Here is a 144,179-nt window from a genome sequence, read left to right as displayed (position 1 = left end):
AAGAAGAAATCGAGGGTTCAGAAGGAGGGGGCCGTTTTTTGGAGATAAAAACACACAGGAGACCGACACGAACACGAGACGAAGATCCAATGAACGAAAAACGATCTCAAATACGAAGAACGACGGATCTGGGGACGGAGACAATTACTTCGGATTTGTCATCTATTCTTTCGTTTTTATATTTTCGTGTATTTCGATGTCTAAATCTTTGAACATGCGTTGTTTTTATTTACATTTGTCATGAACTAATTTTCTAGTCTAGATAGTGACGTAGCTATGTTGATACGATAATTTGACTCGGTTCTTTTTATGATTGAATTCCTCCTCGTTTAATTGTGTCTCTTAGTATTGTTTTGACTGCAATTTACTGGCCATAAATTGTGTGTTATTTGATTAATTCTACAACTCGGGAGAGGGACTATGATTATAGATCATTAGAGACGCATCGTTGAATGTTTATATCATTCGGAAGGCATATAACTTTAGCGAGACTTAGGCAAGAACTTTGTGTGCATTTATCATATAAATCTAGATTCTTATTAGGAATGTTTGAATCGAGGTTTGAATGATATAGTTTATTTGTCACTTGGGAAAGGAGGAATAAAATAATTAAGTGTTCTTGGTCATTAAATAATTGGAACTCATGAATATAAATTCAACAGGGAATGATTATCGTAAAAACTTAGTGAAATCATTTATCTAGATACTTTCTCTCAGTGATATTCTTCCATTCGGTGTTAGTTTATTATTCATTTGCAATTAAATAGTTGTTAAACAAATCAACCTTCTTTTTATATACATTGATATACACACTCCTCGTGGGATTCCACATTCGTACTCAAAAATATATTTTACTATAACTTGACGTCGTGCACTTGCGAGCAATCAAGAAAACACGCAACAATAATATAGAATGTTTGATGCCATATATGAGAGCAGAAATTGGTGAGTGGCCAGCTATTCCATGGAACAAAGCCAAAATAATTTTGATACCCTTTCATCTTCCCGGGCATTGGGTTTTTTTTAAGGTTTTGCCTAGCAGTAAGAATATCACAATCATGGATTCATACCACGACGTAGATAGGTCGGGCAAGACATTGCTTAAAATTATTAACCCTTTGTCCCTTATGCTTCCACATATGTTGGGTGTTGATGCTTCAGAAAAATGGAGTATAGTTAGTCCAGAAAATTTTCTTACTCAAAAAACCATGTTAAATTTTTTTATTTTAAAAATTTTATTTAATTTCATTATTGTTTAACATATATCAATGTATATTTTATGTTTGTTTTTCAATTATAGCGGTAAATGTGGAGTATACTGTTTAGCGGCAGCAGCTTACACCATGTTTAGGGAAAATGTCTATCAACTGAATGATGAGAAGATTGAAGAATTTAGGGATTATTGTTGTTGTTGTTGTTGTTGTATTTGTGATAAATTATGGTCGTTGGATTAAAACATTTATTTGATACTTTATATTGATTTTTAGTTAATTTATGTGATCCATTTTTTAGTATACTCAATCTATTTTAAATAATGAAAATTGGTTCGATTCATTGGGTCGAGAATGGGTTCGTGTAGCTATCTATTTTAAACAATGAAACAATGAAACCAATTCACGATGGATCTAGGGTCCAGTGGGTCGAGCCACACAATATCGTGGTTCGACCCACTCGACCCAATTTTTGGTCGAGTGGTTATGGCTCGACCCACTCGACCCAAAATTGGATCGAGTGCTCAGTAAGGCTCGACCCATGTTCGTGCACGGGTAATATGCTCGACCCATTGATATACAATAAACATTAATTTTATATGCTTCGATATACATTCAAGTGAACATGTAATGAAATTTGTTGTGAATTTTTTAGGTTTTATTGTTATGAAAAAGAATTTTAGTGGAATTATAAAATTTGTTAAATATTTTAGTCGAGTATAAATTCAACCCACATTGTTATAATAAGAGATACATTCTTCTACTATTGTTATGAATTTTTTACTAACATACTTAAATTATAATATATAACTCATATTAAAATGTATATATTTACATTCTAATCATATTTAAAGTGAGTTATATATTATAAAATGATCAAAACTCAAAATCCCTCTACCCACTCGACCCAAATCGACCCAAACTCGACCCAAACCCCAAACAAGACCTTAAACCAAACCCCAAATACCACAACTCGACCCAAAATCGAACCATTTACCACCCACTCGACCCAAACGTAAAAATCTACCGCACACATTACAATCTTGTCCACTCGACCCACTCACCACCCTCTCGACTCAAAGTTAAAAATTCACCACAAACACATTACATATTAATAAAATCAAACCGATTGTCTTTAATTAGAAACAATTTTTGAACTGTCGCGAAATGTAGCGACGGTTTTTAATTAAACACCGTCGCTAAATTATCGACGAATTTTAAACCGTCGCTAAATTAGCGACGACGGCGACGGTTTTTTACCGTCGCTAATGACAAAACCGTCGCTAATTTTAGATGTTTTATGAATATTAACAGCGTACATTGCACGCTGCAGATAATTGTATTAACGGCGTACATGTGCACGCTGCGGATAATAGTATTAACAGCGTGCACTTGTACGCCGCAGATAATCTGAACTTTCAATAGCCTGCAGTTTTGCAGCGTGCAATGTGCGTCGCAGAAAGAGAATTTGCTCGCTGCGAAAAGCTATTTTAGTTGTAGTGTGTGTTCACGCAATCTGGCATTTATTGATTCAACACCATTCATTGTCATAATGTTATACCGAGATCTTGGGCTATATGCTCGAGTTCATCGATCCAATGAATCACTTTCATCCAAAAACTTTGCAGCATCGGGATATATTTTCTTAAACTTTTCGTACTCCAAGTCAAAGTCGATTTGCTTGTAAATTTTTGCTAACCGCGTAAACATTTCGGTACAACCCTTCTTTTTGCAACGAGTTTTCATATTTTGTGACAAGTTCCATATACAATGACCATGGTGTGCATTTTTGTAAACGTCCGCAAATGCAACAATGATGTCTAGATGTCTGTCTGAGATAATCACAAACTCTTCCTCATCAACCACTACTTCCAAGAGCATTGTCAAAAATCAACTCCATGAAGCAATGGATTCTACATCAACAACAGCCCAAGCCAAAGGTTATTGATGAAAATCTTCATCTTGTGCTGAGGCCACAAGTAAAGTACCGTCGTACTTTCCTTTCAACCATGTACCATCAATAGATACGACTTTTCTCATGCATCTATATCCTCTTGCACATGCGCCATATGCTAAAAACAAATACTTGAATCTATTATTCTCATCTACTACTAAATCTATTATACTATCAGGGTTCATTCTCTCGACCATTTTCAAATATGAAGCTAGAATACCAAAACTTCTTTTAGGATCACCTCTGAAGATATCATGAGCAAGTTGTTTGCTTTTCAAAGCTTTGTAATAGTTAATGTCAACCCCCTTATTCTGCATCATTGTCATAATAGATTTTGGTTGAGGTGTTTTATGTTGTCCTCGAAAGTTCTCTACCAACATATCACAAACGACAGATGAGCTGCCTTATCGATGTCTTTTACGCATTCCAGTTAAGTCAGAATTGTGTGTGTTGCAGTATGTACGAATCACAAAATCTGTTGAGTTCTCTTATTTTGAAGTCCAAATTCTCAAGCTGCAACCTTTTTTCACACAACGAATCGAATAGATATTTCGAGAAGATTTGACACTTTCAAACTCAAAAGACGAGTTCAAAGCAATTTTGGATAGCACTTTCTTCACTTTGGTCTTGCTTGAAAATCTTTGACCAATAAATAAGCGTGAACCATCGGTAAATGAATATGTATCAGTTGGAACATGAGTCTTAGTATCATGAGCTATACTGATGTGGTGGATGTTGACATCATTATCATCAACATGTACTGCATCTATATCATTCACATCATTTTATGTGCTTCTCACATCATTCTCTTCCATATTTTCAGTTGAAGTATTTATATCTTCTAATACATCATTATTGGTACAATGGTCATTTAAGACAAAAGTTCTATCAAAATAGTGATCATACTTATTTGTTTCATCATCGACATACTCAACATCCAAATGAATCACATTTATATCCGGTGACATGATATTTTCACTTTCAACAATATCAAGATGAACAATACTGAGTTCAAATTCGACATGAAGTACATGTCTTTCTTTTGCACATCCCAAATATAAGTATGCTTTCAAATCATTATCATCCTCAATATAAATTGGACAAATATTGCAATGCTTCACATCAGGAAGATAACTTAATTTCAATTTTTCTGTGCCACCTAGATTCATAATTCTGTATATTTCACTTTCTATATATTCCATAGAACAAATATCAGAATCCAAAGGAATAGCTGCCCATTTACCACTCGGCCATGAACACCATTTAAATATATTATCTTCTTTAATTTTTCATTCACCATTGTACTCAAAGAGAATAACGGTTGGCATAACCTACAAAACATAGATAAGAATATTATATTATAGACAATATTATTTATTTTAAAAAATATACTAAGCGAAAGTGACGAGTGATTAGGCGCTACAAACTAGCACCGCAGCGCCTGAAGTTGCGAAGCTCAAGAGCCTAGGCGCTACATATGTAGCGCCGCAGCACTAACATCACAACACTCTACCCATGAATTGCAACATATACACATCACTCGACCCATGAATTTCAAGCTCATCCAACACATTTACAACCTCGACCAACACATTACTCATGACCCTGACACGATGCTCTACCCACACATAACTCAACCAACACATCACTCGACCCACACACACGAGGCTCGACCCACTCTTCACACCTGGGTAGAGTCGAATGTGACCTGCACCTCGACCCACACACGAGGTGTGAAGAGCTCGACCCACTATTCACACCTGTGGGTCGAGGTTGTGCACCTCGACCCACCTATGGGTCGAGACACACACACACGTGTTCACCAACACACTACCTAGCAAATACGATAATGCTCGACTCACACCAGTACACTCCATTCACCTGCTCGACCCACAATCAACTCATGCTATGTTGCACTATAAATACTCACACAAACTCCACTCACAAAAATTCTAACAAAAAACAACCAGAATTAAACTGAAAAAATCTAGTAATACAGCATTCGAGTACTTTCTTCTCTGCAAATCTTCAAATTTTCAAGTGATTTTTGATTATTTTGTCGTGAAGAACACAAAAATAACGAGACAAATGAAACCTCAAATCGGGGAGGGAACGATATCAATTAAAAAATATTTTTTGAAAAAGTGAAATCTAACTAATTAATTAATGACCTAATAAATAAACTCACATAACTAACAGCAGTCAACTCACTTTTCTCGATTTTAAAAAGTCAAAATCTTATTTATTTAATTAAATTTAAAATAGATCATATATTTTTTATTGACCCCTGTATCGTACGAGTATTCATGTGATGTACGTATAGCTGCATATCTATTGAGGTGTAGAGCGAGAACAAGGATAATACACTTATCTGTATCAAATCGAATCGATTTGACATAAGTAAAATTTTAAAGTTCTTATTCAATTCAAATTTAGATTCGATTTCGAAATTCATAAATTTTAATTTTTTCTTAGTTTATTTTAGACTCGAAATATTTTCATCTATTTGTAAATTATTTTTCGGATATCGAAGTTCGAAAGTTTGAAAAGTTAGAAATGTATATATTTAATATAAAATAAAATTATATTATATTAATAAAATATTAAAGTCCGTCAGCGACTCGCAAACTATCGAACAAAATATTTTGACTCGAGTTCGGTTCGGAAAAAAGTTTGAACATGTTTGAGTTTGGCTTGAGTTCGATAAATTCAAATACGAATCAAACTTTATCGAGCCGACTCGAAAAACTCGCGAACCATCTCAATTTGTTTACAAGACCTAAATTAAACTATTAAGAAATTTTATGGTCATCATCGTAGGGAAAGAAAAAAAAAACTTAATCTTCTGAAATAATCTTTGCTTTCTTTTTTTCATTATTTTCCTAAGATTTAGTTTCAAACTGACACTTAAATCTTAAATTTAAGACATTGACTACGAATGTTCTATTCTTTGTCTTTCCGCCTAAGCTGCAAAAGAACATTACACTTTTCATACGAATCAGAACTTACTCGACAAAAAATTTCACTACTTCAAAAATATTATAGTAATGACCTTCATTTACACGGGCTTCGGTTGCCGACTCCTCTGATAAGAAGATGAAACATAACATTGCATAATTCGAAAGGAGAGTGCCAATCGAATACTCATAAAATGGACATAATACAGTGCATATTAATCAAAAAATGTTTTTTTCTCAAACCAAACTTGAAGATCCCGATAATTAGCTTAACCAAATCAATCCCACAAAAATCATCAACATAGGATATTTCAACAGGTTAAGCGAAATTTGGAATTATTAAAATATGTTGCACCAAAACTACAATCTTTATTACTTTATTAATAATATAGATTATAGATAAACCGTGAAGTAACATTTTAACATTTTTTTTGTCTAAAGAGTTGACAGAAAAAAATAGTAAATAGAATTCCACCAGAATTGTCATTCTTGAAGACAAATACTGGGTAAATTTGGGAAAATTTAGAAAAAAAGACCTCCTCACAATCCCATTTAAGAAAATAGCCCTTGTTTGTCAAATTATCAATTTACCATTTTCTTAACTAATTTAAAACCATTATTTAAGTAATAAAAAATACTTAAACGCTTAAACAGAAGATCTATTCCCCTTCCTTCAACAACTCACGTTCCCTCCAACAGAAGTGCCATTTTTCTCAATTTTTTCTTAGACTCTCCTTTCTTCTCAAAAGCACAGAAGACGATGGATTGGAAAGATTGATTTCTCGATTGCGTGTGAATTCCTCAGTCATAAATCATATATTTGAATGGTAAACACTAGGTCAAACTCTCATTTTTGTTGCATAGTTGTGATATTTTTGTGTTAGAAATCTGTTCAAAATTTATTATTCTAATATCTTCCTCATTTATCCAAAAAAAATATCATCACTTGAAAAAGAGAAAAATAGTTGAGCTACTGCTTGTCATTTTTGAAATGAATGTTTGCGTAAAATAATTTTAAACATCAATTGGGCTAGTGAGTTAAAGTTGGAATTATTTGAGAATTGAAAATTCAAGTTTTATAGATTTGTTTTCCTACTTCTTTAGATAGTTGAGAATTTACAATGCTAAATTTACAGATATGTTTTCCTACCTCACCATCATAATGCTTCAGAAAATGTTAGGAGCTAAATGCATCTATTAATGGTGAAAGATAGAAGCTTGAACTTCGAAACACTTGATAGGTAATAGATGGTTATTCCGTTTTTTATTTTATTTGTTTATGGATGAATTGGAATCTTGCAGGAGATGAATTTCCTAACCTTTCAAGTTCTTTTATATCAAATATTTCATTTCCTCCATCAATTTTGAAGTTGATTTTAGTTTTTTTTTTTATCAAGATCTCTTCTTTTTGAAACTTCTTGTTGATAGAAAAAGAATATCAGAGATGGTTGCACAAAATATTTGGGGGAAAATTTAGGAAAATAGACTCCATCAAAAAGTCATTTACGAAAATAGTCCTCTCACTGCAAATGTCATTCTTGCTCCTCTTTAAATTATTATTTTAAATAATAAAAAACCTAATATATCACTTAATCGATAATCTCTATCACTTAATCGGTAATCTCCTCCCCAGCTCCTCTTCTCTTTCCATTCGTTCTTGACCATTTCATCTTCCTTCATCTTTCTGCTGCCATTTCTAGGAAGTAAAGAAACCCTTCTTCAAGCCCGCCAAAGATGACACCAAACCACTGCGGCTGCCTCCTTTGCCAGATTGTTTCAGGTCTAAATCCCAGGTCCCATGATTTATAATCTTGCATGTTCTCTATCTTTCTGTGTTGCTTTGCCTCAGTTAATTTTCTTTATTCTGCTGCAATCATAACCACAGGCAGCCGCACAAAAAGCTACTTGTACGCATTGTATTGCATAAATATCTCGTTTGTTCTGTTGTGATATTTTTTATCTCACAAATATTTGATTTGTTAGGATATTCTATAAGATTGAAGAAAAAGATATATTTAAATAAATTAGGCATATGCTTTAGTTGTATATTATTTTATAATTATGAGACAAGCAATATTTATTTTTCGGTGTTGATTGAAAATTTTTAGGAAGTGAGGCAGCAAAGAAAGCATGTTGCATTATAATTGAATGATGTTCTTTCTGTTTTTCGATGATTCGATTATTTAGGTGGAGATTTTTTTTAATAGTGAGTGGTTTTGAGTTAGTAAGAAAAAAATATTTCATAACACGTTTGATAGGTTGCTGAGGTGATTGGGTTAATAAATTTCCCAATTTGAACTTGACAGCTCCAGAAAAGAAGAAATAAGAGAGAATGGATACTATAAGAGAGAATGAACTTGATACAATATCAATAGCAATTCATATTAGTTAAATAATGATTTAAAACAAAAGTTTACATATTGTTATTAAGTATAGCATAATTCTTTTGTTATTGGAACAACTTTCATAAATTTAACGAAATTTTGTTATTTCAGTTTTTGGATGGATTAAGTATACTATCCATGTCTATATCCAACTAAAGGCATCAACAAACTGAAATTCCTAAAGGAGAAAAAAATCGGAGATGGTTGCACACAAGATTTAGGTATGTTCATTATTGCTCTAGAAATTTCATGCATTTTAACATATTCAGTTTGTTAATGAATTAACCAATAAGCATGTCTGTAGATTAAAATGATTGAGTTGTTGATATTATTGATTGAATTTGTCTCAATCTTTTAATATCAAAGATTTCATGTAATCTATGAATTTTGAAGTTGATTATTTTTTTCGATCAAGATCTCTTCTCTTTGAAACTTCTTATTGGTAGAACGAAGAATGTCGGAGATTGTTGCACAAAAGATTTGGGTATGTTCATTTTTGTTTTGAAAAATATTTATTTTTTGTATTGCTCTTTAAATTTCATATAAATTTCATGAATTTCACATAATTGAGTATTTAATTTATTGATACTACTAGTTTACTTGATTAATTTTTTTCAGGTTAATCTTCAATCTCAACTTTCAGAGGAGAAGTATTTTAGTTGCAAGTTAAGTGTACATTCCAAATATAAAAAAGTCAGTGAATTTATATTAGATTGCTTGAATGAGCAGGACATGGACTTCATGGTTGAAAACACACAATTTGGCAATCTGATTAAGTATGCTGCGGATTATAATTTATCTAGTCAAATTTTATGGTTTATGGCGATGAGACAAGTGTATGCAACAGACGATGATGAAATATGGTTTGTTGTAAATGATAGACCAGTCAGGTTTTCTAGAATGGAGTATGCATTGATAACAGGGTTGGATTGTTCTGATAATTTTCCTGATGAAGTAGTAGAAGTTTCAGACTTTTGTGATAGATATTTTCAAGGTAGTGATAAAGTATCTGTGAATGAAGTTGAAATGAAGTTGAAGGATTTGAAAAGTGTGGATGAGTTGTTGAGTATAGAGAGAGTGAAGATGGCTTGTTTGTACTTCGTCTGTGGTGTACTATGACCTATAGCTCCAGTTAAGAATCCTCAAGTTGATAAAGAGATTTTTAGCCTGATTGATAATTTTGATGTTTTTAATAAGTACCCTTGGGGTACAATAGCTTTCAAAGGAGCTGTTTGTGATTTGAAGCTTGATTTGAAGAAAAAAGTTGTGTTGAGCAAAAAAGTAGAAAACGGTGAGTCTTCGAATAGTGGAACCCATGATATGGTTGGATTCATCAATCCTCTACAGGTAATTAAATTTTTTTTTGCATTTTTCCATATGATTAGAATATAGTTTATTATATGTGTTTTTATAATTTTTGAATTTAGATTCTTGCATACGAATGCGTTCGTGGTATTGGGGAGCGTTTTGCCAAACAAAGAGAAGGAGACAATACATCTCTTCCACGCATATGCCAATGGATTTCCAACAACTAGTCAAAAAAAGGATCTCCTAGATATATTGACATTTTAGATGCATCAAAGTGTGGTAAAAAGGTTAGTGTATTTAGCATATAATTTAGTTTTATTAATATATTTTCTATTTGTGTATTAATAATTTAAAATATGTTAAATTTACAGATTGTTAGGAGTATTTTTTCACCTACAGATCAAGAATCTATTGCTCCTTATATTAGAAATATTTTTATTGAATATTCTTGTACAAATTCTCATTTGTCCTATATTAATTCATTGTTGTTGGAGGGAAAATCTGTGTACTGCATTAAGAATCCCACTCTTTGTGAATCTAAAGAGACCATTCAATCCAAAGAAGAAGTCCATGAAAGGAAACTTTGTCCCAAAAATAAGTCAAAGAGGTCTTCTAAACTTTGTCCAGCCAAGAAAGCACTAGAAAAACAATCCCATCAAGTCGAACGAGATGATGTCCTCGGCCAATCAGATACTAGTGGACAAGTTAAAGCTTTACAAGAGCACGTGGACATAAATTTTGTGGAGTTGAAAAATATGATTTCAAATTTGGATAACAAACTTGAACGTATAATGGAAGTTTTGAACATTTCAAGTTCATCCAAAAGACGTTTGGATGAACCAACCACTGTCTTTGCACAATCTAAGAAAAAGAAGAACTATGAAAAATGTAAGCTCTGTGAGTTTTAAAATGTTAGAGATAATTATTTATCTGATTATAATAATATGTTTTTTTAATTGTAGTTGAGCCAGGGACAACTGTTTCCAATCAAGGAGTGACTCTTGGGCAAGAAGCGATTGTTGAACCATTCATATCTCCTCTTACACATCTTGGTATATTTTCTTTTAAAGCCAAATTGTAGTATGCTTTTTTATTTCACTAATGATATTTAATTTGTTAAATCATAGATAACCCGGTCAAAGAGGTAACTTCTATCAATCGAGACTTGAATGAAGGAATGAGCCGATAGGAAAAAGTGTTTGATCCACTTAACAACGCCATCCATCATCGTACGCTTGATTTTCAAATTTTAATTTAAACATTTACATATTTTTATTTAACTTGATTTATTTATTGAATCGTAGATGAGCCACCTTCCACCAAACGACAACGATTTGGAGAACGGATTATTTTCTACGCACGATCCAAGAAAAAGAATAGTAATATGTGTTAAGTGTTTGTAAATTATATATTTGAAATAATCATTTATTTTATTATGATACAATACTTTATTTTAGTTGTAGGTGAGCCACAAAAGACCTCTATCGTTGAATGTGGTGATAAAGAAGCTGCATATGCTAGCCTAGTTGGTGCTGGTGATGTAGCAACTATGTTTGTTAACGATAAGCCATTACTACAGGAAATCACACCATCTCTCGTAGTTCACCAGGGTATGTGTTGTACTTTATTCTTATTTTTTTTGGAATTATGATTTGACGATATGTACTAGTATCTAAAACACATGCATTACATATGTAGATGCTCGAAAGAATACGAAATCTCAATTTTGTCGCTCTCCATATGTATAGTTACCCGAGACACCTGCTTTGGCAGCACTTGGTTATACCAGTCCTTACAATGGTTCATTTGAACCGGTGCAATGTGTTTCCATTAAGAAAGTATTGCCAACTGTTACTAAAGAAATAAGTAGATTGAATGATCTATTTAAAGCAGGTGTGTTTGGATCATATTACAAGTCGTGGTTTACGGACTTTCTCAATCCGAGGCACTGGCTTGATCAAAGCGTGAGTAGGATTTTGTGTTCTATTTATGTTCTAATCATAATATTATATATATAACATGCTTTCAACATGTGCAGCACATACAAGAGAGCATGTACGGTCTATCTGTGTTGCAGAAGACATACCCACATTTGGTAAAACAAGATGTTGCTATAATGGATCCATATTTTTCTCAAGATATAGTCTTCGCATATCGTAATGCTCCTGATGATTTTGAAAATAGCAAGTGGAAGAATTTATTTTGCTATGTTGATGGATATTGTCGTCGTTGGAGTTCAGTACCATGGGCAAATGCATCTTTCATAATGATTCCATTAAATTTGCATATACATTGGATAGCAGTTGTAGTGAACATGAAAGATGGAATCATTACTATGTATGAGTTCACTGATTGCAATCATAGTTGCTACACAGATGCTGAAATGAATGTTTATATTGAGCCGGTAGATGATGTAGTTCAACATCTTCTACATTATTGCAAGGTCAAGATTCCAGACATTTGGACAGTAGCACGGCCCAAAGATTTTCCGCAAAATGCCAGCAGGTATGTTTTTGAATTTTTGGATTTTTTTTTAAAAAATACACGATCTACAATATAATTTGAACTCGATATATTTTTATGAGTTTAAAATAATTTATTTTACAGTTCTGATTGCGGTGCATGGATGATCAAGACATTTGAGGTGGAGTTGTCTCAGCAGTCTCCATATTCATTGAATGATCATATTGTGAATTCATATAGAAAATATTTAGCAACATCTGTATGGTATGGTGAATGGATTTTATAAAGTTACAATGATTTTGTATGATGTGAGTCTCTCAGATTTATGTTGATGTGATGGTCTCTCAAATGTAATAGATTTGAAATGGGTTTGTCGAAGTGATGTATGGTTCAATGATGTTTTTTATGAATGATTTTGTGGCTGTGTTGGATTTTGTGGGTGTGTTGGACTGACTGAAATGCATGTTGCACCAACTGAAATAATTTATTAACCGACGAAACATATTCATTAACCGACTGATAAAACCCATTGAACCAACTGAAATATTTTATTAATCGACTGAAACATATGAATTAACCGACTGATAAAACCCACAGAACCAACTGAAATATTTTATTAATCGACTGAAACATATGAATTAACAGACTGATAAAACCCACAGAACCAATTGAAATATTTTTTAACCGACTATAACATATGCAATAACCGACCGATTAAACCCATTGAACTTACTGAAATATCATCCTTTTTTTGGGAAAATTGCACATACACGGACCCTGGGTAAGGGTCCGTGTAAGGGTCTGTGCCATTACGGCTGCCAAAAATTAAATACACGGACCCCAGGTAAGGAAAGTTGTAGTATTATATCTTAGCTATCTAATGGAAGAAACCTCATATCATTTGAATCAATATCCAAATATTTATGCTAAAATCCGTAACTACCGCCACAATTCGAACCAACCAAACAAACAAATACTTCAACAAACTTTCATTCCATGTTCTCATAATTATAATCATGCTTTTAAACATCATTAACATTAACATACCACACATACAAGCCATTAGAAATATTCGGGGTGTTACAATCTCCCCTCCTTATAAAAAATTCGTCCTCGAAATTTCAACTGAAATATATTCATTAACTGACTGATTAAACACATTGAACCAACTGAAATCTTTTAACAACCGATTGAAACATATGCTTTGACCGACTGGTTAAACACATTTAGTAAGTATACTCTATATATGATTGATTTGTTATGATCAATCGATGAGAATGTCATTTCAACTTTATAAATCATCTGACTCTCTGATAGACCATTAGAGTTATATGATATTTAATAACTATACTCTATATATAATTGATTTAGTAACTATAATCTATCGTACAGCTTTGATGGTGATTGAAGACGGAGTATTAAGTATGTTCAAGCGATTAGATGAGTTCAAGAATCCAAATGACCAAATATATTTTTTAACCGACTAAAATATATTCATTAACTGACTAATTAAACACATTGAACCAACTGAAATCTTTTAATAACCGACTGAAACATATGCTTTGACCGACTGATTAATCACAATAAACCAACTAAAGTTTCATTAACCGACTAAAATATGACATTTAGTAACTATACTCTATATATGATTGATTTGTTATGATCAATCGATGAGAATGTCATTTCAACTTTATAAATCATCTGACTCTCTGATAGACCATTAGAGTTATCTGATATTTAATAACTATACTTTATATGTGATTGATTTAGTAACTATACTCGATCGTACAACTTTGATGGTGATTGAAGACGGAGTATTAAGTATGTTCAAGCGATTAGATGAGTTCAAGAATCCAAATGTCCAAATATATTTTTTAACCGACTAAAATATATTCATCAACTGACTAATTAAACACATTGAACCAACTGAAATCTTTTAATAACCGACTGAAACATATGCTTTGACCGACTGATTAAACACACTAAACCAACTAAAGTTTCATTAACTGACTAAAATATGACATTTAGTAACTATACTCTATATATGATTGATTTCTAATGAGCAATCGATGAGAATGTCATTTCAACCTTATAAATCATCTGACTCTCTCATAGACCATTAGAGTTACATGACATTTAGTAACTATACTCTATATGTGATTGATTTGTTATACCCAATTAGGGTTGTATGGCATTTAGTAACTATACTCTAATATAACATACACTTTCAGTCGATTATACTGACTATCAGATAGACTATTAGAGTTATATGACATTTAGTAATTATACCGATTTATTTAGTAACTATATTCATTAATCGACTGATATTCTTGCATTAACCGACCGATATATTTTCATTAGCCGACCGATTTTACATTTGACCAACTGATATATTTACATTAACCAAATGATTAAACACGCTGAAGTGACTGAAATACATGGTATAACCGACCACAATGTATGGTATAACCGATCGAAATAAAGAGTGTATCCCACTGAAACGCTATACGTTAATTGAAATGAATGCTTTTAAACCAACTGATTTTAAACACTTTGAACCGACTGATATATTTGCATTAACTGACTGATTGAACAAATTGAACTGACTGAAATATATGCATTAACTGAATGATTAAACACTGAAATATATTTGCATTGAACCGATTGAAATATATTCAGCAACAGACTGATTAAAAACATTGAATCAACAGATATATATATATGTTTAACCGACTGATTAAACACATTGAACAGACCGAATATATATGCATTAAACCACTAAATGACAATTCAAATTATATCTGCATGCACAACCTGTTCATACAACAAACTCGACAAAAACTAATACACATCAGTCTGAAACACATTGAACTGACTGAACTACATACAATAACCGATTGATTAAACACATTGAACTGACTGAATATATATGCATTAAACCAGTAAATGACAATTCAAATTATATCTGCATGCACAACCTGTTCAAATAACAAACTTGACAAAAACTAATCAACATGCAAATACAACATCGTAAACAAAAAATGGAACAACTCGTCTACACATCAGTATGTCTCTTAGGGCATTTTTTTTGGCAATGGCCAGATTCATGACATACACCACATTTTTTAGTTCGCTTCCGACCAAACTCCTCAATAGAAGGAATTCTTTCCTTTTGTGTTCTACCACGTTTCCTCTTGACATCCGGGGGAAGTACATTGTATTTAAAATGATCTGGAATGTTCCATTCATTTGCAATGGGCACCGGATATATGTTATCAGCATAAGCCAGGGCCCACATTTGTGATAAGTAGTAGGGTGAGCAAAAGTCATACAAATCTAATTTTGCCCCATAAATTGCTGCAATTGCATGAGCGCATGGAATTTTATCAATTTGAAACACTCGACAACTACAAGATCTATCAGTTAAATTAACAACTTCATCCTTCCCATCACCGTATACTTGATACTCAAATGCATTGACTTGAGATGCTTTTAACCATTGTGACAGTGTAAAATTAGCTCTCAAGATAGCCTCTGTCGATGGAGTAAGTGTCGTCGTAGCTGAACCTGCTGCATTTCGATGCTTGTTGAACCACTTTGAAGTTAATTTATGAATTGCTCCAACAATGCTACAATAGGCATCTCTCTTTAGTCTTAAGTTTTGCATTTATTGATTCTACCCCATTTGTCGTCATTATATTGTATCTAGCACCAGGGGAATAAGCTCTAGACCATTTTTCAGGAGATGAATGCATTTCAATATACGATGCAATGTTGGAATACCTCTCTTTCAAACATCCGTACAATTCATCAAATTCAGACACTTTGTATGCATATGCTGTTTTCATAAACAAATCAATCCCACCTTTTCCGCCAGACACTCTTTTAAGTTTCTATGAAAGATGCCACGAGCAATGTACATGTGATGCATGCTCATATACAGTACGAACAACATTAATAATAGATATATGTCTGTCAGAAATGATTACCAAGTTAGGATCATCATTAATAAACTCTTTCAACTTCTGCAAAAACCAAGTCCATGAATCATCATTCTCAGAGTCAACGATGGCCCATGCTATAGGAAATTGATGAAAGTCACCATCTTGGGGTGTAGCAACAAGTAACAACCTCTATATTTGCATTTTAAAAATGTTCCATCGACGGATATAACTTTTCTCATTCTACAAAATCCATCGATGCATGTCCCGTATGCTAGAAACATATATTTAAATCTACCTGTTGAATCTGTCACCAAATCAGTTTTCGAGCCTCTGTTCACTTGTTCAATCATGTACAAATATGAAGGCATAATTCGATAACTCTATTCAGGACTACCAAGTAACTTATCCAAAGCAAGTTGTCTTCCCCTCCATGCTTTGAAGTAACTAATGTCAACACCTTTATTTTGCATCATTGTAATTATGGTTTTTGGTTCAGGAAAACTGAGTTGTCCTTTAAAATTTTCAACCAAAATCTTTGCTACAAAGTCTGATGTTGCTTGTCGATGCATTTTCCTCCGATATGAAAGGTCACAAGTATGTGTGTTATGATAAACACGTATAGAGAATCGTGATGAATTCTCTATTTGTGATGCACGTATTTTCCAACTGCAACTCATTGTAACACATCTAACATCATAAATTTTTTTGTTGGATTTTTGAACATCTATTTCAAAGGACGCATTTAAAAAAATCTTAAACAATTCTGTTTGAAATTCATCTTTACTCTCAAACTCTTGACCGACAAAAAAATTAGACAAATAAAGAATAAGTCACATTCCATTCAGCATCTCCTACTGTGGCTAATAATGTAGAATCTTGCACATCTTGTTCAGGATAAGAAAATTCAACTTGTGTATTATGTGTTGTACATAATGTAAGCTCTTCAACATGATTCTCTTCAACATGATTCTCTTCATTTACAAAAAATTCATTCTCAACAATTTCTGTTACCACATTATCAATACTTGTTATTTCATCCACCCCATTCTCATGCTCATTCATTTCATTGTCTAAGTCATTCTCAAAAAATACTCCATCAAAATATTCATCATATGTTCTCACATTACCTCCATATACTTCAGTTTCACAATTGTCAACCATCTCATCATTATGATCTCTACAAACTTCAAGATCTTTAGCATTGTTAGTTTTTTCATAACTTGTTTCAAAGCCACTTGTTTTGATAATTTCAACATGAAGCAAACGTCTAACATTTGAAACGCCAAAAGACAGATATGTTGTCAATGCTCTTGAGCTTTTTATATATATTGGCCTTGGATTACATGCCTCAAATTTCGGCAAGTTACTTAGCTTCAATACCATATCATGTCTATCCAAATGAAGTGTCTCAAAAATTGCATCTTCAACATCTTCAATACTTACATTACTATCATCAATAGATATAGCATGTCATCCCGAATTACTTCCATCACACCATGAATATTTATGTTCACCGTCAACCTTCCATTCACCATCAAAATTAATTAAGATTTGAATCATATCGCTGTCCACACAATCTGAAATCTGAAAAAAAGTATAAATAATGGATGTAAGGGAGTTGGAAATATATAACTATAACTGACTGATTGAATGATATTGACCGACTGCAATGCATAACTTAACCTACGAAAATAAATGTTTCAACCTACTGAATATGAACCGACTGACTGAATGATATTAAGCGACTGTGATATATGATTTAACCGATCGACCGACTGTAATATATGATTTAACCGACCGACTGAATGCTATTGATCGACTGAAATAAATGTTTTAACAAACTGAATGAGAAATCAAATTACTTGAGTAGCTGATAATCCACACACATGAAAACATAAATGGCCAAATAAAATACCTTATATTGATATTCCAATGATCCTATGAAAACACGTATGGCATGAGAATGAAAATGTCATTAATCTTTGATTATAATTTATATTTTTTTGGAGAAGAGAAAATGAAGAGGTTAAAAATGGGAGAAAAATGGGCAAGATGCGATGGAAGGAAGAAATGAAGAGAAGAGAGGAAGAGAGAGATGAGAACCTTACGTTGATTTGGGTGTTGTTTCTCAATTGGCCCACAAACCCTATTAATTAATATTTAGATTAACTATTAATTAATATTTTTATTAACTTTTAATTAAAGGAAGGCCTATTGACAAAAAAATCTATACGAGACTTTTGATCTTAAAATTTGTTGTGGGGAGGCCATATTTGCAAATGGCCCGTAAATTTGTATGTTATTATTTTGAAATATAACATGAAGTAATTACTAATTATTGTCCTTTTTACCGTTGGAACACAACCGTTGGACCAAACTCAGTAATGCAATTCGTGGTCCGAGGCTTTGCAGCTTTTACAGCTCAAAGGCGCTACTCTAACCCTCTTCCGCCGCTATATATTTCGGCGGAGTTTTCTCCGTCTCTCTGACTATGAATCCTCCGTCTCTCTCTTTGGCTCTTCTAAAATTGAAAATTGATAAATTTTCTTGCAGCTGTACAATCTCCATATTTTAGCATCAGAAAAAATGGCTGGTTGTTTTTCAAGAACCAGGATTTCTGCAGCATTGTTCTTGAGCTTCTCGGAAGCTACAGTGTACATAGTAGGCGGGAAAGATAATGCTTGGAGAACTCCTGCCCCGGAAGCTGATTCTCTCAATCGCTGGTCGGAGAAATCGCGTTTCGTCATCGGGGATTCTTTGGGTAAGTACAGAGTTTTCAGCTCATTGGATCAAATTATTTGTTGTTAACAGTGTCGGGGTTTTTTTTTGGAAATTCTGATTTCTCTTCTCTAGAGTTCTGCAGTGTTTGAGTACGATGTCTCGAAAGACTCGGTGTTGCTGGTGACGAAAGGAGACTACCTGGCATGCAATACGTCGAGTCCTATCAAAAGCTACAGAGGCGGAAATACGACAGTGAAGCTGGAGAGATCGGGGCCGTTCTACTTCATCTGTGGGGAGCAGGAATACTGCGTGAACGGGCAGAAGATTATTGTGGTGGTGATATCTGAGAGAGACAGCCGATTTATGGGTGGTTCTCCGGCTTCTTCGTCGGAGAATTCTGAGGGTATTGCTCCAACTAGTGGTGGTGGGATGTTGAAGGGTGGTCTTGTGATGGGTTTCTTCGCGGCGCTGGTGAGGTCTTTTGTGATGTGAGCGAGGCGAGGAGTCCTGGGGGATGGTAGAATCTAGGTGGGCTGTTTCTTTGGTTAAGGGATTATTTTTAGAATTCTATGTAATTGAGATTCCACATGAATTAATAGCAATTTATTCATTGGATTCAAGAAAAGAAGCCAGTCAAATAAAATAAATCAATTGGGAAATTGTACTGAAAAGCCACGTTTCCCAATATGGAATGTATGTCTCTCCTTCCTTTTATTTTCTTACAAAAAAGACATGCCAGGAGGATCGAAAATTTTGAAAATTGAAATTGGTGAGACCAGTTGGAAAAGCCCGTCGCTTCTTCTTCTTCTTCTTTCTTTTAAATCATTGCACTATGTATATCAAAATGCACCATCCCAGCTTTTCCAACTGGCCAACAAATCAAATTTCTTGAAAAAGAACCAAATCCAAACTGAAACAAGTTACAAAGCTTGAAGGAACACGATATGATTGAAATTTCATTACGAATTTGTGTCAATAGTTCGTTCAACCAGTACAATACAAGGGTACCCTGCCAACCAATTCGTGAAGATCGTGAACAATCTTAAATACCGCATCTGGTCTAGCAAGCCTTAGTGCATTTTGAGACATGGTTACGAGTTCATCTCTTTTCGGACCAAACCATCGAGAAACGATGTTGGCTATCTCCCTAGGACACTTTGAGAATTTCCCACATGCATTTTCAACAACGTAAGGGACATTCCCAGCCTCCTGCAACAGAATATGGATCAAACTAAAATCAAATATAATTGAAAGCAGATTTTTTTTGGGGGGTGGGGGGTGGTGTACTCGATGAAAGTGAACACAATTGAAACAGGTAACTTGGAATTATCATAAATTGGTGATTATTCCAGAAAAACAAATTTATTACCTGTCCAGCAATGTAACCATTTAGGATTATAGGAAGTCCTCGAATCATAGACTCCGCAATTGTTCCAGGGCCAGCCTGCAGAATATCCAATTTGTCAAATAGGCAACATCGATTGTTTTCAACCTCGAATGTTTCCAATAAATATGCTCTTTTTCTATCCATGGAGATTGGAAATAATCGGGGAGGGGAAGTTTATAAGTCTTGATTATTAGGCATACCTTAGTTATAATGCAATCGCAAGCACCCATGTACTCCTCCATCTTGGTGACAAAACCCTTCACCTAAAATGCAAACACATTTAGTAGGTAAGTGACTGGCAAAAAGGGCCGCACCCATCACAGACAGGGCCCTAGCTGAGTTCAAACTTTATACATAATCTCTTGAAAGCATGAGTTCTACAACCCCGTTACAACTAATGTCACACCTACCCTAGCTCTATATAGCAAGAACCTATATTGAGAAACGGAAGCAGACAATCGCAAAATCCAAAGCAAGTATTTTCCATTAAATATTTACCTGGACATTGATCTTCCACTCAATGGATTGCAACTTGTTGGCAAGTTTTTTATTTCGGCCACAAATCACAAGAACCTGGCCTATTGCTTCTCCATTAACTTCATCGTATAACGCATCCCCAAGAGCACGAGCAGTTGACTCAATGGGACCCATTCCTTCACCACCACCCATTAGCAAGACAGTAGGAAGGTCCACATCCAATCCAATCTCCTTTCTCAATTCATCCTAAAGTATAGAAACATTATTGCATTGGTGAAAGATTATCTATATGATTGTCGATCATATAACAAAAACACCAAATCTATATATATACACCATACAAAGACGGAGATCAGAACCACAAATGCCTGAACAATTGTAATCCACTTGGGGAACAACGAAAAACCAATTTTAACGGAAAAAAGATTTAATCGAAATATCATCCATCATGGATTTAATTTCTTATGAGAAGTAGCATAGAGTCCGTTTGAAAACAAAATCTCGTTGGAGAAGACCACTTCTGCTAAAAAAACAGAGGTAAGGTTTGGTAACAACTATGTTCCATGAATCCTTACCAAACTGCGTATATGACAGAATACAGATACTTAAAGATGAAAATTTCGGAAATTAGGATATAATAGACGACATGATTGGTTTATGCATTCACACACAACATGCATACATAGTTATATAAATACATTAAATATTGCAGAGATTTATAATTTATAATACGTATACAACAATATTAATGGGTTCAAAATGCAATATTGAAAAATATATCAGTAGGCAATTCTAATAGATCATTTTGGATACATCAAAACAAAACCCTTAACTGTGTTGAATAGATATGCACGTCATCTGTCGACAGATACTTTTATTTAAGCCTATAGAAGTATGCATTGTATGTCCATCAAATATCCAATAAAAGCAACTGTATCCAGAAATTAGTATCTGATATGAAATGGGTCCGTGGCCATTTTAGGAGTATTTGGATATCATAGTTGGCAATGTTTTTGTGGGTTGGAAAATATGTTTCAGAAAATGTTAACAGTATGGAAGAATGTATTGAAAAATGCGATTTATATGTTTGGTTATATTTTCTAAAGGAGACATGTTTTTCCAGTAGGTGTCATCATCAAATTTTGTTCATTATATATGTCACATCCAATATATCTTGTTATTTCAATGGTATAAGAAGTTTTTAACGGTATAAGAAGTATTAAATTTTTTAAAATATAATATAATGATAGAGTATTTCTGAGGAATAATGAAAAGTTGAATTTAATGTAATGATTGTGCTGGCGGATATAAAAATATTTTGGAAGATTGTTTTAGAGCATGTGAATTGATAAATGTTTGCTTTATGCTTTGTAGTATATAAATGGTTTTAAAATATATATAAAGGCCAAAGGTTAGAAAATTTGGCTATTGGGCTTCTGCATCAACTTTATTTTAAAAGCTAAAAGAGCTTTCTCCAACAATTCTCTCAGAACACAAAAATACTTCTGCTTTTGGTAGAAGTCGCTGAAATAAACCAAGCTTTATGAACTCCTTTTTTAAGCCAAGTATCTGTGTATCCAAACTAGCCCTAATCTTACTTTCAGCTGTCCAATTATCTTCTAACTTGCCAATAACTTATTAAGTAATTAACATATTTCCAAATATTAGTTTTGACCTTAAGATCATGCTCAAATTAACCTTTTAATTTTTCCTCGACAATTTCACTGGGAAAGGGAAAAATTTACTAACCAGAAAAAAGGCAAAAGCAAAATGTACCTACCTTCGGACGAACATGCTTTACAAATGAGGGCCGCACAGGAAGGCCATAAACCTTAATTTGAGAAGGCTGAAGACCAGTTCTTTGTGCTCGTTTTGATACCTCTTCCGACGGGCAATAGCATCTTGTCACAAGCTTGTGAAACCTACAATGTGGCAACAGAACAAATCAAATCTATACTGAATCCCGCATGATATAACATAAAAATGGCTGCTACACATACCATGTCGGATGACAAGTGCTCAAATCCGTTATCACGGTGGCAAAAACGATCTTCTTTAAGAGGCCCTTCGTCCTCAAAATACGAAGGGGTACATGTTGCATTAAAGGATGAACGCTGATAATAATATCTGGCTTGTATTTCATCAGTCCTTTGGCAACCTCTCTAGCAACAGTTTTTAAAAGAAGATTAAAATAATCGAGGAACGAGAAAGAATATTATGATGTAGTAGCCTAAGGATGAACAAGAAGTAGCAAAAAAACCGGCCTGGATACCACAAAGATTTACTAAAACTGCAAATTAAGATCATAGATGGGAAAGGAAATAAAATAATTTCACATGGCATATAAACAAGAAACTGATCACCAAGGTTCAACAACACATGTTGTGATACAAAGGCACCGAAAGCTGATGCCAATATTTTCGTAATATCACATAAATAAGTTTCAACATCAAAAGTTCTATGACTCCGCGACAGCGGAAATAGTTAGGAAATTCAAATTATTCCAGTACTCAAAAGGAAAAAACACATATACTTATCCTATTTACCTCAGGAAAAACAAATAGATCATCAATTCACAAAGGGAAAAAATGCACAACTCAAATTACATTAAATCAACAACGATTGGCGTTATTACACGCTACACAACCATTATGATGAAATTTCAATCAGCCAGGGATAACCTATAAGCCCAACGCAACTATAAGATGAAAAGTTGTACGCTTTGTTTGTGGTGAAATAAAACAACCATACTATTTATATCATAGTCAATAAAACAGAAAAGTAGACTCACCGGGCTATAAAAGTTCCAGTTGCAAAAAAATTGGACTGATGAATAAGACGAGGAGCAGTAAAATAATATGTCAATCTCCACAATGAACCATGTTTCACGAGAAAGTTGTAAGTCTTTGGCAACTGATTAAAAGGCCATGGTGTGTGATCTGTCCACAAATCAGTAATAAATACCTACACGAGAAACAATAATAAATAACAAGCAAACAAGATTCACAACACACAGCAATGACATTGAGCCAAAGCAAGAAAAAATCCATCAATACTAAAGCAACAAGGTGGTCGAGCTTGGAAAGGTCCTTAACATTAACTACCCCATCCTCTAGGTCTGACCACGTGTTTTTCACATTAAATCAACACAAATTAATCAACTATGCAGGGACTAAATCAAGATTTTTGAATCGGGGAAGCCACTAATGTTTTTCATGTTTAATACCTGAATAAACCTAGATAAAAAGACACGGGGCATAACATATGCTTAATGCTTCTCAGAGATTTAAACATAAATTATTGATATTTTCTGGTAGGGGTTACTACAAGCACTTTTGCTTTTACTCTATAAATAATATAATGTCATCTCCTTCATCGTATGAGAAATGATATAGAAAAATTGCGGTAAAATCTCCCCAATGTCTCAATTTCTATTGCCTGTTCTTTTATGGCGTCGTCCCAAACTCGAATTGGGAATTCATAGATTTTCAGATGTGCCTGCACCGGCGGACCGGCCATTATTGTTTCATTCCTGCAATCAAACAGAATTAACTGTTCAATCAAGTCAAACACTAACCTGATACTCATCTCCAAATTCTTCGCTAAAAGCAGCCCTTATAGCCTCCGCGGAAGCTCGATGACCCCCACCAGTATCACTCATCAAAATCAAAACCTTTTTCGGAGAATTTGACACAACATTACTGAACCACCCTTCTTCAGACTCCTCCAAAACCCCATTCCCATCATCCTTGAACCCATTGCTTTCCCCGGAATCAAGCCCAACAGAAGCAAAACCAAGTGGGATTCGCTCACAGTGGAATCTAATGACTTTATTGAAGTCATTCAACGCTCTCCTGATTCCGAAACTAACACCTCTGGAACTTAAACTTAATGAAGCCACAGCCTTAGGCTTCTGCTTGGAATCAAAGAACAAGTAGCTCGACAAAAATAAGGGGTTCTCATTACGATTCAACCTGGAATGGTTGAATACAAACGAACTCAATTGAGATACAAAACCAAACGGATTTGTGGGTTCTTGTGTAACAGTAGAAGACTGCATCCTCAAAGTTTTCTCAGTTATTTTCTTCTTCTTCTTCTTCTTCTTCTTCTTCCTCCTTCCTATTTTATCTGAAATATTGAAGAGATTGACAAATGGGTTCGCTTGGAAACACAAGAAAAATTGGCTCTTGAAGTGAAATTTGTCTGTGTTCAATTCTTTGTTTCTGGCTGGAGAGAGACCATGTAAGGGACAAGTGTGGGGAGGGGAACATAAAGGGGATTTGGAGGGGAAATGGTAACCACGAGAAAAGGATTTAGTGAGGGGTCAAACTGCAATAAATAAATTAAAATGATTAAATTAATATCCCATTCTTGAATATCTATTTGAAATATATACAGATTGTGGAATTAAAAGTGAGAACTATTTAATATGTAATGGATTGATAATTTTAATATTCTTCTAACCATCTTTTTATAATGAGAAGTTTATGAGTTGTACTATAAGAAGAATTAGAAATTATGAGTTGTAATAATGTAAATTATCATTTTCTCACGCCCAAGATATAACTAAAATTTGAAATTTTTGTTTTAACGTTCAAAACGTTCTTTGGGCGTAGAATGATTTAAACTATTTATAGTGTGTTTAGATTTGATTTATCTTTGCATTTAAGAACGTTGACACCAAAAATCCCGTTGTCTAGGTAGTAATAGCTATTTTTGTAAATCCCTATGAACTTTTTTCAGTCTCTTAATCAGGTCCACAATCATAAATTTTGTTCATTGTATAGATCATATTAGAGATTTAAACGAAATTTACGTTGAGATTAGACAACCAAAATTTCAGAAATCCAGCGGTGGTATGGCGGCATTGGGGTGGCAGAACGACGGGTGTTGTGGAGGAGGGTGGTTCAACCAATGGTGAGGGAGAGAGAGAGAAATTTTGTAGACGACATTTGTGTGTAAAAGTTATGTATGTAATTCAACTATTGAATAATATTAAAAGTCTCTTCCTGATCTAATCAGGATTTTCAATTTTTCAGGATACTGTTTTTCACAATTCAAATACTCTCGGGTATATATTTTATACTCTTGAAAATATCAAACATAATTAAATTATTATCAACTTTTGATAATGCAACATATATAAATATACATGCATATATATGTATATATATTTTTTAAATTAATAATTTTTATTTAGTTACTCAATCAATTAATTAATTAATTCTAGACTCTACAAAAATTGTTGTATATTCCAAAAGCATGCTAGTCTTTAATTTAAAAGTTGACTCCCACCATTTCACCTCCCTAGCATGTTATTTGGGTTTGTAATTTTTACAAATACTATGGACTATTATTTTAATGTTTCAAACACATTTGAGATCAATTAAATTTCACTTGAATTTATTCAAGTCCACTAGTTGAATAATTATTTTCATTTGGGCTCTACAAGACCCAATGTTATTTAATTAATTCAACACTTAAATTAACTTAATTATTTGGACTCTACTAGATCTACTAGTGTTTAATTAATTCAACACTTGAATTAAATTTAATTAAGTCCATAACAATGGTTATGAAAATCACAATTTTCAAATACATTATTTATTTGGCAAACTTTTACTTCAGAAACACTTCCACAAATTAAAAGTTGCATTCCCCTTATAGAAGTCATACTTCTAATTTTTCTTATACTTATAAACTCCTTTATAAGTTGTTCAACACATTGAACTAATTTTCTTCTCAACGGGATCTAGAAAGCTAGTACTTGTGTGACCCTCAATGGTTCATTGATACAATTAGCAGTGAGTTGACATCTCAATGTGATTCAGGACTAAACATGTTCTTATATGAGCATATCACAGTTGCACCATTCTTACTTATCAACTCCTTGATAATAAGAACGTCAGAACTCAAGTCTGATAGTACCCAACCAATCATCTTAAACGCCTAGCAGCATCGCTTACATGATTCCATATGTATCAAATGATAGTGCCTGCAAGAACCATTTCATTATGATTAGCGTACAGTATGGTCCCTTCATCTCATATATCCCGACCGATTCGACAACTATTCGTATATTGAGAGCTGTCAAAGAATCGCTACTATGTGTCATGTCGTAGTTGCATCGATGGTGTAATCTAAGGAACCCCTTTCTTAATTACCACCAACACTCTGATCAGAGATTTCAAACTACATACACATGAGATCACATAGGATATCCATACCCGAAGGTAAGCATTGAATCCCCGACTACAATGTATAGACTCATATATGTTTCGACAAAGCACCCAACCTTGCCACCTGATGACCCCATATAAGTCGATAACAAGTCAAAATGCAATGCTAGGATATAGAGTCACAATGTTGTACCAAGTCATAAGGACTAATGGTGTACAACCATAAACTAAGACGTTTCCACTCGATAAGTGAGAACGACTTGGAATGTCTTTTATGGAGGGTTGTTCAGTGCAATCTACAAGGAGCACCTATCTGCATGCTCGGACATCACAATGTCCCCTACCAATGAAACATGGTACTCACATCGCAGATATTAGTCTCAAACTCGAGCGACCTTTATCCTTCTTAGCGGCGGCTGAATTGACTAGGAACTGTTTAGAATATACATTATTCCAAATATGAGTTTATGATAATCATCACATGAGCATCTCATATTCTTTCTACTATTTGTATATTCAAGGACTTTATCTATGCAACAAGCATGTTTATAAAGATAAAAATATGCCAAAACAACAATTTTAAATATTATTAAAATAAAGATTGTTTATACATAGAGTTTCAATGTGAACCATTGGCCAACACTTGGCTCGACGTGTACCTACTCTAACAGTTTTTATTGCCAACTTACTAATCATAGCAAGATGGCTGCTCATACCCCACTTCTAACAACTTCTTTGATACGCCAACCCCTGTGCTGACGACAATGATTGCTAAAAATAAGGTATCTCATACTGATGCACTCAAGTGAAGTGTTGTTCTCGAGGTAGCCCGGGTAAAAAGCTTTCTCGGGAACTTATACGAGGATCCGGGCTTCTGGTAACCCGGGGAGAAGATGCCCCGGGCATTCATCTGCCCGGTTTTTGAGGAACTCCTCATGCAAAATTACCCTGATCCGAGCTATCCATACAATATCTCTGGATCATCCATGACCCAGACTCTTATGGAGGTATCACTTGGTTTTTTAGATAATCCTGCTCCTGTGAAATGCAACTAGATCTATTTATAGGACGTTTTTCAGGCAACATGGAGGGTTGATACTCGGTTTACTGAATCTGTGCGCTTATGTGGATGAAGATCCCAAAGTTCATGAAGAGTTGAAGCTCCTCCGAAAAGGAACTTATTTTTTTGTTTTTGAATAGAGTTGTTTTCTTATGGGTTTAAAGGTCTACCTTGACCATAAAAGAGATTATAGTCATGCGCCTTAATATGGTTCTATAAAATATGATCAGAGATCCGATCATCACCCGGTAAGCCCCAAGCAGAGGATAAAATATTTTTGTGCCTATATGAAGCATTTTTCCCATATTTCCAAGTCAACAATTGATTTCTTTCACCCGGGAAGATCGGAGAAAAATGGTACATGTGGATGGGATGAATCGGGCAATCCTTGTGGGAGGTAGGGTTCCATCCCAAAAATTGGTGCTCGGGCCGGGTATTGATATAAAATTGACCAGGAACAAATTTTTTTATATGCACAAAATTGATCAGGATGGCTACATTAATAGGAATTTGAAAATCCATCAACAAGACTCCTTGGTTGGAGTAGGAATTGGTGGCTAGCTGACTTCGATATATGCTATAAACTTTACAAAGTTTTTGAATGAGTCTGGGGACATGATATCTTAGGCACATATCTACTTGGCCTGTATAAAAGGACTGAAATCCCTCTAGGGGATCGTGAGCTTTATCTCGTCTATTTCAGGAATAAACGATTAGAAATTTGAGGGCATTCCCGACCATTCTCAGATCTCATACTTTTTGCCCGAGTCCAAGCGAGAACCAAATACTTCGTACCAAGGTAACAAGGACTACCTGCAACCGGGATTCACCGGCCTTGATTTGATGATGCTCATAAGCCCGAGTGGAATCCGGCTCCAGGAAGGTCGGCAGAAGAGGAGGCGTCCGCATACACGGCCACATCTCCAAAAATAGAAGGGTCGGGACTAGACATCTTTAAGAAAGAAAAATAATTTACTAAGGAAGTAAAGAGGGAAAATAATAAAGTGGAGCATGAAAATCTGGTTGAGAATCACTCCAAAATGGGCAGAGTAACGACACGGGAAAATATGAAGTGAACATTACAAGGGGAACTATCATTTTATAGGAAAGATGGATGAAGACAACTGTTGTATCGTGATCGATCCTATGGCTCGGATCGGGACAAGAATCTGAGCGTATGCCTTGGAAATTGAGCCAACACAAAACCTTGATTATTCATTCTTTTATCGACGGTGAGGAATAGGGGAAACGCAGTTTAAAATCTCAACCGTTTGTTTTCTACGGTTCATATGTTTTCTGAATGAACATAGATCTTGAAACTTAAAAAAATTTCTTTGCTCCGCCCTATATCAAACCAGATATTTGGTCTAAATTACATAATTTTTTTAGACAAAAAATGAGAGGTACTATTGATACCCCCAATAGGCCAATCTGACCCAAACTACTATCAGATCCGAGCCCATTCACGAAGATTGGGCATATCCCATATTTGTTACAGTAAGTAGGGCAAGGACCCAAAGAATCCGAGCAGCCAAAACAAGTGTTCGACTAGCTTAGCACCTAGTAAGAAAATCCGAGCCGAGCCTAGACAAATATTACAATGAAGATCCGCACTAAAGCTCTTCCCATTATGATATGGTAAATGCGAAGGTGATCTTCACCGTGGTCTCAAACAATAGTCGACACTTACAACGTTATGTTGGGTCGAGTCACGTTGGGTCGTAACTCTAATGAAAAAAATTTTCAATATTTGTAACATCTCAGTACTTTTATTTTGTTGATCGACGGATTCTTTGTGTTTGAGTAACATGGCTCACGATCGAGGAGCAAATTGTACTCAGCTTCATACAAAATACATATTTATTTTATTTACCATTCTTAACCATGTTATAACATTGTAGCAACATGAGTTTAATTGGTAATTAACTTAACCTTGAAATGTTAAAAACAAATATCTTTCTCGGAAGAAATTACTCATATTTATGGCATAATAAATTTTTATTTAAATTATGTTAATATTTCGTGGAAATTTTAAATGTTATTAACCTAACATATATAATAATCAGTGGAGCTATCCGATAACGACTCATAGGAAAGGAAGAAAACTTAAAACTATATTTGGGATTAGTCAATTGGATATACACACACACATCATTCACATTTAGTAAAATATAACTTTTTGGTTGGAACACGATTTGCACTTTAAAATTGAAGATTTTTGGACGGTGGATAAGAAGGACATACTAACATAAGAGTAGGTCTCTTGTGAGACGGTGTCACGGATCTTTATCTGTGAGATGAGTCAACCCTACCAATATTTACAATAAAAGTAATTCTCTTAGCATAAAAAATAATACTTTTTCATGGATGACCAAAATAAGAAATCCTCTCACAAAATACGACCCGTGAGACCGTCTCACACAAGTTTTGCCCCAAGATAATGCCGTAATTTAAAATTTTCAATATTCAATTAGGAAAAAGAAAAGGGAAATTCGATTAATCATACGTGTTTTGAATTTTTTATATTCAAAACATGTATTAAAATGCCACACATGCTTAACACACAGAGGAAATAGCGATAATATGTTGATGAAAAAATAATTTGAAGAAACGGATAGATCGAATTCTCAAAAAGACTTGACAAATTACAGGGTGAATAGATTTTGTTCGAAAAACAATTTAAGATTTGACGTGTGTTTAATTTCACCACAAGAAAAACGACGATTAGCCACGGTCGTTACACCCCATCCGATACACACAAGAAAAACGACGATTAGGCACGGTCGTTACCAATGGCTAATTTGAGACCAATAAACCCCCCCAAAGGTTAAAATTAACAGACTCAAAACAAATTCACGAAGTAGAAAGGTATGAGATATGGTTTCGATAAATGAAATCTCTCTCAATGCCAATTGCCCAGCAACTACTACTAATTTTGAAGAACTGGGTTCAAGAAAATGAGATTAGTGGGCCATAATTCATCATCCAAAGAAGTTCTAGCAATTGGGCCTGAAATAGAAGCCCAAATATCCGTTTGTAAGCCCACTTTATTTATTGGGCTGTGCGCTTGTGGGAAACACACTCTTGATTTGTTTCTAGGAAGGTAGGTATAATTCTGCAGACAATTGAATTCGTGTGTGTGTGTGTGTATATATATATATATATTTATATATGGATATTGGACACCTACCGTATACATTTACGTGAGTATTGCTAAAGTGTTACTCATATATGAGATATGATGAAACATATCAAAATTATATATCCAACATGTGAATATCATATCTGCATTGCTTACATAAATGTGTATGATGAATTTTATATATATATATATATATATATATATATATTATATGTATATATATATATGTATGTATTAAAATAAATACTAAATTTTTAGAAGATAAAATCAAAATCCCCTTGCTCTAATGTATGAGAACAATCTAAAAAAACATATGTGAAACAACTGATTTTAAATTACTCTGGATACAATCTTATTGAAGTTCTCTAAAGATGATAAATCATTTATAAGAAAAACTATATCTTTGGCCATGCATGTTTTTCATTTTATGATCCTCTTGTCCGATAAATAATGATTTTAGGCATAGTTTGGTACACATGATATGATAAACATGTGATATATAATATAAGGATAAGTTAATGATAAATAAGATGTAGGATATTATATTTAATGTTTGGTATGATTTTAGTAAGAATGATTAATTTTATATATTAGATTGTAATGACAAAATTAACCTTATCATAATAAATTTTATGAGTCAAGTCAAATATCAATTTTTAAGGTTAATCGGGTGATACTAATAATTTTATTGAGATTTATAAAAAATTATTTATATAATTATCTCGAATTCATTTATATAATTATCATATTATATAATATATAAAAATAAATAAAAATATTTATTTGATTTTAATTTCTACCTACTAGCATAGATTTATAAAAATCATTTATAAATTGAGGGTAATTAAGTCATTTGTAGTGTATTTTATCATTAAATTAAAATTATTACACCTAATAGAAGGGACATTTTGTCTTTCTAAAAAATTATTTATCAAGGCCCCATGATATTATCATGAGCTTTTTAAAAAAGTACCAAACATGGGATAAGGAAGATTATTTATCAATCCCTCCCTTATCACACGTACCAAACTATGCCTTAGTCTACGAACTTGCATTTTTTTATTTCAATTTAATTTTTTTCGAAAAATGTTGATGTATCATCGGAAAATAATAACATGACACTGAAAAATGATAATATTACATATACAAATTATTGATGGGGCGTCTGACATTACTGTCCGATGAGAACAGACTAAAATTAGTAAAAAAATAATTTAAAAATGGACTAAAATCTTGAATTATCAATAAAAAAAACGTACAAAATAAAAAATATAATTCGCTCTCTTCGCTTGGAAGTAAATATTTAAGCATGCTGATAAAGAACAAAAAATATATTTGTCTTAAATGAGTTTGTCCATCTACACTATATACATACATATTCAGGATGTATCCAAATCTGATTGGCGTAGCAATTATTTAATATGTTTTGAATTTTTTTTTCTTTTATAACTTATATCTTTTATATTTATGTATTAAATTAATTCTATATTATATTTTTTTATGTATAAAATTTTATTGTATTGTAATAAATAATTCATCTTTTATGTTTATTATTCAAATAAATTAAGAATATGTAGTATTTAATGTTAATAAAAATATATTTAATACTTAATAATTAAATAGTTTATGGAATAATATAATTGTTGTAGATAATATTATGAAATATTTTAAAAACATTTCTCAGTTGATGGATCGGAGAACAACTCTTATATTTGCTGAAAAAATTGTGTTACTTTAAAGTTAAAACTGCACTAATTATAGTAATGTGTTGGAAGATTACATAAGGTTCTCAATTTGGATGAGTTTTTGGTCGTATTCAACTAGCAAAAAAAATTTTCAACTCAAACTCGATTAATTTTTCGATTCAAATTTCGAGTCCAACCCGATTTGATCAGAACCCAAAAACCCGAAACCCTAACCTGATTTTTTTCAGTCGACTCAGGTCGAATTCTTTTTTTACCCACCCAAAATTACGTGAATAGGCGGTTACCAAATCTCTAAAAAGAGCACACACATGTGTGTGTGTGTATATATATATATATATATAAATTGTTGACTGGCGAGTGGGCAACGCAACGCACCATAATTAGAAGAATATATTAATATTAAATATGATAAGTGGTGATATTTCATTTTATCTAAAAAGAGAGTTAAAAACAATTAAAACAGTCAAATCTTTGAATTTGACAATGTGGGTCCTCTCTCCAGTCTTGACCATAGTGTCTGTGTCCAAACTAGGCGAAGAAAAACCGACAGCATGGACCATTAGTCAAAGTCGAATTAAATAATTGTCCTAACTACAATCATTAATTAATTAATTCCTATTTCTTTTACAAAATTATTTATCAATACATTTAATTTAGCATGTTTTTGTAGCATATTTCCCGGGATATATAATAATAGTTAAAATATCCATATAGTTTATCTTTAGTGTTAAATATCCATATAGTTTATCTTTAGTCTTAATTATGTCTTCTTTTTTTTTTTCCTTTACACTGAGCTAAATGTATTCCTTTAATTTCGAATTATGAGCCAATGTTATCCTTGAGATCAAAATATTTTCAATTATTCTCAAAAAAATCATGTTCTACTAAATAAAAATATGAGTCATGGAAATCGTATCAGAGCATAGATTTTTTTTTTTTTTATTTCAGACATATTTTATGATTGAAAGATGGTCTATTCTCACGACAACAAAAATCTAATAATTAATTAAGCCCTGCTTAGTTCTACATCCTTTCTTCCCACATCAGCCATTTCCAAGGAAGATATGATTGTTGCTGTGAATAAATTTTTCGGCTTCAGGAGAGGATCCATCTCCATCTTGCTTCAAGAAAATGCCAAGAAATGGAATTTCAAGTCTTGGCTGATATTGTTGCCAAATCTATCTTGATAAAGGTTGGACCCTATGAAAGATAGACAAAGGAAAAGGTCCAGGTGATATATGTCATTACTACTGGAACTCAAGTCAATTGGACCTTTGTTTTGTTTAAATCTCTTTTTGAAATGGTCTAGAAGAAAAGTTCGACTGGTTTTTTTGTACATATCAATAACCTTCACAAGGATGCTGGTTTTAGATTCACATATGAAAAGGATGGCACATCCACTGCTATGCTCGATACTGATAATGGTTGCTATTCGACCCAAACCTTTGTGTGCCTGAATTTCTTGCTGCAAAGAAGGAAATAAGAGATCAACAAGACGCTGCTCAAAAGCAGAAGAGGATCAAGAGAAAAATTATCACCGTGGTCAGTGATTCTGAGAAAACTGAATCTGAATAATCCTCTGCTCCCACTCAACCTCCTTCGAAACAAAACCCAGTCAAGAAGAGATCCAAACCTATAATCCACGTTAATAATATTAGAGTAGATGCCCCGCAAGCCAACGGTTGGCTAGGGAATTTATTGACTCAAGTGAAATAAACAATATTTATTTTAATATAATTTAACTTTTTATGGTCTCGTTATACTTTATCTGTATACTCATGCAATCAGCATAGATAAAGTCCTTGATCATGCTTTAATACAAATGAATCGTAATTCGATGTTGAAACTCATTTGTAAACACTGCATATTCTAAATTCGTTCCTAGTCGATTCAGCCGCCTAAAACATGGATAAAGGTCGCATGAGCTCGAGACTAGCATATGTGATGTTGTGTACTGCGTTTCTTGGTAAGGGCATAGAGATGTCCAAACATACAGATGTGTAGTCATATGATGATTATACCGAACAACCCTCCCTCGAACTTTTCAAGTGGTTATCATTCATCGAGAGGATAAGTCCGTGGTTATGATTGTACACCATTAGTCCTTACGACCCGGGACAACACTGAGGCTCTATATGTTAGGGCTGTGCTTTGACTCGTTTACCGGCTCTAGGAGAGTCATCAGGTGGCGAGGTTGGGTATAGTTGCGACACATATAGGAGCCAGTGCATTGTAGTCGGGGATTCACCGCTCACATGCGGGTGTGAATATCCTATGTGATTTGATGTAATAATAGTGCATGGAATCTCTGGCCAGAGTATAAGATGTACGTTGGAGAAGGAGTTCTCCAATAGTACACGCGATGCCACTATTATAGTTATCACATTATGATCGAATTAATATGCAACCCTCGATGAACCAATGATTGCAGATTCGATTGGGATATATGAGATGAAGGGACCGTACTGTACGTTAATCATAATCGACTGGTTCTTGCAGGCACTATCAGTGATACCTAGGGGATCATGTGGCGATGCTACTAGACGCTCTTACCATGATCCGGTGGGTACAATCAGAAATGAGTTCTGACATTCTTGATCAAGGTGTTGATGAAAAGAATGGGGCTAACTAGGGTAAGCCCGAATAAAGGATTATGTCCTGAATCACAAAGAGTTGTGAACCCACGGCTAGCTGTATCCCTGAACCATTGAGGGTCACACAAGCACTGGTTTACTTGTTCCCGTTGAGATAATAAATTCAATGAGTTGAATTTATAAGAAATAAGTTTGATATGATCAATCGATAAGCTTATAAATAAAGTTTATAAAAGCTTATAGAAATTTTGAGAGCATGACTGCTAAAATAGTCAAAGGGAGTGCACCTGCCTTATATGGACATTGGTGATCTCGAAATTAAAGTGTGCATCATAATAACAATAAGTTGAAATTGTCACATCGATGATATTGGATCGTCGATCGGGATTGTGATGAGATTAATGTAATGGGAGCATGGATCATGGGCTTATAAGGGTATACGCCCATCATGCAAATTTATTAAAGTTCAAATGAGCTTTGATAATTAATTATATTTTAATTGAGTTAAAATATAGTCCATTAAGTTTTTATAAAATATGGTATTGTTTTATGTAATATGGAAATTTTCATGATACCATAATTTTAGTAACTTGCACACAAAGCATAATAAATTAATGCATTAAAATCGAGATTGGCTTTTGATATGGCATGCAATTAGAATCTATAGTTGACTTAATTAATTAGATTAATTAAGTAAATGATGGATTAAAGAAATAATAAGAATTCTTTATTCTTATTGCACAGGATGAATTTTCGAGAACTATATTTGGCATGCAATAAGAATATTTTATTAACTTAATTAATCCAATTAATTAAATATGAATTATTAGTATTAAAATAAGGATTTCTCATCCTTATTAAAAGCATGCATTCGGTGGAAATTTTGGTGAGCTACACACAACAAGAATTGAAGCTCTCGAAATCCCTTTTCATCGCACAAGAATTTTTTTTCGAAACTTTCTTGAAATTTTGCAAGGCTCTCGAAACCAGTTTCTTTTGAAAAGAAAAATTTGGCTTATATTATTGAGTCGAATTTTTCTTCTTATTTTATCTCTACGAAAAGATCTTCTATACTTTCTAGTGCAAGTTAGCAGAGGAACAAGTAATCCAATCGTGGACCTGATTCGAAGATCGAAGAATGTTCGTAGGGATTTACAACAAGAGCTACGTCCGCTAATACCGGAGTAGTTGGTGCCAAGTGAAATTATTCACCAAAGGTATATAATTCTTTAACTTCCTATGAATGTTTGATTATAAAATCATACGAGCGCCCAAAGCAAAACATATTTTGATTGTCAAAATAATAAAAATTTTAAACTTTCGCTGCGTTTGAGCATTTTTGGTTGTAGACGGTTTGGAGAAACAATGCTCCAATTAAAAACATGATAACACATCCAACCATAAGAAATAAGATTCCTCGAAATATCTATACACCATAAGAATATAAAGTTTGAATAAAAAGTATCCTTATAAGATGTCAAGATAATAATCAAATAAAACTACAGTGAAGATCTCTTGATATGGTAAGAAAAGAACTAACTCCAAACCAACTTTAAATTAAATAAGGGAAGGAATATGGGTTTGTCAAATGCAAGCCTATCCCAAATTGATTAGAAATATATGCAGATTGTTATCCAAGAATATTTGAACCTTGGTTTAATCAATTAAGAAATATCACTATACAACAGTCCATGTTTTCTGGTAATAAATCATGATGAAATCAAAATGAACAAACCCAAGTTAGTAATCAATTGTCAAGATTTAATAAAATTATGAAATTTGATGTGTATTTTATACATAGTAGAGATTATTTAATTAGTTTATAGGCAATGCAAAAATGTTCTCTAAATATAAATCCGGATTTTATCAGATACGAATAAAGAAATAAAACAAGAAATTTATAGTTTTCTCCACACCACAAATTCATTATATTTGGGAAGTATTACCAAAGAGATAGACTAATTCACCCCAAATATTTCAAAGAAATATGAATAATCTATTATTTTAAATTTATTTTTGTTTATATTGATGATATTTTAATAATATCTATTAATATGGATGAATATATTAAATATTTTGATATTTTATCTAAAGTATATAAAATAGAAGGACTTGTCTTATCTGAAAAATAAGACAGTCATCGCAACAAAGAAGATTGAATTATTTGGAATACAAATCGAAGAGTCAGAAATAATTCTGTAAGAATATATTGTGGAAAATGTGCATGATTTTTCATATAAATTCAAAGATAAGAAACAACTATAAGGTCTTTTAAGAGCTGTAAATTATGCTGGAATGATAAAAAATCTAGCAAAACGTAGGAAAATGTGTAGTCCATTATTAAAGAAATATGTGAGATTCATATGAACATAAGAACACACTAATTAACACAACCAACTAAAGAAGATTTCAAAAATCTTCCAAAAGTGGTTATTACTCAAAATGAAGATGATACGATATTATATACAAAGGTCAATGATCATTGGTGGGCATCTGTTTTTACAAAGCTCTTGCGAGAAGGAGAACAACTACACATATATTGTAGCGAATTATTATATGATGCAGAAGCCACAAGATGACATACTAACAAAAATGAATTATATGCAAACTTTCAAAGAAATTCACTTTGAAACTCGATAAACACATGTAAAATCCTTCTTGAAAACAAAATTAAGTCTAAATCCGAGGAACCAAGATTATTAAGATGACAATCTTTATGTCAAAATTATATTTTTGATATTCTTATTATAAAAAAACTCATGAAAATATTCTTGGAGATTTTTTAACAAGAGACAGACAATGCTGATGTTGATGTCATCATGAAAATGTCGAGGCATTTGTGAGGCAATTAAGGGAATTGAAATGTCTCAAAACGAGTTTAAAAAACTTGTCCTAAATGCAAAATTATGGGTATGCTACAATAAGTTGATAAGAGCACTGTCTCTGATCGAGTTACAGTTTGTTCATAGGCCTATACTCAATTGTGGTATGTACCGCAAAAGTCTATTCTCCAGGCTATTGAGAAACCATTGACTTCTCAAAAATAGAGTTTTCGAGTATAATGCTATATACTTAGAGTAGGGGATTCAAATATCCATTGAACAAGTGCTAAGTTAGGATCATCTTTAGACGAGTCAGCTAAAGCAAAAATCGAAGCTCCGGATCCTTATCTCGAGCCTTCAAGTCAACCTTCATCTCGGAGATTGAAGAGAGAGATCAAACTTAGACCTCAAATAGACAAGGAATAATCTAAAATTTATACTAATTAGTTTGTAGTTTTTTTTTTTTAATTTCAGGCATATCAGCAAAAATAGAAGAAATTTAAAATCGGTATATGAATCAACCCAGCCATAATTCGGGTTGATATAACATAAAAAAATCTAAGGGTATGTATGAAACCAAATTCATATCCTAAGGAGGTCAAACTATGATATGAATTTTTGGGGCTCTTGCTTTGGTCTATACCACATCGTTCATTTTCCCACAAATCTCTACATTACTTAAGTAGATCCAGGAAGCAGTTCACTGAACATGGGCACACAACGATTATTAGTCCAAATGATACATTAGAAAGCTCTAATTTTTCAGTAAAACACTAGAACCGGCCGACAAAGTCTCACACAAAACTTTTCACTTCATCAAGCTAAGAAGACCCGACATGAATATTCAGAAGTTCATCACGGATCCTCCAAATAATGAAACACCTCTTATTTCATCATTCACTGAAGACGACATCTCCACCAGAAAAACATGTAGATTATGGGTCTATCTCATAGAGATGAACATAGTCAAGTTTTCATTTAAGTTTTATCAAAATTATGCAAGTGGATTTTTTTTTGTTGAACACAATGATATGAAAGACTAGAAGTTTTGTAGAATATATATTTGAAAAGAAAAAAAATCTTACGTGGAATAATAAGCTGTCAGAGAGTAAAGAAACTAACCGGAATCTGCTCAGAACACCTGTACCAAAAAGAACCATAATCTGGGAAGGGTTTTTGGCGCATATCTGACCGAAAACATAATATGGAGACAAGTACAAGTAGTGAGGGACCACATAACTCACGTTTTCCTTGGAGACTGCCCAAAAACAAAAAAAAAAAAAAAAAAAAACAAAAAAACAAAAGGCTCCTCAACAAATTTAAAAGAGACATGTGAGCTAACTACTCCACTAAATGGTGGATGGATCACTCAATCAACACGACATGACATATCACTAACTAAGTGGTACACCCACTACAAGATGTTATCGGCCACAGATAAGCAACAATAATTCAAAAAAATATTCAAAACTTTGAAGTCCGACTTTCAAATTCGAGGGGACTTCTATAATTACAAGGCATAAGGAAGTTAAAGTCATCGACCGTTTCTTCAATTTTTTTTAAATAAATTTGTAATATTTATCTTAATAGTTAATGTGTTTTGTATTCCAAGCTACGATAAGTAGCTTAACAAGCTTATCCTCCTCCACATGAGGTTACTATTGTAATAATATTAATATGTCTGAATAAAATCACTAGGTGTTCTGCCCCTTTTAAGTATTATTTTCAAAATTAAATCCATTATCATACACCTTGAGGTAGGAAATAAAACAATGCTAATTGCTACTGAAGAATCTGTGTCAGGAACCATCGGTTGTGACTATGTAGTTAGGATGTGAGAGAAGTCTGTAAAATCCGGTAGACACGACCCAGTGAGATTTTGGTAAAAAAGATATAAGATTTATTTTATTTTACAGAAGCATAATGAACCATTAAAACATATCTATAATATATAGCCTGGAAACCTTACGCAGTCTTATGACTTTAGGCGATATCCCTCTAGACACGCTCGATATATTAACATTGCCACGTACTCGGAGCTAAAAAAATAAGAAAAAGTAAATAAATAGATAAAATGAGTAAAATTTATAATTGAGCCAAAATAAAAAAAACATGAAAAATATAATTAGTACATTGAAAACTTGAACGACGAAAATGAGAATGAATACAAACAATAGGGACATAACAATGAATTATTCTCATATTTCCCCATTCTAATTTGGAAATAAGTCTTAAGGCTACACGTGTGTGATTGTGATTAATTAACCCGTATCGCTGTTATCAAAATATGGCGGCCTCATTTTGTTGAATAAAGGATGGATTGATTACACACGGATTGGTATACATCAGACCACGAGTAGCATAAAAAATTTAGCCAGAAAAATGTTTTAATTGCTGTTTTAATTGCCATTTTGACGCACATTTTCTTTGTACATAGATTTATTAATTGTTATTTGATCGTCGGATAAATTGCTAAAAACTCCTTATGTTCAAATATAAATTGTTCATGTAACAGAAAACTCATGATTTCTAAGAGCATCCGCATTGGTGGGTGTTATAACACCCACCACCTCATCAAAAATCGTGGGGTCCACATGCCACATACACATTACATTAACACATCTATTCTCCCACATTCATTTTAACATTCACACTCATTATTTGTGGGTCCCGCTGTTCACTCATTCATCTTAATCTTATTTTACATTAAATAAATTCAATTTCAAATTTTTTAAGAAATTTAAATTATTATTATTTTATATTAATAATAATTTGTTTTTATATATTCAATACGTAAAATAATTTAATTTTATGAGTGTCATTTACTTAAAATTAAAAATTTATTATAAACCTAAAATAAAACGGTACAACATATAATAATAAATAACACTTGCATAAATATAAAAGAAAATAAATTAAATTTAACAGAAGATGCAAAATATTAATTCAAGGATTGTTGTTGTATTGTGACCAAATATGTTCAACTAAGTCGGCACGAAGTTGGTGATGCACATGAGTGTCACGTATTTCGGAATTTGTTCGGAGATATTCATGAAATCCTCGGTTTGAGCCCTGGACGGGTTGTGCGGGTTCGTCAGCTTCATCGTTGTACCAATTTGTCACGTGAACCCCCTCATATTCGACAATCATGTTATGTAAAATAATGCATGCTAACATAATATATTTTAACTTTTTTCTGTACCAATAACGAGCTGGACCTCTGACAATTGCCCATCGAGCTTGGAGCACCTCAAATGCTCGTTCAACATCTTTTCTTGCAGACTCTTGTCTTTCCTTAAAAAGCCTCCTCTTTGGATCCTCTGGGGAAGGAAAAGCCTTAACGAAAGTGGCCTATTCCGGATATATTCCATCTGTTAAATAATACCCCTTCGTATATTGAGTCTCATTTACCATGAAATTAATCTCTGGTGCATTTCCTTGCAAGATGTTATTGAATATGGGAGATTCGTACAACACGTTAAGATCATTACGTGAACCGGCGACACCAAAGAATGCATGCCATATCCAGAGGTCTTGAGACGCGACCGCTTCAAGCACGATTGTCGGTGACCCATGGCCTCTTGTAAACTGGCCTTTCCAAGCAACTGGGCAATTTTTCCATTCTCAGTGCATGCAATCAAGACTGCCCAACATTACTGGGAACCCGTGCCTTTCATCATGCATTTGAAGAAGACGTTGAACATCATCAGCATTTGGCCTTCTCAAATATCGATCACTAAATAGTTCAACCACATATCCGCAGAACTTGAAAAGACACTTGATGGCAGTTGATTCACCCATGCGTAGGTACTCGTCAAGATGGTCGGCCGGGACTCCATACGCCAATTGACGAATTGCAGCCGTGCATTTTTGTAGTGGTGACAAGCCTTTTCTTCTCGCAGCATCGTCCCTTTGCTGAAAATACGGTGAACGATCGTCAAGTGCATTCACTATTCGAAAGAATAACTCTCTTCGCATGCGAAATCGTCTTCGAAATATTTGATCTGGATACACCGGATTTGTGGAGAAATAATCGTTGAAGAGCCTCGCATGCCCGGCTTCACGATTCTTTGGATGAACCTTCTTCTTCGCCGCATCACGTTATTACTTTGACATGATTCAACTATTTGTCGACTTTGTTGAAGTATCAATGACATTAGCTCTTTCCCCGGATCATAATCTTCGTCATCAACTTCAACTTGGACTTCGTTTTCACTTGTCGAGCTAGAGGTTGAACTACTGGAATATTGAGACATTTTGGAGTAAACAAATTCAAGTGTATCTGTTTGCCAAATTGTATGTTTGTAGAATAAAGAATTGTATAGTACAAGGTGTTTATTTATATTGAAATTTGCAACGGCTATATTCCAACGGCTATTTTGCAACGGTTATATTCACCAACGGATACTTTAAACCAATACATAAAATAAGTAACAACGTTTAGCGACGGTTTTTGAAAATCCGTCGCAATTAGCGACGGTTTTGAAAAAACCGTCGCTAAATGTCCAATTTCTTTGGGCGTTAAAATAATTCAAAACACGTGGGGCCCGCGTGTCAGCAAATCGGCGACGGTTTCTATAAAGCAGTCGCTATGCAATTTTTTTTAAAGGGGTGTTATAACACCCCTTTAACACCCAATGTGGGTGCCCTAACGTTACACGCGCAAAAAATTTAAGTTCCTTACTCGTTCTTTTGAAAGCCGTCATCCTGTATTTTCTTTTCATATGCCGAGGAAAGTACTTCACCTTTATATATATACATTAGTAGGTATCTTGTGAGACGATCTCACGAATCTTTATATGTGAGACGGGCCAATCCTACCGATATTCACAATAAAAAAAATAATTTTAGCATAAAAAGTAATTTTTTTTATGAATGACTCAAATAAGATATCTGTCTCACAAAATACGACCAGTGAGACCGTCTCACACAAGTTTTTGCCTATATACATTCATTTTGATTCGATCTTGGGTCTCTATAAAACAGAATGAAAAGCCCGGGTGGAAGCACAAAAGGAGAGAAAAAGTAGTGTCTATAAAAACTAGCAAATTATGCATATAAATTCTCAAAAATTAAATAGTTTACTATTTTTTAATATATAAATTTATAATTTCTGAATCTTAATCTAAACCATCATGTTTAAAGATCAATGACCAATCTACTACTCGTGAGACTTAGCTATCCCCAGTCAAGTTTTCATATCGATGCATAACTTCTCCTTAATTATTCAATTCTTACTATTTCACGTTTGAAAAATTCGTCCCCGTCTATCAGCAGATGTCTAAGCGCCACAAATATTACGGCGGAGTAAGTTCAACGTTTGAAACATTCGATGTATAGATATAGAGAAGTCATATCTATATTTAAATCATTATTTTTTAACATTGTTTAACTCGTGACATGAGATAATAAGTGATGTGTGACTTAGAATTCCAGTCGTTCATTGGATTAAACGAACGTGTATAATCAACTAATGTATATATATATATACCGTCCACGATAATGGTTTTTATTTTACTTTCTGAATATGTTTTTTATTTATTTAACTTGAACAAGCGATCAATTTATATATGGCGCTCTCAAGATTAATTACGTCAACTTTGTACTGTGGACCGACGGCTAGCAGTCTCTGATTTTCCAAGTTTTTATCAGTCGACCTTTGGAAAATTGGTGTTTTTGAACGACAAACAAACGAAGAGTTAGCGCACAATATTTGAATTTGAGCTATAAACTCCACAATTAAATAGTATTTTCCTTTTGCGAAATATATAATTAATTTGGATATCTTGTATGGAAAATTTATTCGCACAAGTGAATAGTAAATATTTTAAGCAATCGTGTGTGAATGAATGTATAACAATAAAGGTGAACAACGTGAGACGGTGAACAACAGCTATGCAGCTCCCCTATTTATTGTAACTTCCTTTTCTTTTATATATTTATATATACATATACTGCACACTCTCTATAGTATATTTAAAGTAGGTCTTTTGGGAGGCGATAATACGAATCTTTATCTGTGAGATGGGTCAACCCTGCCGATATTCACAATAAAAAGTAATACTCTTAACATAAAAAGTAATATTTTTTCATGGATGACCCAAATAAGAGATTTTTCTCACAAAATACGACCCGTGAGACCGTCTCACACAAATTTTGTCATATATTTATATGAACATCAATGAGGTGACACACACCTATTGAATGTATAATTTTTTATGTTTCATCACATCTAATATATGAGTGTCAGTTCATCGATGTTCATATAATTATGGATGATAAGTGTACAATATATCAAAACATTATATATATAAAATAGACTCGAGACCTACGTCATTTTCGGGACAAATGATGTCACTAGGCTAAGATGCGTGTGACTTAACTTCTTCAATTTTGTTTCTATTGAAAATATTACTCACGACTCTAGGTTTGCATCTGGATCAATTGAAAAAAGTGAGAAGATTCGAATTAATAAATTTCAAATATCTTAATCCAAATACAATCTACAAGTCATGTGGCTTAACTTCTTCTATTCTATTTTGTTTTTCTTGAAAATATTTCTCACGACTTTAGGTTTGCATCTTGAACAATGGATAAAAGTGAAAATATTCGATTTAATAAATTTTAAATATCTTAATCCAAACACAATCTACAAGTGTATACATATATGTATATACATTGACGGAGCCAGAAATATGGCTTTACTTGAGCTAGAATTTTAAATTCTATAATCTTTAAATATTTTAAATTAATCTACTCGGACTAATATCATATTATTCCAAAATTATACAAAGTATACATATAATTTTTTTTTAAAAAAACTGGGCCACCCGAACTAAAGGCTTGGTATACATGCATCTGGCTCCGCCAATGTGTATATATATATGTGTGTACACTATTTATTAGTGCAGGTTTTAATAAATTTCAATTTGCACTCACCCGTCTAATATAATGTTTTTTCCCCTACTTTTTCAAAGTGCGCATATTTTGAAGAATTGTTCAAAATCCACCGAGCAACAAGGAACATGGTGGTTTGGCGCATAAACATTGATGAGTAGGTCTTTTGTAAGACGGTCTCACGAATCTTTATTTGTGAGATGGGTCAACCTTACCGATATTCACTATAAAAAGTAATATTTTTAGCATAAAAAAGTAATATTTTTTCATGGATGACCCAAATAAGAGATCCGTCTCACAAAATACGATCCGTGAGACCGTCTCACACAAGTTTTTGCAAATATTGATGGGTTCAAATAACCAGTTCTAAGCTTGTTGAATTTATTTGTCGAATTCGAGTGACTCTATTTTCAAAATATTATTCACATTTAATTCGACTTTTCATTTAACCACAAACAGATTTTTTTTTAAGGTTTGTTACAAATGAGTCTCGAATCCGATATCTGGTTAGAAATTATTTGCATAATAAATGATACTACGAAACCTATAAGAGCACCTGCATTGGTGAGTGCTATAACACCCACCACCTCATCAAAAATCGTAGGGTCCACATGCTAGATACACATTACATTAACACATCTATTTTCGCACATTCATTTTAACATTCACACTCATTATTTGTAGGTCCCGCTGTCCACTCATTCATCTTATTCTTACTTTAAATTAAATAAATTCAATTTCAAATTTTTTAAGAAATTTAAATTATTATTATTTTATACTAATAATAATATGTTTTTATATATTTAGTACGTAAAATAATTTAATTTTATGAGTGTCACTTATTTAAAATTAAAAATTTATTATAAACCTAAAATAAAACGGTACAACATATAATAATAAATAACAATTGCATAAAAATAAAAGAAAATAAATTAAACTTAAGAGAAAATGCAAAATACTAATTCAATGATTGTTGTTGTATTGTGACCAAATATGTTCAACTAAGTCGGCACGAAGTTGGTGATGCACATGAATGTCACGTATTTCGGAATTTGTTCGGAGATATTCATGAAATCCTCGGTTTGAGCCCTGGACAGGTTGTGCGGGTTCGTCACCTTCATCGTTGTACCAATTTGTCACGTGAACCGTCGCTAAATGTCCAATTTTATTAAAAAAATAACCGGACAGAGGGGCGTTCATAAAAACCATAAAATATAATTAAAATAATTCAAAACACGTGGGACCCGCATACGTGAATGTCAACGCATTGATAAGTATCAAAGTGAGAACGACCCATAAAAAATATATCAAAATTATATATATAGTAAATACTGGCCAAATCAATCAAGTTTGATACGACATAATTGACCTGAATTTCGCGTGCGAGAGATCCAGAAAGAGGTTGGCCTAGCCTGCACTGATTCTATGTTTAATGGAAAATATTTGCAGCATATTTGACCATCTAAAAAAATTTGACACACACTAAATAACTTTGTCACCAGATGTGTTCTGTAATCCAAACAGTCTCCAAATTGTACGATTTTTTTAACTGAATTTCTATAATATGTGATTCCTAAAATTGTCAAAAATTTGACTGATAGAGAACTAATTTGATTATTAAAAAGTTGATATTTATATTCTATTTTATATTATATCTACAATTTACTTTGACAAAACTTGTGTGAGACGATGTCACAGATCGTATTCTGTGCGACAGATATCTTATTTGGTTATCCATGAAAAATTATTACTTTTTATGCTAAAGAGTATTACTTTTTATTGTGAATATTGGTAGAGTTGACCTGTCTCACAGATAAAGATTCGTGAGACCGTCTCACAAGAAACATACTCCTTCACATTATATGTAAATATAGGTAGCTTCGATGCTACATGTGGGGCACTACCCCCACATGATTTGGATGGACAAGATTCACACACATATCTGATTTTAAAAAAATTAGTGGACCTCATGTATGTTTGGCTAAATTTGGGACCCTTTATTTTATCATGGGAGTAGTGCCCTACTGTAGGATGAAATCAACCGTAATATATATCAAATTTATTCACAGACAAAATATAAATAACAGTCAATAGAATATAAATATCAATTCTTTTATTATTATTTTCGATTATAGTATCAGGAAAAGATTGTGTTTTTATGCAAATAACAAGAAGTATAGGGTCTAGATGCAAATTAGCTGTTAAAAATGTGTATATATGTTGGAAAGAAACCTAAAACGTTATCCTTTCCATCCGAAAACCGATCCCCTCCCGCGTTAACTGCAATGGAGAAGCTCTTCATCTCCACTTCTCTGCTTCTGATTCTGCTCGCTCTTTTCACTCGGATCTTCATTTCGCTGGTGATCAGGCCTCGAAGAATCCGCGGAATACTCAAGCGGCAAGGGATCGATGGCCCCCCCGCCAGAATCCTGCTGGGAAACATCCCTGAAATCAGAAAATCTCGAGACGAAGCCGAGAATACTCCATCAAATCACCCCAACCCTCCTGTGATACACAACGCCGCCGCCGTCTTCCCTTTCTTCGACCAATGGAAAAAGCAGTACGGTACGTGCGCACGCTTTCTGGTCTCGAATCGGAAACGGTCAAATTTTTGAACTCGTGATTATTGTTTCTGATCATGCAAAGTTTGAAACGAATCTGTTTATTTTTTTGTCGGTGAAAAGTATTGGATCATGATATTTTGAGTGATTCAAGCACCTAACACTGGAAAACCACCTTTCCATATTACAACTTTATAAAAATTTACAGGCAAGAATATTTCAGATAACTTATGACTAAAAACATAATGGATAATTTCTATTTTATAGCATTACTCAAATACTAAAATTTTTACAAATTTATTCACATAACTATAAAATGAAAAATTTAATTATAACTAGCTATTTATTAATAATAGAACTGAAGGAGAAATCAAACAGTCTGCATTAATTTTAGAATATTTTATTACTTGAACATACAATTAATATTTTTTAAAATCTATACACAAATTTTACGAATGTTCTTTGTTCTATTCTTGTACCCCTACTTTTTCCGAAGCTAAAACCTGCGTGATTTTATTAATCGTTGTTGGAATTTGATTTGTTTTTTTATTTTATTTTCCATGATTTTTTTGTTTGTTTAATTTTATATAATAATTATCATATTTTTACGCTTATATATTTATTTAGAAATAATTAAATTTGTATGAAAATTATCTTGGTAAGAAAAATCAAAGATGGCTTACTATTATAATATATATATTTAATATTTAATGTTTTTGTTACAGGTCGATTGTTCAGGTTTGCTCTTGGCAATATGCAAGTCATTTACGCGACTGATCCGGATCTAGTGAAGGAAATTACAACATGTACGTCACTGGACTTGGGCCGGCCTGCTTACCAGCAGAGAGAACTTGGGCCTTTACTTGGACAAGGTATCTTGTCGTCCAATGGGCCTATATGGGCCCGCCAGAGGAAAATCATGGCTCCTGAGTTATACATGGACAAAGTCAAGGTACATATGATTGTTTATATGTGCTGTTGCTTCGTATCTTGCCACAGTGCATGTAGTGTGTGTGTGTGTACGTATACCATTAATCTATTTAACTGGAATGATTTTTTCACTCATTGTTTTTTATATGGATGGATGGATGGATGGATGGATGTAGGGAATGATCGACATTATTACCGAATCATCCTTGGGGCTGGTGAATTCGTGGAACCAGAAGTTTCAGTGCCAAGGAGAAATTGTTGAGTTTAAAGTTGATGAAGATATGAAAAGATTTTCAGGAGACATAATATCCAAAGCCTGTTTCGGCAGTAGTTACTCAAAGGGTCAGGAGATTTTCGTGAAGCTCGGAGATCTACAAGAAATTATGTCCAAAAAGACACTGTCTATGGGCGTTCCTGGTCTCAGGTAATTTTCTTAAATCAATTTTCTAGCAGTTTAGATTAGTTATTTTAGTATAATCCTATGAAAACAGAGTCCTTTCTGCTGTATGAACATGAAGGCAGCCAACCCACATCCACAATATCTACTTTATTTCATGTTTCTTGCATACACATTAATGAAAATGTGTACGAGTGATTCGTGAATTTAATCCAAGTATGCATATTCTTGTGCTTCTTGTGGAACAGATATTTGCCCACTAAAACCAATAGGAAAATGTGGGCACTAGAGAAAGAAATAAGTTCATTGATCTTGAAGATAGTGAAAGAAAGACAACAAGCTGGACATGAGAAGGATTTGTTGCAAATTCTTGTTGAAGGTGCGAAGGGCAGTGATTTGAGCCCACAAGCTTTGGATCAATTCATTGTTGACAATTGCAGAAACATCTACTTAGCCGGATTCGAGACATCTGCAGTGGCTGCGTCATGGTGTCTCATGTTGTTGGCTTCGAACCCTGAATGGCAAACACGAGCCAGAGAAGAGGTTTTAGAAGTTTGCCAAGGTCAAATCCCAGACGTACAAATGCTTCGGAAGATGAAACTAGTAAGTATTTTTCATTTGCCCCCAAAATGAAACTACACTGAAACTTAAATATTTAAACTAAGTCATTTTCTATACCTTAGTGATTTTGGAATTTCATCTTTTGATTTTACAGTTAAATATGGTGATTCAAGAAACCATGCGCCTTTACCCACCCGGTCCTACCTTGGCAAGGGAAGCTTTGAAAGACATGCAAATTGGCAACATTTGGGTACCCAAAGGTGTAAACTTGTGGACCATGGTGGCTACGTTGCACACCGATACTGCATTGTGGGGACCAGATGCTTTAGAGTTTAAACCACAAAGGTTCGAAAACGGGATCACGGGTGCTTGCAAGAACCCTAACTCGTACGTGCCATTTGGATTCGGGCAACGTGTGTGCATCGGGCAGCATCTGGCCATGCTTGAGCTCAAGATGTTGTTTGCTCTTATTTTGTCGAACTATTCTTTCACACTATCTCCCAAGTATGTCCACTCACCTACTATGACGATCATCATTGAGCCTAAACATGGAGTATATCTCAGAGTCAAGAAGTTGTAATATGTTTGTTAATTCTTGTTGTCCAAATAAGGGAACAACATCAAGGACAGTTGCATGTTTTCTTAACGATTTTAGGAATGAAATTAAGTATTTCGATATCTATTATTTGATTAATGTTTGACCAACGACATAGTTCCTGCGCTTACATGCAGATATGTTCTTGCAGTTGCAGTTATCTGTTCGCTTGCCTAAATCACTATATTTAAATAGTATAGCTCAAAATCAATGGTGATGATTCCTAAAAGCTCCTCATTTGATGTTTTAGTAATACTTCCATGGAGTTATAGAGCTCTAAGACTCGACTAACGATACAGTGAGTTAAATCAAAACTGATTTGTTCCTGCTTATTTACAAATCATAACGAATCAATTTTCAAATATCGACTCTCCCATGAATTCCCCTAGACATTGAAAGATTGATGGCATTAATATCGTACCAACTTTTTTTTCTAATAGAGATTCTGACAGATTCACCAATTTTAACCAATATATTCCTTTTTTTTTTTTGGGAGTAAGATTTTTTTAGAAACACCCTCATAATGAACAACCCCAAAGGCACTCAGGAGGAACAGAATATGCTAATTATAGAGCTGCTACTATCTACTAGACTCCTCCCTAAAGTGGGACTGGGAGAGGTACAAGTTGTTGAATCCCATGTTGACCCACAAACCTTTTTTGTGCAATATTAACACCGACTAGACACAACTCAAAGCACGAGACTCAGGGTCTCGTTCCAGGCGTCGGGTACTCCAGGTAGACAACAATGGCTGCAGTCAGAAGTTGGATCTTTTAATCTGTCATTGTTCTTTTCGCCCAAAGCTCAGGCCGTAAATCGAAGGATGCCCGTCTTTTCTAAGAGTAGACATTGTTGTTATATCTTGAATAGATACTGGAAACTCCATCTTTCTCCGCACTTTCTTATAGAACTAGCAACGGTTCTGGGACATGGGAAGGTTTTCACTTTCAAACTGTTTCCTCTGATTGTAACATTTCCAGCCACTTGCTCTATAGATCATGGAATTCAAATGAGATTCAGTTTAAAATTGGAATGTTTAGTCGTGAAATAGCAGAAACTTGTAAGCAGTAAAGATTCATATATTATGCCTTGGTGACATGCTCCAGAGGAAGACTTTGTTTCTTATTTGAGGAAACTGAGTTTTTTAGCAAAGAAAAGATTAGATGTGTACTTACGAGCTCCACATAGCAGAATGTGTCCACCAATGCGCAGAATCAAACACAAGAACATAAATCCCTCTCCAATACTTAGCATTCTCTTCTATCAAATCCTGGTGCAATATTCTCTTGTTACTTTCCCCCTCCTCAGTTCCACATGAAACGGAGCCCAACAAAATTCTATCATGCCATCTCAAAGTCCTACAAATTAATCAATTTTTTCACCTCCCTCGAAAATCAGGTGTTCTAGTTGCTATTCTTAAAATTTCCTAGAAGTTGCAAGAAACAAATGGTACTTTTCCATTTGGTTTTACTCACTAAAGCAAGGAAGGACATGGTCGGACCATTGTAGACTACCGTATTTCGAGCACTTGGGACAACTGATTGAACTAAACAGACCAGAGACTCCACTGGTTTCTCATCATGGAATCTCCCCACAAGCATTATTCTTCTCCTTCTCATCTTACCAAGGAAATCCAATTGATCGAACCTGCGAAAATAGGTAATGTCTAACATATAATACGTACAAGATCGTGCCACACGTTCAACCAACAATGTGAAATATTTCTATAATGTAGTATGAAAAAACTATGCATATTAAAAATCTTCTAGAGCCAACAAAATCTCACAAAGTAAGCAATAAATGTTGGTTCTTTCTTTATAAACTCACCACCACATTGCTACTACATATACTCATTCCATGAGTGACTGCAAAAGAAAAGCCAGTCATGTACCTAGGAAGAGAAGAAGCATCTGGCTTCCATCTCCATTTCTCATACTAGGAATCCGACGATCGTTTTTCCGACATGCAACCGCCGTACCAAGATAAGGGCAAGAAGAATACTCATAGAGAAGGTAACTTCGATCGTAAACCCATTTTCCTTCGCTAAAATCATAGCTTTCTGGTGACCATTGAGCCTGTTTCGAACCACAACAAGTTCACCATCTTCTTGAGATGATTCAGAATGGGAGAAGCAAAAGTAGACTGTAAAGAACAGGAACAAGTAGACAGGGGCGGAGCTAGAATTTTGATTCAGTCTAGGCTACGATATACTATAATTAATAAAACAAAAAAAATCTTTTAATCATAAAACATCACAAAATAACTACCTTACAATTGTTCTTTTTGAGTCTTCATATTTTTGAAACCTTTGTACAATAGATTCATTATCAACGGTCATAAATATATCTTTCTCTACATAGACAATGAGACTATCATTCATCTAATCATCACTCATTCGATTGCGCAACCTGACTTTCACAATTCTCATGGCAGAAAACGCCCTCTCTACTGTCGTCGTTGCAACCGATAGAATTAATGCTACTGTCAAAAGCATATAAACCAACAGGTACACCATATTTTTCTTTGACATAACTAACTTCTCTAAAAGATCACCAAGCCCTTTCAATCATTGAAATGCTTTGTTAAAACGAATATCACATATATAAGTTTCAAGTTGATCATCAAGTGTGAGGAGATCAAAACTTGAAAAATCTTGTGGATAAAAAAATTCAGCTAGTTGCATCAATTTTTTCTCGTCAAAAGCAAAAAACAAGTGTCGTGGACACAAACAAGCTACACAAAGGAGTAACTAGGTAGATGCCTATGAGAAACGATTATTTAACTCTTGAAGTTGCATGTCGATAAAACCATAGAATAAATCCACATGATAGTGGTTAGGGGTGGGCGTTATTTTCGGGTATTGGGTACCCGATCGGATCGGATATTTTTTTAAAAAAAACGGGTTTGTCGGGTACTCGATACCCGAAAATAATTTTCGGGTTTTGATTCGGGTATTTTACCGATACTCGATCGGGTATCGGGTACTCGGAATTTTTTTTTTTAAAAAAAATTATAGGTCTATCCATTTATTCATTTAAAAAATACATGTATTTTTTTGTGGCTAGTCATAACCCGATATAATGACAAATGACTAATCATAAAATGATATAATGACATGATATTTTGTGAAATGTGAAAAATACATGTGTATTTTTAATTTACTAGTCATAATACGATATAATGACTAGCCATAACTCGATATAATAACGTGATTTTTTGTGAAATGTGAAAAATATATATATATTTTTCAAAAAAAAATTAAATTTTTTTCAGGTACCCAACTATCAGGTACCCGCAATACCCGATCATTTCGGGTACCCGACATGATCGGTTGGTGTCGGGTACCCGAAATTTCGGATACCCGAACCCGAAAACCTGACCCGCGCCCACCCTTAATAGTGATGCAAATTTGTCACTTCTGGTGGATTATGATGGAGACGACCACGTGGTGCCCAACATGTGAACAAATCATCCATTTTGAGAATATCAATTTAATTTCGCTTACAAAACCTGTGAACCTTTTCTAAAAATGAATCCCAACCATCATCTCTCATCCTTTGGAGTCGGTGTTTGCATATTTGTACCAAATCAATTGCATTCACAATATCCCGATCCTTTTTGTTGCAACATTGTCGACAATTCACTCGAAATTCCAAAGATATGTTTCATCAAGTGTAGATTGAATGCAAAATCAAATAAAAGTATTGACTCCAATAAATTAAATGCTTCAGGTTTTTTATCAGGAGAACCTGAAATCATCTTTTGAATTATTTCAAGCACATCAATGACAGCAGAGAACATGTAAATCAAGTTTATCAAAGAATTGTAATGTGACCCCCAATCTGTATCCTCAGCACGCTGAAGGGTAGTTTCTTGATTAAGTCCGGCCACTTGAAATCTCACCCCAGCAATGCCTCGACAATAAAATCTAAATGTTTCTCTCGAAGAAGATCAAAACATTTGTAAGATGCTCCAACAACATTTATGAAACGTCTACTACATTAAATAATGTTAGAATTTTTTAATTTTTGTATTTTTTAAAAAACTAATTTTTGAAAATAGATTTAAAGGCATGCATGCAATAAAAGCTGTCAATAACATGTTTTAAAATATAAGTATTCAACTACTAGTAAAAATACTGCAGTTAAAAATAAGAGAAATCGTCAAACCCTAGACGTTCATGTAAAATAAACAAATGAGAAGCATGCAAAAATCCTGACAAAACATCAACATGTAAAAACAAAAGTGTATGAAAATATCCATCTTCACTCCTAACTAATAAATATAATGTGCGGAAAATATGGTCTTCGGGTTAGTGTGCGCACATCCAACCCGCTTACGCGGCGAAAACCCAAAACGGGACGGTTTCGGGAGAGAGATATCGGTTTCGATTTCGGGGATTTTTAAAATCCCAGCAATGATACGGGAGCGGGTATGGGGATGATATCCCCATCCCCGAACCCGCCCCGATAATAATAATAATAATTAAAAAAAAAGGTTGGCTATAGTTATCAAAAAGAAAGAAAGAGAACGAACATGGTTGGAATAATAATATTAATAATAATACTAATAATAATAATAATAAAATACAAAATAAAAAAGAAAATATATAACTTTTACCTAACCCCTCAATTCCCAAATCCCATTCTCCCATTCACCGATTCACAATTCACGCCTCCAGTAATCTAATACTCCAGTTCCACTCTCGACTTCAAGGGCCAACCAACACTAGAAAGGTATTTATCAATGATTAAGCTTTGCACGAACGCACACACACGACAAATGAAAATAATATTAAATCTTTTGCAATTTATTTTATAATTTTCAAGGGACCATTTTTTTTTAAAAAAAATAATGAATGGTCCCTTTAAATTAATGTCTTTTGCATCATGTGCCGGTTTTTCTTGGTACTAGGAAAACTAAGTATGTATTGTTGTTATTTTTTGTTTCTATTTGTTCGATGAATTTTGAATTTAGTGAAAATTTGTTCTTTTTAACACAATGAGAGGAATCTAATGATAAAAAGGTTTAGTGGTTAATGATATAAGTTGATGTGTAAATTGCAGGCCAAGTGCTCATGGGGTTTAGAAGAACACGATACCTAATTTATCCATACGACCATACTCTATAGTTTAATAAAGATTGAACAAGTGAAATTTTTGGGGCATACTTGTAGTTAGGCAATTGGATTATTTAAAGGCCCAACACATGAATACATTATAAGCTGATTAAGACTGATTTATACTTTCTTGTTGTCTTAAAATTTATTAAGACTTGATTAGTGAAAACTTGTTCGATGAATTTTGGATTTAGTGAAAACTTATTCTTTGTTTTAATTATTCATAATTATCCATCTATTATGCAAATTATTTGATATCATTTCAGATGGAATCTAATGATAAAGAGGTTGAGACTCCTTCAACTGTAGGAAGTCAAGAACTTGCATCGAAAAATGATAGTGTTTTGATCGAGGAAAATGAAATACCTCAAAATGAGAATTTAGATGTTGAAATTATGGGAGCAGATAGTGGAAATAAAAGAAAATTTAGATCTCCTGCATGGGATCATTTTGAGAGGAAGCTAATTGGAGGAAAATGGAAAGCGATATGCAATGATTGTAGGAAGTCTTTAGGTGGTGAAAGTAAGAATGATACCAGACATTTGCTTGACCACATAAAAACATGTTTGCACAAAAACAGAAGACTATAAAACAATCTCTATTGCAACCAACAAAATCCAATGACGAGACAATGATGCTTGGGACATACCATTTCAACCAAGATCACGGGAGGGAAGAGCTTGCGAATATGATTATATTGCATGACTATCCGCTATCTATAGGTTGATCATGTGGGCTTTAGAAGGTACTCTTATACCTTACAACCGTTATTTAAAGTTGTTTCCCGGAACACAGTTAAGAACGATATCATGAAGATATCTGAGCATGAAAGAGATAAAACAATGAAATTATTGGATTCAAATGCTAGTCGAATTGCATTGACTACTGATATGTGGACGTCAAATAATCAAAAAAGAGGATTCATAGCAATCACTTCACACTTCATCGATGCTTCATGGAAACTACAAAGTCGGCTTCTGAGGTAAATTTTTTCTTCTCTCTTAAGATTTGTACTTTTATTTACCATTAATAATATTACTATCGTTGTTAAAATTTATTACATTTCTTTTTTTACTAGGTTTATATATGTGATGTGTCCACATACTGCTGAGGTCCTTGCAAATTCCCTTGTTGATTGCCTCTTGGATTGGAATTTGGATCGTAATTTATCTACTTTGACTATTGATAATTGCACAACTAATGATGCTATGATTGAGCTTATACTAGATAAGCTTTCTCCGAGTTCACTTATTTTAGAAGGTAAATTATTTCACATGCGGTGTTGTGCCCATATTTTGAATTTGGTTGTGAGGAATGGACTACAATTAATCAGTGGTAGTATTGAAATAATTCTATGTAGTGTCGGATTTTGGACAGCGACACCGAAAATAGATGAAAAATTTATTGAAACAGCTCGACAGTTGAAGATTCCAAGCACTAAAAAATTGGAACTTGATTGCAAAACACGTTGGAACTCTACATATTTAATGCTTAACACTGCGTTGGAATATAAAGATGTGTTTGCTCGTTTGAAACACCGTGAGAGTTTGTATAAAAGAGTTCCCACAGAAGATGATTGGTCAAAAGTAAGAGAGATTTCTTCTAAATTGGAGATTTTTTATGATGCCACAGAGTTGCTTTCGGGGACCAAGTATCCCACTACAAATATTTTTTTCTCAACTATTTGTGATATTAAGTTGGCAATTGATTATTGGCTTTTTTTGGATGATAATGTGGTGAATACAATGGCAACAAATATGAAATTAAAGTTTGAAAAGTGTTGGGAGATGATGAATTGTTTATTGGCAATTGGGAGAATTTTAGATCCGAGGTACAAGATGAAGACAATTCAATTTTATTATCCTCATGGTGATATGTCTTCATTTGAGATTGAAAAAATAAAGAAAAAGTTGTATGAAATTGTTGAAGAGTACAAGAAGAAATCCAAACAATCTCACGAAGTGAAAGATTCATGATCTTCATATTTAAGGCCTCCACTTTCTAAGCGTGGTAGTTATGCTGATAAATTTGAGATGTTCATGGATTCCAATACTAATACTGGACTTGAGAAGTCGGAGTTGGATTATTATTTAGAAGAGTATTTGTTGCCAAGAAATACAAGTTGCTTTGATATCTTATGTTGGTGGAAGACGAATGAGATCAAATATCCCATTTTGCATGATATTGCAAAGGATGTGTTGGTCATTCCTGTGACGACTGTTGCTTCTGAATCAACATTCAGTACTAGTGGGAGAGTTTTAAGTGCTCACCGTAATCGACTTCATCCTAAAACTGTGGAGGCTTTGATGTGTGCTCGAGATTGGTTATGGAATGAAACTCGAGGTATTAAATAGTTTCAAAACAAATTGTTTACGATACTTTATTTATATTTTTAATTTATAATATTTTTTATTTGTCTTATTAGATTTTATAGCTTCGAAGGATCAAAAGTTTGACAACGATTCTGATATAGAGGTAAGTAATAAGTTGATTTTTTTATTGTATTAAAGTGTTTTAAATTTATATATTTTTTCTCTTTGTCTTATTAATTTTTAGGAGCCGGAGTGATGCACTAACAGTATCACTGATTACAGCATGGAGTGATGTGATGTGACATACTGGAGAAGAAAGTAATCTGATGATGCTAACGAGTTTGATCTTTTATATTTATTGGAACTATGGATTTATTTTTTGAGAATATTGAACTATGGATTATTAATGTTATGTATGTCATTGAATTTTTGTATCAATATTTTTTAAGTCAAATTTTTTAAAAAAAATTGTGTCAATTCAATAAATATTTAAAGTTTCATTAAAAAAAATAAAGAAATTCAAGCGAAGACGGGGATTGGGACGGGGATCCCCATCCCCGACCCCAATTTGGTAGAACCGGGGATGGGGCCAGGGATATAAATTGGGGGCGGGGATGGCAAACCCGCCCCCGTCCCGGCCCATTGCCATCCCTAATCACACCTAATGAGTCTAAAGACTCAACACATCTGAACTATGATAGCAAGTACATATACATAAATGCAACAGTGAAAAATACTGTAATTAACATATATTAATGATCTTAAAAAATGTAAGCATGACATGTAATAGTATAAACATGTCTATTTTGCATCATATCAACATATACGAGGGTCGAGGCTTAAAACAACAGCGGTACACGGCGGCGGAGACATCAATGAAAATATTACCCATCCACTGAGCCTTGGCCTCACATGTTTGTATTCGTGTTCGTATTAGTCACAACCAACTCTCTTCCTTGAAAACATGTCATCGTATTCATCACTTATAAAAATCATGCATATACGTAAATTTTTCAAACCAAGCATTCAACGTATTTTTCGTATTTCCATAAAAATTCATATTCGTAATAACATATATGTCTAAAACATGAAATTTTAGTGTCCAGGGCGCTGCTAGGGCCGCTAACTTGACCCGGGTGCAAAATGATCATTTTGCCCCTTGAAACCCTAACTGACCGTTTTACCCCTGGACCTCAAAATTTTGACCCGATGCCAATCAAACTCCTTACAACACCCAAAAACATAATTATAATCATTTCCTAGATGTAAAATCGAGCCCATGCAGTAATTTCTATAATTCGTTTTAAAACTTGGACCGAGACCCCGAATCAACCCGAAACTCCACCAAACTTTTATAAACTTAAATCATGACTCAAACCTACATGACCATCCCTCAAACCACTTATTTCTAACCACCTAAGGCCCTCAAAAACCCGCGACCTAGCTGCTGGAATTTTCGCACGCAAGAACCACCCAACCCTTACTTGACTCTAGGCGCTAACCCTAGACCCTCGCCCCAAGCCACCAAGACCAAACCCTATCCAGCCGTCCTAGGACCGTGCCCGAACCCTTAGGACTCCCCCTGGACCAACCCATCGAAACATGCACTAGGGTATCCATGGAAACACCCAATGCGAGCGTGGCATTAGATCGAGCTCTAGCCATGCGCAAATCCTCCTGCACTCAACCAGACCACGCATGGACGACCAGGGCTCACGACTCAAGCCTCTCATTACCTAGCCCCTCGTCTCGACAATCCCCACGTAACTTACCCTCTCAACCAAAGCTCGACGAGGCTTATACTTCCAAACCCACAACAGGTCGCGGCTAGTCCCTCACAAACCCTCTTCCAGATTCAGTCACAACACCTAGATGCCACATTAAGACGTGTTTGAGTCCCCTACTACTCGATCCAGGCAGCCCATACAATACATGAACAAAACGTGAGTAACATGTAAAAAAATCCATGGTTTCATGCATAAACCACACCGAAAACGATTTAAAACTTTCGATCGAGCCATTATCATACAAAATAATTCAAAATCACATAGTAATGTGTGAAAGATGAGAAAACGATGGTATAGGACGTGCCTTAATGCAAAAACGTATGCGAAATGATGACCAACAGAGCGATGGACGAACACCGGAGGACGGGACGATGTTTCTACCAAATTTTTCTTGCAAAAACCTAGCACTACTTAGTTGTTGGACAAGGAGAAGCTGCTGGAGGTGATGAGGGGCGGCCGAGAGTGTGAGGATTAAGTTTAGGTCGAGTTGGTAGGTTTTAATAAATAAAAAGATTAGTGTATAATGAGCCTTAATTAAAATAATGAAGTCCAGTAGAATTTTGGGCCCATTATGCATTAAATAATCTCATTAAGTCCAAAAACTCTTCGGAAAAAATTTCGTTTAGGTACGCTTTTGAAAATATTGCTCAAATCCTTAAAAAGTCCCCCGAGTTGCTAAAATTTGCGTATCGGTTTAAAATATGACCCGATGAGTAAAAATAATCTGCCTAGGCACATTTTCGAAAATCTCACTTATTTACACCATATATTAAATAATTAAAAATAACTATTTAATCAAAATATTTTTCTTTAACTGTCCACGGTCTCCATTCCTCGAGCGCGGAATACTACTAAAAGCCTTAATGCATGAAATCTTAATGAACCATGAAATAAAACACATATTAATGTCATGACCATGCATTTAATGTATTAAAAATAATCAAACACATATTTTAGCAAAAAACCTAGATTGCATGCAGTCGGGTTATGTCGTTCAAAATTTCTAGACATTACAATTTAACACATCACCAACAACACGAAAGAAATTAGAAATCGGAATATTTTTCTTGGCCACATCTATAAAGCTAGTTGAACTTGATGAGCAAAACAATGTATGTAAAATGCACACGAGTTCTCCTTTAAAATGAGTGTTTTTAAACCATTAAATTTTCCATGCATATTACTTGCTTCATCAAAACCTTGTCCTCTCAACTTAGAAATGCTCAAATTATATTTAGAGAACATATTATCGATAACAACTTTAAGTGAGAGTGATGTAGTACTGGTAAGATGTTCAATCCCGATAAAGCGTTCATTTACATGTCCATTACTATCCACATAATGGATAACTACTGACATTTGCTTCTTTGTTGACACAACACGAGATTCATCAACTAAAATAGAGAACAATTAATCACCAACATCTCTGATAATAACATCAATCATTTCAGTGGTACAAGCACTCACTATGTTCTTCTGAATATCAGGTGATGTTAACCTACAAGTTTTAGGAGATTTTTTAAATATCACATCATTAATATCTTTATTATGAGCACCTAAAAATTCCAGTTGGATAAGAAAGTTACCTTGATTAAGAGAACTTTTAGTTTCGTCGTGACCTCGGAATGAATGCCCTTGTCGCAACAAAACTTTAATAGAATCAATTGAAGCATTGAGACGGATACGATAATCATTCCGCTTTTGCTTTGACTGATTGTGCCAAACTAATTGAATGTGCTCATCTTGATTCATCAAAGTTTCACAATTCATTCGAACTTTATGATGTTCGCTGTCATGCTGGGCAACGTGAATATTTAACATATCTTTACACTTTGTTGGAACATTTTATGTTTATAGTCTTGCTTAATTTTGATGTTAACAAAACTTGTTATTTTGTTACTAATGAACTTACCTAAGTGTGCAGTTAGCTGAACGTAACTGAAGCTATCGAAGAATGCAAACTGAACCAGTTTAACTACTGAATCGTAAACCAGTTCAATTGATTGTCCAGCTGATAGGTGGTTCAGCAGAAGACCTTCAGAAACCTGACCAGCTGATGAAGAGTTCAACTGATGAATAGCACAGCTGACCAGTTCAAATGAAAGAGTGAAATCGGTTCGACTGACGAGTCAACTTATTTTACCAGCCCAACTGAAGATCAGTTCTGAGTATCAGTTAGAACTAATCGGTTGCAGAACACGATAAGCTTATTAAATGAAATCCAGCTGTGCACAAAGGTACAAAAGCAATTGTCCAGTCAAAAGACAATAATAGACGTTGCATCAGTGTTTTAAAGCCAAAACGTTCCAGAATGGTTGACGGGAAGTACAAGACAAATATCAAGAAACATATTCAAAATGCAACGGATATAATAATTGAGTCTCACTGTATGATCAAACTTCGAGCCTATAAATAGAAGATGAAGATTAGTGAAGACAATATAACCATAAGAGTGTGTGAAGAAGAAGGGCACGCTAAAAGCCTTATCAGCTTACAAGAAGTAATAAGCCCAGTTGTGAGGGAACACTTCAACGTGTTATCAGCTTAATATAGAAGCTCTTTTCCCTCAGTATGTGAGAACACCTTCCCGGTGTATTTATTGTTCAGTTCTCACACACACTCACACACTATCATTCACATCAAAGAGTAGAGCTTAAAAGATCAGTTGAGTGAGTCTTGCACAAAGACGTAGAACTTGTGTATGTAGTCTTTGACACACATACGTTAAACAAGTGTTGGCTGTAAGGTTTTGCCTTCAGTCTAGACTAGGAGTTCAGTTAGGCAGTAGAGTAAGTCCTAAGCTGAGTGAGTTTGTACAACGTGTTATATAAATCAAAGTCTTCTAGTGTATTCTGCCCAAGGAGGTAGAAAGGGTGACGTAGGAGCAGTTGAAGTCTCCGAACATCCATAAATATATCTTGTGTGCTTAACTGTTTATCTATTGTTTTCAAACTGATTTGATCAGTTTGAATTGTTATCAGTTCAGTTCTCACCATAACTGAACTGATATATGCAATAACCGATCCCCCTAATATCAGTTAATTAATTTACACTAGTTAAAAGCTTTAAACTGATTAGCTTTCTTATGGAAGGATTATTTCGAGTATTTTTTGCTTGGCTTATAACCAAACTCGATTTAATTTATCAGTATTTACATTCTTAGAACACGAGCTATTGTAGCTCATTGAGAATATTATGTTTGAAGCACCTTCAAAGATGCCCAAACCGATCCATCATAGTTCCAATTTGTGAATCCTTCACTAACAAAAGCCTCCGCTCCCGCTTGTTTTCCCTTAGTTTTCTTGAAGAGATAACAATACAAACAATAAGTGGCATCTTTTTCTATATTATACTCCAACCAATCACCAAATTCATTAAACCATGAAGAATTGAACCGTCTACAATGTCTTACTCCAAATTTTATTTTTGGAAATTCATAACTTGAAGGTTGACATGGACCTTTTTGCAAATATGCCCTTCGAACTTGATCCCCAATATTAACATTATATGCACAAATTGGAGTCTAAGTTCAGGATCTGCCGGTAGTTGTGAGAAATCAAATTCTTCGGTCCTAACGTCTCCAATGCTTTGTACTTCTGGTTCATGATCTTTTCTTTTAAAAAATATACGCATTATAAATATTGATTTCCTGATAATAAAAAAAAATGTTTAGCTTTATATATATATTTATAAAACAACTCGCGTTGATTTCTTTTTTAAAGTCGTTATATTTTTTTATGTATTGTTTTTCTAGTTTAATACTTCACAAAATGTGCCAAGACGATTGGAAAATGCAAGGTTGAAACAATTACAGAGCTATCAACATATAAATCATAATCAATATCTATCACCACAATATTAGATAACCAATAGTTAACATAAAAGTATTAGAGACGCAAATTAGAAACGTATGGAACACACAGGGGAAAAACATCGAACAAATAATAAGATAACAAGCACCACTTTTGAAATTATAAAGAAAATAAAATAAAAAATTCTGAATTTATACCTAACTCGAGGTAGTTAAAGCTAATCAATTGAAGCTCTCTTCTCATAAATATTTTTCGTAGAGGACGAAGCCAATCATTTGAAGCTGTCTTCTTATTCTCTTTTGTTTTAAGCCACAACAAAACTCTAATAAGTTTCACCCCCTGTTTGTACAGCGGTTTTTTTAAAAAAAAATTGACCTACCTATATTTATAAATACTACTAATTTTTTTGGCCCAGTCTTCGCCCTCACAAGTAGAGGCTTTAACTGCTCTGAAACTTAACCATTTCAATTAACAGCTTGAAATTCTGTGAATTAGCACAGCATTTGTATATGTTTTATATATACCCAAGCTAGTCGAGAAATGTGGGAGTGCTTTATTACAGCCTGATTTGCTTTAAATTAGTCAACTATGATGTTTATTGGAACACTTGATTACATTTTTTTTTAGGAAATATTGGATTGTGGTTAGATGATTTCCTTGCCTTTTCATAATGGTAAAAAAGAGAGAGAAAAGCACCAATAATAAATTCATGAGAGGAAATGGTACCTTAGTTATAGATTAATATCAGAGATTTACATGAATGTTGTAACGTCCCGAAAATTTGAAGGTTCACATGAACCACATGCATGCAAGCTATGAAATTTCTTATGTATTTTAATTAATTTATTTTAATTGCATTTAGTAAATTTGGTAGGCATGCTTATATGTTGAACATATGGTTTTCAACTAGAATGCATAAAACTGTGTTTTAAAAGTTATTCGAGATGCGATCGAGGAACGGAGACTGGGGAGCCGTATTAGGGAAAATATTTTATTAAATAATTATTTTTAATTGTTTAATGTGTGGCGTATTTTAATTGGAATTTTCAAATATGAGGTATTTTGAGGTGATTTTATACGCCAAGTCGTATTTTTAAACAGTATTCGATCTTCGACCAAAATATGAACTTTTCAATAACTCGGCTATTTTCACAAGCTTTCCTAAAATAAATATTTTAAATATTTATTAAAGAGCTTAATATACCTTGATTAATGGGCCTAGGCTTGCACTTCCGTTTTAATTAAATAAAAAGCCATAAAATCCTAAAACTAAACATTAAAACTCACGCACACAATACCTAGGAAAGCTAGGAATCTCTCATCAGCACACACAACACTCATCACACGTAAATTTGGGAGGAAATTCAAGCAAGATTGAAGGAAATTCAGCATAAGGTCTCCTCCACGTCGAAGTCCTCGCATTCGCAAGTTGATTTTCGTGCGTAATATACGCAAAGGCACGCCTTATCTCTTTTTTCTCATCTTTCACACCATATTATGTGTTTGATACATGATTGCATAAAAAAATGACACTTTATATATTTTCATTTTTATGGTTATACATGCACAAAACTAGTGTTTTCATCTTTTAAAACTCCTCCTATTGATGTACAAAGGGGCTGTTATGGTAGGGAAACTTTAAGGGATGTTTTTTCACATGTTTAAGGGTACATAGAGGCATGTTAAAGGGGCTGGACAGTAGGGTAACAAGGCTGAACGAAAATATGAAATTCTAGAGTCCTAGGGTTTTGGCTTGAGGTTCCTTGAATGGGGTGGCTCGGTCAGGGTTAAGGACTGGGTCCAGGGGTCCTAAGGGGTCGCATGGTGGTCCTAGTTGGCTGGAAGGGAGGCTGGTGCAAGGAGGAGTGGCTGTAGGGGTTCAAGGGTGGTCGCGCGCATGTAGGGGACGACTTGGTGGCTGTGGCATGCTAGCGGCTGTAGGCTCGGTCTAATAGGGTCCATTAGGGTCTATAGAGGTTCAGTCATGGTCCTAGGAGGGGCTCATAGGGGCTGGTCAAGTTGCTTGAAGGCTAGCATCGAAAATTTGCATGATATGGACTAGGGTTTTAGAAAATAGGAACAACAAAAATTTCAGTAGGTAGCTAGGCGGGTTCGAGGGTTCAAATGGGCTTAGTTTGGGTTGAAAAAGGTTTATTTGTGTGTTATTAAGCTTTGTTCCAAGTTTGGTAAGTTTTGTTTAAGTTTCGAGCTCATACGAATCGTCGTTTAGAGGTCTAAGAACAAACATGGAAAGTTAGGATTTCAGGGGCAAAACGGTCATTTTACACCTGAAAAAATATTAGGCGTCCTGGCAGTGCCGTGAATGCTTTAAATAATATTAAAATGATTATTTTAAATGTTTATGAAAATTTATGATGAAACGTTAACGCTAAAAGACGTGTTGCATGCTTGGTTTAAAAGAAAAATGGTTATATATATATATATATATATATATATCTATATATATATATGTATATATATATCTATATGTATATATTTGTATATATATATCTATATGTATATGTATATATGCATGAATTTTTATAAGCGAATAAAATATGAAACGTTGGAGGAAGTGAAGTGATTGTGACTAATACGATGATATAATTGGAAATGAGATAAAAGACCCCAGAGGGAGCCTGACGATCATATTTCCATCAACATGATACGATGATATGTAAGATCAAAGCTCGGTTGACGGGTGAGAGTGTCACTGATATGCCCATCGCCCAGTATTGTGGTTACTAGATGGATCTATCAACCTTCAGCTGATACGAAAGTTACAATTAACGATCTGAATTCAATAAGTGAAAAAGTATATGTATATAATGAAAAGAAAAATGTATATGATAAAAGGAAAAAATGTTTAAGTTTATGCATGTTCATGAAAAGCTATTTTAAGTAAAAGTATTTTCATTGTTGCATGTGGATGTATATGTATTTACTTGTTATCATGATTAAGGTTTGCTGAGTCAATAGACTCACTAGGTGTGATCGATGTAGGTGAGCATGAGATCGATGTTAATGGAGTTCTTGATGGTTAATCTAGCTGGAGTGAAGGTGCACACAACCCAAGGACCGTCGCTAGTTTTTCGCACTTATGTTTATGACTCATGCTTATGATTTAAGTTATTTTTAAGATTTTATTGTTTATGATGCTTTTGAGGAGTTTTTTAGAGGATATTAGAGTTAAGTTTATTTTTGAAACAATGTTGGTTTAGGTTAGTGAACGTTTTACGATTTATGTTTTGATTTACTTTCTTTTGGATTTTCAAATAATAGTTGGTTAGTTTATTTTTAAATGATGTAAAAGTATTTTAAAATATATTTATATATAGGATATAACGTATACATGGCCCTATGTAATAAGTGCCTTACATCAGCGATATGTCGAAACGACTACACATAGAAATAAAGACCGAGTTGTCGAACTAAAACCAAAATTTGACTATCTAAATGACAAAACGTCGACGTGGTGATAGATGTCCAGTAATTCATTCATGAACTAGTTAAACCATTGACCGAAACAAATAATCTGCAGTACTATAAGAGTAGATCTCTTGTGAGACGGTATCATGAATCTTTATCTGTGAGACAGGTCAGCCCTACGGATGTTCACAATAAAAAGTAATACTCTTAGCATAAAAAGTAATACATTTTCATGGATGTATGAAAATACGATCCGTGAGACCATCTCACATAACTTTTTGTCATAATACTTATAAAATAACATTTTCATCTAGACATGCATAATACGCGTGCAACACTCTTCATCACAGTCATTAAATTTAAATAACAAATAAAACTTTTCTGAAATTCTATTAACTCAATTTTCAATGGAAGACATCGAGGACCACAATTTTTATCTTGGACCCGATCCACTCTTTTTTCTAAATCATTGTTTCAATAAAAGGAGACAATAATATTTATGATTTATTATTGGTCAATTTAGAATTTTAATACATTAACTTTCACTTTTTTCCTCGATTTTAGTAACTTTCGGCGGAATACTAATGTGACGTCGAGAAATGCTTATGTAACACCAGGAAAATAGGACTTGTCTGATGTCACGTCGGCACTCTGATAAAAATATATCAAAATTGAAAAAAAATTGTAAGTTAGTGGATTAAAATTGTGAATTGATCGATAACATAATAAAAATGAAAATTGTGCGGACCAAAAACTCGATAAAAGCTAGCGATGGATGTAATAAAATTCATCCACCACCAAAACTTTTTTATTTCTTTAGTTAGTTCAAATTCAAGACTCATGTGAACTCTTTTTATCATCCCTATACTTCATTTCATTGGTTTCTGTTGTTTTCTCGTGATGGTTAGTTTTATGTGCTTTGGTGTTCGAATTTGGACAACCACAAAAAGAAGATCAAAGGAATAGATAGATTTGATTAATTAGTTATGTTACGTCCGGAGACGACTTTAATAAATATGCCACAATTAGTTTGCAATAGATATGAGTAGAACGCGGGAGTAGGTCTCTTGTGAGACGATATCACGAATCTTTAACTGTGATACGGGTCAACCCTGTCGATATTCACAATAAAAAGTAATACTCTTAGCATAAAAAATAATATTTTTCATGAATGACCCAAATAAGATATATGTCTCACAAAATACGACCCGTGAGATCGTCTCCCACAAGTTTTTGTCAAAACGCAGAAACATGAAATATATATATATATATATATGTGGAAAATTTATAAAATAAGGAAGTGTCGTAAGCGGTCGGTTAGCATTTTAAAAAAGACAGATATATAAAATAAGGAGAAAAAAGTTTTTATTTTATTTTATTAAAAGTGAATATTTCATCGACGATGTTGTAGTTATCAATAATAATGGCAACTTCACAGATGATATTACTTTTAATTTCAACCACGCATCACACTAGCGATCACACTCCACAAACACAAAGCTAGTAATACTGTCCACACGGTATTTATATGTATTTAAATATTTCATTTCGAAATATTTATATTCTCTACATAAAAAAAAAATGAATAAATGATATGCATATATTTGAACAATTAAAAATTCATTTTAAATGAATACTCGTTAATTTAAATGTATAGAAAATTATGATCAATTGGCCCCATTGTATTCTCTATTTTAAAAATACCACCCCAAATACACACACACACACACATATATATATATATGTATGTATGTAAAAGAAAACAAACACAGTAGGTCATTTTTTGTTTAAGAAAAATATCATCCCAAAAATATATTAAACAACAATTTTTATAAGATATTAGCTAGGCTGTTTGGTTGGTACTTGGTTGCAGGGGTGATCATGATGAGTTTTATTTTTAAAAATAAAATAGAAGTGTCGTGAATGATCGGTTAGTATTTTAAAAAAATAATTGTGTTTTACATAACATTAATTTTATGATTTTGAGCAGGTTTCCTATGGTTGTGGTCAGTTTGTGTATTTTTTAAATGAAAAGTATTAGAACTTATATTAAAATTGATTCAAAAAGAATAACAATATAACGTCTTTCAAGTATAAAATATAACTCAAATTATAAAAAAATAAAACTAGATAAAACAATAATCAAGAATCAAAATTAAGTTAATAAAAAACACAACACACTCAAAACAAAAATGACATATACACTACTTTCAAACTTCAAACTAAATATTTGTAATAAAATATCACTATTTTTAATCGTGGTTTTTATAAAATATTAGGAAAAAAATAATGGGGTGCAATTCGATTCGGACGATTAATAAAAAAAATTGATTACACCCACTTGGTTGCCAACCAAATATCTAACAAGGATACTCTATAAATATAAGTTACATGCAGGGATAGTGCATTTCTTAGCTCTATATATCATTCATCATTTTTCCACACCAAGACAATGGCCCCTAACATGGAGATCACATACACCAAAAAGCCCTCAAAACCCTCCATTGAAACCCTAACCCGAACGGTGTCGGATATGTCTTTCGAACTTACGAACCAAGAAACCCTAAACCCGCTGGCATACAAAAGCATCAAGGACCACTTACCTCCGGCATCCGAGGTGCAGGATGCAAAATGCGAATGCTGTGGCATGTCTGAGGAGTGCACGCCCAAGTATGTGAAAAGGGTGCGCGAAAAGTTTTTCGGGCGTATGGTTTGTGGGATATGCTCAGAGGCTGTGAATGAAGAGATGGAAAAGAATGGCGGGAAGAAAGAGGAGGCATTAAACGCACATTTCACCACTTGTGCGAGTTTCAATCGGCTCGGTAGGGCGTATCCGGTGCTTTGTCAGGCAGAGGCCATGAGAGAGATCTTGAGGAAGAGCAGGGCTAAGTCAGTCAGCCCTAGGGATCATAAGAATGGTGCTGCAAAGAACAAAGGTGGGATTGCTAGAAGTTCAAGTTGTATTCCCAACATTACAAAGGAAATGATAACTAAATAATTAAATATAGCCAAGTTATTTTTAGGATAATCATCTACAAGGGTATTGTTTTCTTCTCTTTTCTTAGGTTGAATAATGCATGTGGAGTAACAATATTTACGTTCCTATGAATACATTATCTAATAATCATGATGATATATATAATTACGATGGATCATCATAAGTTATCACAACAGCATTTTTTTTAAAAAAATTTTGCTGGGGAAACGAAATTTTTTTTTTCGAGCCGAATTCGAGTAGTTTATAATTTTTGTTACTCAGAGAGATATGTTTTCAAAAGCAGATCTACTCATATTTGGTTCCAACTTCCGAGGAGGAAAAATCCAACTAAAATGGATACAATAACCTTTGAAATTCAAAGCCCACCAGGCTGTTTCATAGAGTCTGGATAAACTATACGTGTCGAAGAATAATTCCATATACAATAATATTGAAGATTAATGGAAGAAAACTGTTCCAAAAAGATATAGCTGTGCACCATCAAAGCAGCCGGAGCTTCCCGGTAATAGAATCCACAGCTGATTTACTCCCTGCACAGTCGAGTCGTTCAATGACATGAACGAAGTTACACAAGGCATCATGGTTATAGCAGGGAAATTACATCGATAAACTCAATGGTTTAGTCATGACATAACTCTCTCTGGGTTTTGAGTAACGTCTAAGACGGGCGTTTCGTTAACCATTCATGCTTCAACAAGAATGATGAGGGATTTTCTAGTTTCATACAAAATGATGCTCGTGTCTGGAAAATTGCCAAAAACATGAAGCTCGCAATGTTTTCTTCAAGAAACACGCCTTCGTACTTTTTACATGCTTAATTTAAATAGTTTTGTATCATAAACACACCGATATTTATCAGTGACTGGGAGTTGGGAGCAACCATTATATGGGATAGTGTTGCAAAGTTTTAAAAGAAATCCATTGATGGTTCCGAGAAATGCTGGTGTTTTAATTCAGGAAAACTTATCTTGACAATTTCCAAATGGGAAAATGAATGGTAGATATACCTTTGCCATATCTGTGTAAAATATTAAACATATCTTGATTTTTCCATGAAACCACACAAAGCTAAATTTCCGAAAAAAGAACATTTTATAATGATGTATAAATGATTGGATGAGGCAAGCACCTGGTCCAATAGCGAGAACAGTGTTTGACCCAGCTGAAACCTGCATAAATAAGCCAAAGATCCTAATAAGAAAATCAACATATTGATTAACGATTGTAGAATGCGATTGCAGACATTTTGGATGGTGAAATACAGTGGACTGAGAAAGCAACACGATACAAGATATGTTCATTGATTCTAACAACGATGATAAGAAAATGATGAGAACAATATATTACTTGGGTACGTCCTGCATCAGCAACAATGAAAGTTGGAAGGCAAATGCTCTGAGCCGCATCCCTCAGCTTATTCCTGATTACAATAAATTACAATATAGTAAAATTGAGCAAGTAAAAGGAGAGACTCGGCTTTGCTAAGGGAACAAAAATTTGATGATCACATATTTAAAAATTTGCGACTTGCTTACATTTCTTGCTGATTCTTGCATGTAACGACAATTTTGGCCTGCCCACAAAGCTCCCACTGCCTTAAAAGAGACCGATGGCTGCATCAGGCAGTGTTTACACTTAGAGCATGAGAAAACAATACAAAGAAAATGAGAAATGAGCTCATAGTATCAAATAAACAAGGTCATATCTAAAAAAAATAGTTTACTCATAACAGAAGCACCTATCCAAGGAAAAATAGTTTCCTGGTTATTTGTAAGGCAGTCAAATCCCAAATTTGTTATCAACTTTCACAGTACCAGATTAACACACTAGTGTAAGACAAGAGCAATTATGCCATGTGGCACACTGCATATCTTTAATGTATGTTCTTCGTTCAGAGTTCTGCCACGATGTTACATATAAATGGACATAACTCGTATACTCAAATGAAAAGGATGTCAATTTTTTTGTATTTTCCGTGGAAGTGTAAGTTTCCAGCCCTTATACATCAAGCCATTCCTACCATCACCACCTGGTCGAAGTGATGAGACCCCAGGCAGCAGGGGGAATTCCTCTGGGGGCAATCATCCACTTTCACATGAAAATTTTGAATTTTTATTTTTAACCTTTCTTACTACACAAACTTCTCTCCTAAAAGTAAAAAAATTACAAAACAATTTCGTTGGAACTGGCAAATTATACCTCTTTGCCAGCATACTATTCCATAGTATAGCAAATTAAAAGTGGACAACATGCAGTATTTTCAGCTATCTAACAGAAGGTACAACACGGTAATCATATACAATATAAAATAAAAACAAAAGAAAAAGAACCTTTCCATAAGTTCTGAATACATCCCGGTTGCCGCATCTGCATAGCAAAGCAATCACAGGGATAAATAAATACAAAAGTCAAAGGTTGAAAATATTCGATCTTGAAAACCATTTGACATCAAATCGGCTTACGAGCACATTGAGAAGCGATCTTTCCAGCTCCCATTTTCAGGTCTTGCCTAACCACTAAAACCTGTCAATAAATTTTGTTGAACTCGCCGATTGGACGCACTTCGAATCAACAAGCAGATTTTCGTGAATATTCAAACAACCCAAACTATGCCTTACTAATACACAAATATAACATTTTCAGTTTCTCTTACCAAAAACCAAATCTTGCCAGTTTGAATCAGACAACAAAGCATAGACGAAGGAAACAAACTAATTACATTGCAAGGCCGCATAATTCATCATTTGCTGGCCAAATGCACCATGACGAATCTGAACATTCACTCAAATAAAAATCCAATCTTTAAATGGCTTTCTGTGATTTGTTTGATTACACTGGATGTCTTGATTCACGAACAAAAGCAGCAATAACACAGCAAGTCGAGGCAAGGAAGATCATTTCTCCGCAAGACGAAATTGCCCGTATAAAGTGCTATACGTTGCAGACAATCGTCCCCAAGATACAACGACTTCAAGTCAAAACTTTGCAGCACTACAAAGTCTTGATAGCAGCGAACAATATATATGCAATAGCTTTCAAATGCCAAACGAAATTATGCAGCAAGATGGTATGATAATTAGCAGAAAATTGCAAGAACAAGTGTAGTGATTTTTCAAGCAATTTTCGAAAATGATGGGAGGGATTATTTATAGATGATCATTGGATGTGTAGAAGAGACATGTCTTTCCAGATCAGATGCATTGAAGAGCCACAATTCTAGTCAAGGGATACATTGGTTGGTGCAAAATCAGGCAAGGGACGCGCATGTTTTTCTGAAACAGCGCAGCGCGCGCGGCCGCAAAGTACTGTTTTTGCGCGCTGCGCGCACAATAAGGCGCGCGCGCCCGCGCGAGAAGCTACGCGGTCGCGCGCCTTGTTCTACGTTGGCGCACAGCGCGCATCCGCGCGGGATGTGGCGCACCCGCGCGCATACCTCTGTCCAAGTGCATCACTGAAAAATTTATTCTCCAAATAAATTTGATCCAAAAAGATTAATACTTGTCGAAGACCGCACCGAACCGAACCGGGCCGAGCCGAGCCGAGCGCGCGCACGTGTGTGTGTTTCACCAAGACACAGACTAGTAGCGTCTTCCCCCGTCTAAAAACTTCTGGTACCCCTTGGGGCCCAAACCCTTGTCTCAACTTGGAGCTTATTAGGGAAACTTCATTTAGTTCTTTTCTCAATGTGGGACAAGCCACATTGAGACATCTCACTCCCCTTTACAACTCCTCACTCTTCCTCTTCTTTTCTCTTCATTTATCCAACAATCCCCCACATAAATGAAATAAATGCATGTATGCAAATTTACTTGAAAGCTCTTGTGAATTATTATTGCATCGGGATAGATAGTTTTTGACTTTGAGCCTTCCTTAGTAACATACTATAGGATTCACTAGTTAAGTAGTGACATGATGTCTTGAACTAGTCAACCGTTTATGTAAACCAAGTCAATAGTATTTACACAATAATAATTCTAACATATTCTTGTTCTCATGTTGTGTCCGTTTCGGCCCTGGGCCATATCTTAGATTCATAAGTGTTTTTCATTGAAGCGGCCATTACTTCTCACTTATATAGGTGATCTCCTAACTAGAGTATCCTGCCATACTCTACCTTTTAGGATTTAGGAATCATTAAAAGAAAACTTAACCTCACCACATGTTGCAGGTCTTTTCTACTTGGATTTTGTAGGAATGAGCCTTTATTTATTCCAAGTACTCAAACTAATATTTATAACTTAGTTGTCCCATTGAACTAAGGTCATGGGATCTCCATTTCACAAGGTTGGATTACCTCTATAAATATTTTATTTTGTGGGTTTTAAGCCCATTCCTCTCAACAGTTTGTACATTTGATCTCTATTTATACCTTTAGTAAACGGATCCGCTAGGTTTTCCTTTGATTTTATATATTCAACAGAAATAACCCCATTCGAGATCAATTGTCTTATGGTATTATGTCTCCGTCTAATGTGTCGAGAATTACCATTGTACATACTGCTCTGTGCTCTTCCTATTGCTGATTGACTATCACAATGAATAACAATAGAAGACGCTGATTTATTCGAACAAGGAATATCTTCTAGGAAGTTTCTTAGCCATTCGGCTTCTTCCCCAGCTTTGTCTAAGGCAATGAACTCGGATTCCATGATGGATCGAACTATACATGTTTGCTTAGAAGATTTCCATAACACCGCTCCTCCACTTATTGTGAATACATATCCGCTAGTGGATTTGGAGTCTTTTGTGTCAGATATCCAATTGGCATCACAATAACCTTCTAAGACTGCAGGATATTTTGTATATATCAAACCATAGTTTAATGTATATTTTAAATATCCAAGCACTCTTGTTAAGGCTTTCCAATGTTCCTTACTTGGATTACTTGTGAACCTACTTAACTTGTTCCCTGAATATGCAAGATCCGGACGAGTACAGTTAGTCAAATACATTAGACTACCTATTATCCTTGCATATTCCAGTTGTGAGATGGATTCTCCTCTATTCTTTGCTAAATGAACACCTAAATCTATAGGAGTTCTAGCAGGACGATTGTTTAAGGTACTAAATCTTTCAAGCACCTTTTCAACATAGTGAGTTTGTGATAAAATAATTCCTTCAGGTATTCTAGAGATTTTAATCCCTAATATAATATCACATAACCCCAAGTCTTTCATATCAAAAGACCTTTTCAACATATTCTTGGTATTTATAATCAACTCATGATTACTTCCCATAATCAACATGTCGTCTACATAAAGGCAGACAATTACATAAGCATTTGTATTACCTTTAATATAAACGCATTTATCACATTCGTTGATTTTGAAACCATTTGACTTCATTGTGGTGTCAAATTTTTCATGCCATTGCTTAGGTGCTTGTTTGAGTCCGTATAGTGACTTGACAAGTTTACACACCTTCTTTTCTTGTCAGGGTACAACAAACCCCTAGGGTTGTTCCATGTATATTTCTTCTTCCAATTCTCCATTCAAGAAGGTTGTCTTTACATCCATTTGGTGAATCTCAAGATTATGCAAAGCTATGAGAACACGAATGGATGTAATCCTACTAACTGGAGAGTATGTGTCAAAAAAGTCATATCCTTCGTTTTGTTTGGATCTTTTAGCTACCAATCGTGCTTTGTATTTATCTATAGATTCATCTTCTTTGTATTTCCTTTTAAGGATCCATTTGCATCCTAAAGGTTTACATCCCGGAGGGAGATCATTCAACTCCCAAGTATGATTATGCATGATGGAATCTATTTCATCATTTATAGCTTCTTTCCAGAAAGGAGCTTCGGATTGGATAGAGCTTCTTGAATAGTTCTTGGTTCATCATCTAACATGTAAGTCATAAAGTCAGGACCAAAGGACTTTTCAACTCTAGCTCTCTTACCACGTCTTGGTTCTTCATTGATTTCTTTAGAATCAATAATAGATTCATAAGATCGTTTAATGGAACCTTCTAATCTTTCCATACAAGGAAAGTTGTTTTCAAAGAATATTGTATTCCTTGATTCCATAATCGTTCCTTCATTAATATCAGGAATCGTTGACTTATGCGCCAAAAACCTATATGCACTACTATTATATGCATATCCAATAAAAATGTTGTCAACAGTTTTGGGTCCAATTTTAACTTGTTTTGGCTTGGGTATTTCTACTTTAGCCAAACACCCCCACAATTTAAGGTACTTGTAAGATGGTTTGCGACCCTTCCATAATTCATATGGAGTTTCATCTTTCCCTTTGTGTGGTATTTTATTAAAAATGTGGTTTGCAGATAATATTGCTTCCCCTCACAGGTTTTGAGGTAAGCCAGAATTTATTAACAACGCGTTCATCATCTCCTTAAGAGTACGATTTTTACATTCTGCAACTCCGTTTGATTGAGGCGAGTATGGTGCCGTAGTTTGATGAATTATGCCAGAGTTAGTACAAAATTCTTCAAATGGTGCGACATACTCTCCACCTCTATCACTTCGAATCATTTTGATTGTTGTACTCAATTGATTCTCAACCTCATTCTTATAATTTTTGAAAGCTTCTATAGCTTCATCCTTACTTTTCAGTAGATATACGTAACAGTATCTTGTGCAATCATCAATGAATGTTATAAAATACTTTTTCCCACCTCGAGTTTGCACAAATTTTAAATCACATACGTCAGTGTGAATTAATTCAAGTGGTTTAGTATTTCTTGTCACAGAATGGAATGGAGTTTTGACCATCTTTGCTTCAACACAAATCTCACACTTTTCTCGTGGATTTCTTTTAAATGCAGGTAGCACATTTAAGTTTACAAGTCTTTGTAATGTGTTGAAGTTAACATGTCCTAATCTTTCATGCCATAAATTAGAACTTTCAAACAAGTAAACAGAATCATTCACTTTATTCTTCGCCTCATGGCGGTAAACATTCATTTTAAAGAGAACATTATCTTGGTACCCTTTGCCTACAAACACACCATTCTTAGTTAGGACAAACTTGTCCGATTCAAAAACAAGTTTAAAGTCAGTCTTACTTAACAAGGATCCAGAAACTAAGTTCTTTCGAATGTCTGGCACATGCAGCACATTCAACAATGTTATCTCTTTGCCGGAAGTCATCTTCAACACCACTTTGCCAATTCCTACGACCTCAGACGTCGTAGAGTTTCCCATAAACAATTTCCTATCACTTACAGTAGTGTAGGATGAGAACATTTCCTTTTCAGCACATATGTGGCTAGTGGACCCGGTATCTACCCACCATTCCCTTAGATTATCCACCAAGTTGGTTTCAAAAACAACAGCGGATAGATCAAGTTGTGATAGGTCTATTGGTACATTCCTATCTTCGATGACATTGGCTTGCCTTAGTTTCTGATTTTTGTTGTCTTTCCTTGGAAGACGACAGTCCTTGGCCATATGATTTGGTTTGCCACAGTTGTAGCAAGTTCCTTTGAACTTCTTGGCCTGCCCTCGTTTCTTCTCATTTGTAGGGCGCTTTCTCTTGTGACTAGTGCTAGATTCTGTCAAATTTGCCTTGGCCTCGGCCTCCATCGTTCTTTTGTGGGTTCTGGCTTCAGAAGTTCGTCTATCTTCCTCAATGCGAAGCCTCACAATTAGATCTTCAAGTTTCAACTCCTTGCGCTTGTGCTTAAGGTAGTTCTTGAAGTCTTTCCACATGGGTGGCAATTTCTCAATAATAGCCGCCACTTGGAATGGTTCATTGATATTCATCCCCTCTGCCAATAAGGGGGGTGTATTCATTCTATACTTTCAAAGATTTTTAATGACTTTTTTTAAATGATGGACTTTTGTGGAGTTGATAGATTTTTATTGATTTTTATGGAATCTCATAGAATTGTAAAACAAATTTCATAGACTCTTATAGATTTTTTTTCAAGATTTTTGTAAACTTTTTCATAGAATTATGTGAATTTTGTAGTTTATAATTGTGATTTATTTTTTATTAATTTTTTTAAAATAATTATTGGACATAGATAACCTCTTCAATTTTAAATTATTTTTTTTATTTATGAATGTAAATGAATTTTACTTACTTAAAAGTTAAATCAATTTAATTTGTGAAAAACGACAAATGAACTATCCAATTTATTGAAATCAAAATTTCAATTCTTTATGTCAATTCAACATATTAATGAATAATATTTTTATAAGTTCATAATAAAATTTTATTAAAAGAACATTCAAAATAATGAGTAGTCTTTTATAAAAAAAATCTAATCATTACTGACAATTTGATCAACATCGTTCTACATTCCATTGGCTATGATATCCCTTCATGCATTAGCATTTGCTCGTTGTTGTTTTTGAGTATTAAATAACTGATCAAAGTCGTCACCTTCATAAACTTGTGCTGATGAAGACAATTGAGCTTCATTATCTAGTTCAATTTGAAATTCATCAAATTGACACTTCTTTCAAAGAAAATTGTGTAATATAGCACATGCCAATACAAACCCTGTTAGGGGTGGGAAAAAATACCGAATTTTCGGTATACCGAGATTACCATAACAAAAAAATATTGAATTTACCGAATTTTAAGTATACCGAAGATTTCGATACGATACGGTAACAATACCGAATTTTTCGGTACGGTGACGATATCCAATTTGAAAATTTTGGTATATACCGAAATACCGGAAAAATATACAAAAATTTTAAAATATATAATATTTTAAAACAATAAATTATAAATTTTTTTAAAATGTAAGGTTTTTTTGGTTCGATATACCGAAAATTTTGGTATAGTATCGGTATGAATTTAATATATAGATTAACTAAAATTAAAGAAAATAATTAAAAATAAAATGTTATATAATAATTAATAAAAAAATTAAATTTTAATTATGTTTTTAAAAAGTACAAATAAAAGGAAAAATAAATAGATGAGAAAAGAATGAAAGTTTGTATTGAATTTGGGAGATTTCTCAATTAAATGCACATCCAAATCTTCAGGTTGAATCAAAGACTTTTGTTGACATTTTATTGTTGTACCTTAGACTATAATTCTTGTACTTAATAGAATTTCATAGAGTCATTAAAAGTCTATTGAAATTTTGAATACCTATAGACTTTTGTAGAGTTTTTAAAAATCAAGTTTGAATACCACATGACTTTTTAAAATTCTACAAAAGATTACATTGAATACCACTAAACTTTTATGGAGTATATAAAAGTCTAGTTTGAATACCTCTAGACTTTTAAACTCCATAAAAGTCATTAAAAGTCTATAACCAATACACCCCCCTAAGTCATGAATAATAATTTGAATTTCTTGTACCTGGCTTATTACAGATTTGGCGTCCACCATTTTGAAGTCCAAAAATTTGCCCACAACGAACTTCTTGATTCCTGCGTCTTCTGTTTTGTATTTCTTTTCCAAAGAATCCCAAAGTTCCTTGGCAGTGTTGACAGAACAATAGACACTATAAAGTGTGTCATCGAGTCCATTGAGTATGTAGTTTCTGCAGAGGAAGTCACTGTGATTCCAAGCGTCAAGTGCAGATCTTCATTGTGTGTCTGTGTCGTCTGCAGCAATGACAGGGGGTTCCTCCTTGAGGAATCGAGATAGGCTTAGTGTGGTGAGGTAGAAGAGCATTTTTCGTTGCCAATGTTTGAAGTCAGCACCAAAAAACTTGGGTGGCTTTTCGCCATGAGCGGGAGTGGATGATGTAGTCGACATATCCAGAATAACAAAAACGTAATAAAAATTTCGTCTTGCGATTGTGATTCGTTTGATTACACTGGATGTCTTGATTCACGAACAAAAGCAGCAATAACACAGCAAGTCGAGGCTAGGAAGATCCTTTCTCCGCAAGACGAAATTGCCCGTATAAAGTGCTATACGTTGCAGGCAATCGTCCCCAAGATACAATTCAAGTCAAAACTTTGCAGCACTACAAAGTCTTGATAGCAGCGAACAATATATATGCAGTAGCTTTCAAATGCCAAACGAAATTATGCAGCAAGATGGTATGATAATTAGCAGAAAATTGCAAGAACAAGTGTAGTGATTTTTCCAGCAATTTTCGAAAATGATGGGAGGGATTATTTATAGATGATCATTGGATGTGTAGGAGAGACATGTCTTTCCAGATCAGATGCATTGAAGAGCCACAATTCTAGTCAAGGGATACATTGGTTGGTGCAAAATCAGGCAAGGGACGCGCATGTTTTTCTGAAACAGCGGAGCGCGCGCAGCCGCGCTGCGCGCACAGTAAGGCGCGCGGACGTTGGTGCACAGTAGCGCGTGCGCGCCCGCACATCCGCGCGGGATGTGGCGCACCCGCGCGCGTACCTCTGTCCAAGTGCATCACTGAAAAATTTATTCTCCAAATAAATTTGATCCAAAAAGATTAATACTTATCAAAGATCGCACCGTACCGCACCGAACTGGGCCGAGCCGAGCGCGCGCGCGCGTGTGGTTCATCAAGACATAGACTAGTAGCGTCTTCCCCCGTCTAAAAACTTCTGGTACCCCTTAGGACCCTAACTCTTGTCTCAACTTGGAGCTTATTAGGAAAACTTCATTTAGTTCTTTTCTCAATGTGTGACAAGCCACATTGAGACATCCCACTTCCTTTTACAACTCTTCACTCTTCCTCTTCTTTTCTCTTCATTTATCCAGACACTTTCATCTACAGCAGTCTTTACGAAACTTTGAATTGCAAAAAACACTAAGAATGTATTCTTACAACCATAGAACACTGCTTTAATTTCCAGATTTTCACAAAATTTACAAATTCTGAAAATATGGAGCTCTATAACATCACAAACATTCACAACAGTATTACGTAAACTGAAAAATGCAAGATCGAGCAAAAGAAAATTTTCCAGACCATTTTGAGCTCTTCATCACTATTGGAAGATACAAGGCTCGATTGGTGACGTTTCTTGCCGCCAATTTTCTGGGAATTCGAACTTCTCACAGGCTTCGACAAGTTCAAGAAAAACCCGACAATGAACCCGATTACGAGACCCGGAATGAAGTTCTCCGGCTTGAAGCCAACTCCTAACCATTCCTTTTCCTGCTTCTCCTGCTACCGTTTTAATTGTGTCCAAGAAAAACGAAATTTCATTGCAAATCAGAAAATGAAAAAGATCAATTATAATTTTTTTTAAAAATAAATAATAAAGAGCTGATGATTTTTGTCAAGATACCTTCTTTGAGGTTTGAGAAGTGTTTCTGTAAGAACCCAACATCGACCATAAAATTATCTGATAAAAGTGGAACAGATTGTCCCTGCCATGCCATGGTTCAAAAATTCAAGCTTGAGGGAGGACGATTCGCCGTCGTTTAGATGTGGGGTAAATCGGGCCTATTGAGCTCGGCCCAGCTCATGGTATTTAAATATGAGAAGCCCAATTGTAAATATGGTAAGTTGGAACTCATTTCCCTAAACCTCTTTTCATTCTCTCAAAACCCTAGGGAGGGAAAGATCGATCGAATCAATTTTTGGAATTTGCGAAGATGTCGATGTCGAAGAGCTCGAAAATGCTTCAATACATCAATTACCGCATGCGCGTGACTATACAGGATGGCCGCCAGCTTGTTGGGAAGTTCATGGCGTTCGATCGACACATGAATCTCGTCCTCGGAGACTGCGAAGAGTTTCGCAAACTACCTCCGACGAAAGGTTCCAAGGAAGAACGGGAAGACCGTCGTACTCTTGGCCTTGTTCTTCTCCGTGGGGAGGAAGTGATTTCGCTCATGGTGGAGGGCCCTCCGCCTCCAGACGAGTCCAGGCTCAAGCCTACTGGCGCTAATGCTGTTTCTGGCCCTGGGGTTGGTCGCGCTGCGGGCCGAGGTGTACTCACTGGGCCGTTGATTCAAGCCCAACCGGGACTTTCTGGGCCCGTGAGGGGCGTTGGTGGGCCTGCTCCTGGAATGATGCAACCCCAGATTTCACGACCGCCGCAGATCTCGGTGCCTCCGTTATCTTACCCGCCTCAACCGCCGGTGGTGAGGCCCCCAACCATGCCTCCACCCGGTGGGTTTCCTGTGAGACCGGGGATGCCTGGTGGACCTATGGCGCCTCCCCCGCAACAATTCAGACCTGGAGCTCCTCCTGGGCAGTTTGCTCCACCACCGCAGTTTGGACAGAGGCCTCCGATGATGCCACCGCCTCAGATGATGAGGATCCCCCCACCACCTGGGCCGCCAAGACCCGGGATGCCTGGACCTCCTTCCCATGGACAACAACCACCGAGACCTGGAATGCTACCACCTCCTCCCGGTGGGCAGGTTCATATGTTTGGTCCCCCTAGGCCTGGAATGCCTCCTCCGCCAAATGCTCCACAGAATCAGCAGCAGTAGCGGCATTACCTTTTCTCTTGGTGAGCTTCTTTGTGTTTGGGTCATTTGTCTTATAGAAAAGTTTGTTTGTGCTTAGTGCTGTTAGTTTGGTAGCTAGTTCATAATCTGTGAGGATGTGATTTATTGTCCTTGGTGTCAGCAGATTGTGCAATGAAATGAGCTTTGTGTCCTAGGTTACTGTTTGAAACTATGAATTGGAGCAGAAGTTTTCATGAGATTTATATATTTGCTTGCTAGATCATATGAGCCTTACATATTGAATTAGTATCTCCAGATTTGTGAAGATAATATATGGAATTGCTGTTATGACATGTAATTTTAGCCTTTCAATGTTCCATAATATGCACGTTCACTTTCCATGTATCCTATATCTTTGATGCTCCCTCTGCCTCGTCTTTCCAAACAAACACTTGTCCGGCCATCCATCCTCATAACAAGAAAACACATAAAAAGGATGAAGCAAATGATTGACCAATAAAGTTTTTTGTTTACCTGTGTCAAAGCATTAATCAACATTTTATATGTTGAGTGAATTTAAAATCTATAAGCGAACATGTGTTTATGCTTTGTTGCTTTGGCTGTCATTCTGTGTTGTAATCTTAAGTGTTTGTAGTTGTAAATTGATGCCACTTTGATCCACTTGATTGAAGAGGTGTGATAGATCTGAACCTGGATTATGAGTGCATATTTCTTGTTAAATTCTCTCTTCTTATGCCTCCATTGAGAGCTCTCGGAAAAACTCTTTAAAAGAAGCTACAAAAATTTCGAAATTAGGAAGCCAAGAAATGTCATTTCCACTATTGTTTGGTTTTATTTTTAAAGTTGTGGTGAAAAAAAAAATTTGGTTTGGTTTGGTTTGGTTTGTTTTGTTTGGGAATATAAAATGGTGTTACGGATGCCAAATTAAATTAAAAAAATTTATTTAGTTTTGGGCTTCGAATGATTCATTTGTCTCTCTTGGGTCTTTTTGCCCACACTATTTTGCTCCAGCTTGGTTTCCCTTTTGACCTTATGCTGTCTATTTGGTTTTCTTGAAATTAAAGTAGTAAAAGACACTCTGTTGTATTTTAATATTATAATAAAAATCTAGCAAAATTTGACTGAAAGATTAGTCATTATGCTCAACAGAAATTAAATTCTGAACTCTGAATCGCATGTGGTGGCATAGAAAAACAAAAACAAAAAACATCAAAAAACATGTCATTATCCAATTACTATAAAATACACAAAATGTCCAAATAGTAAATTCGACGCAATATATGCACCTTTTCCTATTGTATATCATGTTTTCAGGCCATCTTCAACCCATAAATATATATTGGTGCAGTTTTTGCACCAAAAATAACATTTATCTCCAATCCATTTACTTCAAATCTTACCCTAAAAAGTATATTCCTAGAATATTTCATTTGTTTACTATATATTTATAAATTTAACAATATAATTATAATTAATGTTAATATTAGTTATTAAATGTATAATTTTTAAATTTATTGATATAATTATAATTACATTTTATAATTATTGATGATTTAGTTTGTTTATCTTTTATTATAATTACATATTCTCGCATCCGATTTTTCAAATTATTGATGATTTAGTTTGTTTATCCTTTATTATATTTGCATTTAAATTATCTAAATTCGAATTTGTATTTTTATTTTAATTGTGTACTTGAATGTTTAAATATTATTCAATAAATTTGTGTGTTAGATGTTTAATTATAAAATTATTTAAAAATATATTTATAAATTTATATAATTAAATATTTTAATTTTTATTATTAAATATCTAATTATTAAAATAATAAAAAATATTATTTAAGTATATCTAATTATTAAATTAATCTAATAATAATATCATATTATTAGATAAATAATATTTATAATTCTTAAATATTTATAATTAAAAAAAACAAAAAAAAGAAAGAACCCCTGCGCCAAATATGGCTCAGAGGGAATGGGAGGTGCGCTAGATTCACACCATTTTGGCGCAGGGTTGGAGATGTTCTCATGATCCATTTTAAATAGTGATTGAGGCGGAATATAAAATATTAATATAATATATCTTAAATATATGTGTATATATATAATAAAAAATATTTTTTTTTGACGTTTTAAAAATCAAGTAAGCATTCCATTGAAGATAATATTTTTAATAAAGTTCAAAATCTAAATAAATATATATGATTAAATTCAAAAAAAATTTATGAAACCAATCTAATCGATTTGAGTAGGTCTCTTGTGAGACGGTCTCACGAATCTTTATCTGTGAGACGGGTTAGTTCTATCAATATTCACAATAAAATGTAATACTCTTAGTATAAAAGGTAATATTTTTTCATGGAATACTCAAATAATATATTAGTCTCACAAAATACAACTCGTGAGACCGTCTCACACAAATTTTTGTGAATCCATTTTTGGCTTGTTTAATATTGGTGTAAAACGGTGTTTAAACGATGTTCAGACTCGCGACAGATCCCGTGAGACAAAACAGTGATTGTCTACCAAGTACCAAAGAAGGTGAGTGCACATGGCGGTGGGGCCTCCAAGTCGTTCTCTCACATCACGTATTCTGTCGGAACACATTTTTTTTTTGCACATTCTTCACAACTTGCCTCCACTCTCCCCTCTCCCGTCCAAGCTTCATGCATATATATATATGTATGTATGCATATATATATATGTATATAATCGACGTGCAATTTATAAATTTGTATGCAATGATTTTCTTCTTTAATATTTTCAATTTCAAGATTATATATAAGTGTAATAATTTATTTGCATATCAAAATAAGAATACATTATTTTAAACACTTTCTATAATAATTAATATGAAAATTTAAGCACAGACTATTATACTCGATTAAAATATAAATAAATATTTATTTAATAAATAAAAAACAATGAAATTTCTTTTTTTTTTGAAATAATCAAATTTAAGAACAAAATTATATACATCAGAGCCAATTATATGAGATGTAATTTTAGAATTTATAAATAAGATACAACAAAATTTATTTACGTATTGCAATACCTCCCTTAATTAATAGTATAAATGTATATATATTTTATCCATATAATTCAAAATCGAACCATATATTTATTGCAAAAATTTGTGTGAGACGGTCTCACGTGTCGTATTTTGTGAGACGGATCTCTTATTTGGGTCATCCATGAAAAAGTATTACTTTTTATGCTAAGAGTACTACTTTTTATGCTAAGAGTACTACTTTTTATTGTTAATATCAGTAAGATTGATCTGTCTCACAAATAAAGATTCGTGAGACCGTCTCACAATAAAGCTATTCTTTATTTATATAGATCAATATTTTAAACCCACATAATATTATCTCATGGCTGTAGGGATGGCAATGGGCCGGGGCGGGGGCGGGTTTGCCATTACCATCCCCATCCCCGAATTCCATCCCCACCCCCATCCCCGCCCCGATCCCCGATTTTTCGGGTTCGGGAAACTTCGGGGATCAACTTCTCATCCCCGTTTCAAAAATATTAATATGGCAAAACGATGACGAATTCGGAGATTTTCTCAAACCAAAAAGTTATTATTATCTATTATTATTTGAGATAATATTAATATTAATATCAATATCAATATTAATATTAATATTAATAATAATAAGATTATTAATATTTTAAAAAATAATATTATTATTATATTATTAATGTTAATAATACTATTATTTTATTATTGATATTATTTTCGGGGCGGGTTCGGGGATGGGGATAGTAATCCCATACCCGCCCCGAAATACATCGGGGATTTAAAAAAATCCCCATCCCCGAACCTAAACCCGAAAAATCAGGGATCCCATCCCCGTTTCGGGATTTTTCCCGCGGGACCCTAAACCCGTGGGGAAAGTTACCATCCCTACATGGCTGTACTTATATGTATGTAACAAACAAAAAAAAGGTTGGGACGTCAATTTTGGGGAAAGAAAGCAAATAAAAGCCTAGTACTGTTTCGTCTTTTCCTATTTATTTATTTTATAGTGAAAATATGAAACCAAATACGGGAAATTGGTCTTCAGTTCCCAGCCATCGATTTTTTTTGTGTTCAGTCCCTGGGTACTTTTTTAATACCACATTTCCACATGAAGTGTACCAATTTCCACATAAAGTGTACCACATTTTGTATGAAATAGTACCACAATTTTATGGGTAGAAAGTGAACCCAAAAAAATGTTTTGATTGGAATTTTTCACCAACTTCTCCAAACAAATATTATGAATAACATTATTTATTTATTTATATTTGGAGGAAATGAATAAAATTATTTTAAGACAACTATTGATCCCATCGACATTAAAGTTGCAGTCCCTTGAGCCTACAAAGTGGTTGGTAAAACGTTGCATGGGATGTACATGTATGATTTGACATCCATCATTTATTTATTTATTTTTAAAAAAATTTGGTGCACATGTTTTATTAAAACTTTTTATTATTTTATTAAATATATATTACATCACGGAGACCATAATCTGAAACATAAGAATTTTTTTCTGATCTAAAAAAAAATTTAGAATATTGGATAGTAAAATTTGTTATTCTTTATATCTCAAATTTATGCAGATAGTAAATAATTCTTTATAACATACTCAGAAACTCAGGCATGAGTAATTAATATAACTAAATTATTGAGTTAAAATTAGAAATTAAGGTATACATTATTCAATAAATAAAATATAAATAATTTCTTAATAATATATATATATATATAATGAACATGTATAATTACATATTTATTTATATATATAGTGGCGGGACGAGTTCATCGAATCCTAATACCCGATTGGAGTTGCTTGATCGGGTCTAAACTTTTTCTAAGAGGACATGTTTAATATGGGGCTGGATTTAGACCCTAAACGTCAGGTTGGCTGATAATTACATTTTTTATTTTAAAATTATTAGTTTAATATCAGTTCACTGTCATTTTATAGTTTTTTCTTAATAAATACAACAATTCAATAAATCGTCCAATCTTCTAAAACTTTGAATTTTTATTTCAAAAGACCTTTTTAGAACTATTTCATATTGGTGTATATATATATATATATATATATATATATATATATATATATATATCAAGTGATACCAATAGTTGTTGATATGTATTTTATATGTATTGGATAAATTGCAAATGGATATGAGAACTCGTACTCACTGAAAATTTAGTGTTCGGTTCTATCAGGTAATACTAGTCCGAGTGTAGACCTCGAATTTAATCTAAGCTTTAAATCACATATGAGACCGTTAGAATGGGGCCGAGAAGGTGTCCCAGCGTAGCCCCTCCGACGCTTAAGTCAGAGACTGAGTACATAATGAAAGAGCCGCTAGGGGTGCTACTGAAAGTCAATATAATGAAATCTGAATTAGAGATTCAAATCTGGTATTTATATGAAAATAACTGAGTCTATCATGGGTCTTACATCTAGGCTGAGGATGGGCTGGGGGTTTGGGCCTCATCTTGAGGGGCCCATTTATGGGGTATCACCAGTCTCACCCTCCTAAGTGGAACTGAATCATAGGTTCGCGATTAATTGTGTTGTCCTCGGTTTACAATATGTGAGTTGTATATTCTTCCCATATTGCTCATTAGTCTCCAAAAACTCGAAAGCAAATTAAATCATCTTCCACTTTGAAAGGCCAGATCTGTGCGGGGCCACTCGCCCTAGCCCTTCGCCACACCACCATGCCTCGCCAACATCTCCTCACACCCAGCGCGCCACCACTCGCCCCGCACAGCCCTCGCCTCTTGCCTCGCGCGCTCGCCCTGCCAGCCTTGCCGAGCGCTCTTGCCTACTTCCGCGCGTGCCCGCACAGCCAGCCTCGCCCAGTAGCCCTCGCCTCTCCTCGCAAGCCCTCTCCCTTCCTCGCCCCAGCACGTCCTCACCTCAGCATGCACTGCCAGCCTCGCCCCGTAGCCCTCGCCTCTCCCTGCAAGCCCTCGCCTTTCCTCGCCTATCCTTGCCCCAGCACGCCCTTGCCCCAGCGCGCACAGCCATTGCCCTCGCCCAGCCACAGTGCACTCGCCCCATAGTGGCTCCTCGTCTTGATGCCCGCTCGCCTCTCGCCCAGCGCCCAGCCACAACGCATTCGCCCACACGCCCCGCACGTTCGCCCCTGCACCAGCAGCCTCGAGCGCACATTCGCTCCGACCACCACCTGCTTGTTCTATTGGTCTTATTTCTCGAGTATTTTGCATTTGAATACACTGCTTATTCTAAACTTATCTATGACGTTTTGGAACCACTGGGATATTTGCTTATTGAAGCTCATTAGCTAGAGGGCGAGCTTACCGAAGCTCTCTCCCTCTCGTCACATTTTTTCTTTGGCCATACTCGACTTAGTAAATAAAATTTAATTTTTGCTTCTACTTTTTCCTCTTCTTTGGTAGGCATAACCTAATTAGATAAAATGTGATTTACAATCTCCCCACCAATTATCCTCTACTAAGGCGCGGTCCAGATAATAAAAGTTTCACCTCATAAAACCATGATTCCTCTGCTAGGCGATGCCTTAGCAGAAAAATAAAAGTTTCACCTCCTCACTCAGGACTCTTCTGCTAGGCGATTACTTAGTAGGAAAATAAAAGTTTCAACTCATCACTCCCGATTCCTCTGCTAGGCGATGCTTTAGCAGGAAAATAAAAGTTTCACTTCCTCACCCCCAACTCCTCTACTATGCGATGTCTTACCAGAAAAATAAAACTTCCACCTCTGAATCCTCTGCCAGGCGATGCCTTAGCAGTAAAATAATAAATTTCAATCTCCCCAACTCTTCTCATCTACTAGGCGTAGCCTAAGTAGGAAAATAAAACTACCTCTTCACCCGCTGACTCATCTGCTAGGCGATGTTTTAGCAGAAAAATAAAACATCCACATCCTCCCCCCCGACTCCTCTGCTAGGCGATCTCTCAGTAGAAAAATAATAAATTTCAATATTCCCAATTTTTCTCATCTACTAGGCATAGCCTAAGTATGAGAATAAAACTTTCACCTCATCACCCTTTGACTCATCTGTTAGGCGATGCCTTAGCAGAAAAATAAAACTTCCACCTCCTCACCCTCTGACTCCTCTGCTAGGCGATTTCTTAGCAGGAAAATAATAAATTTCAATCTCTCCAACTCTTCTCCTCTACTAGGCATATGTCAAGTAGGTAAATTTTAATTTCTCCTCATCAACTCTTCTCCTCTACTAGGCTCAACTTAAGTAGGTAAAATTTATTTTTCAATCTCCTTACCTCTTCTTCTCTATTAGGCATAGCCCAAGTAGGTAAAATTTAATTTCTTATCACCAACTCTTCTCCTCTACTAGGTTCAACCTCTGTAGGAAAAATTTGATTTTCGATCTCCCCACCTCTTCTCCTCTACTAGGCTAAGCCCAGAAGGTAAAATTAAACTTTTCTTCTCCCCGACTCTTCTCCTCTACTAGGTGCAGCCTAAGTAGGTAAAATTTAATTTTTCTTCTCCCCAACTCTTCCCCTCTACAAAGTGCAGCCCAAGTATGTAAAATTTAATTTATATCACCCTCATAATAAAACAACATCCATTAACTGAATACAAGAAATTAAATATCAACCAATTACGTAGGACAAATTCAAAAATGAAATACATCAACAATAAGTCAAGAGTAATATTCTCTAAGGTGGTGAGCATTACAGGACCTCTTTAAAGCCTTGCCTCGAGCATTCTCCAAGTAATAAGCTCCAGAATTAAGCTACTCAATCGCTCTGAAAAGACCCTCCCACTTTGGGTCCAACTTTCCTCTCTACTGTTCTTATACTTTCTTCAGGACCAAGTCACCCACTTCTTTTTTTTCTAATCATGTTAACTTCCACACGCGCTCTTTTTCCCTCCTCCTTCACTACCCCTTCATAACATTGACGCACGACTTTTTGATCCACACACACAAGACTCCAACTTTTTTTCACACGGGAAACTTAAGCTTCTAATGATACGCGGAAGTCACGGCTCTAAAATCCATTAGGGCTGGCCGTCCCAAGATTCCATTATACGACGACAGAATATCTACTACCGTGAAGTTTATCTACTTTTTTACCCACCAAGAATCACTCCCCACGGATAAGGGAATAACAATTTGACTCAATGCCTGAATGGCCTATCCCGCGAACCCATACAGAGGTGTAGAGACCGGCTCAAACTCAAATCCTTCTACTTTCATCTGATCCAACGTTTTCTTGAACAAAATATTCACGAAACTTCCATTATCAATAAAGATCATTGCCACGTCGTAATTGGCAATGGTGGCCGTCACCACCAAGGCATCATTATGTGGAGACACAACACCTCGGAGGTCTTCCGGCCCAAAGCTGATGATTGGATCTTGTGATAAGTCTGCATCACTGGATATCTCAAAGTTCTCCAACTTTCTTCTATGTGCTTTCCGAGCTCGCCCGGAGTCTCCATCGGTAGCACCTCCTGAGATCATATGAATCATTCCTCTCGTAGGAGAGTTGTCCTCGTTCATTCTCTTCATTGGACCGGCAGGCTCTCGAGGGACATCTTGACCCCGCCACTCCTTCCTCGGTTCTACTACCTTATGGTTTATCCAAGGAGGGCTCTGACCTTGCCTAGGGGACGGGCGGAACCTTGGGCGACTCCAGGATGAGGATCCATCTCGTCTATCGAGCAGAGGCAATCTAACATCATCTTCAACCCTCTCCGATTTTTCCCACCTCCTTTCTGCCTCCCTCACCTCTACCACCTTATCTCGATTCCTATTCAGAGGAACGTGGGATGAAAATTGTCCTTTACCTCTAGCTTTATCGTCTTCTCTCTCACCCGCACCTCTCTTCCTACCTCCTCACTCCGCTCCCTCAACCCTACTTCCCCCAGGTCACTACTCCATCCTCTTGTGCCGTTGTGCATCCACCAGATTCAAGTACTTTTCTGCCTGAGCTGAAAGATCATCATAGCTCAATGTAGGTTTCTTGACTAGCGATTTGAAGTATTCTCCTCCTTTCAATCTTTGGGTAAAAACATTGATCATAACTCAAGCGCTGCATTGTTGAAACATTGAATGAACTCTCGCAAAGTTTCCGTTTCATGTTGCTTCATCACGAACAGGGTTAAGTAATTTTTCTGATACCTCTTGTTGTTAGCAAATCGGTGCAAGAAAGCCGTGGAAAAAATCCTCGATAGATCGTATAGAGTTGGGCTGCAACATATTAAACCATTATTCGGCTGATCTCACCAACGTGCTCAGGAACACCCTACACCTAACACCATCTGAGTACTGACATAACAAAGCCGCATTCTCAAATCTTCCCAAGTGTTCTTCTGGGTCAGTACGTCCATCATACTCTCTCACACTTGATTATCGCAAACTTGAGGGAAGTTATTCCTTCAAAATGGCGGGGGAAAAATGACTCTCTTTCTTGGGCGCTGGAGCTCTGTTTCCCAATTGTTGTCTCAACATTCTTATCTCCCTCTACATCTCTTCCATCTCCGGATTCTCCCCATTTGGGAGGGGCTGCGTCTCTTCGACCCTGGTCTGATGGCCCTCAGCATTCTCGTCTTGTTCCTAGCGAGTGTCCTGTTCTTCGGCAGACATAGACTCTTGATTCCTCTTCATGGTCTCGTCTACTATCTTGTTAATGAATCATCCTAATTGTTCTAGAGTCAGGTTTCCCACATTCTCATTGGAACGAGGATTTTCGGTTGTCGTCTCAAGACGAGGTTGTTCGGCTCTCATCTCAGGACGAGGTTGTTCTTGTCTCATCTCAGGACGAGATTGTTCGGGTCTCGTCTGAGGACGTGACGATGCTTAGTTAGTTCTTCTGCGTCTTCTTCGGCCTACCATCTCTACGTCTCAGCTCAAATCTTCCCACAGAAGGCGTCAAGTGATACTCACTGAATATTTAGGGTTCGGTTCCAGCAGGTGATACTAGTCCGAGTGCAGACTTCGAATTTAATATAAGCTTGAAATCACAAATGAGACTGTTAGAAGGGAACCGAGAGAGTGTCCCGACATAGTCCCTCTGAAGCTCAAGTAAGAGACTGAGTATATAATGAGAGAGTAGCTAGGAGCTGCTGCTGAAAGTCAATATAGTGAAATCTGAATTAGACACTCAAACCTGGTATTTATAGAAAAATATATGGATGTGTCATGGATCTTCCATCTGAGCTAGGGATGGGCCGAGAGTTTGGACGTTATCTTGATAGATCCATTTATGAGGTATCAGGAACCATTTCACGTGGACAAATTTTATGTTGGATAGATAATTAATTTTGCGGTGGTGGCCAAGAAACCATAAATTCCTGAAGTGTAAGAAAAATGTTTTTTTTTTCCTTTTTTAATTTTTTCTTTTTTCTTTTGGTATGGATATAAAGTTTCGTTCTTATTAGACAACACTACAATATATTGATTTTACGAGGTTTATTTTTGTGAAATATTATTTTAGTTAATTGATAATTAACATTCATATTCACTTTGGTAATTTTTTAATCATTGTAATGTATATATATGCATTTGCAAAAATTTTAATCATTGTAATGTATATATATATGCATTTGCAAAATAGCTATACAACATGTATAATAATAATAATAATATAAAATATACTCTGAATGGATGCGAAATGAGGACTATGATATGTCCAAATTGCAAGCGTAGTACATTTTTTTAATAAGATTTTGATTATCACCACCATGAAACTGGGTCCAAAACATATGAGGTGTAATTAGTATTGGGAAAATTGAAATTTCTGTCGTGTGTATCTATTTTCTGTGATTTTCGTCGTTTTTATTGTCAAATTTCAATTTTAAAAAAATTTAATTTTTTTTCAAACTGAAATTTCAAGCTATATGTAAGTTGTCGTTTATCGATGGGAAAAAATTTCTGAGAAGTTGTGTATATATGGACTTTCAAATCAAATCAAAATTTCAAGCTACATGTAAGTTGTCGTTTAGCACTTGCTTATCAATATATAACTTAATTACTAGTTTATACTAGTTAGGACGAAAGGTGGGATAGCTCAGGCGATCAATTTTGATCATAACTAGTCTAGCAAATCGAGCATTTGATATGCGCACGAACTTTAGAAAAACCCTTTCAGTTACACCGCAGAATGGTAAGTTATCATCCAATTTAATTTCTATTCCCATATAATAATTTTTTTTTAAAAAAAAAAAACCAACAAAATGTCCCAAAATCTAAATAATTTCAGTCTAGCAAAATAAATCCTCAAATACCCCAAACTGTCGCCACCGCTCATTCGAGGTGGTACCATCACCATCAACCATCTCCTCCGCTTCCGCCTCTGTCTCATCTCGCTTTACATAGTTTTGAACTATATCTAATTCGAGCCGATTTATTTTATTTTTATTTTTATTTTTTATTTTTGGAATGTGGAATATTAATATCTCAAGCATTGATTTAGAAACACAAAAAATGCGATTGTGCATAAAGAAGTGACGAAGACATTTTGTTTGAGAGCTAATTAGAATAATAAGTACGATAACAGTGCTTAACATTGGTTCAATTTAACACAATTATTGCTTAATAAAGACAATTTAAATGTCTTAGAAAAAGCAAAATGGATGACATTTGGAATATATTTTATTATTGTTAATAAAATGAAGTCAACGTCAACATAGATATTTACAAAATTCTTGTGAGCGGATTTTTATGTAAATATTATGTTTTATATAAATTGAAAGTACAAAATAGGTTTCTTGTGAGACGGTCTCACCAATCTTTATCTGCGAGACAAGTCAATCCTACCGATATTAGTAATAAAAAGTAATATTATTAGCATAAAATGTAATATTTTTTCATGGATGACCCAAATAAGATATTCGTCTCACAAAATATTAGACCGTCTCACACAAATTTTTACCCAGGAAGTATAATGATTTTCACACACTTTTTCAATATGTTATGATAATTTTGATACTATAATTTTCATGCCCATTTTTTTTAAAAAAAATAAAAACCCTACTGATTTATTTAAATATTTACGTCCGTGCATGGAAAATGTATAATATAAGAAAACGCAAACATAAAGATAAGAAATAAAAATATTAGTGTAAACTTTTTTGTATGTAAGAAAAAATTATGATATTTATAATAAATTTTGTTTTAATGAAGAAGATGATGAAGTTAAAGAAGGCGAGAAGGGTGTGGAGGGCCTGGCGTGTGTGGCAGGGAAATATATTAATGATCAAGTGCAAGAAAAGTCTATACAACTACATTCATTAATTACACAAAATTATATACATATTTTTTATATTTATACATATTCAAAATATAGACTCTGTAATTTAAATATGTGAAATGAAAATCTAGCTAGTTTGAGTGGAAAATTTTAAAAACAAAAACAGAAAAATGAACTTGACTCGAGTTGGTCTTAATTAGAGAGATCAAATCAAATATATTCAGAATAGTAGAGTAAACTGGGAATGTTTGAAGGATATAATGCTGAGATTAAACCGGATTTTGGCTTAATTTTATTTCAAAAACTTAATTCAGTCGATGTGAAATGTTACTCCTCGTTGTAAATATTCAACCCATTATTCAATAATACTTTAATTACATTTTATTTTCAGGGAAGAAGATGATCTGAAGGGAATGCAAGCAATGGACAGCAGAGAGTAAGAAGATTACATTACATGTCAATAGTACCACAGCAAGGTTTCAAAACAGCTTGAACTTCCGGCACAGCTATCATCAAGACCGCCGCCGACGCCGGCATGCCAGGGCGGAGGAGGGTCTAACCACCGTTCCTCCACCGAGCTATCGATGTAGACAAAGTCGTTTTTCAGTTCTGTTAAGTCAGGACACGGTCCAAGATCAGGCAACTCCACAATTTCACTCAATTCTTCGGATGTTGTCGTTAAATCCGTCGTAGAAATCAGAGATGACTGTGAAGAAGAAGAAGAAGAAATGCACGGCGGTGATGACTTCAAATCGAACTTCTCCATCGCCGCCGCCTTCACTGCGGCGGCCTGGACGTCTCTGGGGCTGAGAGACGCCGGCCGCGGGAGCAAGCCCACGAGTTCCGGAAAATTGAGCATGGCAGAAGCACCCTTGATGCTCAACGCAGCCACGTCGTGCGCACGCGCAGCCATTTCAGCTGTGTTGAATGTCCCGAGCCATATGCGTGACTTCTTGCGGGGCTCCCGGATCTCGGACACCCATTTGCCCCAGTTCCTCATCCGGACCCCCCGGAAGACGGGATGCTTGCTGGTGGTGGTGGATGCACGGCTTCTCTTGTTCTTCGTGGCGGCTCCCGGTTGCCCCTCCGCCTTGTTCACGGCTGAGGAATCGGATTGCAGCTGCGTGGAAGCTGGGGTAGATGGCGGGGAGGAAATAGAGCTTGTTTCTGACTGATCTGAATTCAGATTTTCAGTACTCATTTCTTGAAGTCAGCCTGATATATCTTATAGGGATTATTCAGTAAATCAAGAATGTGATTTCCATTCTGGAATGGAAATCTAAAGAAAGAAATAGAGTTGGTTCTTGGAAACTTTAGCTCAGAAATGGAAGGAATATATAGCATGCAGATTATATTCAATGTCACTAGATTAGCCTCAATTTCTTTAATTACTTTTATCATTTATCAATGCCACCCATTTTTAATCAATCATAATGATGATGACTATGTGTGTGTGTGAGAGTGTGTATATATATATATCTTTACTCGAATTTTGCTCAAATCAAAACTCGAGTTCGAGTCAGGCTCGAAATATTCGGACATATTCGAGAGTTGTTCGAAAATAAACTGTCGAAATATATTTAATTAATGTATAATTATATTAATAATTAAAGTTCGCGACCGGCTCAAGAATTTTAGAAAAAATAATTTGGAAATTGGTTTCAATCTTAAAAGATGTTCGAATAAGTTACAATTTAATTTGAATTCGATAATTTCGAATACAAATCAAATATTTATAGAACGTAATGCTTTGACGTAACATAAACACGCTAGTCAATGTTTAATCATCCCTTTCCAATTTCCTCCTTTTGATTCGATGCATGTAGTTTGACACATGTTTTTAACATTTCACCATAGATATTTTGAAAAGTTCCCAAATTGGAAACAGTGAAAAGGATAAAATGACGAGCAATCAATGTTCTTAAAATTAAAGTTTTTGATATTATTCTCGATTTATTTATTTTATTTAAAAATATAATGTCCCGTGACATCAATTACTTTGTACTCTTGTACTTTAAATAAATAATATTTTGTTTTTTATATATATATAGAGAAAGATTTTCATTTTTTTTTCTGAGAGAATAAAAGTTTTTCATTTTGGTATCGCTGTCGTGTTTATCAAAATGATCTTATTTTTTAAAATTATTAAGCGGATCTAAAATTTTTATTAAAGTTTCTATTGATGATTAATCATTCTAATTATTGAAATAATTTAATTTTTTCGGGAAAAAAATTCAAATTCTGATTCGAATAATAATATAGACAGCATATTTAGATATGAATTATTGCACATAAATATAGCAAGTCTCTTGTTAGACATCTTACGAATTTTAATTTGTGAGATGAATCAATCTTGCTTATTTTTACAATAATAAATAATACTTTTATCATAAAAATAATAATTTTTCATAAGTATAATATCATTTATGTCACGTTGTATAATATTTGTTTAAATTAAATAAATGTTCAAACTATATATTTCATATATATAGCATGAGTAAAAAATTGAAAACTCGAAATATGTAAAATATTGGATGGAATATTTATATGATTATACAAAATTTATTTCGTCCAAAAGAAATTTTCACGCGCTAAAATAAAAGACAAAATATGAACCAATTTAGTTCTTTATGCATGCAGATCCAGGGTGTCACGTGTGTGTGTGTGTGATGGAAATACATTAAAGTACTAGAGTTACCTTTTAACAAGGGGGAGAATAACAATATTTCCAATGTTTTTAAATTGAAATTATTAAATAAGTTCTTCATTAAATCAATAGAAAGTCCATTACTTGATTCATTATAATATTAGACAGTGTCTTTGTAAGTTAACGGTTGACGAAAGAATTTATTGACTCAGTTGTAATTAACAATCTTTATTTTAATATAATTTATATTTCATGGTTTATTTTTTCCGATCTTGAAACTCATTTGTAAATACTGTACATTCTAAATTCGTTACTAGTCGATTTATTCACCTAAAAACAAGGACAAAGATCGCTTGAGCTTGATAATAGCATCTGTGATATTGTGTACCATGTTTCATGGTAAGGGCATAGAGATGAGTAATCATATGATGATTGTACCGAACAACTCTCGGACTTTCCAAGTAGTTATCATTCATCGAGAAGAAAAGTATGCGGTTATTATTGTAATTCATTAGTCCTTACGATCCTTGACAACACTGAGGCTCTGCATACTAGAATTGTGCTTTGACTCGTTTACCGACTCCGGGAAGGTCACAATGTGACGAAATTGAGTGCAATTGCGACATGTGTAGGATCCAGTGCATTATAGCCGGAATTCACCGCTTACCTACGGGTGTGGATATCATATGTGATCTAACGAAATAGTAATGCACGAAATCTCTGGTCAGAGTGTAAGATTTACATTAGGGACAGGGTTATCTAGTTATGCATGCGATGACACTATTAATATTTCATGAATGTATCAAGCTATCGAATCTAATATGCAACCCTCGATGAACCAATGATTGCAGATTTGATCGAGATATATGAGATGAAGGGACCGAACTATACGTTAATCATAACCGATTGGTTCTTACAGATACTATCAGTGATGACTAAGAAATTATAGAGCAATGCTACTAGATGCTTTTATCATTAGTCGATGGGCTCAAGCAGAAAATTATTTCTGACATTATTATGATCAAATGTTTTATTAATCATGGAGTCCTAATCCGATTATTAAAGAAATTAGGTTAATGACTCATGTTTAAAAGTCAACAAACCCTAGCATCCACACACGTGTTGTTTTTCAAAATTCCTTCCTCCTACCTCTCCTATTTTTCGGTCACCTCAAGAAAATATAGGGTTTGAGCCGTCAACCTTCTTTTGATCTCAACGATAAAACTCCTCTAAATTTTCTAATGCAATTCAGAGGAAGAACAAATATTTCAGTCGTGAATTTGATTGGAGATTGAAGATTTCAAGAAAATCGTTCGTAAGAAATACTACAAGAGCTATGTCCGTCAATCCCGAAATAATCGGTGCCAAAGAGCTATGTCCGTCAATCCCGAAATAATCGGTGCCAAATGATTTATTCACTTAAAATATTTTTATAAATACTCTATGAATGTTTATTTCTTTCAAACCATACGAGTGTCTAAAGACGTTATTTGAACGTCAAATTAAAATTTTTAACACTTCCGCTGTGTTTTGGACAAGAGAAAATCGATTCCCAACATCTGCAACCTGAAAAAATTGATTTTTTTCCTTCACAAATATTTAAAATTAATCTATTCTCTGTCGCTTTAATAATTATATTGTTTTACAATTAATCGCTGATTTTTCCAAAGAAGAAAAAATACCGATGGATCTTCATTTCTTCTCTTTAATTACCAAGTTTTATTGGATTCTCTTCAATGAAGCTTTTATGATCACTTATTTCACATTAATTTTCTTTACTCCTCGTTGATACTTTGATCATTTGGATATTTGTCGATGTGGGGACCCGGACGCTAATCATGTTCTTAATCATCATTGGGACTAATTAATCAATTATAAAAAAAACAGGGTCTAAATTTTTTTTAAAAATGTGGAACGTAGTGAAATAAAACGTATATACATCTCAGTATAAAATTACAAGTCCTGTACCACATACATTTATTCAACTAAGGTTTAACAGCTAATATCACGTGTCTAACCCTATCTCTAATCCAAGTCCGGAGCCTCCACTCTAATCACGATGTCTATTCATCTTCTCAACCATGAACCTGTCCCACCTGTTGTCATGCACACATACAAAACAAGACAACAGCCGGATAACTCCGGTGAGAATAAATCAACGTATAAATAATGTAAACATGCAATCATATAAAAACATATACAAAAGCATATAACAAATATCATTCACATGCAGTCAATCAACAAACATGAATGATATAAAACTGTAAATCAACTAGTCATCACAGACTCGGCTCAAACAATGCGTCGTCTCAGACTCGACTCAACTCTAACCTAGGGATCACAATGTATGGATATTGATAATTATATCGAATCTCAGTCGATAGGAATGAATCAACCCTAAACTGGCATTGATATAATTCATATATCCAGTGTCTGGGCGAAACAGCCGCAGAATTGACGAATCAGTCAAGAATTAAGCGAATCAGTCAAGAATTAAGCGAATCAGCCAATAACTAGACGAATCAGCCAGTAATTAAGCGAATCAGCCATAGTTTAGACGAATCAGTCGATAACTAGACGAATCAGCCAATGAATAGCGAATCAGCAGTCAATACATGCATACAGTAACTAGGCGAATCAGCCGATGACTAGCGAATCAGTAGTCAATACATGCAGTGGCTATAAATCAATAGACTACAAACATCAATGCAATAAACTAAGTATGTGATTTAGGGAAACTCGAGTCAAACCTCACTCGAGTTGGGAGTTGTGCAATCTCAACTCAACATTAATTTATACCTTTTTTCTGATACTCTGACTCTGTCGAAGTCTCGAACTCAAAGCCTGTCAATACTCAATCTGACAACAACAATATTGAGGGTACGACATCAATACATCACTCAATCAATACTGGATATAATCAGAATTCAATCAAATTCTGTTTCAACAATATAACGTCATGATTTCAATATATTCAGCACTACCATATCAGTCAGATATCAATCTCAATCCTCATAATCGATAACAATTCAATTCTGATATCAAATCGACTCCAAAACTACTCCGAAAGTCATAACAATTTCATATTGTATTTATTCTTCAGTCCGGTTTCGATTATACGATGTCTAACATGACCAGAACATCATATAGGAATCATATCAGATTCTGACAATATCATAATTTCAAATCATATCAAAACGTAGTAAAACTTACGTCCAGTTGTAGCCTACGTCGATAGGAACACAGTACTGAAGTCGGATTCAAAATCAGATAGACGGATTTCTCACAAAAGGCGTAAGGATTTTTCACTCTTTCCTCGGCCCTTTCTCGATTCTTCTTTCCTCCATTTCTTAAGAATTCGTGCATATATATTTATATATATATATACATACATACATACACTAACATGCAAGAAGGCAAATGGCACATCCTTTACGCAACACGTCTCGCGCATATGCGCGACATCAACCGACGCATATGCGCGAGACCTTAATTCTCTGCGCGTGTCTTCCCAACTGCTGGCGCATATGCGCGACACATTTCCGCGCATATGCGCCCAACTCTCCGGACTCGGTATTCCTGAATACACCTGCTCGCGCATATGCGCGTCATGTCTCGCGCATATGCGCGAGACTTACTGTCTCGGCAATCACCCCAAATACTTGCCTCGCGCATATGCAGCGCCCCTTCTTGCGCATATGCGCGAGGTGTTCTGTCCTCGCGAAGGATCTTTTGCGCATATGCGCGCCTTTCTCCGCGCATGTACGTGATGCCTACTGATTTTCAACCTTTGTTCATGCTATCCCATGTCCTCTTCCATGTCATATCATTCTCAATCCATAATTCAATCTCCTTTTCGGATATCTTAATCTGATCCGTTTCGTCTATACTCTCATCAATTAATTAACGAATCATTTTAGATTAACAACACCTCAAATCGGGCATTACATTTCTCCCCCCCTAAGATACGATTTCGTCCCCGAAATCACAGACAATCAATCGTATCAATAAGAAGGTATATAGAAGAAGTTAAGTAAACCACTCACCTTAGTGACATAAAACTGGGAACCTCTATCTCATATCAGACTCAGTTTTCCAAGTAGCTTTTTCAATGCCATGTTAACTCCACCGAACTTTCACAAGTGGAATAGTCTTCGTTCTGAGCTACTTTTCCTTCCGATCAAGAATCTGAATTGGCTTTTCGAAATAACTCAATGTCTCATCCAACTCGGCCTCATCTGACTGAAGCACATGTGAAGCGTCTGGCATGTACTTCTGCCATAATACTACATGAAAGACATCATGTATTCCAGATAATGAAGGCGATTAAAGCTAGTCGATAGGCACGATCTCCTATTTTCTCAAAATCTCGTACGGGCCAATATATCATGTAGATAGTTTCCCTTTCTTGCCAAATCTGGCAATTCCTTTGAAAGGTGAAATTTTCAAAGATACTCGGTCACCAGCCTCAAATACCAACAGTCGTCGTCGGACATTGGCATAATTGGCTTGTCTGTCTTGGGCTGCCTTCATTCTCTTTTGAATCAGCTTCACTTTTGCAATCATATCTTTAGTCATATCAGGTCCAGTCTCAGGAACCTCAGAGATATCATCCCAATAAAGAGGGGATCAACATTTCATTCCATATGACGCTTCGAAAGAAGTCATTTCAATACTCGTCTGATAGCTGTGGTTGTACGATAATTCATAAATGACAATAAATCATGTCAACTAGTGCTAAAATCCAGCACTACAGTTTTTGGATATTCTCCAGTATCCGGATAGTTTGCTCCGACTATCCGTCAATCTATAAACAGTAGGTGAAGGAGTTTATAATATATTCTGTCAAAAATACAAAATCAACCGAAAATCATGGTATGATATAGTCAATTTTGGCATTCAATGCAGTCTAATCACTCTTCTGACATAACTCTTGATCGTCTGATCTTATCTGTACATCATCCTGTACATCTAATATATGCAGATTCAAGCATTCTATCAACACCTTTTCAGCTATCAAAATGCATACCGCATAGATTATTGCACACTGTCTGGCAATATTTATCATTTTAAATTCGGAACATCTGGAACAACAGATTGGTTATTCATATACAATACAGTATTACTTACCTGATTCAAACACGGATTCAAAACAACAGCAAGCTTCAATCAGATTCAAAACATCACTCATCGGTACTGATCTGCTAACTCATAAACCGCAAATGTTTGACACTGATATCCACCTCGGCCAAATAATTCCGGTTTAATTCTGCTAAATTCAACAGATACATCATCTTCAGATATAACACACCCTGAATGCAATCTGTCTCAATCAGGATGCAATCTGTTTCTGTTATCAAATCAAGGCTAAAATCAATCTCTCTGATTGGAATCGAATAAGAAGTCTTATCGGGGAAAACATTATTAACTTTCTTATCATTGGTAAATCAGCCAATGATAGACTCAACTTCAGTAAATCAACTGAATACATAAGGAGTCCCTCTGTTCCTTTCTGTAATAATCGAGTTATAGATAGTACGAATTATCAAATGAATTCTCAATCTAGAATCCTTATCGTACACTATTCATCCCTTGGCCATCTCAGGTCCGATTCTCACCATCTTCTGGAACTAATCTAGGGTAGCTCTGTACTTGGTCAGCATATTAATATCAATAATGCAGTCTCAAAACTAGACAACACTAGTACAATACAAGCTACCACACGATCTAACTCAATCTCATTATCATCCTACTGTAGTATACGATATTTTACAGAATTCACTGATATAAAAACTTTCCCCAACCAGTAAAGAGATATACTACAGTAGATACAAACTCAACAGGTAATGCATGACTCAATGCAAATCGTTCAAAAATAAACATATGGGAAGCATCCGTATTTATCAATACAAAAGCAGGATAACTACATCAAGAACAGTTACCTGCAACATTATCATCTGGTGCTTCCTGAGCCTGCTCCTTAGTCAAAGCAAATACTCTGGCCTGCTGTCTAGGTGGCTGGCCAACTGTCTGGCTTCCTCCTGGCCTCTGCTGTGACTGAGATGGTGCTGGCTGGAATGAATGAATAGCAGCTGATCGTCTACTCCACTGTGCCGCTGATCCAGATGATTCGGCTCTCTGGGATCCTTGAGAACCCTTCTGTGGACACACTCTGGCAAAATGTCCCTGTTGTTTGCAGAAGTGGCAACTACCAAGTACTCCTTGGCATTGCTCAGTGGAATGTCTCCCTCCACAATTTCCGCAGTAAGTTCCAGTATAACTCTGTTTGGAACCACTGGAGCTAGAAGAACTGCCACCAGACTTCTTAAACTGCTTTCCTCTAGCCTTCAGAAAATCTTTCTTTCCACCACTGCTACTAGTCACTCTCGAATCGGGGAGGTGGTTGCTGTGGTCTCGGTGCTAGGAGGAACATATGCAGCTCCTCTCTGCCTTATCAGGCCCGCTTCAGCGCCCTTTGCTCTATTCATGGCATCAACAAAGTTATTCGGTCGCCCTGTGTTCACCAATGTAAATATATCGGGATTCAAGCCATTGATGAACTGATCAGCAACGACTTCGTCATTTCCAGCCACATGTGGAGCAAACTTCAACAAGGTAGAGAACTTGGTCACATATTCTTCAATGTTCAGCTGACCCTGTCTCAAATTGGCAAACTCCGCCCCTTGTCTTTCCTGTACGACACTGGGAAAAATCTTTGATAAAACTCAGTTTTAAATACATCCCAAGTAATAGTCGTACCTCGATGCTCTAAGGCCCTCTTCATCGTAATCCACCAGTTCTTTGCAACATCAAGCAACTGGTGCCCAATCAATTTAATTCGGCGCTCATCACTGTAATCCAGTGAATCAAACAGCATCTCAATGTTATCTAACCAACTCTCACATTCAACTGATGTCTCAGTACCCTTCAGAGTCGGTGGTTTGAATGACTGAAATCTTTTCAATAACGTTTCCATCGGAGTTGCTGTCACATCCATTGGAAGATTCGATGTGCTACCCTGTTCTGGTATCCTTCGAGGAGGCATATCTGATAATAAAATGGATTAGCACCCCAATCCAATCAACCTGTTTCACTTCAGTTCCCTCATCCGATCATCTTACTGCTGATCGAGAATCGGTTCAAATTCGTTCCCAATAATACATATTACACAATCAAATCAGATAAGTCAAGTAACATGTATTATATAAAGCAGTAAAGCATGCTAGCAATCACAAGCAAGGAAAGAAAACTCAATCTACCCCGCTCACTAGCTTCTATCTCAGTCTAAAGGATCTATCGCTCTGATACCACCTGTTGTGGGGACCCGGACGCTAATCATGTTCTTAATCATCATTGGGACTAATTAATCAATTATAAAAAAACAGGGTCTAAATTTTTTTTAAAATGCGGAACGTAGTGAAATAAAACGTATATACATCTTAGTATAAAAGTACAAGTCATGTACCACATACATTTATTCAACTAAGGTTTAACAGCTAATATCACGTGTCTAACCCTATCTCTAATCCAAGTCCGGAGCCTCCACTCTAATCACGATCTCTCTTCATCTTCTCAACCCTGAACCTGTCCCACCTGTTGTCATGCACACATACAAAACAAGACAACAGCCGGATAACTCCGATGAGAATAAATCCCAGTATAAACAATGTAAACATGCAATCATATAAAAACATATACAAAAGCATATAACAAATATCATTCACATGCAGCCAATCAACAAACATGAATGATATAAAACTGTAAAACTTACGTCCAGTTGTAGCCTACGTCGATAGGAACACAGTACTGAAGTCGGATTCAAAATCAGATAGACGGATTTCTCACAAAAGGCGTAATGATTTTTCACTCTTTCCTCGGCCCTTTCTCGATTCTTCTTTCCTCCATTTCTTAAGAATTCGTGCATACACTAACATGCAAGAAGGCAAATGGCACATCCTTTACGCAACACGTCTCGCGCATATGCGCGAGACCTTAAGTCTCGGCGCGTGTCTTCCCAACTGCTGGCGCATATGCGCGACACATTTCCGCGCATATGCGCCCAACTCTCTGGACTCGGCATTCCTGAATACACCTGCTCGCGCATATGCGCGTCATGTCTCGCGCATATGCGCGAGACTTACTGTCTCGGCAATCACCCCAAATACTTGCCTCGCGCATATGCGCGAGGTGTTCTGTCCTCGAGAAAGATCTTTTGCGCATATGCGCGCCTTTTTCCGCGCATGTGCGTGATGCCTACTGGTTTTCAACCTTTGTTCATGCTATCCCATGTCCTCTTCCATGTCATATCATTCTCAATTCATAATTCAATCTCCTTTTCGGATATCCTAATCTGATCCGTTTCGTCTATACTCTCATCAATTAATTAACGAATCATTTTAGATTAACAACACCTCAAATCTCGGGCATCACAGTCGAACAGCTACACGCGACAATCTCAAATACAAGAACATTTACCATGAAATTTTTTAATCGTGTGTCGATTTGGTTAATTTTTAGGTCATTGTTACTATATACATTACAAATATATTTTTATTCGTAAAATGGATAGTTCGACGTAAAAATGAAGTGCAAATAACATCACCGTAATTTGTACTATTATATTTACAATTAGGAAAATGTTGTTCTATCGATCCAATCACGTTATTTCCATTTTTTGCCTAAACATTTTTTTGGGGGTTGACTAATAAATATTACCTATATAAGAGTGGCATTGCATTGATTTAGTAGGAGACTAATCACGATAAGAGTTAGTATTGCTATCGATTAATTAACGAGACGACCATGTACGCATGATTTCCCGAGATCTTACTTTAATCCCTCGACGTCGCTAGTTTTACACTTATGTTTAAGGGTCAGATTAAATAATTTGGTTGCCCTAGCTATAGGGGTGGGAAAAATAAATGAATTTGCAGTGTATTGAGATTATCATACCGAAAAAATATCGAATTTTTCGGTACGATAATGATATAAAACGGTATACACCAGAATACCGAAATATCGAAATATATATATATATAAAATTTTAAAATATATAATATTTTAAAACAATAGTTTTAATAGTTTTTATTTATTTTCACACGTGGGTTTTCACGCAAAAATTACAGGCAAAAAATAAATGTGAATTATTGGATATACACTGCTCTAAACAATAAAATAATCGTCAATTTGGCATGTTAAATGTTGGTTTTTGTAACATCTGAATCTGAAAATGTGATTCTACATTTTCATTTCGTTCCTGGTTAGGAGAAAGCTTCCATCCATTAGGTTCAAAGTTTGGCGGATCATCAATTTATCAAACTCTGATCATTCTCATTGAATTGTTTACATAATAGACATTTAATTTAATCAATAAAATAAATAAGATTTAAATGAAAAGAAACGGTCGGTATTGTTCGACAATATGCGAACATATAATATCTACTATTGCCCACAGTTTGAAAGTTCATTGCCAGAGTTGTGGACTGCAAACGAGTCGAACTACTCCTAGACAGCAAACGATTCGACCTACTCGTGAGTAACTCGACTCAAGCTCGGTGAGAATGGAGGTAGTAGGGAAATAGTGGAAAAAAAACTAGTCAAAATGTTGAAATTAATAGTAATTACATGGAACGAAAGCTAGATATCAATCAAGTATAAAGTTAGTGTAAAATGGAAAAAAAGAAAGAAGAAGAAGAAGAAAGAATCGATATAAAAGATCATATCAAAAGTGGTTAGTTTGAGACCTTACTCTTTATAAGCTAGCGGAGATATAATGACAAATTTAATCAGATATATCACATTTGAAATTTTCAAAATAAACATTGCACAAATTCTTTCAACCTCAATCTTTTAAGCAAAATGGTTATCAAATTATCATGAAAAGTTGCAAACACAACCTTCTTCAAAAAATGGATTCTCACTCTGCTGGCTAAAGAGCGATGATCGTTTTGAGGATAGATTCATTTCTAATAATGTAATGGAGGGTAAATTTTTTTTTTTTTTTTTTAATACATTTTATGTGGCTACTACCTGAAAAGTAGAACAATTGATTCCAAGGTGATCCACACATCGTGGCTGCAAGAAAGAAATCAAGAAAAAAGAACTGCTCTCAGTTGACACTTTTAACGTACTCAAAGGTTTCTTCGACTTAACAGCCATGCGAATTGATCAACAGCCACCACAGCTCGAGAAGCTGATCCAGTCGAGCCCTCGTATCTGCGAAATTCAATCATATAGATGTCAGATAGAGAATCATTTGTTCCTTAACATAGAGCGTGGGGAAACAAAATACCGGGACTTAGAAATTTTGATGGGGTTGGGTGTTAGCTAGACATCAGGAGTGAACACAATCGATCAGGACCTATTCTAGCCCCGACCCTCGCCATGGAAATCCCAATCCGAACCGGGTATCCATAGCCTTTTTTAATCTGAGAGAAGACTTTCTCCCTGTGGCCCAGTTAAACTAAGTATACATATTTAATTCAAACAAGGTAATCAAGCGAGACCAGTTGATGAAAACCGTTGAAGAAAAATACTGCTTGGTTAAGAAGCAGGTTATTCGGGTTAGTTCTATTTGGTTCGAGTTCCACGAATATCAGACTGGATTATTGTGTTTATATCCCTCCTAAACATGGGGCAAAACTATATTTTCAATTGAGAGTTAACTGACCAGACAAAAGAAGGAATTCAGTAGCATGCATACTAAAGAACTGATGGAATAAAGTCTCAGGAATTTTTGTTTGAAAAAACAAGCCCCTTGTTTGTATTCAATTTGGGGAAATCATTTTTCTTGCTCTAAATTAAAACAGATGTTAACAACATAAATTTTTTTCTTATCTTCCAAATATATTTTCACACATGTTCACTCACATCTATTGCATACCCATTTTTCATCAATTCATAAAAATAATATAATATTGTGTTATTCTTTTTGAAATATAACTATATATGTGATGCATGACCATTACCAATTTAATACATGACACGGTTTTATATTTGATAAAATTTCTCTTTTCCCAAAACACCAGACATATATCACAGAAAATGAATCCAAACGAGGCAAATATGAAGAATTCTTACAGTCCAACCACGAGAAACGCTGATGTCTGCATCAAAATAGCACCTTCACCAGCCTGGTTTGAGCTATTCAAGCACCTTGCACAGAACCAGTTCTCATGAATCGACGTGACTAGGTCTGCAAGAAATTTAACCCAACATTCTCAACAATCTGACAATAACAGTTTCTGGTGTCGCAATTAGCATTTCTATAAACTATACATAGCTCGTTCAAAATATGGATATATTGATTTCATCAAGTTCTGACAAAAAACACAGTTTCCGAAGTACTTGAAGAATAACAAAGCTAGAAAGTAATGTTATAGGGATAGAAAATATAAAGTACTCGAAATAAATATCCCAGTATAACCGCATATGATTTCAGTGTAATGGACCTCTAACAAATTGATGAAATAAAGATAACATATGATTTGACAAACTCACATTGGTTTGTCCCAACCAAGAAGAACTCGGTCTGGAGTTTGTTTTTCTTAACAAAACCAACAAGCTGACTAAGTTCAATAGGATCTGCTTTAATGCCCTCTTGCTCTGCACTAAAAGGAATCAAATCAAGCTTCAAAACACGTGTTTGCAGCCCAGCGGCTCTAACGAAGCAAATAATAACTGTAGAATATTTTATGAAATGTTCAAACAAACATACCAAAGTCAGAACTTAAGTAAATAACGAGGGAAGAATAATGTGAGTTTGTATTTATTCAAGCCAACAAAAAATCTTCACTTGCTCACCCCCTCCCGACAGTCGCCACACTATCTATCACTGGATTTAAACTTAATTAAAGGTAGGGACTGGGGAGGATCCTTTTGTGAAGACAGAATGCACCTTGGAAATCATTATTGGAGTTCATCTCGAGAATAAGCAAATGACTACAATTTCAATAAACCTTTTGAGCCAACATACTATGTTATCAAAAAAATTGAAATCGAAGATGCACATAAAAAAATCGGCATGTTTTAAAGTTTGACATAGAAGATCTAAGAGAGCATGCCTCAAGGACCAAGCACTGAATTGATTTTTTATCACATACAAGGGGAAATCGGTGCATCACTGAAGATAAGACCTTAAAATTTGTGCACCAAACATCTAATCAAATTGATTTTGGGTAAAACAAGAATACAAGGATTTGAGGAATTTGGATTTTAAAGATTCAATTTTTTCTGATCTTAAAAGCCCTAAAATCCAAGTTTCGGATGGGAATACAAAAGGAGGCAGAAATTTCAATTATGCGCATTTGGATCAGATTTGGAGTGCAAAAGTTTGAGAAATTTCAAAATATTGAATATGGTATCAGGAGTAAATTTCAAAGTCCCTAGTCCTTTATTTAATAAAATTGCATTTTTATTTATTCAATTAGCTTGGCTTAGTAATAAATCAACTGTCAATTTTATTATTTTGTTTAACTTAGGTTTGAGTAATTAACTTTCTAATCATTAAACAATAATTCTCTAATCATTAAAAAATAATCTCGTGTAAACAATTTTGGACTCAATCCAAATATATTACTGATTAACCTAGAGTGCTGGCTAGTCAATTTAATTATGCAAATCAGCATTAAAGAAGATCCTGACGATTCTATACTCTATAGTGGATGGCTTTGTTCAAGACTCTCTTTACATCCCACTGGTGATTTTCTATGATTCATTGGTGTTGGTTTAAACATATGTGCAGGGCCCTTGGTCATTCCAAAGGATATTCATGTTCGCATCGAATTTGACCCATTTCTTCTCGGATTTAAACAGATTCTTGATTAGCTATCAACATTCTAAAGCCTCACAAGAGGAGTATTACATCATGCTGAGAATTTGCTTGTTATTCACCTCTCATCGAATCTACATCTCACATTCTTCGAGAAGAAAGTGCAAATGCAAATACAATTGCTATTGATACTCACCATTTTAATGGTTTTCAAATCTCTATAATTGGCATTTCACGTAAATATATATATATATATATATATATATATATGCTCTTGTTGAACTTTATTAATTAGGATTAGACTATATTTGCTCATGTTCTTTAATACGTATTTTCGGAGGTCTCAGTACTCACCTTTTATCATTTTCCGAAAAACAGGGCAATTTCTTTACTAAAAAACACTATAGGTATACGCCAAATTAAACGATTGTGGAAACACTCACATGATAGATACTAGACGAGAAGGTCCAGTCGGATCATAGTTTAGCAACAATGCAGCCTTCAGCGGTGGACCTAAATGTAATATAATTTATTGTAATCAGAAGATGGCAATGAAAAAATCTTTCTGCGGCATTGGGCAAACATAGACATAGTAGACCAAGAATCCAGTTGAGAGGAGACAAATGTGTGGGGCAAAAACTTGTATATTAGAAGTTTTTCATTTGAAAGGCATGAGCACCAGGGATTTAAAAATGCTTCAAATGGTCAAAGATTACCTAAAGAACCCACATTATTTGCTGCCCATTTTTCCCAAATTTTGTGCACAAAACTCCAGTCCACAGTCATCTTCAGCAACTGCAAACATAAAAAAGAAAGGACAAACTTTTTACTCGAAAAAGAAAAATGCCCGCACGATGCAAATAGCAGACGGTCATTTCATCAAGCAATTCCCTTGCATTCTTCATCAACCATCCCCTTTCTGTTCCAGGAATGCAATGAATCGAGCAGTTACACTATCATTCGAAATATAAACAGGCACAGAGTAAATTTAGAAGCAAAATAAGGTCAAAGAAGGGTCTTTGAATCAAATTTGAAGCTGGAAACGTGAATACATCCAGTAATTTTTGCACATCCCGCCAACCAAATGCCGGTCCCCGTTAACATACCAATTAGAAAGTGACAGCAGCGCTTGGGATCATGAATTGGAGAGCTTCACTTCCATATTCCATATCTAAGAGATCGAATTGTTATAAAATTAAATTATTTTCTCGCCAAAGTTATAAAAACCCAGTTAATTTTATCGAACCAAAGAATAAGTGATGCATCGGAAACGCTAGAATCTAAAAAAAAAAAAAAAACACTTTTACAGTCAAAGAACCCTTGTAAATTTTTTCTGGTAACTAACTTTCAAAACTAATACAAATTTCATAAAAGTAAATTATTTTTGTTCACATGTTACATGTATTTCAATAATGTAATAAATGAATTTAAATATGTCAAAATGTATATTGCTATGAACCTTACATCTATTATTTATATATATTTTTTCAGATTGTTTGGACAAAGATATTATTCAAATCTTGGTTAATTTTGATAATGAGTGGAAGACCGGCGATGAATATAAAATATTCATGGTGTAATGCTATATTTATTGATGAGAGTAATATAAATATTGAAGATGATGGAGATTCAATTTTGAGCCACTTCAATTGTATAGACATGATATGATACTGATATTAAGTTATTTTTCAAAATCTAAGGTATGTAATCTGAGACCAATATTTATAAACATGTGAGCATTGATAACAAATTTGTTTTTCGGCATTTCAAATATTTGACCTTTTGTTTCATCTTGAAATCATCAAAACAAGTGGCTTTGAAACCAGCTATTAAAAATATGACAATACTAAAGATGTTGAAGTCTATAGAGATCTTATTGATAAGAGATAAAAATGAAGCACATGGTGTCACGAGAGAACATATGATGAATATTTTAGTGGAATACTTTCTTAGAATTATTTAGACAATGAAATGAAGGAGTATAAAAATTTGGTGGATGGAATAACAGAGATTGATAATATGGTGGCTGAAATAGTTGGGCATGAAATTGTTGTGGATCAAGAGAATCATGTTGATGAGTTTACATCGTCTACAACACATAATATACAAGTTGAATTTTGTTATCCAGAACAAGATTCTACAGTATTAACCATTATAGGAGATGTTGAAGGTAATGTGACTTAATATTTTAATGATTTGTCTAACTTTTTCATCGGTAAAGAGTTTGAGAGTAAGAATGATTATGTTTCGCGTATTTCAAATCGATAAAATTTCACGTGCTTATGCAATTACAGCGATTTACGAGGCATGAATGAATTTGTATGACTTTTTCTCACCATATTACTCATCTTATATTTGGGCATTCAATTTTGTAGATACCATATATCTTTTGCCTATTGTAAATAAATGGAACATTTCAGATGATATTGAATATGACGTGCTTCCTCCTGACTGCAAGACAAAACGTGGTAGAGCACAGAAGAAGGATTCCATCTGTTGGAGAGTTTGGTCGGAAACGAACTAAGAAATGTTGTGTATATCGTGAATCTAAACATTACTGGAAAACATGTCTCATTTGATGCACGTGATATATGGTCTATTTTTATTGTCACGTGACTAGTTTTTTGTTCAGACGGTTGTGCAGACAAGTTGTGTTCGCAAGTTGGTTAATTTTTTCAATTAGCCGTTAGCCGACTATTCCCAGTAAGAAATGCAATTGGCTAAATGATATAATAAATTTTTTTACAAATGCATTTAGACAAATGTATAATATGTATGTACAAGTATGCTGATTATACTTCTAAATCATCGCTTAGTTCGATGGATTATATTATAATGGTTCAGTGGTTTAAATTAATGTGTTGTGAGAAAATAATTTGGATTATATTTCGGTTGGTTAAATCATATATTTCAGTCAGTTAATAACATCCAGTCGGCCAGAAATTTTAGTAGGTTATACTAACTCTTGTTTGATGGGTAAAATAATACAAGATAATATTCATACTATAATATATGTGCATGTAGGTATGAGTAAATGGATCTTCAATCGATATCGAAGATGCATTTGCCAATGATATTGAACTTCAACGACGACGATATCTATCCACATAGCTAAATAAATTCTTCTACTTGCTATCTTTGAAGTCATAACGAACATTATGATATGTGAAACCTACATCTTGAACAAAATATGTATCCATTATGACAACATCACGCTTTACCATGTGGGTATGTCTTCTGCAATACAAATAGTCCGTGTATGATCTCTTGCACGTGATGTAAGTATATTATGTATATAATATTAAGATAAAAAATAAATAGATTACAAATTCACTAATCACAGTTTGATCGAGCCAGTGCGTTGGAGCAAAAAGGTCCTTAAACCAACTCTTGTTATATTATCCATATACACCTTCTTTATATAGGTAATGTAACATATCTATTGCTTTAGTAACATATGGCAATATTTCTTAATGAAAACATATTGCGCTGGTTCAAATGAACCATTGAGGACCAATATAATGAAGTTCTATCAAAATAGGTGTCTCGAGAAGTTGTGCATATGGAGAGCGGGAGAATTGGGACTTCTTACTCTTCCGAACATCTATCTATATATGAAAATCAGGTGCTTCAACATATTGTCAATCATAATTCAAGAAAATTAATATCAAGTGAAATTTATATATTTATGAACTACAAGGGGATGATGTAATTTCCTGTGGTAATGGCTTCTCGCTAGCAGTCATAGCTGCTACATCGCCAACAACTGCAAGCGATGGTGTGGTGTCTTGTGGCAATGACATCTCGGTAGTAGTAACAACTGCTTCATCTCCATCTACGGTCATGTAATGTTTTATGATCACATTTCTCTTAGCAACTAAACCAGCATGTGCAGCTTCTTCTTCACCACCTTTAGTGATAAAATTATTCTTGTGGCTCATCTAAAATTAAAAAGATAATTGTATCATAATCAAATAAGCTATTGTTTCAAATATTTAATTTACAAAGAGTTACATATATTAATTTTTTTTTTCTTGGACGGTGTGTAGACAATAATATGTTTGTTAAATTGTTGTTTGATAATGAAATGTGGCTTATCTATTATTCAAAAATTAATAAAGTTAAATAAAAATACGTAAAATTTTAAGATTTGAAAATCAAGAATACCATTATGGGTAGTATTGTTATGTTTCTCAAACACCAGCTATGCTCGTAAGTCATTAATACATTGACATCTTTAGTGATCAAAGTTATCTTCGGCTTATCTACAATTTAAAGATGCATCGTATTATGATAAAATAAATGATTAAAATAATAGTTTGGATGCAATCTATAAATGAAAGCCTGGTTTTATTTGTTTCCTACACTGCTTTCTCTCAGTTTCTCTCTCTTGAGTTCTAGTTATATACCTTAGATTTTTAGCCAGTTTCTATGGAATTTTAGTATTGGGAAGCTTCGAAGCTAGTGTCGACTCGAGGAAAGGTCGATGAACCAGGACACACATATCGGGACGTCATTGACAACAGACGCATGTATAATCCTAAAGCGTTAAATAATGATTTAAATATTATTAGGAAGAACTTTGAAGTATGTTTAATGATTATGGATCTTGCTTGATAATGATTTTATTATGTTGGTATTGTGTAGGTTCAGACGAATGGACTTTTAGTTAGATTGTTTTAGTGAGGTACATGATATTCTAACTGAGATATTCAATTGTAATATACACACTTATATGCTGCATATTTATATGTTGCATAATACATGTTATACTTCTTTAATATATTATGTATGACACATCATGTGGGGTCTGATATCTTTTGAGATATAACTCATTTGTTGGGACCGCTCAGGCCTTTTATGCATTGTAGACGACTGGGTATCAAGAGTTACAATGACTGAAGCGACCCGCAGGCTCTAATGACCCTTGACATTTTAGGTCTAAGTCTTGATGATGAGTGTGAAATTCGAGACATGTCTAGGGCAGATCAGATACTACACAGTCATGAGCCTCTAGACCGAGCATTAGATTCTTGGCTTGTTCCTTGATATCCGAGCATTTGCAATTCACATGCATCATATCAGTTTGTTTACTCATATATTCTCATATTGGGATATTGTCGCTAACGTCGTTGTTTTAATCTTGGACACCCTATTCCACGAGGCAGGTCTGAGGTTGGACGGTTCAGACAATCAGGGCAGTGGCTAGAGCAGTTTGGTTTTTGGTGACGTCATATACTAAATGTTTTATTTGGTTTATCATATTCTCGTGCAGGATAAAGATTTCGATATTGTTGTATTAATGTTTAAAATTGATATTATTGTTTTATTTTCGTTTGGTTTGTAAAATAATTAAGTAATTTAGTTTCTAACGTTTAATTGTTGTTATCAAGTTTGATTTTGCATGTTTATTAGTATTTTTAGGAGTAGCTCGGATAAGGGAGCTACAATGGGGCAAGCAATTGGCTTGGTTTTCTAGTCCTTATAATCACAAAAAATGTAAATTGAAATTGCAAAAGTATGTGATTGTCAATAAAATGTCTTTTAGGGTTGTCAGAGAGAAGGGGTTTGTAGAGTTATTATATGAATTACAGCCGAGATTCAGAATTCCTGATCGAAAGAAAAATGCAAGTATGGTTTATGATCTATTATTAGTTGAGAAATATAAGATACAAAGTGTGATTCGATGCATGTGTGTTCCAATATGTATTTTATATCGTCTTATTCATGATATTCGAACATACATATTTTTAAACAGGCTTTTATAATTCTTTGGTTTACATACAAACATATATATACATATAGACACACACACTACCTATATCTTGTATGAAATGTAAAAAAAGTGGCACATATCAATTCATATGAGAAGAAGAATAAACGTGTAGGAAATGTCAGTGGCCATAGCCTACATTTTTGACAAACGGTATTAGCCGCCTCAACTTTAGAAAATTGAGACGTGCATGCGCCTCTTTTTTTGACATAAAGCTCCCGCAATCAATCATCGATGGTGTGAGAAATGCTTATAAATGGCAGTGATTGAGATCTCTAAGCACACACCTTATGAGAAACAAATACATCATCTATAGAGAGTGTTGGAGTGCTTAGAAGGCTTTCAGTTGGAGGAAAAGCAGAGAACTTACAAATTTTCAATTGTCGGAGATAACACTTGACCCGCTTCCGCATATTGTTTATCATGTTTATAAATATGTAGAAACATGAATTTTTGAGAAAATTCTGACATTTGTATCAGAGTCGTGATATATCTGCCTTGAAAATATTTTTTTTTCATTTTCTGAAAATTGGATATCATGAAGTTTTGGAAAATTTTACTTCTGGGTTTTTACGTAAGAAACTTGAATAATTTGAAGTTCGAACATAATAATAATAAGAGATATACCTGAAAATTTCTTCGGAGAATTTTCATTTTGATTGTACTTTGAAGTTCTCGGATGAAAGGTTTCTGAAAATTTTTGAAATGACTTTCTTGGTCGCAAATGTTGAATGAAGAAAATGAAGTAATGAAATAATGCATTATGTAATAATCCCTCTTGATGTAAATTTTGTGGCCCATGTTAAAAGGCAATTGTAGACACAAAGCGTGGGTCATTTGGTCAACAATTTCAAACTTCAACAATTTTTTATTATTATTTTAATAACAACAACAATAATAATAATTAATGTTGAACGAGACCTACACAAATTTGACAATTGAAGCAATTGTCGGCAATGAATTCATTTGTTGTTTATAATAATAATAATAATATATTATTATTATTATTATTATTATTATTAAATAAATAATAATTAATGTGTTATTAAGTTATATGTATAATTCGGTATACATATAGAATTTGGATAAATAATTTGTACACATTAAAATAGTTCTAAAGTTTATGTTTAATTTAATTTGTGCATAAAATTTTTATTCTGTTATATGTATGTATAATTTGTTGTTTATGAATACACATACAATATTGAGTGAAATACTATTAATGCACTAAATTAAAATTATTGCTTTTGGTTTCCCGCAATAGTATGATATTTTAAATCATTATAATTCACAAATTGTTTTTATTCAATTATTATGTTTATATAATTGTATATGAAAAAAGTAATAAAAAAATGTGAATATAAAATTATTGAACGAAAAGTTTAGGCTTATAAAGATTCACATAAATGTGAGACTCAGACGCTAATTCATTCCTTAATCGTCTCTAGGAATAATTCAAACAATTATAATAAACAGGGTCTAAATTTTTTTTTTTTAATACAAAACGGAAACGTAATGTAATTCAATTCAAATTACATATTAAACATAAACATATAAATCTTGTATTCTCTACAAGAATTCAACTAGGTTCAACTATATATCAGTGCTGAATCCTAAGTTGCTTCGAAACCCGGATCTCCACGCTATCTAGTCCAGCCTCGTTCTCTTCTTGACCCTGATCCTATCCCACCTGTTGTCATGCACACATACAAACAAGACAACAGCCGGATAACTCCGGTGAGAATTACATTCTCAGTATAAATCATGTATACATGCAATCATAAAAACAATATAAAAGCATATACAGATATGTCTAACATGTATTCAAATCAGAATATAAATCCATATCAAGAATAAATCCTATTCTAAACATGTACCATCATCAGGAACATAATTCATCATGTACCATATTCATGAAAATAATCAACATAACTCAATATAAACTGTCAATTAGACTCATGACTTCACATTTTAGACTAGACTCAATCCTAGTCTAGGGATCCCAATTTCCAGATGTGGGTATTCCCATATCGACCAACAGTAATAGAAAAGACTCCAGTTCTATCCACGTCGATATGGTATCGATCACCGGTAATAGAAGAAGCTCGGATTCTATCCACATCGGTATAGTATCGATCATCAGTAATAGAAGAAACTCCGATTCTATCCACATCGATATAATATCGATCATCAGTAATAGAAGAAGTTATAATTCTATCCACATCGATACGGTACCGATCACCAGTAATAGAAGAAGCCACATTTCTATCCACATCGATAGCCAAACATCCGGTGACAGATTTTGGCACTATCGCCAATACACTATCTTTTGACATCGTGCAATGTGCCCGTGGCGATCCCGCCACTATCAGGCGCTTCTGTCACAAGATTACTCGTCTAATACCTGCTATCTATCAATCAAGAGAACAAGTATATCAATCAAATCAATACAATAAGGTAAAGTATGTGATTTAGGGAAACTCGAGCCAAACCTCACTCGAGTTGTGCAATCCCAACTCAACATTAATTTATACCTTTATCTTCTCGGTCCAACGAAGACGAAGTATTGAAGTCAACTCTGTCCATACCCAATCTGATAATGACAATCGAATAGATACAATATCAGTATATAACTCAGTTCAAAACCTGTTCTGATTAATACTCAAATCAAAACATAATCTGATCAATGCCAATCGACATATGATACCACAATACCATCTCAACCAATACCGAGTCTGATCAATATCAATTTACGGATGTTTCGACGGCATAACCATACAGTCTCGATAACCCCGTCAATTCCAACACCACAGATATAATACCAGAACTCATAATCAATATCAGTGCAACTCATAATTTCAATAACAATATAAATCTGATATCGAATCTCAATTAATCAATTCCAAAAATCATAACAATTACATAACCAGTCTGTTCTTTAATCTGACTTCGATTATACGATGTCCACTGTATCAGAAACACCATATATGATTCCTATTCAATTCTGACAACATTATAATTTCAAACCGTATCTAAACGTAACAAAACTTACGTCCAGTTGTAGCCTGCGTTGATAGGAACACAGTACTGAAGTCGGATTTAAAATCAGACGGACGAATCGTTCATAAATCACAATCTGAGTGGGAAAAGGCGTAAGGATTTTCACGAAGTTCCTCGGTGCTACTTTTATCACTTTCTGAAGGAATAATCGAAGTAATACTTATATATATATATATATATATATATATATATCCCATGCATGCTCAAGGAAACGTGGCGACTCCTCAATCTGCATGTCTCGCGCATATGCGCGACTCCAAATGGCGCATATGCGCGAGACCTACTGGTCTCAATGCTCGGCTTCGCAACTACTGGCGCATATGCGCGCCTCAATCCGACGCATATGCGCCAAAGCTTCTGTTTCAAAACGTTGGCTACTGGACTGCTCGCGCATATGCGCGCACATAAGTCGCGCATATGCGCGAGACCTACTGTCTCGGCATTTCAATACTCGCGCATATGCGCGCCTTCCGCCGCGCATGTGCGCCGAACTCTCTGGACGTTCCGCGCATGTGCGCGCATTCAAGCCGTGCATGTGCGCGCATGGTTCTGTCTTCCTCGCGCATGTGCGCCCATACATGTCGCGCATGTGCGCGGGGACTCTTCTTGCACCTCATGTCAATCTTCTTTCGGCTCTCCCGGTCTGATCCGTTTCGTGTATAATCATCTCAATTAATAAATAAATCATTTCAGATTACAGTAATAAAATCTCGGGCCTTACAATAAATGTGGATAATTAAAGTGAATAATAATTATAAGGTGACATGAGAAAATATGGTTTGGAAGAGTTCTTCATATATCAGTTTAAACTGTCTTGACTAGCCACTGGTCTCCCTAGTGAACGTTGCTCTCTCTAGGAGTTAGATATTTAAAGGGCCTTAGCCCTACCTATATTTTCCAGGAGCACTCTTGGAAAGTGTTGATTATGTTATTAAATAATTATTATATAAAGCATTAATAAAAGCAAAAATTTTGTCCAGTGAACCGTATAATTTTAAATAATTGAGGAATAGCTACAACATCCTTTATTATGGAAAATTATGCATTAAGTGGATTTGGATCACATAATGGACATCAATTATAATTAATTATATAAACATAGAAATTTTATCCCACATGGATTTTTGTTATATTTATATAACTAATTAGGTTAAAGTATCAAAATTATATTTTTCTTAATTTACCCACAGAAGTTAAGGAAAAATATATTTTGATAGTTTTATCATAGTGTTCTAGAAAAATCTTATTAAATTAAAATTTTAGCACACAGACAAATTTTATGTCACTGGATTTTTAAAACATGATTTACATCGGTAAAACAAGATATTACCTCAAATATTTTTAAAAAATAATAAGCATATTATATTTTTATGTAGCTATGCAACCTACGAATTTTTTTGATTTGAAATGTGATATTCAAGAACCGAGGAGAGATAATTATAAAATATGGAAAGAAAAAATTCTTCTTCAATTAGGGTGGATGGATATTGATTATGATATTCGGAAAAATGAACCATATGCTATTACTGAAAACATCATTTCAGATGATGTTGATCTTTATGGAAAACGGTAGCGATCTAATCGACTCTGCTTCATGTTCATAAAGACCAAAATCTCTGCTGGCATGCGTCTCTCTGTCGATCGACATATAATGTCAAAGAATTACTGAAGGCTATTCATGAACATTTTCAGTCTTCAGATAAGGCACTTGCCAGCACCCTAATTATGAAGTTCTCTTCATTAAGGTTCACCAGTGTGAGAGGTGTGCGAAAGCACATCATGAAAATGCGGGACATAGCGGCTCGACTCAATACACTTGAAGTGGAAATATTTGAAACTTTTCTTGTGCAGTACATTTTATGCACTCTTCCACAATAATATGAACCCTTCAAAATTTCATAAAACACATAAAGATAAGTGGTCAATAAATGAATTAATGACCATGTGTGTTCAAGAGGAAGGAAGGTTGTTAATAGAAACAAGTGATAATGTTTTTATGACTACACAATGAAAGTATAAGAAGCAAGCCAAAATCAAGGAAAAAAGGAAATGAATAATTCCACCCCAACCTGGCATCAAGAAAGAATCCAAGTGTTTCTCTTGTAAAAATACGGGACACATGAAGAAGATTGCAATAAATTTAAGGATTCTCTTGAAAAGAAAGGTATTCATATTTCATTTGTCTGTTATGAATCAAATATGGTTGATATGATTTATAACACATGGTGGATTGATTCTGATTCTACAATCCATGTTACAAATACCTTGCAGGGTATGCAAAGCCTAAGGAAACCTCAAGGAAATGAGCGGAAAATATATTCAGGAAACAAGATGTCTTCACATGTAGAGACTATTGAGACTTGCTGCCTTATATTGGGTAGTGGTTTTATTTTAAAATTGAAAAAGACATTTTATATTCCTATTTTATTTATAGGAATTTAATTTCGGTTTCAAATGTTGTATCCCTTGGCTATTTATTTCATTTTTTGGATAAATCAATAAATTTATTTTATAAATTAAATATTGTTAGAAATGGTACAATAATTGATAGTCTTTTATCTAGTTCTTTACAAAATAATAACACCACTATGCATATTCAGAGATGTATTAAAAGATGTGTTATAAATGAAGATTCTTCTATATTATGGCACATGAGATTAGGACTGTTAGGATCGAGAAAGAGTTTAGAGGGGGTGAATAAACTCTTTGAACATATCTTCTTTTAAAATTTGTTTCAACCGTCAGTTAGAAATATCAACCAATTGAAAAGTAAGGAAAACAGTTCAATATTTCTAATGATAGTTTCAACCGGTTGACAGTCTAATCAAAAAGATATGGTTTGAAATGTAAAAACTTGCGAAAAGTAAAGACACATTATTTTTATGAATGTTCAAATATAAGACTCCTACGTCACCATTTTTTCTTCAGTAGGAAGGATTCCATAAAAAAACTTTGGCTTTACAAAACTTTTTGCAACAGCCCACTCCAATCAAGACTTATGTGGGGCCCTTAGCTCCTAATCGTTATTACAATACACTAGATTAGGGTTAACTAATTACAGCGGAAAACGAGTTTAAAATTTCCTTTACAATGAGCCCGAAATATTCTTCTATAATTTAAATACTAAAATAGTATTTCATCTCATATCATAAACATGCCCACACGAACTCAAAACCAATCATATACAAACAACTCATATCCTCGGGACATGCCCCGGTATATAGATATATATACATATATACTGAGAACAAGACATAAACATAAAACCTCAGCCCAAGCTGTGGCTCCCTCCAGAAGTACCATCTCCGGTCTCCTGATATCCTGGAGTACCTGTCATTGTCCACACACAAAGACAACAACAGCCCCCCTTGGGGGTGAGCAAAGCTCCGTATGGAACAACCAATCATATATACCACAGATATCTAAACAATGATATATGGTATGCAATGTATGTATGTCGTGGAGGTATCAGGTCAAATGCCCATCCACTGAGCACATGTCAGAATCAAACGAATCGCTATCAAATCAATGCTCGAGCTGGCACATCGGCCTCAATAAGGGATACTCGTATGATAGCGTCGACAAAGCGCCATCAAATCCCAAATCTCATATCCAATCATCGGGGCCACTAATGTCTATGTTTTTAAGGGTCACATAATACCAAACATAGCATTGTGTTCATAAACCCCAGAATCCAATCAAATCATATCAGGGTATCCAAGGATCATAGCTCAACGTGCATGTCATGTATCGATGTATGCATCAAACGATGTGTGTTAACAAAACATTTATTTTATACATCGATATCTCAATCTCAATGTCAAGTATGCCACATCAATCAACAAATAAGGCATATAGACACATATTCTCAATCCAATAAGTCAAATCAATCCAACATATATCATATAATACAAATACCTGTCGTATGTTACCCAGTCGCAACATACCTCAATTCTTCGTTTCCAATTGATGTAGCCTGAAGATATTGATATTACACTTTATCTACATCAATAACATACTCATTCCTATCAATAACATAATCCAAAATCATTAATATGAGTTTCAAATAAATTTCATATATGTAGTAGAATAACCGACAAAAAACTCATAATCGAAGTCGGAATTGAATTATGATTATGATTTGATATGAATTTTTGAAATTTCAAATGATATTTGAAACTTCAAAAATTCATATCAAATCATAATCAAAATTCAATTCCGACTTCGATTATGAGTTTCTTGTCGGTTATTCTACTACATATATGAAATTAAACTTCAAATACATGCTATGACAGCACTTTGATATTTAGAGCTGCTGGAACAAGAAGAAAATTACCTCGGTCAGAAGCCCTCGACGCGAAGATCACAAATATATAATTTGTTTCGCGTTTAGACAGCGTTTCAAAGTCGATTCAGACGAAAGAAAATCAAAATCTCTCGAATTCTCTCTCGAAGGAAATAGTGGAATGCAGAAAGAAAGAACGAAAGTCTAATTCTTATCCTCACCGCCTACGCGCTCGGGCGGTAGAATTCTCGCGCCCGAGCGCGAGAGGTTCTGCCCCCGAGTTTCAAATGCACCGCGCTCGGGCGGTCAAAAACTACCGCTCGGGCGCGGCACGTTCTGTTCGAGCACTAACATTCTCAACATTGGCGCCCGGGCGGTCATTTTCTACCGCCCGGGCGCCACACGTTCTGTACAAATATTTGATTTTGTACTATATTGGCGTCCGGCTTTTCCACTCGAGCTCTTACAACGTCAATATTCATTTTCTCAATTTCATTGTCATAATATACATCAATTGCATAATCACATATCAAATTCATGAATTATCGATAATCACATAGGATTTACGATAATACGATACACGGTTCTTACAACTTATCACACTGCCTGTTTTGGAACTCTTAGTGATGACTTTACACTTCTGGATTTTAAGAATCATTGGTTCACCAGACACCACTAATAATCAAATAACCAAAGGTTACTGATGTAAGTAAAACAATCTGTTCTAACAGCACGAATATGATCTTTGAATGATCAGATATCTTTATGTTGAGCGTGTGATTGATGAGCAATGAGGTATATGATCTTTGATTGCGCTTAGATTCATTAAGTATGCAGGCTTGTAGTAATCGCACTGTTGAAAGCTTGACGATTATGTATCTATTTGTTGCATACTTCCAGCTCTTCTTATCTAAGCTATCATTCCAACAGTCGAAAAGTGATGAGTAACATTAACATGTAACCCTGGAATGATGTGTAATTATCAGTTACAAATACATTAAATGTTCTTCAGCAAAGCATTTAATGTTCTCTTTGCTAGCATAGCTTTGAATCACGTTCCTTGAAGAGTCACTGCTGAGTATTCTTTTAAGGCAATTTTTTTTAACATTAGAACTTGTAGGATATAACTAAACTTTCTTTTCTGGGATAGTGACACAAATTCAGATCAATATTGGGACAGGTGCAGGATATGATTGACTTGTACCGGTGCAAAATCATTGAATGTCCTGAACCGTTCAGAGAATGTCTTTTGTTAAGTGAGCAATGAATAGCTCTTTAATGACTCGATTTAAAGTCTTCTAACAGCCGGTTGAGAAGTTCTTTAAAAGTTTGAACTTCTTCTGCTTCAAACGGTTGAATGGTAGGCGGTCTGAAATTCAAGCGGTTGAAGACTAGGCGGTTGTAAATTTAGATGGTTGAGCTGGTTCCTATTATACACAGAAGATTGCAGTTATTTTCTGAACAGTTAAGTGTTGTTTTGATTTTGTCGATCACCAAAACTCTTAGGTAATAGTAATTCCTTAACACGGACACATCTCCATAGAGAGGATTAAAATATTAGTGAATGATGGAGTACTTAGTACTTTGGATTTTACTTATTTTGAGACTTGTGTGGAATGCATAAAGGAAAAGCAGACCAATAAATCTAAAAAGGATGTCAAGAGGAGTACATGAATATTAGAGATCATACATACAGATATTTGTTGTCCATATATGAACATGCAAAGTCCGAATACTTCATCTCTTTTATTGATGATTACTCACGATACATGTATACCTACATGCTTCATAACAAAAACAAAGCACTAGAAGCCTTTAAGGTTTTTAAGGCTGAAGTAGAGAAGCTATATAAAAAACAGATTAAGATCGTGAGAACTTATAGAGGTTGAGAATATTACGATAGATACACTAAAAATGGACAGGCACCTGGTCCGTTTGCAAATTTTCTCCAAGAACGTGGGATTGTTGCCCAATATACTATGCCTGGTTCTCGGGACCAAAATGGCGTATTGGGCATGGTGATGAGCATGTTTAGTAGCTCCAATCTTCTTAAATCATTTTGGACTGAAACTCTTAATACAACTGTGTATATACTAAACCAGTTCCAACTAAGGCTGTCCCAACATTTGAATAATTTAAAGTTTAGAAACCGAGTTTGCAACATATACACGTTTGGAGTTTTCCTTCAGAAATAAAAGTTTACAACCCACATGAAAAGAAACTGGATCCAATAACTATAAGTGGATATTTCATTGGGTACGCCGAAAAATCCAAAGGGTACAAATTCTATTGTCCATATCACAACACTAGAATTGTGGAATCAAGAAATACAAAATTTCTTGAGAATGATTTGATTAGTGAGAGTGATCATTCAAATGACATAATTCTTAAGAAAGATCACATTAATTCACAACCCTCTTATTCAAATGAAAGATTGATCTTTATTCACACTCCTCAAGACCAAATGGGTGTTAGGCAACCAGTGACTGAAATTCCACAAATCGCTGATGAAATCCAGTAGATCAAATTGTTAATGAAGAACAACAAGAAATTGTTGATCAACCAAACAACCATAGGAGATCTACTAGATTAAGAAGATCCCATATATCATGTATTTACAAGAATCGGATTTCAACATTGGAGCCGAAAATGTTCCTGAAAAATTTTTACAAGTCATGAGTTGTAATGAGTCAAAACTATCGTTCAATGCTATGAAAGAATAGATGAATTATATGGCATTTAGTGGAGTCTGAGATCTTGTTCAGTTGCTTAATAATGTAAAAGCCATTGGATGTAGATGAGTCTTTAAAACAAAGAACGACTCATTAGGAAACATTGAAAGATATAAAGCAAGACTCGTAGCTAAATGATTCACTCAGTAGGAATCAATCGACTATAAGGAGACTTTTTCTCCTGTATCTAAGAAAGATTCTCTTCGTATCATTTTAGCATTATTTGCACATTTTGACTTAGATTTACATCAAATGAATGTGAAAACAGCTTTTCTCAACGGAAAATTAGAGGAAGAGGTTTATATGAAACAACTTGAATGATTCTTCTCTAGTAAAGGTGATCATTTGATATGTAAGCTTAAAAAATCTATATATAGATTGAAACAAGCTTCCCGTCAATGATATTTGAAATTTCATGATAACATCTCTTCATTCGAATTCGTAGAGAATATCATGGATCAATGTATATATCAGAAGGTCAGTAAGAGTAAGCTTTGTTTCTTTATTCTATATGTGGATGATATATTACTTGCAACCAATGACAAAGATTTGTTATATGAGGTGAAACAATTTCTCTTTAAAAACTTTGATATGAAGGATATGGTCGATGCATCTTATGTCATTAGCATTAAGATACATAGAGACCGAATTAAAGGTATTCTAGGTCTGTCTCAAGAAACCTATATGAGATATCGGATGAAAAATTTTTCACCGAGTATAGCTCTCATTGGAAAGCTGCAAAGAAAGTGATGATGTACCTTCAAGGGACCAAAGATTATATGCTTATGTCCAGATGAACTTAGAATTTGGAAGTAATAGGATACTTTGATTCAGACTACGATGGCTTCATTGATTCAAGAAAATCCACTCCAGGATATATTTTTATGCTAGCTGGTGGAGCTGTATCTTGGAGAAGTGCAAAACAGATATTGACCGCTACTTCCACTATTGAAGCCAAGTTCCTAGTTTGTTTTGAGGCAACCTCACATGGTGTATGGTTGAAGAGTTTCATTTCGAGGCTTAGAATTATGAATTTTATATCTAGGCCATTAAGAATATATTGTGATAATTCAACTGCTGTTTTTATGACTAAAAATAACAAAAGTGGTAGTCGAAACAAGCACATTGACATTAAGTATTTAGCCATAAGAGAACGTGTTAAAACTAATAAATTAATTATCCAGCACATTAGCACTGAATTGATGATCGTGGATCCTTTGACTGAAGGCATGCCACCATTGAAATTTAAGGATCATACAGAAAGAATGAGACTTGCTTCGTTTATGTAATTTTGTTGTAAAAACAAATTTATGAAATCATGATGTGATATTTTCTCATATTTATTGTGCACACATTCATTGATTTGAGAGATATCAATAAAGTTGGACCTCGAATAAACATAGAGTTTATTCATTCAGTTATATAGATTTGAGATACATAATGCATTGTAATACATGGAAGATAATACTAGTTTTAAGATGACATATCGCCATGATTCATGTATTTTGTTTTCTTCTATGGAAAATGAGATATGAGCCAAGTGAAAGAACATAAGAAAAAGTGGCACATATCAATTCATATTAAAAGAAGAATAAATGTGTAGGAAATGACGACGGTCATAGCCTATATTTTTGACAAACGGTACAAGCTGTCTCAATTTTAGAAAATTGAGACGCGCATGTGCCTCTTATTTTGACAATAAACCTCTCTCGATCACTCATCGATGGTACAAAAAATGCCTATAAATAACAGTGATTGAGGTCCCTAAGCACACACCTCATAAGAACAAAATACACAATCTACAGAGAGTATTGGAGTGCTTAGAAGACATCAATCGGAGGAAAACAAAAAAACTTTCAAATTATTCAATGGCCGGAGGTAACACTCGATTCGCTTCCGTAAATTATTTGTTGTGTTTATAAAATACGTTGAAACATGATTTTTGAGAAAAAATCTTGACATGAAATACTCCTATTATTCGAGTAGTTTGATTTTATTGGTGGATTGGTTCATATGATTGCCGCACAAAATTTGAGAATGCATGTTAGATTTTTGTTTACATCAAGAAACACTAAAAATTCCAACATTCGACTAACGAAGATGAATGACAGGAAAGACAGATCACTGCTAAAATCTTGCTACAAATTAAGGTTTAATTTGTCCACATTTTTATCATTGTTACTTTATAAATATACGCCCATCGTATGTGCCCGAACTGATATTAATAATGAATCGATAATTAACCGTATTGAGCACTAAACACAAGCACTAAGAATTAACATTGTTGCTCGCTAAGAACATGGAATGATTCTGATTGCTCTTTCGAACTTTAGGGCCACTAATATTGACCAATTTAATGTAATTTACAATCTATATCACTTTTCCATGAGGAAGATGATCAATTAATGGTTGGATTAAGAGCCACTACTATAATTTTATTACATAAATAATTAGATCTTACTTTTAAAAGAGATTTAGACTGTCTCCATCAAAGATTCTCGACAAAATGAGCACATATTCTTGTCCGACATAAAGAAAAAGTGGTGCACTTCTAAAAGGCTAAAAACCGATGGAAAAATTTAAGGGGAAAACATAAAAAAGAAAGGAAAAGAAAACCAAAAACACATAATTAAGGACTATATAATGTGTTGATGTGTGTGTATGTATATATATATATATATATGTAACATAACCACTATATTATTTTTGTTGTTGTATACATAAAATAAATTTAAAAATTCGAAAAAACTCTTACATTTAGTCTCTCTATGTATTATGTTTCAATAACAAGAATATACGGTAGGAAAGTAAGCAGATTGATGAGTTAGGGTGACAAATTTAATATCTTAAGCCAAATCACAAATTATGTAGAATCAAGAAATCTCCATTCTAAATTTCAAAATTATCACGAAAATTAAATTTTTAAAAAATAAACAAATCTAAAGAATCAAAGAGACAAATCATTTGATAAAAAAGAAACAAAAATATTATATATCTTGCATGCATGCAAAAAACCATCTCCGAATGTAAATTATCTGAAGAAGATTTTTACAGGACTTTGAATAATACTTCAAACGGAAACATCAAGATTTCCATTTGGATAGATGATAAAAGGGTTTATTATGATCCCACAAATAACATACATAAATCCGTGTAAAAAAGAATGGTAAGTTTTCAACTGATACGCGGGTTCGGCTGTTCTCGCAGCATGCTGTTAGTTGCCAGGGGGCGTGTCGTGACCCATTCCCGGGCTATTTCCGGGAGTCGTTGGCCTGAAAGCTTCTTTCTGCATCTTCTTATACCGATTCAATCGAATACTATACAAGGCTGGAGGATTGTGCCAGTTTGAATCATGGATCAGTATGGGAGGTCGAACGTCCAGACGACGGTAGGCCGAATTCATTCCGAAATGCTGCAAAAACAATAGGGTAACACAGAGAGCCATTGCACATGATTTTCTCTTAGGTGAGGCCATGAAGTGTACTTGGAGATTAAGAATGCACAAGTTGCTATTCAAATTGTGGGGAAGTAGTACGAGGGTGCTGCATGACTTGAGCTGCTATTTAATTAATGGCAATGTCCCCACAAATGGCATAATTTTTGTGCAAAGTTCTCCCTTAATGAGTTTATGTACGTGATGCCTATACACAATATATCGTATGTATTGTTTTGGAGACGTACATTTTGATATTGAAATCTTGTTTTGTTTCAAATAAAATGTAGATGCTTAATTAATGAGAAAATAAAATATCAAATAAAAAGTCTTGATAAACAATGTTACATTAGTTAATTTTATATATGATCAAGATAAAATTTCTTAAAATTTGAGAAAAATATTGGTAACTATATGAATGAGTGATCAATTATAGGTGTATTCGTAATAAATTTAAGGACCATAGAGGGATGTAAGTGAGTCAAACTAATTGTGAGTATTTCATGAGCAGTTCAGTCAAAACTCGATTCGAACTTGACTTGACCGAGCTCGAGTCGAGTTCAAGTAGCTCGAGAGATCTAGTTTCAATTATTTGTACTCGAGTAGCTCACGAGCTACTCGAGTATTAATTACACACACACACACATATATATATATATATATAAGTATGAAATATAAAAGATATATTGTCAATACATTCCCAAATTCAAGCTCGAAACCGAGATGAGGATCTATATGCTGGAATTTAAATTTTCAAGCTCGAATTCGAGCAACTCGATATATACATGAGTTGAACTCGAGCTTCAAATGGATTAATCGAGTTTTATTATGGTATAATGATAACTGATAAATCATGAGATTTTGAATGTGGGCAACAATAAAGAACATCAATGAGGCACATGGGAGTTGGATTTTTTTTCCGGAAAGATCGAATATGGTAATGCCATAAATCATAGGAATATTTCCGTATTTAGTACACAATAACATCTTGACTCGTTCAATCTCAAAAGGGATTTTCTTCCACCACCATTCATTACAAAGTTCACAAGATATCATAACTTAATATTAATAAAGGGCTTGCACGACATCATGATTAGACACCACAAATACACATACATACATATACACACACACACATATATATCCAACTAAAGTGATATTAAATATATGAAAAAAATTTGTGTGAAACGGTCTCACGGGTCGTATTTTGTGAGACGGATCTCTTATTTGGGTCATCAATGTAAAATTATTACTTTTATGCTAAAGGGTATTACTTTTTATTGTGAATATCGGTAGGATTGACCCGTCTCACAGATAAAGATTCTTGAGACCGTCTCACAAGAGACCTACTCTAAATATAGATGGATATATTTTTATAATTAAGTTATATATATTTAAAAAAAAAAAGGAATTATAGAATTCAAAAAAATTGTATCGATTGTGGGGGGTTATCTAGGGAGGAAACGAGCGTGTCCATAAATATTCCTTGATTACTTTTATGACATTTAACAATTAAAAAGTTTGTCAATAATATATTTTCAGTCCACATTACGTTTTTTATTTAAGGAAATCTTAATCTCTAAGCCTAAGTATGAAGGCAAATACCTCAGATTCTGTGTATGACCGATCATGTGATTCTGTAATAAAACAATAATAAAATTGCAACTCGAGCGTCACATCCATGAGACGGGCTCGAGAATTTGTATCATGTCTTTGAAAATATATTATATTATATTATATTATATGTCGGGCATGAGAATAAATGTTAATACTTCAATAAAATAACCTCGAATAATATTTTTGATCATTTCAGACAGTTCGACCATCTACATTTAATTTGGAGATGGACCTATTTGAAGTGGAGATGGGAGATTTTTCGTCACATAAAATAGATTATATTTGCAAGTGTTAAAAGAATGGAAGTTGCACCTGAATTAGTCATTAAATAGTATTAATATAATTGTTATAAGAAATGAAAATTTCCCACCTTATAGAGCATGGAAAAAACTATTTCTGTACACCAAAGATGGAGTGCCAAAAATATCCCGTCTACTGTCTTATTTAAGACATTGTTACACTCGTGAGATGATAAAATAAATTGAAATATCGAGATAACATAATTGTTTTTTTAAGTTTAATTATTATAAAAGCGGAGTAAAACGTACGATGATCATGAAATATGTCGACAAAAAATAGTCAACATATATCATTTAATGCATGTCTGATGTTGATTAATTAAATAATGGGTCGTATTTTGCATTGTCAGCAGATGAAAGGAAATTTCTTACATGCGGTTTCACACTTACGGGGCTCTATAAGTAGAGCTCCTTCCCCTCATTCTGAAATCATCACTTTTTCGAGTTTTCTCTTATCTTATAAACATTTGAGTACTTAGTTCTATAATATTTGCGATGCGTTTTGTTCTCATGTATTAGGAGAGTGTGTTCTCTTTGGAAAACACAGTGAGTGAGTTGTACACCATAAAATATTATAGAAGAAATCTTTTCATCTTGCTCGTGGTTTTTACTCTAATAATTTTTAGTGGTTTTCCACGTAAATCTCGGTATCCAGTTTATTCTTTATTTTCATATTTATTATCTCAAATTACTGCACGTGAGACCAACAAGTGGTATGATATGAATCCACGTACGTAAGAATAGCAAACACTATTAATTTAGAATTGCGCCCTCAATTCAATAACGAACAAGGATTGTTGTTGTGTCCCGATCTTTTGATTCAAATATGACGTGATTTTCACCCCTAAACTACGTGGTTTAGTAACAAAGAATCACAATGAAACAATTGAAAAATCAAACGAACCCTTGTCCTTGAAATCCGTATGAGATCAACCGACAAACGCCACAAAGTAAAACTTTGATAAGTTTGATTTTGTTTACAAAGCAAGAGCCTTGAAAAAGTTGAGAGAAAAACTCAAAACTATTGTATATCTCAATAATAAAATATGAATTGTGTTCAAAATTTCGTGCAAATATGGTTTGCATACTCAAAAGATAACAATACCTAGTTGCCAAAATAATTAAAACTCTAAACTAGGAAAGTCAATATTTCTCGCAACTGGCTCGCGCATATGCGCGCCCAATACTCGCGCATATGCGCGGAAGTCACTGTCCCGTGCCTCTGAAAATCCTTCGTGCGTGCATATGCGCGCCTCGTCTAGCGCATGTGCGCGATACCTTCTGTTTTATTGTCTTCAGTGGGCACTTCTCGCGCATATGCTTGTCGTATATTCGCGCATGTGCGCGAGGCTCTCTGTCTCGCTTTGTGTTTTGCTCTGCGCGGGTGTTCGGAAATTTTCATCATTTATTGCTTCAATACTGTTCCTATGATTCCCAAACTTACTCCCCTGCATCACGAACCCTTCGGCACTTTGCACCTTGCTCGAAAGCCCTTCTTGATTTCTCATGACTCCCTGTAGTGCCTCCTTGAATTTTTTTAGTCGTTCCCTCGTGATTGGTCCCGCGGGAAAATCTAATGGATCTCATGCTTTCTTCGGAGCTTGACCTTCATGATCGCATCATGGTATCAAGCCTTGATTTAAAATTTTTAAAAATTCTGAGTATGCTATGTAGGTTGCAGCCTAGACTGATCTTCCACGTCAGAAAAGATATTTTTTGAGATTTTTTTATTAAGGCGAGATTATTTTGTCAAGTCTACTAAATTTTTGTAGACATAATTGGGGGCAGATATGAGATAACAAAGTTCAATGGAAGCAATTTTATGATGTAGAAAATAAAGATACAAACAATTTTAAGAAAGAAGAATTGCTTGGCGGCTATTGGAGATAGACCGGTGGAAATTACGGACGATGGAAAGTGGAATGAGATGAATGATAATGTTGTTACCAATTTACACTTGGTTATAGCAGACGTAGTATTGTCAAGTATCTCTGAGATAAAAACAACAGAAGTTATTTGGGATACTCTGACAAAGATGTACGTGGTCAAGTCGCTACACAACATGATTTTCCTAAAGAGAAGGCTTTATACTCTTCGGATGGCGGAATCCTCATTGATGACTGACCATATCAATATACTAAATACTCTATTTGCCCAACTCACTTCCATGGGACATAAAATAGGAGAAAATGAACGCGCAGAGCTTTTACTTCAAAGTCTACCATATTCATAAGATCAACATATCATCAACATAACCAACAATATTCTTATGGGCTTTCTAAAATTCGACTGATTTCTTAACTGCGGTTCTTTGTGAAGAAAGTCGGCGTATGAATAAGGAAGATAGGTTGGTAACTTCGAAGCAGACCTCGGCTTTACCGATGATAAGAGGAAGATTTATGGACTGTATTTCCAGTGGAAGCCAAAGACGAGTAGATCAAAGTCGAGAAGTAAGAAGAAAAATATTTATTGCTTTAAATGTAGCGGTAAAGGGCACTTCAAGAAATAGTGTACGAGTATCGAAAAAAGTTCTCAAGAAAATGTGGCCAGTACTTCAGACGGTGGTGAAATATTATTCAGCGAAGCAACAACAGTTGCAGATGGCAGACACAAATTTTGCGACACATGGATTATGGATTTAGGAGCGACGTGACACATGACGTCTCGGAGAGAATGGTTTGATCATTATGGACTAGTCTCAGGAGGATCTGTATTTATGAGAAATGATCATGCCTTGGAAATTGCTGTTGTCGGTACTATCAAAATAAAAATGTTTGATGATATCATTCGCATCATACAGGAGGTACGACATGTGAAGGGACTGACGAAAAATCCTTTGTCCTTGGGGCAATTGGATGACATCGGGTGCAAAACCCGTATCGAGAACAAAATCATGAAAATTGTGAAGGGTGCGCTTGTGGTTATGAAAAGCGGAAAAGATTTGCTGCAAACACGTATGTACTTTTGGGAGAAACACACGAAGAAACGGAACTAGCTGGTGCATCATTGGTTCAGGAGAAGAATTAATAGTGTTATGGCATAGAAAGCTCGGGCATATGTCAGAACGAGGGTTGAAAATTTTCTCAGAATGGAAGCTGCTGCCGGGACTTACTGTAAGGTCCAAAATTAAGACGACGTAATCCAAACTGCATGCAAATATAGGAATTTTGAAAAATGAGTAATTAACTGATTTTAATTGCTAATTAATTATGTGACATGCATCATTATATGTTAAATAAGATTTTATTATCATCATGCATAAAACTGTGTTTTTAAGGATTATAAAAGTGGCAATCGAGGAACGGAGACCGAGGGCTGAAAAACGTTAAATGTTTTTATTAAATAATTGTTTTTAATTATTTAAAATATGAGTGTTGCTTTTTCATATTTTTGAAAATATGGGGTTTTGACGTGATTTTATACGCCGGGACGTAAATTTTATCGGTGTTGGTTTTTCAACAAAAAATACAAACTTTTTAGTAACCCGGGTATTAAATTCACAAACTTATTTTATCAAAACCATTTTTATAATTTAATAAATCCTAATTAAGACTAATGACCTAATTTTTTGGCTTAATAGGCCTAAGCCTGGTTAGTAATTTAATTAGTATTTAATATGTTAATCACCTAAAACCCTACACACATATTCACGCCACTGTTTTCAAATTATTGACACCACCAAAACCCTCCAATCACACGGCACACATACACTCAATATTTGAAGAGAAAATTTTCGAAGGTTCAAGGTAGAATCAAGCCAAGGTCTTGCTCCATTCTTCGTCGTCAACGTTTATTCGTGCGTTTCAAAGGCACGCCATACATCTCGTTTTCTCGTCTATCACATCGTAGTATTATTTTTAATTGCGTTTGTATGAAAAGCATGTGTTCATATTAATATTTTCGGATTTATGGCATGCACAAGAGGTAAACTCATGATTCTATGATTTAAATTCATGTTTTATTATGTAAAGAGGCTGCCATGATCTTAGGTGATGAACAAGTGATGTTTATACGTGAGTTAAGGTCCTAACACACACACCCTAATCACCATAGGCTGCCAGGGCTCGTGGGCTAGGGCTAGGATGTCTCTTTAGGGTCCTAAGAAGGTGCTAGAGGTTGGTTCGGGTGCTGGGGTGTCGGCTAGGTCCTTAGGTGCATGAAACTTGAGTCCTCACATATTGCATCTCTCGGCCACTGCATGGTATTAATAAGGGGCTCACGTTTTTTGGTTTGGGGCTGGTTCCTAGGGGTTCCATGGGTCCAGTAGGGTGCACTAAGGAGTTGGTCAGGGTTTGGGAAGGTATGGCTTGAGGGTGGCTTGACAAAATCGAGACATGGCTCGGGTGGGACTTTTATGGGTCATTTGAGGGTTTTCAAAGCAAAATATTTGAAACGAGGGGTCGAGCCATGGTTCATGAGGGCTAAAATAATATAAAAAGTCTAAGTTTTAAGTTTAGGAATTTTATTTTAAAGTTTGGGATTTTTTCGGGATTAAAACACCGTCGAAACGACTAATTAAAGATAAAGTAAAAAGTAGGGGTGTCAATCGGGTGGGTTGGGTCGGGTTTCGGGTCAACCCGCGAAATTTTTTTTATTTTTTTTTCAACCCGAACCCAACCCGAACCCGAAGCAACCCGAGAAAACCCCCAACCCGAACACGAACCCGTATAACCCGACTCAACCCGTCTAACCCGCCTAACCCGAATTTTATTTATTTATTTTTTTTAAAAATTAATGAAAAAAATTCAAAAAAATAAAAAATGATAATAATATTTTAATTTAAACACATAATAACAAAATTTTCGATTTAAATTTGAAAGTTTAATCGTAGAAAATTAAAAGTATATTTACTAAATCAAATAAAAAATTGTTAAAAAATAAAAATATGCAAAATAAATATTAAATGATGAAAATTTATCATATAAATATATAATAAATTTTGTTCAAGCATACAATATATAAAAATATAGGTAATATTTTAAAAAAAAAAAATTCGCGGGTCAACCTGCGACCCAACCCAACCCAACCCGAAATCCGCCTAACATGGCACTAACCCGAATCAACCCAACTCGAACCCAACCCGAACCCGAAAAACCCCAACCCGAACCTGATTTTTTCGTGTTGGGTCATGTCGGGTTGACGGGTCTTGTCGCATTTTGACACCCCTAGTAAAAAGCCTAGTTTTAAGCTAAATAAAATTATGGGAATTTTAATTTAAGCTTAAATAATTATTTGGGACATGCTAGAGTCAATGAAGTCACAAAAAGTCAAAATCGAGGAATTTTACGTCTAGGGGTAAAACGGTCTTTTTACACTGAAAATTAGTAAACGTCATGGCAGTGCTCTAAATGCTGTTTTTATGATATTACGAGTATTTTAAAATGTCTATGAATTTTTACATGTTAATTTATGATTTTTAAATGTCCATGGATTTTTATGATTTAAGGTTGACATTTAAAATACATGTTGCATGCTTGGTTTCAAAAGAAAAATGATATTTATGCATGATTTTATAAAGTGATGAAAATATGAAAACATTGATGAAAGTGAAGTAATTGTGACTAATGAGGATATGATTGAGGATAGGCCAAGGCTCAGTTGACGATCTTGTGTCGCTGATGTCCCCGCCGCCCAGTACTGTGGTTACATATAGATAGATCCATCGACTTTTTGAGGATTGAGGAAGGTCACAATTAACTATCTGAATTCAATAAAGAAAAATATTTATGATCATGATAAAAAGGATACATGTTATGATTGAGGAAAAAGATCAAGTAAGGTTTATGTTCATGAAAATGTTATTTTTACGTAAAAAGTATTTTCACTGTTACTTGTGATTTAATACGTGTACTTGTTATCAAGATTATGGTGTGTTGAGTCTTTAGACTCTCTAGGTGTGATGGATGCAGGTGAGGGTGAGGGAGGTCTTGATGCTTGATTTGGCTGGACTGAAGGTGCATACAACCCGAGGACCAGTGCGTCTACTTTTTCCGCACTTATGATTCATGATTACGATTTACGTTAAAAGATTTTTAAGACTATTTTTTTTTATGCTTTAGAGTGGTTTTTTAGAGGATGGTACATTTTACGCTTATTGCTTTTTAGGTTTGGTAAAGCATTTGACTATTTTCCTTTAGATTTTCAAATATTAGTTGGTTGACATTTTACATTTAAAATGATGCAAAATATTTTATAAAAATATTTTCATGCATGTCGATGGTTTGGCCTAGTGTGAAGTTTAAAAAAAAATTCTAGTACTTTTAAGCAATAAAAAGTACAGACGTTTCACTTACAAAAGTGTCACTACCCTTTTGTAAGCATTGTGTTACTAGTAAACAACACAGGTTAAAGTTTGACACTTCTACTGTCAGGAGCAAAAGCATAGTGGAGCTGATTCAATCGAATGTTTGGCAAGCACCAGTTGTATCTCTAGGAGGAGCGAAATACTTTATCTCGTTCATTGATGATTTATCTAGAAGATGTTGTGTGTATCCAATCAAGAAGAAATCAGACACTTTCTAGATCTTCAAAGATTTCAAAGAGCGGGTTGAACTTGATTCTGAAAATAAAATCAAGTGTATGAGGACTGATAATGGATGAGAATATACCAGCGACGAATTTGATGCATATTGTCAACATGAGGACATCAAAAGACAATTTATGATGGCTTACACCTCAACAGAATGGTGTGGCAGAGTGGATGAACAAAACCTTGTTGGATAGAACAAGAGCTATGTTGAGGACTACGGGTCTAGACAAGTCATTTTGGGCGGAAGCAGTCAAAATCTTTTGTTATATTATCAATCATTCTCCTTCAGTGGCGATTGATCTGAAGACTCCGATGGAGATAGGGACCGGAAAGCCGGCATACTATTCTCATTTGCATACATTTGAAAGTCCTATGTACGTTCTGTAAAATGAGCAAGAAAGATCGAAGTTGGATTCGAAATCCAAAAAATATATCTTCTTGGGTTATGCTGATGGAGTAAAGGGGTTTCGTTTGTAGGATCATACTTTCCACAAGCTGGTCATCAGCAGATAAAGAGAGACTAAGGCACATTGATTTCAGAAACTACTATATTTCAGGTGGAAAATAAGACGGACGAATGCCAAAATTCTTGTGAAGCAGCACCAGAGCACGAAGAACAAGAACATGTTGAGTCTGAGGTTTCCAATGTGAGATAGTCAACTCGAGACAAAAGACCACCAGGTTGGCTTTCAGATTATGTCACTGAAAACAATATTGCATATTGTCTATTATCAGAGGTTGGTAAGCCATTGAGTTTCCATGAGGCTACTCAAAGTTCGGATGTATCCTTGTAGATGATAGCAATGCAAGAAGGGTTGGAGGCATTAGGCATGAATAAAACTTGGGATCTTGTTACATTACCACGAGGGAGGAAAACCATTGGAAACAGATGGTTCTATAAGATCAAACGTGATGGAAATAACAAAGTGGAGTGGTATCGTGCTAGGTTAAAAGGCTATGCTCAGAAAGAAGCCATTAACTTCAATGAGATATTTTCTCCTGTGGTTCGACTTACAACACTCAGAATAGTGTTGGCATTGTGTGTGGTGTTTGATCTACATCTAGAACAGCTAGATGTGAAAATAACATTTCTTCATGGAGATCTTGGAGAAGAAATCTATATGCTCCAGCCAGAAGATTTTGCAGAAAAAAGCAAAGAGAACTTGGTTTTCAAGTTGAATAAATCTCTATACGGTCTCAAACAGGTGCCGAGATGTTGGTACAAGAGATTTGATTTCTATATCATGAGCCTTGGATGCTATCATTTTGCTATTGTATGTGGATGACATGTTGGTAGCAGGCCCCAACAAAGATTAGGTCCAAGGATTGAAGACACAGTTGACTAAAGAATTTTATATGAAGGACTTGGGATCAGCAAACAAGATTCTAGGGATGCAAGTTCACCGAGACACAAGTAACAGAAAGATTTGGCTTTCTCAGAAAAATTATTTGAAGAAAGTCTTGCAATGCTTCAACATGCAAGATAGCAAGCCAATATCGACCCCTCTTTCTGATAACTTCAAGTTATCTTCCGACATGTGTCCTAGCAATGAAGCAGAGAGGAAGGAGATGTCTCGAGTATCATATGCATCAGCAGTGGAAAGTTTGATGTTCGCTATGATCTGTACAAGACCAGACATTGGGAGCAGTTAGTCGGGATATGGCGAATCCTAGACGAGAGCATTGGAGTACTGTCAAGAGGATCCTTAGATACATTAAAGGTACCTCAAATGCTGCATTATGTTATAGAGGATCAGATTTTACACTCAGGGGCTATGTCGATTCAGATTATACAGGTGATCCTGATAAGAGGAAATCTACTACTGGTTATGTGTTTAACTTACGAGGGGAGCCGTAAGCTGGGTTTCAATACTGCAAACAGTTGTGACATTATTTACAACGGAGGACAGAATACATCATAGTTACTCAAGCTTGCAAGGAGGCATTATGGGTTAAAATGTTATTGGAGGAGATCGGACACAAATAAGATAAGGTTTCTTTGTTTTGTGATAGTCAGAGTACCTTGCACATAGCACGGAATCCAGCCTTTCATTCCAGGACGAAACACATTGGAGTCCAATTTCACTTCGTGCGGGAAGTAGTAGAAGAAGGAAATGTAGATATGCAGAAGATTCATACAAAAGATAACATAGCTGATTTTCTGACTAAGCCAGTGAACACCGATAAGTTTGAGTGGTGTAGATCCTCAAGTGGGCTAACATAAACGTAAGCAGCAGGTAATGATAATATTGAAATGATGTGTGGAGATGTGTTTGATTCTCAATTAAATCTCCAAGTGGGAGAAATGTCGGCAAAGAATAGTCAATATACATCATTTAATGCATGTCTGGTGTTGATTAATTAAATAACGGGTCGTATTTTGCATTCTCAGCAGATGGAAGGAAATTTCCTACACGCGGTTTCACACTTATGGGGTCATAGAGATACCTCCCCTCATTCTGAAATCATCTCTTCTTCGAGTTTTCTCTCATCTTATAAGCATTTGAGTGCTTAGTTCTATAATATTCGTGAGGTGTTTTGTTCTCCTATATTAAGAGAGTGTGTTTTCTTTGGAAACACAGTGAGTGAGTTGTACATCATAAAATTTTATAGTGAAAATCTTTTCATCTTTCTCGTGATTTTTACCCTAATAATTTTTAAGGGTTTTCCGCGTAAATCTCGGTGTCCAGTTTATTCTTTATTTTCGGGTTTTATTATCTCAAATTACCGCATGTGAGACTAATAAAATGATGTCGAATCTCATCATTTGAATCAAATGGTTAGTATATGGGAAGCCTATTTTAAAGTAGTTGAATTATTCATAACGATAATATAGCATTTGGAGTTTATTGCAGCATTTGTAGGACTAATTTTCCCTCGTAAACAGTAAAATTGTGGCAGTAAACGCATTAGGGGAATGGTATTTGATGTTATTACCTGTTAATTTATGTTGCATAAGTTCTAAATTTATGTCATTTCTTGAAAATTGGTTGTTCGTTTTTGTTTCATTTGACTCATTCCACTGTATCTGCTATGTTCTTCGAGTACGTTCGGTTCCAATTGCTTGTCCGGATAAGAGAAAAGTGTTCCCTCATGCTCGATTCTGTTTTCTGCATGTTTTTATCTTTACTACCATTAGAGTTCCAGCATAGCCGATAACATACAAGTATATAATCACGATGTTAAATCATCAATTTCATTAGTTTGATAAAAGATTTTGTCACGTTTGATTCGTGAGATGATATAATAAATGATACATGATATAAAAATAATAAATCGATACATGAATAGCATAATAATTTACAACTCTAACTATTTATAAAACTTGAATCAAATATTGGACGAAAAATAATAAATCAATACATGAATAACATAATAATTTACATCTCTAACTATTTATAATCCTTAGAATCAAATATCGAATGAAACAAATATGTTTAATAAATAATATCTCATCCTCGGCAGCAATCGAAACAATAGGTAATAATTGTTTTAATAGATTAACTGTCGTAACAGGAGGGCAGGCGCGGCTGACTCTTTTGTTTAGGGAATCGCAAAAACTAAAATCTCCTCGAATTTCTCTTTAAAAGATGAATATTATTTCTACCCTGAGATGAGATTTTGAAAATAAAAGGGACCTGCATTTATTCTTCCCTGTTCAAAATCTTCAAAGAGTTAACAATGCAAGCATATCACGATAAAGTATATTCAGAGTTAACAATGCAAGCATATCATGGTAAAGTAAATTCATAAAATGGACATAAATTCATAAAATGACACGAAAACAAAGGTTACCACATTAAGGTATAACTAGGAGTGCACACAAATGGACCCTTTCATGGATATATTACATGTTATATAAAAACTACGCGATCTTCTGAGCTCCGATAATAACACGGGCTTTGCTTGATAGATCTTGATGTCAAGCTCAAACATAATGAGCAAGAGCTAAGAACAATTGATTTTTTAGCTTCGTACCAAACTGTTCAAATACCTCAAGATCGAAGAAGAAGAAACTAGGTATAAGCTTTCATCCACTTCAATCTGAGTACTACGTTTCTCCAGAAGAACTTCTTGAACTTTAGATTTCATCTTCAATCATTCAGCTTTGAGAGCAAATAGAGGCAGCTGGAGCAGAGAAACACTGATGCAGAGAAGCAAAGTAAATCCACAGGTGAGAGAATGACTGCTCTCTTGCTCTTTTCAAACAACCCAATAAGAAGAAGCATTACAATAACATGGCCAACTTTAGTTTTCAATCCATTGACGGTTTTTATCTCCAACCATCGTGGTCGTTCCTGATTATTTTACACCAAGAAAATACACAAGATCAGAAAAAAGGATGAAAAAATGGAATTTCAAGTGCATTTACGATTATGCATCAACACTGAGACCAATGAGCACACTTTATAACAAAAACCCATGTATTATGGCCCTTTGAACAAAATAACTCAATTTGCTACAATGCCGTTCTTAAGCTTGAGTTGATCTTTTTTAGTTTGTACGTGTGGAACAAAATAACACCAGTAAGAACAATTAAAAATTATACAAAAACTGACAAACCTTGAGAGTGAACAAACCAAACAAATTTGATCTGTAAGTGGATCTTTCATCTGACAAGTACTTGGCTTTATCAAGATTGCTAATGAAGAGCTCGTAAAGGCCCATGCCAAATACCAACATCACGGTTCCCAAGAGGTAGACATCTAGCCAGTTGAAATATTTTAGCTCAAAACTTATATACAATGCAAGTGGAAACAAAAAATGCACACGAGAAAAGTTGTCTTCATTGTGTGTGTGTGTTTAACCAAAGTCTACAAATTTTACAGCTGCTTTTCTTTTTCACAGGACAAGGGGATAGATGGAAGGTATTCATTCATATGGCATTCAAAACACAAAGTAGGCTGTGCGTTAAGAAGCATTAGACCAAAATATAAAGGGATATTGGTTGCAAACAAGTTATGGACAACTGTATAGATCTCTCTTTCACCATTTGTTGTATTAAACAAATGCTTAATATTTATCAGTTATCCTAAACTACTCAAACATGTAACATGCTTAATTTTCTTTTGAAATTAATTTTAGCCCCTATTTTCTATTAAATCTAATCTTTGTATCTTCTCAATACCATTCATGGTGTTTACCAAATCGACAACATCAAATTTGCTTTAAATTGTACTGATGACGACTGGAAGTAACTGTCCACTGGTCTCGAATGTGATAATTGGCGGACTAGGAATTTTTTACAAGGAACTATCTCGTGAATTTTGGAAAAAAAAAATAACATTTAGAAAATTCAAATAAAATTGTATATGAAAATGAATTTTTTTGTTTCTTTAATTGCCCCCTAGATTCCCTGCTACCGCGCGTACTGTATTGGTGGACAAGACTTGTGACCAGGAAGTGACTCTGTGCATTTCTGGATACAAAACTAACATTTAAAAAAAAATTCACATAAAAGTTAAATATCATTTTTTTAAAAAAAAATCAAGGAGTTGATTACCCCTAGTTTCCTGCTACCAGCTCTGCTCTATATGTGATTCTTAACTAAATGATATCAACAGGAACCCAAGAGGAAATGGATGCTTTTTGTGAACCAAAGTCGTATATTCATAGCTATAAAACAATAAATTGGGGTCAATATTAGGGAAAAAATTAATTTTCTTCACATAGATATAGATGATATCCAATTTTAGTCATTTATCTAAATTACTATTTTCCCCATCAAGCTGGTGTATGGATACCTATCATTCCTTTGTCAAACAACATCGTGAAGTTTGGCTTTAGTCGTTTAGATAGCTCCTTGGGTAGATTAGATGTCGACAATTTTCAGCTTTTAGACCGATTAGTCTGAAACTGGATATAAATTTCCAAATAAAAAATTGGAAATTGAAAAAATTACAAGCCAAATAAAAAAAGATCAAATCAGTTGGCGATACTTATGGTGAAATATGAAAGAAACTTGGGTAAAGAGAAGAAGCTGCAACCCATAATTTTCTTAAATATTTATACTTACCAATAGCCTCAACAAGTGAGATAATCACTCTTCCTCGGTCTATAAAATAATCTTGGAATGAAGAGACAACATAAGTACAACCCTGAGTATTGAAAAAAAACATATCTTCAATAAAAAAAACATCGATTGCCATTAATTTAAAAAAAATAAAAAAAAAATCAGCACTTTTGAAGCAGATATAAAAAATTTGGATTTCCTGATGAACTTCGTGTTGATCATGAATAATGATCGATGAATCTCAGATATACTCTTGCCTATACAATCATCGAAATTCAGTCATCTGTTCCCAGTTATGAAGGTACAGGTGTTTCTAACTAATTCAAAGGTCAAATTACAAAATTTAAAACCAAAAGGCAAAATTTGCATTTCCAGTTCATACACAAGATCTCTATTAACTTCTTGTTATTGAGGATGAGTTAACAAGATGTTGTAACTATATATATCCATTCCTGCTGTCTATCCAGCTAAACCCCTTCTTATTCTTGTTGACAAAAATAGCTGGATTGATTCATAAACAATCACTTGATCCTAATTATATCCCAGTCTCTTGCTCTCTTTCTATAGCTAAGCATTAACATAAACATAAACATAAAAAAATAAATGTATGGCGACCGTCTATCTACTCATACAGATTTGTTAAGATTAGAACTTGAACCTAACTCAACCCAAAAACTAGTTCGGGAGGACTGTCCAAGACCATATACACAACTCTCAGGAATTTTATATAACCGATATGGGACAACTAACACACCCTCACGCCCAGGAATGAACATATG

General features: G+C 34.7%; 12 protein-coding genes and 1 pseudogene across 20 annotated transcripts in view; 5 read left to right on the top strand and 8 right to left on the bottom strand.

Moving 5' to 3' along the window:
• The first annotated feature begins 7,763 nt into the window (after positions 1-7,763).
• On the top strand, positions 7,764-12,122 carry LOC142523636 (uncharacterized). 2 transcript variants are annotated; one of them, XM_075627343.1, is made up of 10 exons: positions 7,764-7,902; positions 8,618-8,727; positions 8,922-8,990; positions 9,125-9,853; positions 9,934-10,702; positions 10,777-10,866; positions 10,942-11,043; positions 11,272-11,424; positions 11,513-11,778; positions 11,853-12,122. In XM_075627343.1, the coding sequence occupies exons 5-7, from the start codon at positions 10,171-10,173 to the stop codon at positions 11,001-11,003; spliced, it is 684 nt and encodes a 227-aa protein (XP_075483458.1). In that variant the 5' UTR covers positions 7,764-7,902; positions 8,618-8,727; positions 8,922-8,990; positions 9,125-9,853; positions 9,934-10,170; the 3' UTR covers positions 11,004-11,043; positions 11,272-11,424; positions 11,513-11,778; positions 11,853-12,122. The 2 variants fall into 2 exon arrangements, with proteins under 2 accessions (XP_075483458.1, XP_075483459.1); XM_075627344.1 differs by lacking the exon at positions 7,764-7,902 and having other exon boundaries at positions 8,232-8,727; positions 11,563-11,778.
• Positions 12,123-18,657: 6,535 nt separating this feature from the next.
• Positions 18,658-19,732, top strand: LOC142525194 (early nodulin-like protein 15). Of its 2 annotated transcripts, none has more exons than XM_075629378.1 (2): positions 18,658-18,982; positions 19,085-19,732. In XM_075629378.1, the coding sequence occupies exons 1-2, from the start codon at positions 18,808-18,810 to the stop codon at positions 19,432-19,434; spliced, it is 525 nt and encodes a 174-aa protein (XP_075485493.1). In that variant the 5' UTR covers positions 18,658-18,807; the 3' UTR covers positions 19,435-19,732. The 2 variants fall into 2 exon arrangements, with proteins under 2 accessions (XP_075485493.1, XP_075485495.1); XM_075629380.1 differs by having other exon boundaries at positions 19,075-19,732.
• A 139-nt stretch (positions 19,733-19,871) lies between these two features.
• Positions 19,872-25,096, bottom strand: LOC142524757 (putative monogalactosyldiacylglycerol synthase, chloroplastic). The gene is made up of 8 exons (XM_075628847.1): positions 24,384-25,096; positions 23,598-23,770; positions 22,807-22,968; positions 22,587-22,728; positions 20,828-21,052; positions 20,530-20,592; positions 20,312-20,386; positions 19,872-20,151 (listed from the first exon to the last, which is right to left on the bottom strand). The coding sequence occupies exons 1-8, from the start codon at positions 24,864-24,866 to the stop codon at positions 19,927-19,929; spliced, it is 1,548 nt and encodes a 515-aa protein (XP_075484962.1). The 5' UTR covers positions 24,867-25,096; the 3' UTR covers positions 19,872-19,926.
• A 16,159-nt stretch (positions 25,097-41,255) lies between these two features.
• LOC142523941 (uncharacterized) lies at positions 41,256-42,287 on the bottom strand. Its single transcript, XM_075627672.1, has 3 exons — positions 41,967-42,287; positions 41,801-41,914; positions 41,256-41,660 (listed from the first exon to the last, which is right to left on the bottom strand). The coding sequence occupies exons 1-3, from the start codon at positions 42,285-42,287 to the stop codon at positions 41,256-41,258; spliced, it is 840 nt and encodes a 279-aa protein (XP_075483787.1).
• A 5,151-nt stretch (positions 42,288-47,438) lies between these two features.
• On the top strand, positions 47,439-50,337 carry LOC142525103 (cytochrome P450 714C2-like). The gene is made up of 5 exons (XM_075629274.1): positions 47,439-47,771; positions 48,493-48,719; positions 48,874-49,121; positions 49,343-49,697; positions 49,810-50,337. The coding sequence occupies exons 1-5, from the start codon at positions 47,492-47,494 to the stop codon at positions 50,233-50,235; spliced, it is 1,536 nt and encodes a 511-aa protein (XP_075485389.1). The 5' UTR covers positions 47,439-47,491; the 3' UTR covers positions 50,236-50,337.
• A 1,084-nt stretch (positions 50,338-51,421) lies between these two features.
• On the bottom strand, positions 51,422-52,630 carry LOC142523940 (protein trichome birefringence-like 36; annotated as a pseudogene).
• Positions 52,631-60,545: 7,915 nt separating this feature from the next.
• LOC142523939 (uncharacterized) lies at positions 60,546-61,289 on the bottom strand. The gene is made up of 2 exons (XM_075627671.1): positions 61,055-61,289; positions 60,546-60,862 (listed from the first exon to the last, which is right to left on the bottom strand). Exons 1-2 carry the CDS (start codon positions 61,287-61,289, stop codon positions 60,546-60,548), a joined length of 552 nt encoding a protein of 183 aa, XP_075483786.1.
• A 7,872-nt stretch (positions 61,290-69,161) lies between these two features.
• LOC142523937 (uncharacterized) lies at positions 69,162-69,707 on the top strand. The gene has a single exon (XM_075627670.1). The coding sequence runs from the start codon at positions 69,162-69,164 to the stop codon at positions 69,705-69,707; it is 546 nt and encodes a 181-aa protein (XP_075483785.1).
• A 318-nt stretch (positions 69,708-70,025) lies between these two features.
• Positions 70,026-81,023, bottom strand: LOC142524168 (uncharacterized). Of its 2 annotated transcripts, none has more exons than XM_075627981.1 (8): positions 80,884-81,023; positions 80,562-80,762; positions 72,170-72,230; positions 72,038-72,074; positions 71,243-71,320; positions 71,055-71,127; positions 70,837-70,876; positions 70,026-70,237 (listed from the first exon to the last, which is right to left on the bottom strand). In XM_075627981.1, the coding sequence occupies exons 1-8, from the start codon at positions 80,923-80,925 to the stop codon at positions 70,188-70,190; spliced, it is 582 nt and encodes a 193-aa protein (XP_075484096.1). In that variant the 5' UTR covers positions 80,926-81,023; the 3' UTR covers positions 70,026-70,187. The 2 variants fall into 2 exon arrangements, with proteins under 2 accessions (XP_075484096.1, XP_075484097.1); XM_075627982.1 differs by having other exon boundaries at positions 80,562-80,759.
• A 155-nt stretch (positions 81,024-81,178) lies between these two features.
• Positions 81,179-82,275, top strand: LOC142524166 (uncharacterized). Its single transcript, XM_075627980.1, has 2 exons — positions 81,179-82,119; positions 82,182-82,275. Exon 1 carries the CDS (start codon positions 81,194-81,196, stop codon positions 82,037-82,039), a length of 846 nt encoding a protein of 281 aa, XP_075484095.1. The 5' UTR covers positions 81,179-81,193; the 3' UTR covers positions 82,040-82,119; positions 82,182-82,275.
• Positions 82,276-94,422: 12,147 nt separating this feature from the next.
• On the bottom strand, positions 94,423-95,668 carry LOC142524508 (ethylene-responsive transcription factor TINY-like). The gene has a single exon (XM_075628533.1). The coding sequence runs from the start codon at positions 95,442-95,444 to the stop codon at positions 94,701-94,703; it is 744 nt and encodes a 247-aa protein (XP_075484648.1). The 5' UTR covers positions 95,445-95,668; the 3' UTR covers positions 94,423-94,700.
• An 11,147-nt stretch (positions 95,669-106,815) lies between these two features.
• On the bottom strand, positions 106,816-111,019 carry LOC142525470 (uncharacterized). Of its 6 annotated transcripts, none has more exons than XM_075629775.1 (6): positions 110,712-111,019; positions 110,376-110,612; positions 110,103-110,172; positions 108,390-108,499; positions 107,970-108,084; positions 106,816-107,105 (listed from the first exon to the last, which is right to left on the bottom strand). In XM_075629775.1, the coding sequence occupies exons 2-6, from the start codon at positions 110,443-110,445 to the stop codon at positions 107,021-107,023; spliced, it is 450 nt and encodes a 149-aa protein (XP_075485890.1). In that variant the 5' UTR covers positions 110,446-110,612; positions 110,712-111,019; the 3' UTR covers positions 106,816-107,020. The 6 variants fall into 6 exon arrangements, with proteins under 6 accessions (XP_075485890.1, XP_075485893.1, XP_075485891.1 ...); XM_075629778.1 differs by having other exon boundaries at positions 110,376-110,454; XM_075629776.1 differs by having other exon boundaries at positions 110,766-111,019.
• A 30,078-nt stretch (positions 111,020-141,097) lies between these two features.
• Positions 141,098-144,179, bottom strand: part of LOC142525245 (uncharacterized) — a 3,799-nt gene continuing 717 nt past the window's right edge. The window contains exons 3-5 of the mRNA XM_075629468.1: positions 143,404-143,485; positions 141,951-142,093; positions 141,098-141,685 (exon numbers count right to left, since the gene is read on the bottom strand). Coding sequence (XP_075485583.1) covers positions 141,482-141,685; positions 141,951-142,093; positions 143,404-143,485 — 429 coding nt within the window. The 3' untranslated portion in view covers positions 141,098-141,481. The remainder of the gene's footprint in view (positions 141,686-141,950; positions 142,094-143,403; positions 143,486-144,179) is intronic.

This window comes from Primulina tabacum, chromosome 14 (genome assembly GCF_025594145.1).
Source record: "Primulina tabacum isolate GXHZ01 chromosome 14, ASM2559414v2, whole genome shotgun sequence".
Lineage (NCBI taxonomy): Eukaryota > Viridiplantae > Streptophyta > Magnoliopsida > Lamiales > Gesneriaceae > Primulina > Primulina tabacum.
Note: the sequence above shows the minus strand (reverse complement) of the source record. Positions and strands in the feature narration are given on the sequence as shown.

Bases quoted from the DNA above. Each gene is read 5' to 3' on its own strand.
- LOC142524166 (XM_075627980.1), top strand. From the start codon at position 81,194: ATGTCGATGTCGAAGAGCTCGAAAATGCTTCAATACATCAATTACCGC.
- LOC142524757 (XM_075628847.1), bottom strand. From the start codon at position 24,866: ATGCAGTCTTCTACTGTTACACAAGAACCCACAAATCCGTTTGGTTTT. The intron at 23,771-24,383 runs GTTAGTGTTTGA...TTTCTCGTGTAG, and splicing joins AATTTGGAGATGAGTATCAG to GTATTTATTACTGATTTGTG. The intron at 22,729-22,806 runs GTATGTGTAGCA...GCCACATTGTAG, and splicing joins AGCACTTGTCATCCGACATG to GTTTCACAAGCTTGTGACAA.
- LOC142523636 (XM_075627343.1), top strand. From the start codon at position 10,171: ATGTTAAATTTACAGATTGTTAGGAGTATTTTTTCACCTACAGATCAA. The intron at 10,703-10,776 runs GTAAGCTCTGTG...TTTTAATTGTAG, and splicing joins AAAGAAGAACTATGAAAAAT to TTGAGCCAGGGACAACTGTT. The intron at 10,867-10,941 runs GTATATTTTCTT...GTTAAATCATAG, and splicing joins ATCTCCTCTTACACATCTTG to ATAACCCGGTCAAAGAGGTA.
- LOC142524168 (XM_075627981.1), bottom strand. From the start codon at position 80,925: ATGTTGGGTTCTTACAGAAACACTTCTCAAACCTCAAAGAAG. The intron at 72,231-80,561 runs GTCTGGAAAATT...ATTTATTGACAG, and splicing joins GTGATGAAGAGCTCAAAATG to GTTTTAGTGGTTAGGCAAGA. The intron at 70,877-71,054 runs GTAATATATTGT...TTATTTATGCAG, and splicing joins CTGATGCAGGACGTACCCAA to GTTTCAGCTGGGTCAAACAC.
- LOC142524508 (XM_075628533.1), bottom strand. From the start codon at position 95,444: ATGAGTACTGAAAATCTGAATTCAGATCAGTCAGAAACAAGCTCTATT.
- LOC142523941 (XM_075627672.1), bottom strand. From the start codon at position 42,287: ATGCGAAGAGAGTTATTCTTTCGAATAGTGAATGCACTTGACGATCGT. The intron at 41,915-41,966 runs GTAATGTTGGGC...AAAATTGCCCAG, and splicing joins ATGAAAGGCACGGGTTCCCA to TTGCTTGGAAAGGCCAGTTT. The intron at 41,661-41,800 runs GTAATGATCTTA...TATCCGGAATAG, and splicing joins CTTTGGTGTCGCCGGTTCAC to GCCACTTTCGTTAAGGCTTT.
- LOC142523937 (XM_075627670.1), top strand. From the start codon at position 69,162: ATGGCCCCTAACATGGAGATCACATACACCAAAAAGCCCTCAAAACCC.
- LOC142525470 (XM_075629775.1), bottom strand. From the start codon at position 110,445: ATGACTGTGGACTGGAGTTTTGTGCACAAAATTTGGGAAAAATGGGCA. The intron at 110,173-110,375 runs GTAATCTTTGAC...TATTACATTTAG, and splicing joins AAATAATGTGGGTTCTTTAG to GTCCACCGCTGAAGGCTGCA. The intron at 108,500-110,102 runs GTGAGTGTTTCC...GATTCCTTTTAG, and splicing joins TCTCGTCTAGTATCTATCAT to TGCAGAGCAAGAGGGCATTA.
- LOC142523939 (XM_075627671.1), bottom strand. From the start codon at position 61,289: ATGTTAAATATTCACGTTGCCCAGCATGACAGCGAACATCATAAAGTT. The intron at 60,863-61,054 runs GTAACTTTCTTA...TCTCTATTTTAG, and splicing joins TAAAAGTTCTCTTAATCAAG to TTGATGAATCTCGTGTTGTG.
- LOC142525194 (XM_075629378.1), top strand. From the start codon at position 18,808: ATGGCTGGTTGTTTTTCAAGAACCAGGATTTCTGCAGCATTGTTCTTG. The intron at 18,983-19,084 runs GTAAGTACAGAG...AGAGTTCTGCAG, and splicing joins CGTCATCGGGGATTCTTTGG to TGTTTGAGTACGATGTCTCG.
- LOC142525103 (XM_075629274.1), top strand. From the start codon at position 47,492: ATGGAGAAGCTCTTCATCTCCACTTCTCTGCTTCTGATTCTGCTCGCT. The intron at 48,720-48,873 runs GTACATATGATT...GGATGGATGTAG, and splicing joins TATACATGGACAAAGTCAAG to GGAATGATCGACATTATTAC. The intron at 49,122-49,342 runs GTAATTTTCTTA...CTTGTGGAACAG, and splicing joins ATGGGCGTTCCTGGTCTCAG to ATATTTGCCCACTAAAACCA.